The sequence below is a fragment of the Trichoplax adhaerens genome, genomic scaffold (assembly GCF_000150275.1).
Source record: "Trichoplax adhaerens TRIADscaffold_24 genomic scaffold, whole genome shotgun sequence".
NCBI classification, from domain to species: domain Eukaryota; kingdom Metazoa; phylum Placozoa; class Uniplacotomia; order Trichoplacea; family Trichoplacidae; genus Trichoplax; species Trichoplax adhaerens.
This window is the reverse complement of record NW_002060965.1, coordinates 663,817-767,974: the sequence shown is the minus strand read 5'-3', so window position 1 is coordinate 767,974 and position 104,158 is coordinate 663,817. Positions and strand designations below refer to the sequence as shown.

Below are 104,158 nucleotides of genomic sequence, written 5' to 3'. Positions count from 1 at the left end.
AATGATTAATGTAAAATCGAATCCGTAGAGTATAAAAAAATTTTATTCTTTATATTAGGGCACTTTAACCATAAATTTCTTGAACTTTTGTTTTCTATGGGATACAAGCTGATCTCACATCTGGCAGGAATGTCTCGTATAGCGTAGTTTTTATTCAATCCTTTCAGAGCTGGATAAGAATTGACTGTTATAAGAAGGAAATAGTTTCTGATGTACGTGCATATACTAATTATGACATTTAAATTGGCTGGTATCTGAATTTCAGTGCCTAAGATCTAGTATGTGACGGCGGAATAAGAATTAACTGTGATAAAATTAAGTCAAAGAAAGCACCAATTCTGCTCTATTCGACATACGCGTATAATACTACCTATGATGCCATTGGTGAATGATGAGTATCTTGGTAAGCATTTCAATCTCACTACTGCCTTCTATATTAAGACAAAATGATGACAAGAAGAAAGAACAACAAATCAACTCTGTTACCCATGTAGTATTTTACCTATAGTGTGATTTGCATCCATTAGCACCTCAATTTCAATACAAGGCTAAAATATTATTGACAGAATAGCAATTGATATCGTAGAGAGGAGTAGGAGGAATTGACTTTCCTCCAGTAGATGTCCTATTATGAACGATATTCTATAATGACATCGATTGGCATTGAAACTTTGGTTATAAATCATTTCCAAAGATAAATCAGACGAATTAACTAGAAGAATACGCCAATCGGAAGATTGCAATTATGATAGAAAGTGATGGAATAACATGGAATTAGCAGAAAATAAATTGAATCAGAAAGGAATGGAAGATGATTATTGCAAATTTCCTGTGTTCATTTTCATTTATGATTCATCTTTGAGCTCTCATTCATGACATCAAGAAGGACCACGTCGTAACCAACGCCACCGACGAATGGTGTCATGCTATTCGGTGAATTCACGTTGTCACTTGACGCTAGATAGCATTCAATGAGTGAACCGGAAATGACACGTTCCCTGAATGACGCCATAGTGTCCAATATTGTCTTGCAACACGTACAATACAGAGTACCATCTCACACCATCATGTTATACTAATAGACGGAATAGTTCTTGTCACCTGGCAAGGAGCTAACACAAGGTGTGGTGAGAGATAGGCGTTTATTAATGAGTAAATAGGAAAGAGAGGAGATAACATTAAAAGGATACTTTTATATTATATGCACCAGGAGTTTCTGACGAGACTATAAAAGGCTGATGCCTGAAGATTCCTTTTTAGTTCGTTAGTCGGTTAGATAGTCAACTAGTTTTCAATTGATATTTAATTGTGAAGACTATAATCTTGGGTGCCAAGATTCCTTCAGTAATAAATGATAGTAAATCTCTGACTATCTCGTCTACATCATCTGTGACGCTATAATTATACCATAGTATTCGGTTGTTGGAACTGAATTAGTTGGTGATATAGCTAATCTCGCCTCTTTAAGTTAGTAAGTGGCGTTCTCCGCAAGGATTGGCGTGTGTAGACTACTTTGTCACTAGTGGTGTGTGACAATGAGAGAGTGAATCACGTAGTTGAATAGTTGGTTATAGAGCAATAACCAAGGTAATACTGGTTATACTAATAGACGGAATAGTTCTTGTCGCCATTAATGAGTAAAATAGGAAAGAGAGGAGAGGATACAAGATATATGAGAGAGTGAATCACGCAGTAGAATAGTTGGTTGTAGAGCAATCACCAAGGTAATTGTCATAGTATTAGTAGAGTGACTTCGTAAGGGTCAGTCTTAGATGCGCACGTATTTTGAACCTCATATGCATATAGAACCTTCTAGAATACTCAGTCTATGTATATTATAATAACTACTAATAAGTTCTAGAATATTCCATGATAGACTATACAGTATATATGAGCGTTGCTGTCATACTTTATTAGTTCGCATTTATAAGTCTTAATAAAGTTCTATTCTTTGCCAATACGTCGTCTCTTCATTTGCTCGAGAACTTATTACAGTAATACTGGTTATACTAATAGACGGAATAGTTCTTGTCGCCTGGCAAGGAGCTAACACACAAGGTGTGGTGAGAGAAGGCGTTTATTAATGAGTAAAATTGGAAAGAGAGGAGAGGATACAAGATATATGAGAGAGTGAATCACGTAGTAGAATAGTTGGTTATAGAGTAATGACCAAGGTAATACTGATTTCCTTGCATTTTGATGACTAACTTTCAGTTATTGACATCGAATAATTAACTTGGATAGCTAAGTTAAAGTCATGGAACGACGCTTTCCAATAGGATGGTCTTTTCTTTCTGCTTTGTAATACAGTACAACGAGCTCCGTACAACGAAAAATTCTTTACTATAGGCTATTTATATTATTATTATAAGAATTGTGCAAGCACTAAATAGAGAAGTAAGGCTATAGCTCCAATAGGCGAAAGAGATAATACTCTGAAATTGGATTACCCCAAATAAGATCGTTTTATTCATTCAAACTATCCCACAACAGGGTTTAAAACGATCTAATTAGGCTTGTAAGATATTGTTGGTACTTTTTTACAATGTTTTGTGTAGATCGTGTGAAAGCACTAGTTCTCATAATCACCTTGAAGTAGGTAGTATTTAATGGGAAAGAAATGTTGGACGACCAATTTATTTCAAATTGAAGCACACCAACGAAAGGCGACAAATATCAATGATCAACTGCTACATCAAAACGGATAAATGAACCATGACGAGATGAAATGTTTTGTAAAAACTATTTTAACTACAATACTCGTATGTAGCGTACATACGAGTATTGTAATGTATTCATTTTCATTTTCCGGCAAGAAACGTTTAAAATAATGACTAAGAGAAAATATTCAGTTGTTATTGTACTTCCTGTCCTTTAATAGAACATCACTGCATGCCCTATCGATATACTGGCTAGATACGCATACCTAGCCGCGTGTATCTATTGTCGATATAGTACTTCGTAAACTCAGATTTCATTATTTCTTTGCATCACAAGATTTACTTATTGAAGCTGAAGGAAATTGATGGGAAGAGAGGCGTAGTAGATTACTTAACAATTCACCAAATTCACACTATGAAATTGAATAGTTCCTTTAGTTTAGTTCCATATACCTTCCAATTTAAAGTAGAATTTGAGCAATGGCCATAGCAGGTGTCACGGGTAAAACTAGGACTGAATAAATTTTAATTCTCAAGTTTTACCCCAGGCAAAGCGTAATAAATTCTGTGAATTGACTTGTATGTACTACAGTACTGGAGGAGTGTGGTTCAAGCCCAAACGATCTTGAAACAAATCGCTGTTTCGTCAATTCGAAGTGGTAATTTTCTAGTGCTCAGTACTACAAACAAAAATCCAGCACTAATAGCAAGACTTACTTCTAATTTTATTATAGCTTTAACTTTATATGTCGTACCTAATGCACGATGATGCGAGTATTTTGCAACACAGCAAAATACTCATTTTATGTTGCAATAGAAAATCTCCGTTCTATACATACTAGATTGATTAAGTTACGTACTGTAAATGTTCAATTTATCATTTCGATATTTAAAATATGTTAATTCAATGATAGATGTACAATAATAATAGCCATACGTATATCCGACATAGCGGATATTATCCTACGATATTTCTAATATATTTACATACGATATTAGTATGCACAATGTAACTATGTTATAACGATATAATAATATCATTTAACAGAACGGGAATAAACACAAAAATTCTATCGTTACACGGCTTACGCCTACAGCTACATCAATATATCTTACAACAACCTTTCTCGCAATACATAATAACTTTAATTATTATAATCAGACGTAATGCCGATACCTAATATTGAATGCGAACAATAATATTTATAAATTCCTCGTCGATTTTATATTATTTCTTTAAGATAAAGCATATAGATATATACGTTGTTGGTTAATATCTAAGATACAAACAATACATGCAACCAGGATATACTCAAATTAAACTAATATCAGTTTGAAAGAGCTACCGGTATTACATCCCAATATTGAAATTGTCAAGTCACTATAAAACATTATATTAGGAAAAAAATTTACACCGGAATATCTCTTATTTTTTAGTTACGGAATTAAAATTAATACAAGTGCATCTATGTCCAATAAAATGGAATTGCAGAAAAAGTATATAAAAAATTATTGTAACTTAGAATACCTCTTACAACTTTTCTGTAGTCATATCAATGCTAGTATAGAGTTCGATTCAGGGCGCCATTAATATTCACATGTATATATATATATATGTATATATAAGTCAGAGACTGAATCGAGATATGTCATAATCGTCGCTGATTAATAAAAAATCTACTGTGGCATTTGTAAAGCATATTGCAAAAGATTTACAGATTGCAGTCGCTGATGGTAGAGTCCTTCTGATGACGAAAGATACATTAAGATGTTGCTGTTATTTTGTAATTAAAATTGAAAATATATAGTATTAAAGCTAATAGCTTTGCTAATAATTATATAACAATATTAAAGTACCCTTTGATCGCCTATTATTATTGCATATAACAATAAGAGATTACGTAAAATGGTACGCATAATTATTGTTCGAGGTAGAAAAAGCTCCTGTGTCATCGCTACATATCATTTCTAATGCGGCATTTGATTAGTTTGAACAAACCTAAAATGATCTTAAAATCTATACAATGAAATTTACTACTATTATAATAATAAATTACTAGCGCCTATTAAATGCACTGAAAAGCATTACGCATAACGATGCGATAGAGGCTTGCTTCCGCCTATAACGCCATACAAGTGGATATTTTATGTCAGATTCATTACAATTACATTACGCTAATTAAACGTCAGTCATAGACTATGGCTATAGAGCTCATTGTGAGTTAACCATAAATCCATGTCTTACGGGATTTTATATTTATTATGCCCAACCATTAATGTATCGTTTTAATTACGTTAGAAGACTAATATCATACACGTATACCAGTAAATACGCAAGAATAACTCCAGAATATAATTATTAAGTTGCACTTCATTCCCAATTGAATGGCGTATTTTTAGACCAAAATTGTATTTATATTCAAAAATAAACTGAATAGAATAAGTGTAACCTTGGATAACATATGTGTAACATCAAATGACAACGATAACAGTGATTCAGTTCAAAAGATCAGTTTAACAGTTAATCAGGATTTTATGTTCCTAGTATAATTGTAACAGCATATAAATACAATATCATCAAATTAATTAAACACGATCATTTCTGATTACCGTTACCTCAATCATTTTTCTTAGAACTCCAAGAAAGTTGAATCCAACACTTAAGGGTAAAAATTTTTTTATTTCGTCCAAAAATACACTCAATTAGGCTATTGGTCCATTAATTATTCAACTCTTTTAACAGAAAAGTACTGTTTACCGTCAATAAAAAGATAAGTATTGTCTTGATTTTTTAAACTCAACATATTTACCATCAGAAATTTAATCTAATTCATTCACGTAATGAATCAGATTGACGTATTATGATCTTTCATCCCAATGAATGATAATAGTCAATGATTTAACAAAAACGTAAATGGAAAGAAATTGTTAATTTTCGAGTTATGTATGATACATAGCCGTTCTTAAACCTTTTCCATTTTTAATAATGAGTAATTTGCATTAATAGTAATCGCTGTAGCTCGACTTAACGAATAATATTTTCTAATAGTGATGATGATAGCGGCATGAAAATTATATCGTACTTTATTCTATGTGTCTAGCCTATATATTATTTACATTAGAGATAATAAAATGATAGAAAATCTTTCAATTTACAATATTAGATCGTAAAGTTGCACTGCACTATAGGTTAATTAATCACAAGAAATAGATCATGATTTAAATATCTCATTAAAATATAGACATTGTCAGACAATTTATTGTACAATACTGTATAACTAAACTCATATAAATATGCACCATTTCTATCTAAAACTAAACTATACCAAAATATCCTTTCTATTTTGACATCTAAGTTCTTACGGTCGATTACTCATCGTTAAATAATCCTAATCAATTTAACTCGAATAGGCTATATTTTCTCTCACGGCTTTTGTAAATGAAGAGGAATATTGTGGATGGCAACAATTAAAAATTGATTTATTTATTTACATACGAAGTAAATTCTACTATCCTTTTACTGAAATTAGATTGTTTTTACGAGTACACTTTTTCATAGGCGATAACATATTCATTTCTTATTTATGATCAAGAGTTTAAAATCAAAACATGAGCATCATTTAATGATAAAGAAACTAGTAGAGCAAAGTAGAAAAGATTGGATTTGATGAATGTTTTTCCAACGGACGATTTGTCTATCATTGGAGCATAAAGTTGCACTTTTGATGCAATAATAATCCATTATAAAATTGGCGAAAAAATCCTATATTTTCTTCAATTCTATTCCTTTTCGATCGAGTGTTACGGTATTGTACAAATAGAAACAAAATAAATTAGCTTTTTTCAGCTCTTATTTGGTTACTGATCAAGAAGAAAGGTAATACTAATGATAAAGAAGATAGCATTAGGTAGGGGATAACATGATGAAAATGCCTACAATATATGCGTCCATCCATATATACAAGTCTTCTCTAATTTAAGGAGAGGAAACGAATTTCGTGACCATTGGAATAGTTTACTCTTTGTTATTATCGCTTTGTTCTACATAGTTGAAAGTGGGACATGACTTTATTTACTCCTAATTTAGCTTTTTCCATTGATTAATCGATCAAATAACAAACGTATTTGGTAAAATACGATATAATATAAACGTAAATGAAATCGCACCTATAGAAGTGACTATCACCATTACATACCTTCAACAAAATAACGTCAACAATAAAGGAATATGGCAGTCGTTATTACTTTCCAAAGAAATTGAATAATTCAATAAAAAATTGTATGTAATCAAAATCTATTATAACTAGTGATTTTTCTATCTGCCCTCATTTCTTCTCTGACATTCGATGGTTCGGAGCCTGTCAGACTTGTTGTGTAAAAATTCTTCGTTAAATTAAAGTAGTAAATCTTATCCTTTCAATATTTATATACAGTACGAAGTTAACATTTGATAAAAACCAATTCTATATCATCGAATTCTATTTCACCGACAAGTATTCCGTCTAATACTACAAAAGAAATTGTTTTCCCATCATTTTGATGATATAGTAAGTAATTTATAGCTATCATCTTGGTCTCAAGGTTTAAAGGAAGAAGAAATAGTAAGAAAAGATTCTTTCATTATTTATTGTTATCAGTGTGGAATCAGACGATCAGTTTCCCCATTAGAATAATTAACAACTACATAAAGTCATCTAATCATGACTTCCATCAATACAACCAGCTTCGCCAATTTTTCCAATAAATCTAATAGCACCCTTGGAAATCCAGTACCACCAAGGCCACTTTGGGTAATGGTAGTTTGGCTCTGTGTGGCATGCTTTATTACTGTTGGTAATTCCATTCTACTTGTTTTTATCGCCTTGCAAAAACGCCTTCGAACTATCTCCAATTGTATATTAATTAGTATGTCGTTAGATGCTATTTTAATTGCTGTCTTATATTTAGTGCCCAGGCAAGTTCTTGAAGCTAGTACATTAAAGAAATCACCACTGTTTTGTAACTTAAGTCTTACATTTGGCATATCATTTTTTATTAATTTAAACTTTCATATGTGCATTCTCAGCTTGGAACGTTATTTTTCTGTTGTATATCCATTCCGTTATAAATCTTTAATAACACAACGTAATGTTATTATAGTATTGCTAATATCATGGGCATTTTCAACTCTAGCTGGTTTTATACCTTTTATGATATTTTTTAACTTGAGTAATCAAGTATGTACAAATCGCTCCAATGATGAACTAGCTGAAACTATTTATTATTATATCGTATTTATTATTTTATTTTACATACCTTTGATTATTATTATTGCTACATATACTAGAATTGTATGGATTGTTCGTACTATGAATAGAAATCATCTTAGAACTAAAAATTCGATCATAACTGAGAAAAAAAATAAGAAAGCACTCCTTCAAGTCAGCATTATTGTCGGGATTTTTTGCCTATGTTGGATACCTTATACAACTTATTACTTGATATTAAGACTGGATATGAACGATTTCTTAATTTCTATATGGCGGCCATTACAAATTCTAGCATTCTCAAATCCAGCTATTAGTCCATTACTTTTTGCCTATTTTAATGCCGATGTGAGGGAAGCTGCTAAAGACTGCCTTATAAAAACATCGAAATTAAACATATCGACTTCCGCAGCTACCGATCTAACATCAGCCAGGAGCAGTTTCTCCAAATATTTACATAAATCAAGATCTCGTGAATTAACCGAAAATCGCGGTCGTTTGATATCGTAAGTGCACTTATTCAATTTAAAACTACTAAAACATTTAAATTAGTGTGCATCAACGTTTACTGTATCTTTGATACTACGCATCACAATTAATATTATATGTTATAAAATCAAATATAATTACTATACCGGATATCCATGGTCTGCCTTTAAGATAGTTTTGAAATGATGAAAAGACAAACAAAATTTTGCAATTTTGTACTTGCGTACAGTATATCCTTTATCGCCATAAGAAATTTTATATAGTTTGCTTAGAAGCCTAAGAACATGCCATTTTTCTGTATAATCTAATATTATCTGCAATATCAGCTTTTATAAAAGTGTGATTAATCAAAAAATGATGAATTGCTTTATTTTTACGATCTTATATCTTTCTCTTACGCTATTGATTATTTTTAGAGCCCTTCCGTCAATTCCGCTATCGGCCTCGTCTACATCAACGGGCAAAATCACACCAGTTTAAGTCTATGCGGACTATATAATCAATCGTAACAATTTTCTTCATTACATCTAGCTATTGTGCATAGCTTTTATAATCTACTGACGTCGAAATACTAGACATTTTAATGCAAAAAATTTTGAATTTTCGATTACGTGTTAGCTACTGCACTGCTTTGGATTATTCTTTCAATATAGCTAATATGACTTGTGATTCGTCGTTGATTGTACTACCAGCTGTAATGCTGTAAGACAGTTCCAGTAATTTTTATCAGATTCTCTCTGTTAAACACTATAATGGTAGAGTGGCGATTTTTCGCATGACTGTATGCTTATATATTAAATCTAGATTATTACATAATGATATAATTTTTATTTGTAGTCGGTCATGAACCAACGGTGGTTAATTTAAAAATTTAAGAAAATCATGCAATTTATTGCGATTGTTCTATCAGAAATTTTAAAATTAATTTCTTATAACGATTAGAGCTAAAATTTCGATTATTCTTATCTGATGAAAGAAAAATATACGAAATTTTAGTGCTACAGGCAAAAATTTAAGTTCACTAACTTTTGCTCCAAGGATATGCTAGTAGATTTTTTCGTATACAATTAATAAAAGCTTTATTGCACAAAGGTAATCGTTGTTCTAATTGCAAAAAGATGCGCTGTCTATTATCATGAATTTTACGCGCTTTGGTCAGGTAAACTTTCTTGAATATAATTATGATTGCATCAAAGCCGTACTTATATTGATAGTATTCCCAAACAGACAATAATTTATTATTCCATTCACATACATTATTATTAATATAATAGGGTATCAAACGTTATATTTTAAGCAATAGAATTGCCGTTGACATAATTTTATAATTAGCTTAATGACATTTAATTCCATTAGGTATATTCTGCTTGATAGGTGCTTTTAGTTGTCTATACCAGTATCTCTATCATTCAGATATATATTATTGGTTGTAATAGTGTTTGTACTACTGTTTCCGTATAAATGTGATTTCTTACAATACTAATTAATATTATATCCTTATAACGTTCTGCCCTTAATAGTGTTTGATCCATTTATGAATAATACTTCAGCGAATAGCTTTAACATAGGAACAAGATACTTAATAATCTGTACATCTGGTCAATGTCTTATTTACTAAATATCAGTCACGGATTCACCTAAGCATCATCTGCTGATAAGATAATTTATGAATCTCTATAAATAAATACATTTGAAGGCCGAAAACTAATAACGAATTATTATGTTATCTTGTTCTTGTAAACATGTAAGAATTTAATGTATTAAATATCTAAGTTCGCAAATTCTTTTCTGACTTATTTTAGTTACCCTAAATTATTAATGTACCATAAGTAATTATCGGTACTTTATTATATCATATAATCAGCTCTAGCTATTAAATTGTATACATTATACATTCGATAAAATTGAATTCTTAATACTTGAAAACAATCCAAAATAATTATTATGCACATCATCTAAATGCCAGAGTAATAATAGGCTTATACCAATGTTATGCTGTAAACAGCATTTTATTATATTGTACTGTACGATTATAATTGAATTTCACTTATAAATTATGATATCTATTTCTACCGATCGATAGTACATCATAAAATCGGAATTTAATAAATCATAATCTGTAAAATCTTTACAGTTAAATCCTATAATCGCTCAATTAATTGATATATATACGTTAATGGCATCATTTCGGCATGCCATGACATACTGGCTCTTTGTATTGGTTAAGCTAATTGATTTAGATTTCATGTCGTACTACTGCATCTACTTACACTTATTTGAATGATAACGTTAGGAATATTTCAATAATTGCAATTTCAGCGATAAATTTCTATTCAATTAATATTAAAAGTTTACCTATAAATTTTTAATTGGCTTAAAAATTACAATTGCAGCAAAAACGGTAGCAACTAAATATTAATTAAATTTTTTTTCAATCAGGTCAGATACACAATTTAATTGATAGTGTGTGATATTATAAGATACTTACTACTGGAATAAAATTTTATTCGCAATATATTTGATTCATGATTAGAGAATTAACTTCCTTCGGCCTTCTAGCCATAAAATCGTAACGATCATGAATGCATAGTTAGTATCAGTGAATGACCATCATTTGGAAGTAATCGCTTTGGTTTTTGAACTCCAAGCGGAAGCATTGGATAAAAATAAACTCCAATTACGGAATAAAAATCAGTCAATATTACCATATAGCGACTGGCCTAATCATTCTCTTTCTAAATAGAATAGTAACATTTCAAGTATATATGTTATACATTGTTATGTATTACCGCCAGATTTAATGTTTTGTTGTCTATATCAACGCAGGTGCAATGCCCCAAGGTTATTATCCAGTACTGTAATCCTTCCAGCTTGTAATCGACTATAGTACTGTATTAATTAATTTATAATAAAAAAAGAATATCTACCTTAATCTTCTTATTTTAATTGCACAATCCAAAATCACCTTCTATTTTATGTTACGTCTTGTTTTCTACCGTACTTTCCCGATAATTTCCTAACCTACTAATTATTCAATCGATTGATTTCAACAAAACAAACTGGTGTTGTTTATCTTGGGAAATAAGCAGCGGAGCTTATCCTTTCTTTTGAATACTTTCATACGCTAATGCTGTTTAGCATATGCTCATAGACACTGTCAATAAATGTGTAGATATATACTGTATTAATCTTAACATCGCAATCATGATTATAATAAACAATCTGCTATTTATAATTGTTATAAATGTGGCACTGTAAAATTATGTAAACTCTCACTTTATCTTTGTTACGATAATAAAGAGAAGCAGAAAATTTTCTCCACAAGTCTCCTTAATAAACTCGGGAACTGCTTTCTCTATAATACGCAGTGGTATTATTTGCCATTTTCAAGAGTTTCCTAGTACAGTATTCTTGACTGAACTTTTTATAAATTTCTCAGAAATTTTATTTTTTTATATCCTATTTTTCTTTATTGATCAAGCATTTAATCAGTTCCTGTTCATTTATCCGACCTATACTGTACCAGATTCTTAAATATTACTCCTTTAGTAATCGCTAAGGTTATTTACTATTTTATCAATTTACGAATTACTACTGTTGCACAGTAAGAAGCACTACCGTTATTATCACCTTAAATTGAACATTGTACAATATTGTGTACTTCGTTTCTGGCTACAATAGTTGCATCTAGTCAAATAGCGGCAAAGTTTGTGAAATATCATTGATGTAATATTAAAAGGTACAATACTATAGCATTTCAGACTGTACTGAGCAGTCGAAAGCTTGATGGATCGACTTGATATTTGACGGTGCTATTTTATCAGGAGTAATCTAAATGATGGTAGACGAACACATTAATGTTCTATAAGTACAATAGGTAGGCGTGTGAAATTTAAATTAAATCTTATCAGACAGATGTAAATAATTGATAACGATGAGTTATCTCTTAAAGCTATGATTATTTTTAGCAAATAAACACTGTGCAAAAGTTAAATATCCGGTATTATATAAGTGATATATTCTCTACATAGAAATTTATGAATTTTAATAATAATATGTTAGAATTCATCATCCGAGTATCAAGGCTTTTAGATAGTTGGTTCAACCATGTGTAAGTTATGGACTTTTTATTACACTATAACAAGTTAGCTAAGTGAAACGAGTATAAGCAAATAATTTTTATCTAAATTGTTCTATAAATTTACAATTTATGTAGCGTTAGTATTGAATTGGTTGACTAATTTATCCCACCCACCCTCTCTGCAAACGAGCAGCGCTGGGGTATTTATACTACTGTTTGATGACTCTAATTATGGGTTCTTTTCAATAGATCAGTATAAGATTCTTACAGTACTTTTTACCTCAAGATTTCTTCATGCAAAACGAATACCTCTACGGTAGTAATTTCTGCAGAGTACTGATTATTAAAATAGTATTCGTTATATCGCTAAGGGTGGCCACTGGGCCTTTCAATTTTGATTTGATGTAATATTCTGATAAAAATTGAATAAACATAGAATCTTTATAGAGTTTTCTACACAGCTATTTTGATTGTTACATTTTCTTATAACGGTTGCTATCGACAGAGCAAGCTTTACTGGCATACTCAAGCAATGCTTAGACACATTATAATGATTGGTCACAGCCATTTTGATTGTTACATTTTCTTATAACGGTTGTTATTAGATAGAGAAGACCTTGTTATTGACAGAGAAAGCTTTGCTTGCATACTCAAGCAATCCTTAGACACATTATAATGACTGGTATAGAATTGACCACAGTACTAAGGACATTGTATCGCACTGCAGATATCTTACAGTACCTGCTAATCTTAACTTGGTATGTCCATCACCGTACATTAGTTATCATAATATGCTTTGGACCGTTAACTAATTTTAATATAGCATTTCATCCGTCGATGCATTATTGAAAAGTAGTATTCTACAAGCATAGCTATGAATATAGCAGTGCCTGGCTATTACCGGGATATAAATAATGGCGAATGGTAATACCGTCTGTTAATTATTAACAAATAAGTACATTATCGTAAACCGTCAGCAAAGCGACGTTAGTTTGTACTAGTAATTATTAATCGTAGTAAGTAAGAATGATTTATTTTGTATGACGTTTATACTGTATTGGTACTTTTCATATATAGATTGATTATATGTACGCGGTCGTACATTTATTGAATAAAAATGATCACAAGGTTTAGAGTACTCCACAAGAGTAGTCGAAACATAGACTAGATTTGCAATTCAAGAGAGTAAGTAATGTCTTATGCTATATATATACGTTGACTTTACCCTACATCAAAGGCTATAGATTATGTTCTGTTATTTATTAATACGAGATAATAAGAAGTCGTATACTTACTTTACCTTTACTGAGTAAAATAACTACTAAGGTCGATGTATTTCGTAAAGTAAACGCGATCTCGATCACAATCGTGATATACCGGCATAGCGTAGCGCGTTGATAGGGTGTAGTTAAGTATTTACGCACTAAGACATCCAAATAAATCTTTCCATTTCTGTTTGCATTATACCTTTTCTCTCCTATCTTAACCATCATTTAACGAAAATATTGCCGAATTTAAGTTTCAAAAAGAATAAAATAACTCTTTATGTTAGCTTCATGCAAATACGACAATTTCCTGTATAGACGATATCCAAAAAGACTTTTTATTTTGGTATTCGTAATATCAGATTGGTAGATGCCTTGATATTTAAGAACAACTGACATACTGTCAATTTTTATACTATAAAATTATCCATTTTTTCCTAACATTATATAGGAGACAAAATTTTCACTGTAATATTTCTTTAGTGTAGTTTTTGGGATCCAATTTGTGAAAAGTCTTTAAGACTTTGCAAATTAGATTTAAAATACGATGATTATATAAATAAGGTAAGTCACAATGGTTAGAAAGAATCGTCAGCATCTACAAATTTACGTCATTATTCTAGTATATTAGAGAAGAAAGAAAGGAAACTTTAATATGGTTAGAGTTAGTGATTTTACATAATGTTATATTATGAAATTGCAACTTTTCATCAATTTAGTTAATTAAATTTCATTTTATAACATTAAGTATCGCTGAAATCATGATTAATGATCTTGTATCCACTACCATTACACTTTTAACGAACATCTAATGATACATTGTGATATAAGCCCTTAAAGAAAACCTTTGGATATAGCAATAACTAAATGTAAAAATTTAGAATAAAATAGCTTATTAGCATTACCACGGCTATTATTATATGTATAAGATAGTAACAATAGTACACATATATAATCACAATAACAGCATATAAAAAAATTCTTGATGTAAAGAATAAGATTACCGATTTACAATAATATTAAACTTACTTCGAGCTTATACTAATTTATTGTGCACAACTCTTGACTTCAATCCTGATATTCTGCCTAATTTGTTAATTATACATTAAATGATCTAAACTGGCTTAGCCATTGCCAGGAAAGAAAGACAATCAACAGTAAATAACTTATATGCCTATGCATACACTTTTCGAAGCTTGCAGTACTTAATACTGCTATAAACTACTATAGCAAGAAGTCTAAGTAATTAAGTTCATATTGGTAGCAATGGCAGAGCAGTAATTATTGTAGATTCGGTTATACTGGTATGAAACAATTTGCACTTGCAGTTATTCGGCCGACTAGGTCATTTTATAGCGATAGTGATCCAAGTTATTACACACCGGCATATTAACTTATTTATTAAACCGGTATGCTTTGCAGCTTTGTAACATATTCATTCTTCATGAAATCCATGCCAATATGATATTCTCTTCGGCTTTAGATACATAAAATTCCCCTTAAAGGTACAATTGGGTGTGTTATTTGCGGTAGCTTGGCATGATATAACAAAAGCAATGTTATCTTAACATAAATTCATTTTAGCCACCTAAGATTATTTTATTGTAAGTATTATGAAAATGACTTAGTTGTGTTGAATGCGTGCTTGTTTACATTTTACAAAACAAGTTCATGTTGATAAATACGAATTATTCCGATCTTGATAGAATTCCTCTGGCCACTGATGAGATAGACTGTCTCGGATGATGACTAATCGTTTTTTGTAGTATTCTTGAGATTTATTATTATATATATAATGTTCTATATATATATAATGACTTATAATTGCAGGCCAACTTCTATTTTAATATAACAGTTGGATTAAATTTTATTCAAGGATACAACTTTGATTTGATCGTTTACGCTATGCGTGTTAGTAATCCATCAATCTTTGCCAACAGTAATTTGGAAAGCTCACTTGATACTTCATATATTTGTGTGTAAAATTCGAGCAATAAGTATTCCGTTATGGTTAGAAATAATGATTTAATATAAATAAGCTATTAGCATAGACCAAGTTTTTAGTTGCTAATAAAGTATTTCGCCATAGCAACTGTTAACAGCACTTCTAGAAGCCCATTGATTTTTACATTTACATAAATTCAAGAATAACGATGCTAGATATCAACCATAAATTCGCGATTGTTATGGAATAACATCATCTAAATAAAGTTTCAAATTTCACTTTTGATCGACAATGTTGCTTTATTATTGCAGTAAGGAAGGAAGAGATTTTAAAGATTCAAGACTAATTAGATGTGATACGTTTCGTTTCGATATTAAACATTGGATTCTCTGATCGTGTAACCCTGTGAGTAATAGGCGATTAATGTTGTTAGATCGTGTCGAAATTCTTGTGTAACTCTTCTGGTCGATGATGAAAAGCTCTTATTGTAAGCGTTTCTATGAGCTGATTTAATGCAACAAAATAAATACTTGAGTTGGCGGACTGCTTCTTCACGAACATCGGATCTTTGTATAGTCAGGATAATAGGCTGAAAGACTGGGAACATGAAGGAAATGTACTGGACGATTTGGGTTGCAATACGAAGAGTAACAACACTAGCTAAGCCAAAGATATTCATAATACAAATAACGAAAAATGGCCCTAAGAATAGCAAGTAAAATCCAAAAACGAAGACAATTTGTTGTAATACTTTTCGTGTATTACTAGAGCTATCACTAGTCACCATAAAATCATCGTTAGCTAATCCACTTAATCGTCGCATATTATGACTCAATTTTCGCACTACCGAATATATTTTACAATATGAAAATAAGAGTATGAGCAAGACTATGACTGATATACTTGTAACCAATATTGTAAAGACTTGATATAATATATAAACTGTTTCAAAACAAATATTATTAGCTGCAGATGTCACGTTGGCGATTTCGATATATATTTGAAATGTTACTGGTATACCAAGTGTGATGGTCCATGTTATCATAACAGAAGCTAGCACCACTTTTTTAAATGTTAAACCCAATAAAGCGAATGGACGGCTAATAGCTACATAGATTTCAGCGATAAGTAGAAAGACATGAATATTAAGGGATAGGAAAAGGCATTGGCCTAGACGACTAAAAAGGCCACATCGAACATCGAAAGGATATTCATTAAAGGGAACAAAACGTGGAATGATATAGCCACAAACGAAAACAATATCGGTAATTAAAGCGCTACATAATATTACGTTGCGAAAGTTCCTCAGCTTGGGGCGTCGAATGATTAATTGGAGTAGCCAAATGTTGGTTAGAAGTGTTAAAGACGATGAAATAATATATCGGATGGATACAGTCATTGCTGCTACTATATTAACGTTACCATGATAGCCAATGGCGGATTTGAATCTTAGTAAATTACGACGGACGTTATCGAATTGTTATATCAATGTTGGATATCCTTCTAAGTTTGCTTTTTTTTAACTTAATTTACTTGGTGTTGTGAACTAAGGAGTGCAGTAGTTGGTTGAAGAAAGAAATTGTCTAACGACAATAATTCCAATTGATTTTTTTGTTCTGGATTGACTGTAGACAATTCACAAGCTAGCGTTGATTAAACCTTCAAGAAACAGCCAATTAACAGCTTCAATATACTATAATGGAAGATGTACGAATCAAGCTTAGGTTATATTAGACTGCCCTTAAGTAATCCTTTTACTACAGAAACCCCTTTGGTATCTTCTTGGTAGTGCCTTAATTATTCAGTAGCATTAATCAACTTCGTTTTTTTCTATGCGAATATAGTACTATTTTATTGTTCCAACTGTTTAATATAGCTTTCTTTACTGGTCAGTGGTCAGTGTACAAATAATGAAAAAAGCATATATCCAAGTCAATAGTTATAACACGCCCTTAAATAATTATATAATTACTTTTTTCCAAATAAGTAATATGGTAATGAATTGTTATGAATAGGAAACATTATATGCAGACTGTTCTCTATTTAACGTATTGCCAAGCAATGATATAAAAGTTTTTCTTATATGTATCCACAGGTAATCGTAAATATGTTGTTTTTAGTGTTAAAAAAGCATTAAATTGATAAATAGAATATGCCATGTTTTTTACTACTGAAGCATGGAAAAGAATGGAGGCAATTTATGGCTTATCACAACGATAATGAAATTGTAATATGACCATTTAAGTATATTTAAACGTTTTAAACTTTTAGAAATGAAATCATTTACTCAGACAATGCACGTAATAATTATCATACAAAGTGCATTATCGTTTTGCTACTTTAGATATTATTCCTCTCTAATTAATATAATTTAAATATGAATATCCTTAATGCCCGAATAATGAGCATAATGATACCAATGTGTTGTATGAGGATATAAAGGAAATGAATATTTTCTTTGAGGGAGGTTATTTAAAGTTAATTAGTTGATAGTACGAGTATTTGACTGAAAATGAAATGATGAATGCGTTTTAAATGTAAAGTATGGAATATGGTGTCTGAAATTTCATCGTAATCCTGAATAGTTAAGAATTAACTATAATTCTATATTTTCATTGCATTTATAATCAACGGGATGATAGAGACTGGACGATACTATCTATCCACTGTACAACAATCCCATTTTATTTAAGGAACGCATCAAGTAAGCTAGCAGCAGATGTTAAGAGAGAGTACAATCTATTTTAAATGAGTAGATACCGTCGATCATAATTATGAGCTAAATACGAAGGATATGTGATCAATCCGGGATCTTAAAACTAACCTATGTGCATTAAAGAAGGGGAAGGGAATTTGCATAATTGCCAAAGTTTAATTATTCATATACAGGAACGTTCTTTCAGATTTTTTTGATGTTGCCAAATTTCAAATGATCTCAAGAAGATATTGGAAATTTTATAGTGTTTTAGCTTATTACTAACGGATTAATCGTAGACTTTATTGGAGTTAGTGTAGCAGCTAATAAGAATTGTAATTACTAGGGAAACGCAATTCTACCCTACAGCGTATCGTTTTCGTCCAAAGTAAGCGATACTCTAAAGTTATATCGATAGCATAGATTTCTTTTAACTGGGGCACATTCAGAGTGTCAAAGTAATGATTTCTTATGTTATTCTTTTTATTTATCAACCATAATCTTGATCTGTTGTCCCTTTACTTTCCTTCAGAACAATGTTGTTGAAACTGGTGACGTGAAGTAACATCGCGTATGTGTGAATTTTAAATTGGAAAATCTTTTCATATCTGCTAAACAATCGATGCTTGTACTCTAAAGCGGGAATACTTGTTTAAAATTAATCTTCAACTTCATTTTATAATTGTAATAAGTAGAATGGAGGATTACTGAACTTTATCATGGTTCAACATTTAAGAATATTTGATGATTAGGGGTGTTGTAAATGAGCATCTAATCTTGATGAAGGGTACGATTCATTGCTAGTGTTTCAAGAGTTCAACTTATTAGGTAGTACTGTAGTGGGTAACTATTACTGTATGACTGTTGATTACTATAATTATTATTATTTATTGATTATAAGAGTATATGTCATATATTGTTCCCCCAAAAATGACTAAATTGGTCCAGCCATAGCACCACCTTTGTATTCACAAGTCGCTATGGATGTGGAAATTAAAGATATTGACATCATATTAGGATGGAAGTGAATTCTAAAGGTTGTAAAGCAGAGAGCAGTGTTTAACCAGGGACTACTAGAAAAATGCTGGATGTCCTTCATCCTTTTGGATTACTCCTTGACGTCATAAGGTAATTTTTTAGCCATCTTATTGATCTTGTCAACTCGGATTTGTACTCACTAGTACATGATATGATACCTGCTCAGCTGCACTATGGTAAGAGCGTACACAGCGCGAACCGCTATGCTACTGACTCGCTTACTACTGTATCATGGGCTATTAAGTCAATATTGATCTATTTAGTAGTCCATGACTTTATCAATTCCCCGTTTTCCTCATAGAAGTTTCTGCCTGTACTAACAGAACACTACAATCTGCAATTTTTCCATGCATATGCAGATAATTCGATCAGGAATTACTAAAAAAAAGAAGGAAGAAATCGGAAAGCTAACGGCCATCAGTTTTAGAAAATAATAATTAATTATTATAATAATAATCCCTAATATAATATTAATATTTATTTTGAGGCTTGTCATTTTTCCGGTCATTCTACAGTACTACCGTACACTGTACTGTAGATATCAGTCGCCAGTACTGTAGTACAGTACTGTGTGCCGTTGCAGAAATACACGATATAGTAGAAATGACCAGTACTGTACCGTAGTCTGTACGTATAATAATCAGCCTACCAAGACTATTAAAAAATCATAAGTTAGTATTTGAATTTCAATCGCGGACAGTATAGTATGCCGTCACAGGAATATGATAATTTTGAAATGATGAGTGAAATCGTTAATCAACTTCCCAATTATTGGTGTAGCTAGTCGACAATCGTTGGTAGTCCCGTTTCTTTCTTTTTTTCAGTCGCTGGTTCGACCACCCCACCCTTTTACCTAATTACCGATTTCTGCATTGTTTGCATAGTGTCCACTGTATACTGTAGTGTCTCAATCAAGAACAAATATCGCTTCTAGACAGTATAGCATCAAAGAGAGTTCGCGCACCTCTATGCCCGATTGATCGTTATTATTATTATTATTATTAATAGAGTACTGCAAAGACGCTGGCGAAAATGATGTCCGAATATCATTAAAATACAAAATTTCGACATGCCATACTCTGCAGTATACAGTATACAGTGCAGCATGCCATATTTTATAATACGAAATCATCGGTATCTTACCAGGGACTACTGAATAAAAGAGGGAGGAGACAGGAAATGGCTTTTGATCGAAAAAATGTTACGTCGACATTTTTACTAGTCATTTGAACTACTGTACTGCAGTACTGTACAATACTACTGTACATTGTACCGTTTACAAGCACGCTCCAAAAGATAAAGTACAGTACAGTAGTGTACAGTCTACAGTGTGCAGTGCGGTACAGTACAGTACTATTGTTACTAGCCACCAAGAACGTTGGGTGGCTAACACTGCTCAGTAGACCTGAGAAAGGTTCGGTTCCGTTCAATACCTTTATGTTCTATACGCCTAAGTTATACTGTATACTGTAGATCATCACGGTTTGAGCCGGACCGAACCTTTCTCAGGTCTATGCCTAACACTGATGACGGTGTACTGACGGACGTGCTATGGACAAAACTAAAATGTTCCACTGAAAGTATAGAAATACAGTACAGTACAGTACAGTACAGTAACCGTCAATGTGCCCAGCTGGTGGCCGAGCCAGACCACAGACTGCTAGCTAGGTTCATTGTCATTCATGCTCCCCTAGGGAGAACCCTACTAATAATGAATTATAATGCAACAGTCTGTAACGCCATTGTCCCGTGGTACAGTTTAAAACGAGTAAATATAGCGTAAGTGATAAACGAAAATGTTGAATTTGCAGTTTAAATGTCCATGCTGTACACTACTGTCAAAGTACGTACTGTACATGAACCGCTGACTTTACAGTATAATAGTTTCAGTACTGTACCGAACAGTATGGTAATAGCCGAAAGTACTCTTGCTTTTCTGATGCAACTTGACGCAATACTGACTTCAAAGGTGGGACCATAGCCCATAGGGTCAGCTGATATACTGTACAGTACATACAGTGCAATGTACTGTACTACATGGTACGTACTGTACAGTAGGGTGCGGTACGATTGTCTCCAATCAAGCGGAAAAATGATACACTTTAGTACAGTACTGTACCCAGTGGACAGTATAAAGTGTACGCGTATATATTTGTACAGTATGAAACTTAAATTGCTCCGTTGTGAATTCGATTTTTCACTGCTTTGAAGTGGTCACTGTTAGCAAGAGTGCAGTCTACTTCTTCAAATCGACAGTATATTATCCATTGGCAAGAAGCTAGTTCCTCATTAATTTATCATCACTATCCTAATTAAGGCTATTTTGGTCATTGCTTGGAATTTTTTCACTGAATTGTGGTATGTATTGATCTACTGTATTTTACTGTGTATTTTCTTCCCAGTGATGCGCTTGTGTCATCAGTGAAAATGGAAAGACTATCGCTTGCTAGATGGATGCTCGCCCGTCTTTGAAAGTCTTTTTCCTTAAGTTGTTGACATGAATTGGCATTACTCTCTTCATTTTTTATACGATGTACAGTTGAGATTTTCCTTTTTGGAAGTTTTCCTTTTGGGGGATTGACTTTAAAGCTTATCAACTACGGTGACTACAATCATTGTAAATCCATTCCATGCATTAGTAATCAAGCATTCTGTCATGTTACAGAAGTGAAGCATTTTCAACGTGCGCGTACAATACTGTATGGCACCATTGGCATGATGTTGTTCGAATGATGCAATGACTGTTCAAGTGTCTATGGAGAAATTGCTATTCAAAATTTGAAAGTTTAAGCTTCGTCATCTCAGAAATTATTCTATCGATAAACCAATATTGTCTTACAAATAGAGCTTGCGCTAGTAGGCGATTTGAAATGTCTTGGTAGCTAAACTCATAAATCATCACTATATTCAGTCGCTCTAGGCAAGTCATTCCACTGTTGAATGTTGTGGTGCTTTTTTGACTCGTTGAGTAGCTCATACTAATTATTATTAAAGTCAGTTTTGAAAGACCCTGCGCTGGAAAGTGCTCCTTTCGCGACAAGGGTGTTGTATTGAGGAAGGAATACTTAGGCTAATAAACACTAAAGCAATATTGGCCAAAATATGCCTTTGAATAATGGATATTCTATCTTCCACTAACTTTTCTTTTCTTCGACGTGTGCTGAAGTCAAACCCATCGAATAGAGATTACAGATTATCTATCATAAGACATTGACTACCCATGGACTACTGGATGGTATACTGTGGAGAATAATAATAATGAATTATTATAGACGTAGTTGTTGACGTAAAATTACTGTCAAGAACTTAAATACAAGTAGCAAAGATTATTACTAAGAACGATTCCAATTGTATTGGTATTACTATATCATACAGTAAAGGTTTAGGGCATACGCGTATAGCCTTTCCTTTTATATTTTGCTTGTGATGTGTCTGCTTTTCTTGAATACGATTGCAAGGCCAGACTAAACTTCAACTACTGCATTGACGGTCATACGGTGTAATAACAAGTACGTAGATACTGTAGCATGAAAAACTTATACTGATAAATATAGTGAACGAATTACTGCTGGATGGTGCGTAAACAACGTACACCTTCGAGTCATCGTCGACAACGATAATTTACAGTATAAACGAAGAAGAATGACCGATTTAGTACTCAACAGTCAAATTAAATTCATACTCAAATTTATCTAGTGATACAGTAGTAGACCCTTCTTTCCTAACAAAATTATAGTCAAATTGGAGTAATTAATAATAACTGCAATTTCTCAACATAGACCTTATGCGGTAGAACTCTACCACAAAAGGAATGGATGATTATAATAAATATATAATCATCTCACTTATTCTCCCAGCTTAAAAAAAGCCATAAAGCTTTATCTATCTACAGTATAGTTCTGCACTGCAAAAGATCTACGTACAGTACAGCGGTGAGTACATTTACTTTGAATCTGATGGACTGATCCGCTCAAACACTTTCTTCGAGTTAAATCCGCGATCATCGTACACACTTTGTCGCTTACAGGTGTGAAAGTACTGTCTACTCTGTTTACCATTACAGCTACTAACTCAAAGAAGTTCGAATAACCGACAATGACAACTCTTTAGTCTTTACTATCTATACCATCATGCGCACTTTCGCAAGTTTTTTCTTCACTAATCTAGTGCAAAAACAATTTTACTCGTATACGAGTAAGTACTCAATCCTCTAAAATATTTAATTAAAAAGTGACCTCTAAGATTACGCATATACCCTACATCTGCCAACGTCGAACTTTTTTTTATTCGCTATCACTAAAAATAATTTCATACATTATCAGAAAGAATTGCATTTTCTATTTTACCGCAGGGCCCACTCGTATAAAAATTACGGTATACTAATTAATCGATATGTACCTATAATTACCCACTTTAAAAAGTAAAAAGTATTCGAGGATATCCACGATGAAAATGTTGTTAACTATTTACGGTACCTTAACAAATAAATTTTCAATTGCTAAAATACCCATGATAACTGTACGTATGTGCACCATTTGGTTCTGATACCCTTAATGGTAGAACTGACACGGATTGTTCTGCAATCGTGTTGATGTCAATCTTTTTAAATCTTTGATTTATGTAATGGGCGAACCATTTTTAACTTCTCCCAACCTAATCTAGCTATAAGTTAGTTTTTTCTTGAATTTTCATTATAGTAAGTTAGCTTGTACAGTATTACAACAGGTAAATTTCAACTAAAATACTTGTTAACATTACCAAATCCTTTAATAGATTGAACAGGGTAGGGTAACGCTTTCTAATGTAACGATGGCTCAGTATCTTTGCAAAATATTTCTTGTGACTTATAATATTCTATCTTAACGCCATCGCCTTGGTCAAATTTAAAATTTTAAATTATTTTAAGAATTAAAATTGCAGATTGTTATTTTGTTCTCTTCAAGTACAGTACTGCAAATATCGTTTAGCTTTGCGAATTGCATTATAATTGTTTATTTATTCGATTAATTAATTAACGACATTATTTACTTATAGTACTGTACTGTGTTGTACAGTATAATATACAGTATATTAGTGTACTGTACAGTATAGTACAGTACTGTCTAATAGTTCCGGTACAGTGATTATACGCGTACGCTATTGTACAAGTATCAGTATCAGACGTTAAGGGTCTTTAATGTTCAGTATCGCGCTATGAATTAAAAAGCGAAATACCGACGCAAGCAAGTTGCGTAGTTATCCGTAAGCTTCAGATTTGCTATAGTTTGCCCAAGAAAAATATCCTTAACCTACGGTATTTGTATAATTCTGTTTCGGTCATGTCTACAGTAGTAACTTGATTTCAAAGTTTGTAGGGAACAAATTTTTTTACTCGTAATATAGTAAAGTAATATAGTATGCTGAGTACATTGTGCTACGTGTACGTATTAATTAATACGCTTAAAAATCGCTGCGAGAGAAAGTATTTAACGAATGATTTACAACTATTACTATATATGCTATTGATTACTGAAATAATTTTCGGAGCTACCTTAAGCTCGATCGGTTATACAGTAATGTACTGTGAAATATCTCGCTATGTCAATGCCAAGTGCTCTATTACTCCTGTTATCCTAAAAGCTTTTCCCGTTCTTACTTTTGAGCGTAACTTTCACACAAGTAGCCATCTTCAATTATTAGGAAAACGACGTGCAACTTCTGAATTTTGAGTTTTTTTAAATTTACTAATATATATTGGATAAATGTAAGGGTAAATTTTGGTGTATAATAGCCCGAAAGAAATTACATCAATTTAATATTACATTTCCTTAATTTATGATTATCCCGTATAAGATATAGATTTAGCTGCTATGTGCTTCAGTGAATTACTATACAGCGCTTTAGCTCTTATTCTTTAACAGGAAAAAATAATATTTTTTCTCTAATATCATCGATATACTGCAAAATACTTGCAAAATCGCTCAGTGACCACTTACTACGCCAATTGTAACAAGTAGTCTAGTTGAATGCAGTAATTCTAAATTAAAAGCTTTACTATATTTTCTAACCACTGTTGTTATTCGTAGAAACAACGTACAAAAATGTCAGAAATTTTTTGTAGATATGAGTATAAGCGTGTGGCAATTACTGAAAACATTACAACAACAAATCAACTTTGATATTGTAACTGGCACTGTCACAGTCATCAACTGTTGCTATCGCTGGAAATTCTTATATACCGATAAGATTAATAATTTTTTAAACTGCATCATTTCTTTTATATTTTTAGGTACTGGAAGATTCGAGGGTTAAGTTGCGATAACTACATAACGTCAATATTATGGAAGTAGATCAAAAGTGCATATCAGCTGCTGACATCGATAATCGATTAACGCAATACTATAATGCAGACGAGAGGAAAAGGAATGTTGTTGATTTTAATCAACTATATGGGTATGTAAATAAAATCAAAGAATGATAAATAAATTAACAGTTATAAAGATATTGCACTTTTAAACCGACTGATGTGGAAGTCATGACCTTATGCTGTTATTCCTATCCTTTTTTAACCATTAATAATAACAGTTATAAGTCATGAATGTGGAATGTAATCTTTTAACAAATATATCTACCAGTATATGGTAGTTTGGGTAACGCAAGCAACGATGACGAGTATATAGCAATTAAGATTCGCAATATGTCTATTAGATGATATTTTGAGAAAGTTTAATTTACCTTTAGTGTGTGCACTTGATTCATGCTGACACAAAAACTTATTCTTATGTGGAGTCATGTCTGTGATACTCCTTTTGCAGTATTGCAGATCAAAAAAACGCGTTATATCTCTGATAGTTTATGCCTACAATATTACTATTACTATATCAGTTTTCTGAGGTGGCGTTGGACATATATGAAATGTTAAAAATCGGGTTACCTTTCTTTAATTTCTTTGCAGGAGTGTGTTCGTTAACCGAAATGTTAGCTTAGAGAAAATTCGCTACTTTGGTTTTGATATGGATTATACATTAGCCGTTTATAAATCCCCTATCTACGAGGAGTTAGGGTATAATATTTTAACCAAGCGACTAGTATCAATTGGTTATCCAAAGGTATGGATTGGCTAATATATTAAATGCATTGGAAATAACCTGTTCAACGTACAGTATTACTTTCTTTAGCAGCACAAACCGCATGAATTAAAAATGGTAACATACTATAGAAAGTAATTTATAAACTTTTAGGTGGTATGGCTATGCATGTATAGGATACTCATAAGTCTTTAACTCATCTCTAGTAAATATCGATAAAGCTTTATTTTTTATGAGTAGTAATCGTAGCAGAAAATATCAGCACAGTTTAGTCAAAATTGTTAAATAGAAATTAGCATGTTTGCTTGCCAGTGGGATTCTTTAGTAATCGTATCAATTTATATTTACTAATTAGGAATTGATAACCAATTACAAATACGACCCAACATTTCCAGTCAGGTAAAATATAATAAATGTTTGTGTAATTGTAATTTATGATTTATAATTTTACTTGCTTTAATGACAACTCAAGTGAAAGATGTGCAATATCAAGAAGCTTGTTTTATTTCTAAATATCTGATATCATGCCTTACCAGATCAAATAACACTACGGTATTGTACACACTTTTCAGAGGATTATTCTTCGACACCCTATACGGTAATCTTCTTAAAGTTGATGCCCATGGTAATATTATGACTTGTATACATGGTTTCCATGTTTATTCCAGGTATATACAAACTGTAAAGTATCCAAATTGTCGTCATTGATGGATGTACATATTACTGATAGCGTACGATACAGCCTCTAACAACTTATTTTTTCTCGTAATTTGCTTGATAGTCATAAAATTCGAGAATTTTACCCAAATAAATACGTCCTTCCAGGAGAAAAGCGCTTCTTCATTTTAAATACTCTATTTAACTTACCAGGTAATCTCATAATCCATATGCGCGAACCTTTTATACTATACTATTAATAACCATAATTAGTTGATCTTGTGGAAAGTATTATGACGTACTGTAGTAAAATATGTGATTATTTATCACTTATAATCAAGTATGAATAATTACCAAGAACGCGTACGTTGTAGGATGTTATAATTTTATTAGATTAGATTAGTGTTGACTTTGTAGTATTTTTTAGCGACGGTTTCCGTAGCTACTATAATATCTAAATAGGACATTGGTAACATTTTTTTACAATATTTCAGAGATTTATGTTTTAGCTGCCATTATTGACCTTTTCCACAAAATACCAGAGTATCAAAAGTCAGTCATTTAATTTATACATTTAAATCACTGTGAAATAATTGATCTTCATCTGGTCTTGCTAATATTAATATTGTGTGTTAATAAGGAAACCCACTGGAGTTGAGAGTAAATATCTTAGATTATCTTACAAAAGTATTCATCAAGATGTGCGCGAATCCGTTGACTGGATGCATAACAAAGTAGGTGTTTGACTTTATGCTTACGGAGTACTTCATTCCCTAAAGTATCGTTTAACATGATAACTAAAATAGGGAATCCTGAAACAAATTACTGCGGAAAATCCTGAGAAATATGTAGAAATGCAGGTACTTAAAATAATCATCCTGCGAAATTAGTTACATCTTAGATTGTGTATTCTAAGTTTAAGTAAATATATCTCAAGTTTATTATGTATTATTTATAGCCACATCTACCTGTTTTACTAAATCGCATGCGTGAATGCGGTAGAAAAACGTTTTTAATTACAAACAGTGAATATTGGTACACAGAAGTAAGTAATCAAATCATAACTAGTATTTGTATATTTTAATTAAACTGATTTAACAAATTTCAAGTTGGTTAATCATACTTTTATTAAAAACCTAGTCTATCATGAACTTTCTATTTGATACCGCTAATGCTGATAAGGTAAGATGGCCGTGAGTTGTTTTTGTATATTTTGTTAGTTGAATATCTAAAAATTACTACTTATCTATTCTACAGCCATGGAAAAACTACTTCGATTACATCGTTGTCGATGCCAAGAAACCAATTTTCTTCGAGGAAGGAACTGCAATGAGATGTGTCAATGAGGTAAGGATCAAAAATTGCTTTAAATTCTTGCGTTGCAATTTCTAAGTTTTACTGTATGACTAATATCAAATTTAGACAACGGGAGCTCTTCAGGTCGGGTCAGTTACATCCGCAGCTTTTGAAAAAAGGCATACTTATGCCGGAGGTAAATTGCGTATCATTTCAGTTACTTTCTTGTTGGTTTGCACTTCTTTAAATTAAATTTAAAAATGATATAATTTTTACAGGTTCCTCGGAAGTTTTCATGAAAATGGTTGGAGCGAAGGGCAAAGTAATGACACCTTTACACTTACGTACTTTAATTCTTTGACTGTTGAAATTTTTAACATATTCAGTGTATAAATATAAATTACTTTAGGATATTTTATACCTTGGTGATCATATTTTTGGGGACATACTGAAATCTAAACGAAGCTGTGGATGGCGGTACGATATTGTTAAAGGATATAAACTTCGTTCTAGTCCTTTATGAATGATTTTACTTATTTATTAGTAAATGCTTGTATCTACGAAAGAAAAAGTAATTATGACTGTCATTAACAATATATTAGGACCTTCTTAGTTGTGCCTGAAATCGATCGCGAAATGTTAGTTTGGTCCCAAAAAAATGGTTAGATAAGATTCATCCCACATGAATTGAGCGACAATATTTATTATTTAAATTTTGTTATATTTTACCTTCAATTCAGATATTTACTTGAAAATGAAGGGACTGGAACGTGTACTGGAAGATGTTTATAGGTATATGCGTATAATCGATTTATTCTTTTTGATGTTGCAAAATATGCATTAATGATTAAATCATGAATTATATACTTTTGCAGTGACTATGATTCAGCAAAGAACCCCCCTGACATTACCTGTTTACGAAAATATTTGGCTGTGAGTGTGATGTATTTATTACTATAAAGTCAGCGGTACTTTTCATGTGTCTGAAAGCATTTAACTTTTACTTTAGAATACTGTTGAAACTATGGACAGAGCTTATGGAAAACTCGGTAGTTTATTTCGAAGTGGTGAGCAGAATTGATGATTTCACTCTTTTCAATAATTGTCAAGTGTAATTCACTTCAGTATATCTTCAATTAGGTGCTAGACAGACGTTTTACGCATCACAAGCGATGCGGTTCGCGGATTTATATGCTTCATCCTTCATTAATATTATCAACTATTCACTGCATTTCCTATTTAGAGCTCCTCACCAGCTGGTTAGCAAATTTATTAGTGATACATTACTTTCTAGTACAATAAATGAGTTAAATTTTTTATATGAGGTATTCATTTTACATTGTGATAAAGCGCAGACTTGTTACTTTCAGATGCCTCATGAATCTGCTGTGCTAGATCCAACGGTGGCTGGATTCAGTGAATCAAGTCAAGCTACAGGACATAAATTCGTGTCTGCTCCTTCGACAGGGCGTGACTTTTTCTGCAGGGAATCAAATTCATTCAGCGTTCCTTTATCTGATTCTAAAGGCGTAGTTGAATGCGAAGATGAAGATGATAGCACCAGCGAAAATAACAGTGATTCTGAAAATCCTTCCCTTGAGAACTTGAATGAATCTACTGCTGCAGATAACGGAAAGGACGAAGCTTCAGGCTCCAATATTTATTATTAAGAATAATCTTGTGATGCTGATAGCTTTGCGTATCATCTGTCCTCTAATAAAAGAAATATTTATTACTGGATGACTACAGCTATATCGTAGGCGTTAGCGTTCGTCTCGGTTCTTGCAACTACAACTACTTCCGTACTAACTGGGGTAGTCCATTATATAACTTACGATCTTTGTTATATGTAATCGATAAACTTGAGCAGTTTCATTCATGCAAAATATACTTAATCGTCTTTAGACGTATTGTAACCGTAATGTGAAACTCATTATTGTATAACATATTTCACACAGCAGTAATAGTCTTGTACCTGAAACCAATATTTTGACTTTATTCACACTATTACAAGTAGTGAAGTACATGGTATCATGGGGACATACAGTATTTGTATTACTAAAGTTTTTGCTTTCGGGCGGATTTCGACGATTTTAGACACGTAACGAAAATGAATTAATTAATTCCCTTTCGTTATAATCAATTAAATTTAAGATGATTTTCTATCTTGAATCGACTGAGGTTCTCTTATAAAATTTTATTGGTAATACCTAAAAGTACATGAAAAGTCACCAGTTGTGATTTCTGATGTGTCCTCTATCATATCCTCTATGGATCTAGCATGCGAAAAGTACGCTTGAAGTGCGATTCTGTTTCTGTACTGTGGCCATATACTGATTTATCGTATTTTATAGTATTACATCTTGCATAATTTGTTATTCTAACTTAGAAAAAGTACGTGGTATATAACTATATAGTTGATACCCGTATAGCTACAGCTATATGTTATGTATTGTCTTTATGTTCGATTCAACATACATATATACGTATATATGCATGTACATGAGAATATATTATATATAACATTTTGCACCATCTATTTGGTTATCGTTAGCTTGTTCTGTAGATGATAAATTAATCTTGTGAATAAACTGCTTATTGTTGGAATAGGGTGCGAAAGTATTGAGTCCTATTTGTAATTACCTATATAAGTAAGTACAGTCACAAGGAGGTGGGTACTACTTTATAATGAAGCAGACTTCTTCATTCTGCCTATTATCAAAAGCTCCTAATGCATGTACTATGCTAATTTCTATATATACCAGCCTTCAATTGCGTGAGCTAGCCAATATACTGATTAACTACGACGTAAAGATACTTATAAATAATGTCTTACTATATTTTTGATTCCAATCTCGATTGTATTGTATTGTAACGTGTAACGATTTTTTGGTGATAATTTCTACTTTTGTTCATTTATATAATGTTTTAGCTGGTGATAGCAAACGAGTGGTATCAACATCAGTAGAGCAGAACTTTTCATTTTATACTAACTCAAACTTCAGTCGACTTAATCGCTACGTTTGCTACAATGAGCAGTTCTTATCAAAATCCACTGTAAATTAATATTTGCCATAGCCCAAGATTATGTAAGCACATCGTTGAAGAGAATATGCTTAGATAGGAATTATATGTATCCATCCGCGATTATCTCTATTTTATTTATTAATGATTCATCGTTGTTACTAAGCATATCCTGAGTTAAAACTATAATGATCAGTTCAGATAATGTAAAGAGCGTGTTAGAATGTTTTGCTATTATATTGAAGTTGAATACATTTAAATATCATGCTGTGATGAAATTTCTTGCAGTCATTACTGTCATCGTAAAATTCAATCTTAACACAAATTCTGTCGAAATTTGATGATATTACTTTTATTGAACAAGAGCAATTGAATAACATTTTAGATCGAGAAATTTTGCATTGTTAGTTGGATAGTATCAGTAGATTCGCTCTATTCTAAGACATTAAAAGCATTTATTTGACTCCAATCCGTTGATGATATTATTCATGAATATCCTTAATCGATATGATGATAAAAAATCTGAATTGTTTCTATCTGACGAATACCGCTAATCGATGTTAAATCAACAAAGTACGTATATTACCTTTACAATATTATTAATTAAATAACACCCATGGGTTTGTTGTATCTACGATGTTGGCAACTTCCTTTATGTCTCCAATTTACTGATAATAATCATTTTATACTTGCTGGCAACGCTGTTAATCAGGTTGGTAGTACATAAATCTTAATTGTTTATCATTAACTATGGCTATTATAAATATCGTCAAGTATGAAATTAGTCGATAGAGTTAATTCAACAATTGCAGTGATGATTGAATACTCTTGCTTTCATTATTAATAAAAGCGATTTTATATTGGAATAGACATTGAACTAATGAATTAATTATTATCCCATTTTGGTATACCTTGATCTATTTATTACATTTTCTGAATTCAATCTGAGAGCAATACGTTGAAATGAATAAGGAAAGAAATTTTAAATCCACAATGAAATTATTTTACCTCCGTTACGACGACAATAAATAACATAATAAAAAGGAGTGCAGAATTTCCTTCCAATGTATACTTAGATATAATGGAATAAATGAAATCAATTGAATTTGAATAATAAAATTGTAAATTTCAAAGCGAATCATCATTCAGTTTTAATGCCTTCATAGTGATCAATGATAATCTTAATAATTAATTCCATGTATAATTGATTGATCAAGATAACAAATACCGAATGATGAGAATAGACGGCTGTTATTTATTTACTTAACGGTCATCAATTGAAAGTGATCTGTTATACTCATATATAATATCTTTTTCAAGCTATTTTAAATAAATTCCTTGATCGAATCAACTACAAAACAAACCTTTTAATGTTCAAGGTGTTTATCATTAATCAAGCTAAAGCTAGGAAATGGATAGCATTCAATCTTTCTATGTTGATCTATCGTAAAGCGTTGGAATTTTTTCTTCAACTTATAAACCGCCCAAGGTAAAATTACCCTAATCAACAAATGAATTCAAAGCAAATAATGCTAATTTGTAAAGATAGCCGCCACAAAATAGATTACAGTGAAGTAGAAATGATTGTGAATTCATCCTTGAACAGCTCAAATGGACTATTCTTCTTTATCAGATATCGGAACGCATTACATGAGTATCTTTTAAAAATTTCCTTTCCCGTATTCATTATTGTCACACTCTTACGGTTGTTAAATTGAATCATCATCACCATTATATTTATAATTCAGAATATACCTTCAAGCGACGATAAAATCATGCTATTTTTATTATTATGCTATTGAGAATTTTGTAAGTTCTGTTCTGACGCGAAAAAGTTATTTACAAAGGAAGTAAACGCTCTGTCGAGTGATAGTGATGTCCTTCTAATTTCTCAATAAGTTATATTACTTATATTACTATTGATGGACGTTAGAAATATATATAAATAATGCCGTATGCATATATGATGATGGGTACCTTGCTCTTTTTCTTACCACTTTATTCTAGTTTCTACATCTTGCAACTGTTTCACCCAATATCATGCTATTAGAAAATTTTATAATAGCTTTTTATTATACTGTTTATATCACCATGTTAAACGATAAAGTAGATAAACTGTAAATAAATAAAATTCTCTCCGTAGATTATATTACAAGTATCAGTCCTCTAAAGATGCTAACGTCTTATTATTGCTACTATCGCTTTGGAATCATCGAACAAATCTTATACCTCAGTTTCATTTGATGGCTATTTTAAGTCTCCTATCCTAATGATAGCAGAACTATTAGTTAAGTTGTGCAAGAATAACTCAGACTTTGTCGCTTATTTTTCGTTGATGTTGTGATAGTACTAGTTACACTTTCGATAGAACTAGTAGGTTCCTTTGGCGATAGAGAAATTATTTTATATAGCTATTTAGTAATTTAGTTTTAATAGTTGTTTCGTAAGTGGGATTAGTGGTAATTTGAATTAGATACGAGTACGAACCGGTAGTAACTTGAAAATCAATACTAATAAATAGGAAAATAAATTATACTGATCAAATTGACGTAGGTAGATGTCCACTACATTGACTAACAGTCATTCATGAACATTAATTTATACTATAAGAGTTTAATTAAACAACATTTATAATACCAGGACGATATCAGTATCACTATCATCTCGTCTTTTTTCTAGCATATTTCGAGTTACTGTGATCACAAGGTAGCAGATTGTTCATTCCCAAATTTTGATATTTATTAGCTGAATCATCCGTTAAAGAAAGAAATGGAAGATGAGGCAAAATTACCACCAATATCCAATAACAGTAATCATCACAAATTGGAGGCCAGAATGAATCATAACCTTGAAAGACCATATACTCAGATACCACAGAAGGTAATTGGGATCGCAATATTCATTTTGCTCTCTAGGTTATTTAAAAATCAAACTTAAAAATCTTTCTATTTACCTAATATTGAATTATATAAAGTTGATTCGATAATATAACATGGACGATAATTTCTCTATGTTGTAAACGTAACAAATTTTTGATAATACCAAGAACATAATTTTTACTATTTCAATCATTTAGTTACATCTATGATAATTCTCCTAAGCGGATATTAAGTACTGATTGGACTGTTAATATTTCAGATAAAATTCTGTAACTTTAGATATCTAGTGCAATTCTAACTATAACAATTTCCTGACACAAAACAGTCAACTTATAATGAATTATTATCAAATTTCTACTACTTTGTTGATTTACTATAGTTAGTACAATTTCTTTCCCGTGGAAAATTTAATTTATTGATACTTTAACTGCACTATTATTATGAATAGAAATTCTACTACTTAATTACTTAGCTCCTACTATGCTTACTATTTTACGTGAAAATTTAATTTCATGATTAGATTGCCATCATGATGAATTGATGATTACTTGATTACTTAATCATAGCTATAATAATTACGTTGCTATAACGATACTTATTATTTTATATAGAAATTTAGTTTCATAATTAGATTACCGTTTCGATAAATTGACTATTACTTGATCACTTAATCGTTGCTACAATAATTATTTTGCGCGAAAATTTTAATCACACGATTAGTTTGCTATTATTAGGAACAGTTATTGATTACTTTGACTCTTAATCATAGCAAAACGATAACAGAAAATTAAGGCATGGAATACTTGAAAACGATTAGGCTTTCCTTAAGTAGCCCATCATGAACGCTCACAATTTGCTTGCCATCGTTTTGAATAATATTTTCACTCCTTTGGTCCTTTAATAATAGCTATGAAAAATATTTTAAATATTTTTACGCGCATATTTTACTACTTAGAACACTAATTTAATATACCTTGAATGCAATTAGATATCATTATAACATGTAGAATTTCTCTACGTATAGAACTTAAAATATAATTAGATTGCCGTGAAAAGGCAGAATTTTCTGTTCGTACTTTGACCGTTTGCTTAAAACAATGATAATTTACTAGCGTATAGTATTTTTATTAAATACGGTACTTTCATTATTTAATTGTAATTACAATAGTTCGAACTGCAATTATGCACGTAGTAATAAAATTTTGATTGTAAGTTTTGGCAACTAAGTTATCGTTATAGAAAGTTTTAGTACAGGAAACTTAATTTATAACTACACATGCTATTAGTATGAATAAGATTTCCATTGCACACTTTGAATACTTCATTATGGCCATAGTAAACTTCTTAACGCAGGAAATTTAACTTATGTTTAGATTGTTATTATTATAAGTAGGTTTATTTTGCATACATTAATCGTTTAATGATATCTATTATAATTTCCTTCCATAGTTCTTTAGTTTGATCACTCGTTGCAGTTGATAGTTATATAGCAAGGTATTATCGGCCTTAATTGGCTTTAAATTTTAGTCTATAGCTATGAAGAATTATTTAACAGTTTCCAGAGCGTAATAATAACCCGACAAAAAATGATTGAAAAGCAACCGTCAAGTATATTCTTTAATTTTAATTATAGATAAATATCTAAATCACGTGCATACGTATATAGAGTTAATAATGATACAGCATAAGGTATCAATAAGGATATTTTTTATATTCTATTGGTTTACTGATATCAAACCTCAATGACGTTATTGAAATTACAGAATATATAGCAATTTTATAATTTTAATGTCTGATTTGTTATTCCGTGAAATAATAAGTTTTGAGTTGAAAATAGCTCTCAAAAGAGCGTCACAATTAGTTCTACAATTTTGTAGACTAAATGGCGCCTGAAACTATAGTATAGAGTAACTAAGGATATGGTAATAAACTAATTTACCAACAAGATTTCATGATATGAAATAGATCGGCTAATGTTGCTCGTATAAATCAAAAGAACCATTATTTTTTATTATTTGCTTACAGGGGAATGGTAAGTCCTTGACTACAAGTCGCAGTAGCAGTAGTCTAGTGTTACCTATGGTAAATATCATTAGTAAAACAAAAAGACCAGCAAGCTATCACCATCTTAGTACGGAAAAAAATAATCGATTAACTGATGAAAAGGAGAATAAAGTTATAGATACTAGTCATGATAGATCCAACCTCAAATTAGCAAATATTGGACATGGCTATCTTCCCACCTTGATTGTAGAAGATCATCAACAATTAGATATCGGATGCATTGATCAAGCTGGATTCAAGTAAGCTTATAGAGGCAGTGTTATACTAGCTGTTAGAGAGATAGATTATTTCGCTGTAATGAGTCTCATCTATTCTTAACGTGATCCTTCTTTCCCTGCATAAATCGTATAAGAAATATGGTTAATTTGAGTGGAGCTATATCATATGCTAATACAATATTAATATAGCTGCAAAAGATAGCATTTGATGAAAATAGCTATCATAACTTCGCACCCGCGATTAAAATTCGTATATGAGTATAAATAATTCCTTGGCCTTTATAAATTTAATATGTCGTTAAATTCATGTTGCAATCTGCTAATATTTTTAAACGTATGGGTAAATATTCGTGGTTCCTCAGCCTTGGTATAATTAGCCCTTTATTTAAATTAATATTACGATTGCTTACCATGTTAAACTACGCGATAATTACCTTATATGACTTCTTAATCTATGGATGATATACTCATGCCGCATTGTTCCATTTAGTAGTGCAATCTTTAACTAAGTTAAAACATATATGATGAGTATAATTATGCAATTTCTCGGCCTATGTATATAGTGATACGTCATTCAAAGTAGCATGTTAATCTTGTACTTTATATCAAAATATACAAAGATAAATTCATACATGTAATTTCTCTGTCTCTATATATACAGAACATATCATCCAATTAGTTTGTAATACCGAGTTTTCTAAGTTATTTCTGTATTTATAGTCAATTTTTACTCATACTTATAGTGCAGACTTTAAATATCATCATTCTCTGTATCTTTCCCAGTCGTTGTTATGAACAAGGAAAAATCAATGGCGATTGGCAACCAATGATAAACTATTTTAAGACAACATTTGACTCTTTCTATCAACTTGCATCCACATTTCAATTAACTAAAGATTCGAAAGGATTGCACAGTAGCAGCAAACATCATGTACGTTATTACAGACAATGTAGCCTAGATCTTCTAGCACACTATCTGCAATGAAAATTTTTATATCAGCTCAGTATTGGCCATAGTAGCCTTTACGTAAAATAGGAGATATAATTTTAACATTATCTACATTAAAATGTATTGCGATTATGTCTTAAAAGAATGAAAGCTCAACGATTGGATCATTTGAGATCGACCTTCTATATGTTCGAACAGTTTATAATTCTCTTTCTTCAACTGTAAGTGAATCGGAAAAAGTTTTGATCTTGTTATGAACAATTAAAATAGTCACTCAGAATATTTACTAATCTGCTAATAAAATAATCATACTGCAATATTAGATAACAATTGTAGATCGCAATATCCGGTAAATAAATTATATAAATTGTCAATTATCATCTCAATCGAACTAAGGTAGTGATAGTTAGTTTTCTATGCCTCAGTAATATCTTAGAGATTCAAATTATATATAGTTAAATGTTGTCTGTTAGCAGTATATTATTTGAGAAAGAGAGAGCAAATCAGCTCGTAAATCTGCAAGGCTAAACAGTTGTAAAGTCACAATACTTCAAACACTTAATTTGCTATTAAAACTGGTAGTTCATCTAAAGAAATAATACACTGTTTCATAATTTTAAATATTTGACAAGTCTATCAAGGATGACGTGTGCTAAATAACTTATTACAAATAGAGAGATATTTTTATATATTATGATAATGAGAAAAAAAGGCGCCATAGAATATTAATTAGCTTATTTTGGAAATAGGTAAATACCTCAGCTTACTAATATGTTTAATCGTTTCTTTTAGCCCCGAAAAGTTAATAGAATAGTTCTCAAATGCATTACCAGTTTACTTATTAATCAAATCAAGAAGTAAGTTATAAATATAATTGCAATTGTAGCCATTCGATATCTGTATTTCGTTCTATAATTTATGTTTTGATTTACCTGTACGATAGAATTTTGCGTTCAGTTATATAATAATCTATGCCAGAATAAATGCAGAATTATCTAATATATCATATTTGATAATCTAGGGAACACACTGTTGATGAACTGAAAGCTTATTTGATTTTACTGTTGGTGAGCTCATTAATATAGCTGTAAATTATACCAAATTGATACACTATCATCTTATGTGCCGTAAATGAAAAACATTGTGCCAAAACCTGTCTTTTATCTGCTTAATGAATATTAAATAATTCGAAAATTCACGTTTACCACACTTGTTATATTCAATGACTGCATATAAAGTTAATGCTTCTTTTAGCTAAGACTTAAATTTTAGCATGGGATAATATCATTTTTTTACTGTTTATGCTTAAGTATAACATAGAATAAAAATTTCACTTTTTAATTCAGGTCTATTTATTTACAGGATCCTCAGTTCAGCCATTCATCTACCTATGTGGCTTTTGCTCATTTATTGCGTCAGATTGCCTTCCTATCTGATGTTAATCATCGAATTTTGGGGCAATGGATCGTAAAGTATGTTGAATTTAGTATACATTGATTAAAAATCACTAAGTCATTTTATTTTATGCCATAATATAATTGCTCTCAAAAGGATCGAACTCTTCGATCTCTGTTTTCATTCTCTTATAAATCATCTAAAACGTAATACACTAATATTTTGAACGGATACACGAAAAGAGTCGATGCTACAGTTTTCAGGGCGGTTATATCCAATATACATCAGGTAAATAATTGTATGAACTCCACGATTATCAATTCCGTGATTGTATTTCGGAAGTGAAATCATTCTACAGGAAATTTCCGCTATACATTGAATACGATCACAGCTATATTGACCTTCAGTTCTATTCAGATATTTCAATCGCACTTTTAAACCCGCCAAAGGGGTTATTTGATACGAATATTAGAGCAGATTAGATATTGATGTTGTTATGGTGAGCTTTTTAGTTATATTTAGGAAAGTCTGCCGTACAGTATCTAGAACGTTATTTTATTCGAAATTTGAGCAAGTTGCAGTGTGAATAGCAAAACTAAGATTCTTCAGCTATAGATTAACATATAGATGATACTTGCACTAAAAGTAATTATTATAGATGAATCGTACGATAAGCCACATTAATATTTTTAGCTAAAAGGTGGCCTTTTTCGAGCATGTTAAAATTACTGTAAGAAAGATCTTGGCGTATGAGATAGGGAATAGTCATAGTAAGATTTTCAGTTATATGAAAGTTATACTGTATCGATTATAGTAAAAAAACCATGATAGATAAAATCTTGCTGAGCCATAATAAATTTTCCAGTAGTACGAGCATTTATCTTTATATCGTACGGCAAGCACATGCATCTGCTATCATTATGATTAAAAGCAATCTTTCTAACAAGCTATTAATGAATAATATTAGTTTATATCCCTGCGGGTATTTCCTGATCAATCTAATCACCTGCCACCATCTAACGCAACATTGTGGTGGATTCCAGCAGCTGCTAAAGTCTTAGAAATTTTATGTAAGTAGCCGTGAAATTAATTGATTTCATCTCGCCTCTGTATCAGGTATAAACCTGTGACTTCGAATAATTTACTTTTATAATGATAACATGACTTGCACCTGCATATTCCTTTAAAAGATCTAAACAAGAAAAGATTTGTATAACGTTGAACTTTCGAGGTTCTAATAAAGGAAAAAGCTCGCAAAATAACAACTAGTTCTATATCCAATTTAGATAATTTAATGTTATTATTCATACTTACTCATTGCAGCCTCAATGTCCATTCTCTTATCGTAGATAAGGCCAACTATACATCGAAGTCGAATTTTCTTTCTTATGTAGAATTTTATAATAATACATTGGATCATATCAATTTAATGGCAGATTACTATCGATGGCAAAAGAAGTCAGACGGGTATGATAATTATCAGCACAGATAAATATCCTACGGTATATTAACCAGTTGCAACATGACGGATATTATCGTGCTTTTAGCAAGATCGGTTTAGATTAATACTTTAATATAGTATTATAATCAAATAGATCTGTATAAGCACACTGAAGATAAATTAATATTTATTACAGCTTTTGCTTTTGCCAATATCCGTTTTTACTAAGCCTTCGTGCTAAACAGATCATCATGCATCATGATTCCGAAAATCAAATGATTACAACAGCTAGGGTAATTAAAATCATTGCTGATTAACCACATGCTAATAATTTCTTAATTGACTTTAAAAATATTATATTCCTATTTCTGTGTATATGTACAAACCGAATTATGCTAAGAGTATAACTCATAAATTATATCGGAAGTTCCTGATTGAGCTTTATTCCGATAATGAAATTGCTTCCTTTTCAATCCATTCGATTTCTATCGGCAGTTTGATAATTACAACACAACTTTACCATACAACCCCAACTAATCGCCTAAATGCTTCATAGAAATTGATGCAAGTGCATATGTTTCCAAATATAATAAAGCTATAAAACAACATTGATAGTCGGGTTGATGTACGTATATTTAGTTTAAATTATGAAGATCTTAGGCTATCCTAATTATTCTAGTTCAATTTCAGGTGTATCTAGTATTCGTATTCTACACATTTAAGTCATAAAGTAACGTATGAAATAATTGATACCCCATAAACCGCTTAAGCCGGTTTATTGCTTTAATTAATTCAGTAGTCAAAATTCAAATTGCTAATCATGTGATCAGTGAAGAATTAATTTATTCTCTGTCCGTTCACAATTCAGCAATAGATGAATACGAAGGCTATTTTCTCAAGTTCTATTATACATCTAAACTTGCTGGCCTACATTGTAAATATGAAAAACGCTTCTTGTCCATTTTATTCTGGTGCCATGTGATTACTGGATAATTAATTTATTCTTATGCCTTATAATAACCCTCGGTTAAGACCAGAACTTTAATTTTTCCGGAAATATTATTTACACCTCGTATTACATTGCACTGAAGTTTACTCCAATCCAGTCAGCATTCTATTAAATCTTAAATAAATGATTCGTTTTTCATGGGCTTTAATTCATAGACCTCTTAATTACTGTTGATATCGATAGACTTTTGCTCATGCTAGTAGAAGATACCGTATTGGGTTGTCTCTTATCACAGCTACTGAATGATCCCATTTTTTCACATGTTATTTGCCATCATTGCCTTATCATATGTTAATCATCACGACCCGTGTATATGCTGCCAAAAGTGGACATTATAATTCTTTATTTACTATCATTTCTTAGGCCATGATTTAAAACTCTTTATTATGATCATCGGATAATTTATCTTTCATGTTACTTATTAATATTTTTCGATCTCTGACCGCCAGTAACTAATTTATATTTTTAGTACAGCATGGCATCCAGCAAATTATGAATATAAGATGATTTACAATATTTCTGCCCGTTGTTCACTAACATCTTCTGACTGTTAACTATCACCATAACATTTATACCTCTAGCAGGAGAACCTTCAATCTGATTTTGCTTTCTGATATCATATACGTAATATAGCAGCTACTATACGTATAGAAATACAGTTAACCAGTTAATCTAGCTTCATGAACTATACTTTCATATTTTCGTATATCTATAATTTTGACTAGATTAATCAAATACAGGCGTAAGAAAATTTCTAATAGCGTGATATACACATATTACTTACAGTTTCACTACTACTATGGCAAAAGTTCGTAAAGTAATAATGGTGAAAATCATCTTTTTCTATTTATAGCGCGATTTAATAGAAAGAGTCCGAGAGAATAAAGTGCCTAATACCAGTGCCATTTTTCTAAACCTAACTGTAAGACGTTCGCATATTGTCTCCGATTCACTTAATGAGGTAAAATGATTCTGTTAATCAGGTCGCTTTTGCCATATATTAGATGATTGGTGAATTTATTGTATTCAATTATTAGCAATCCAAAAATCTAATATTAAGTATCTACCTAAAGTTCTGTCAACATAGACACGTATTAATTTTCATTTGATCTCTTTCATTTCTCTTAATCATAGATTGCAAATAAACAGGATCAACTTAAAAAGAAGATTACAGTTACATTTATTGGTGAACCAGGGTTAGATATGGGAGGCCTGACTAAGGAATGGTTCCTTTTATTAATTCGACAAATATTTCGATCTGAATATGGTATAGCATAAACAGATGAATTTAGTTTTAGCAATAGAGTTAACAATTTGAATTTCAGGTATTCTTTTATTTAAAATGAGTTTGAATAAATAGTGCCATAATGAAGTGAGAATGATATTTAAACCTGATACCATAGATATTATGATGAAATAGTTGTAAAGTTACACAGTTGCAGGCTATCTGTGTAAAGTAATAGAGTTTAATATTTCTATTATTTATTGATAATGTAACTCAGTTATTAGTAATATGGGTAGTAATGGAGTATTATCGTAGTTTCTAGAAAAGCTGATTCTTATACACATGTCTATTGACTGAACTAAGAAAGATTAGTTTATTACAGATGGTGTTTTGATATTTAACTTGCAAGATAACTGACAGTTTAGCATTATAACTTTGACAGTAAGGAAATTAGTCAAGATAACGTAATATTATAGCTCCTAAAAGATCGGTATTTAAATCTAGTTTATAAGTAGTTACAGCAGGTTTAATTTTCTCGGAGTTTTAAAGTTTTTAATAAACTATATAGTCAATAGGAATTTTTATTGGCTGCAATACTTTCGAGTCGAACCAATCATCCTCTTTAGGCAAATAAGTTCTTAAATTAATTACTAATTACCTTTCTTTAAAGAGTTGCCTTGCATCGTTTTATCTATAGGCATGTTTTCTTATAACAAAATAACACAGAATTTCTGGTTCACCATGGGCCGATCAGGCAATTTAATGGAATATAACTTGATTGGTGTAGTATCCTTCTATCTTAATTTTCAACGTAGGGGTAGTTTTCAATCCATCAAATTAGATAATCTAGATTCGAGTCAATTATATTTCGTACTCATTTTTACTTGAATTATTTGCAGCGAATAGAACTATTGATATATTGCTTAACGCTTATAGAATATTGTAGAAATTACTTATTAAAGTAATGTTAGACTTCCTAAATCTATTAAAAACAACGCACTAATTATATATTATTCAATGAGTGATATTGAAAGCTATCTGTTAAGTATCTGAATTTTTTACTGTAATGCGATTTATAGCTGTATAAAATATTCTTCTATCTATATTACGTATTCTAATATTCCCAAAATGATAAGTTTATTAACTGCTTTAGAGTTAATCGGTATGTAAAATGAGCTTATGGCATTAGTTTTAACTTATGTTCATTTATGTGTGCATTACCGGCAAGGGTTACAAATATATTAGACTGCAAATCATCACAATATAAGATGGATTGATTATAATGCTTTAAGTTTATTGGATATCATCCCTAATTTCGTTCCGTCACTAATGGAGAGAAATACTGAAATACTAAATTATCGTATTATGTACTGTATATCCTTAACTCATCGTACATCTCTATAGTTAATGGGCTTAGCGGTCTATAACAGTATCGTTTTAGATATAAGATTTCCACGTCCATGCTATAAAAAATTATTAGCACTTCCTAGTGGACATTCTAATAGGCCTCAAACTCGCGTCGGAATGGCACATTTAAATCTAAATGACTTACAGCAAGTATTTCCGGTAAATTATAACTTGAATCTTATATTGAATATCAGATCTAATATTTACTTAAAAGTTATTGATATCACATGAATCAATCTTATCGGTAATATCAGTTAAAATGAATTTATAAATATCTTTAATAACATCTTTGCGATTAAAATTGGATACGTTATAAAGTCTACAAAATTAAAGTTAATCGATATGTATAGCTATGCATTAATTGGTATTCTATGCAGCATACTTAAGCGGATAATTTATGTCATAGATAAATGGCTTACTTCAGAACTGTACATCTACTTATTTTTGCAAATGATAAAGTTAGTTCATATTCTTATTGATCTTATAAAATTTCAATCAATGATAGGATCTAGCTCATGGATTGCAAGAACTTCTTGATTATAATGGCAATGTTGAAGAAGATTTTTGTTATACATTTCAAGTAAGTCAAAATCACCATTGTATACTGTAGATTCATGGGACTTGCTTTGACTAGATATAATTGTGCATAGTTCGATCAAGTAATGCTACAAGTTTATTGATAAATCCATTGCCTTAATAATTTAAGAAGTTATCTAGGACAGAGTTTGATCTGTTATTTGTCAGATAATTTCGGTCGAGAAACATCAATTCTTTGCTTTTAATTGGTTTACTTTCATGTAATTTATACGAGTATTACTTATATCCAAAAGAAGATCTAACTTCATTCGTTATTGAAAGCTTGTTTGAATTATATAATATATCTTCAGCCATTTACTTAATGGCTTTTATTGAGAAGTACGACATCGACTCTTTGCATGAAATTTCTTTATTTACTATACAATCTATAAGTTACTTCTTTACATCTGTTAAAAAATTGATTCCTTAATTTTGCATCCTCTTTTTGCTTTAATCTATGAAAATTTTTAAGCTTAAAATTATAATAAATAAATAAATAAATGAAGATCAATCCTGAAAGTAATGTACTTCTACATTATAAATTTTAGTTATCCTATCAATCTTTTGAGCGAGTCAATACACATATTCTGAAACCCAACGGAAATAAAATTCCAGTTACAAACAAAAATCGCTACGGTGAGTTCCGAGTTACACGTCAGAAGTAGGGCATCACTATTTTAACGACAGCAATAATATTGATTAGAAGGCATGAATTTTTAGCGATTCTATTTAATAAATTTGTTTTGATTTAATAAAGATATTGCTTATGGAATCCTAATTCTGTTTCATCACCTTGATTAGAATATGTTCAATTATACGTGGACTTTATGATGAATCGGATTATCTATCATCAGTTTTCTTCATTTTATCGTGGATTTCATACTGTCTGTACATCTAATTCATTAACGGTAAGTTTAAGAATCATCTCTTGATGACTGTCGTTAGTTTTAACTATAAAATAAGTTAGCAATGCTAATCTTATAGCTTACTTAGATTAAGTCCTTCTATTAATTTAGTTTATTTTTACTATTGATTCATAATCAGTACGTATTACGAGCCAATCATACTAACGTATAAACTGTTTACGACTAAAATGATGGACTGATTATACTTTACTTAGATTAGATTACGTCTAAAGCTAATAATTAATTTATCTACACATTTGTTTGTAATCGCATACGTAAAATTAGTTAACTTTATAAACTGAAGATATATAATCAATTAATCTTACTGTTACTAGTTTCTTAAAGCTGAAGAACTTGAAATATTAATTTGTGGTTATCCAAATTTTGATATAACCGAGCTTATGGCCATTACACAATACGAAGGGTACACAAAAGATAATCGTGTTATTAAGTATGTAAAGAATTACTCCCGCTAACTTGATTAGGATTCATACTTATTCCTAAAATAATTGAAAGCATGTTGTAAATCTATAAGCCAACAATCCAGTGAATAACCTATAGAATATTTTATACTGTAATCGCCAATGATATAGGAATTTCTGGGATGTAGCTTTACAATTATCTAAAAATAAACAGAGGCAGCTTCTTTCTTTCGTTACTGGGAGTGATCGTATTCCAGTTGGAGGCATTACAGAGATGAATTTTAAAATTCTCTATGTTGAAAATACAGACTAGTAAGTGCAATAGAATACAATAATGTATGTATGCAATTATTTAATGACCTATATATTAACGAAATAGATAATATTTAAATATCTGACGTAGTATAAATAAATACTTAAATGTTTGTTGTCACAATTTAGTTTGATAAACTATTTTGATTGGTGGCTAATATAAAATTGCTTATTTTGAATTGATTTGGTATTTATTGACTTTTGAAAATTCTTTCAGCCTCCCAACATCACAAACATGCTTCAATCAGTTATGTCTACCACCTTACAAGAGTAAACATATCTTGAAGAAGAAATTACTAATTGCCTTAGCTAACTCGAAGGGATTTGGATTAGAATGAATAGTATGCAATATTCAATGCTAGCTATGTTTTGCCAAAAAAGTATACTCAATTTTTATACCAATAGTGACTCTCTTTCATGTTATGCCAATGTAATAAAGAGCATTTTTATATGCAGTATGAATTTAATCTTAGAGATTTATACTCTAGCAATTGGCTACCGTTGTATCCTCAAGCATATCTTTCATTTTTTATGATTGTACCTTCGTAATGTTCATTAACTTATTTTGAAGTATAAACTCTTGAGTAAAGTTTTCAATTCAAGAGGGTTCCTTAGTTATATATCTTATCTCACTTGATATAATTACTTTCATCAGACATTACTTCTAAATTAATAATTTAACAACAGTTATACTATATCATGCAATTATAATCTTTTAGAGGTAATAAATTTTATCTTCAACTAGCAGAAATACGCACTTGACCCATTGACTCAGGAATGGAAAATTGATGTACTTTAATCTAATTCGAAATCGCTAAAAATTTTTCTTGGTAGGAATTTAAGTCAAAAAGCTAAAGTGCTCCAATAAGAACAATTAAATGTTATCTTGATTAGAAATATCTGGACATTTATTGTTACAATTACATAAGATAATGCATATAAATATTTATTGCTACCATTGTATAAGATATCCGATCAAGAACAACTTTATGCAATATTACTTAAAAATATTCGAAACTTTATTTGCTAATCTTTCGCCTAAAATTACATGAGATACTCGATCAAGAAAAATTTGATACAATATTGCTTAAAAATATTCGAAACTTTATTCGCTAATCTTTTGCCAGAAATATTTATAACATAAATGGAAGTGATAGTTTTACCCTCTAAAGATTGATCTATAGCAATGCTCAATTTTTTAAAGCCTCCCCTACAATGTACATATGTATGCGTACGTCGCATTGATTATAGAAATGTTTGTACGATTGTCATAACAATCTTTCCGATGCTGAAAGACTAAAAACGTTAGAGACTCACTGTCATAGTAGACTATTAAAATTCAGCTATGATCAATCAACCGTTCAATTGGGTGAGTTAAAACAATACAATTCTACTATTGCTAAATTATATATACAATATTATTAACAGTTTACACTGTAATCATAAAGCATTTTTCAGTATAATTAGAATGATATAACTTAATTGAGGCTGATATCATATTAATAGTGTGTCGCACTTAAAGGCGGTGAGATCTGAAAAATTGTAATATGCATCGATAACTGGTTATTGCTCCGTATCATAGTTATCAATGCCATAACAAGATAAAATTAATGTAATAGATTATTTCGTTTTCATCATATACTCTTCGTCGATAATATCGTTCATGTATAGAAAAGAAGAGATTTTCAAGTAATTAAATAGCTAATCTTATTGGTAATACCCCCCAAAGAGTCATTACCACCATGTGATAAGAACTTTACTTGGTGGGTAATAATGCAATTCAACTGTTATAGTTGTTTAATATTACCCAAAATAAGAGAAAGGTAAAATCTAAACTGTAATTCTTATGAATGAGAGAGACGGTTATTAATCTTGCTTGATACAATTAGTATCTGGTAATTTCAGTATAATTCATAGCTAGTATGACAGAATGTAAGTATTCGGTTAAGATAGTTCACTTGGATCATTAAGGCATTCTAGGTTCGTTCCAATTTATGCGATGTATAAGACATAAAGTAAAACTTAATTTAATAGATGTAAATACTAATTCTTGACAATTGCTATCAACTTGATTTCTACCAACTATTTAAAACAATGATTCCTTTTTTGATGCTTGAGACACAAGCAAGAAATGCTTAAAGAATTCATATACCGACCAACATATTGCAGTTGATGGCATCTGAAATACAATTCGAGCTTTAATTCCCTGAAAATAACCAGCGATACCGCGCATAGAGTAGATAGTTTTTAATGCACCATAGATACCAGTAACATATCGCCTATTTGAAGTCAATTTAAGTGCACTTTTTTCTTGTGTATTTAGTAGTGTTTTAGCAACGTCTAAAGGTGTAGTTAAAGAAGCAGCAAAAGCGCCAGCAGCAGCTCCAGCGATGACATGAGTTTTAGGATCATAAGTACGAGCAGGGTTTAACGTTTCACGCAAGTACTCATAAACCAAGAAATGCGAACATTGGAATGGTATATTCATTAATAGTTGGGTAGTATAGCTTCTATAAAAGGCCTTAACACCTTCAGATTTATAAACCTCTTTTATACAGTGGATGGCGCCTCTATATGGGCTTTTATATATTTGTAAACGTTGTTTAACAGCTGTAAATTGAGAAAGGGAAAGCTTTAGCTTGGTCAGTTCCAGTTACAGTTAATCCAATACAATGGAAAATTTGAAATGCTAGTTGTAGAACATACCGTCAACTGGGGTCATGGCTGCATCATGGATAGCTGTGGCAGTAACTGCCGCAGTAGCTACAAATATTACAACAACAAATATACAATTAGTAAACTACAGTACGGTAGTTCATATCATCATACGATACATTTGCGTATGTGTTCTACCAATATTGTGTAAAAAGTCATAAAAAATGGTACCGTTAGCTACAGGATGATGGCCTGGTTCTTTACCGCCTAAAGACTGACGAACGGACTCATAACAGGAAAAGTATAAAGCATGTGCAGGTGCAGCACCACATATAACAACATTCATGCCTCGAAAGACAGTAAATCTGCCTTCGTTAATTGCTATACTTCGGAAACCATCGTAAATCCCCTTATATACCGCATTTGGATTAGGCTTGAGGCTTTGCATTCTTGTCTATGTATTTAATTTGAATAATACATAAAATTCAAAGATAAGATACGATAGTCGTCAGTGTTACTAGTACTGTAGTGTGCAGGCAAAAGATCTTGAAAAATTAATACACTATCAATTTGATAAGGTTCAACATTGATTATTAATGCTACAGTATTGGGTTTAGTAGGCTAACGTCCGGAAGAGAGTGAATATTATTCATGCTTGTAGTACCGTATAGTCAATTCATAATCCAATAAAACAGTATCAACAGTAACTATTATGTTTGTGCTATGGATGAAAAGAAGTAGGTATCACCACATCTAATGCTTTGAAATGAGTATTCTAGCTTCATTACTTTGCTAAAGTATTATCACGGACTACTAAGAGAAAGAGAAACCTTGTACCTTTAACGTATACAAAAAAAAATGGATCCATCCCCCAAATTTGTTGCTACCTATAACAGGATAAAGGCCGTACTAGCAATAGCATGCGATTGTAGGCACCCCCCCGAGTACAGTCAATATACACGTATAAACGATTAACAGTTGTATACTGGTACCGTATTCTGTGACACACGAGAATCAATTTTCCATCTGTAGCGCCCGCCATAGTATGATTATAAAATTAATTAAACTAAACCAACTCTCCATTAAATGCCTTAACTTGAAAGTATTATCAAAGCGAGAAATTGCTAAAGTTGCTATTTGGTACCTTAACACAGTCCACTGGGTACATGACGCAATGTTCGAGTACACCTGCAGCAGCGCCAGCCATCATATGAACTCCTACATCGTGTGTTGGCAAATTTTCATAATCGTCAAATTCCATGTTCTTGACTTCAATTTGACCAGCTGTATTTTCAAAAGCCTGCAAAGACAGTATCACATACGTTGTAACATAGTTTCAATTGGATTGCAATGGAATTGTATGTGATCAAAGCATGGCATATTTTATGGCTAGGCTAGCATGACACGATAGGTGCCCCCCCCCCCTTCTTTCCACGATGATTCAAAATGGGGCATCAATATGATGAACAGTGATCGGATTTGGCTCAATAGGTTATCCTTGCAGTCGACTAATTGAACTGAACCACAAGGCTATAAAGTCCAGCAATAAATAAGTTATGATACTATCGACAAGTTTTTGTATATACCTAACAGTCTGCTGCATGGTGCGGTATTCTATCGTCCATCTGCACTGACTGACTGTATTGTGCTCAGTACAGTGACAGTAATGCTATACTAGTGCACTTGTTTTGAGTTAGCTAAAATGCGTTTAAAATAGCGCGGCTGTGCCCTATGCAGTGAAGCCATTACTGCAATAGGCAAAGCTAGCATCAACTGTTACGATATTCGTTATCCTTTTTTCAATTGCTATAGACATTAGCTGGTGAAATTGTACACTTTGAATTGGCAAGTTTAAATGAAGCCAGTAGGTACTTGTCTTCAACCATTCACTGAATATACTACTGAAGTAGCGATGATAAAAAAATGACTACGGCTGATGGCTTACCGTACTGCAATAGAGCAAAGGATAGAGTAGCGTCAAGAAGCCCTGTCAGCAGCTAACACTATACCATACAACATGGGCGGAAATACAGTGAGCATAGTGGATGCATACGTCTCATCTTGACCGTCATAAACTAAGCGATGATTTTAAGTGTTGCAATATTGACCATCAAGGATGTTTCGGTAAGTAAGTGACTGTCAATTGTGGAGACATTTTGGAGGAATGGATGAGAAAAAATTTTCAATGCCATGTACTCGTACCTCCGATAGTACAATATTACACAACGTCAATGGAAACTTACCATTTACCATGTGTCAAAGCGGTAGCCAATACAGCATCGATAACGTTCAAAGCTTAATTTTCAATTTGATGAAGGTTTTAGGGATTGATGATGCAGTTTTGATGCCTTTGCTACCGTTTAACGAGGCTTAGCCAACATGCCCCAAACGTTCTTCCTGTTTGCTGCTGCTGCTGTTGCTGCTAATATTTCAACACCACACACAACGGCCAGTGAATCTATTCAACCGTGCGGTGCAGTTCACGACAGCGGCGACAATACAAGTACAGTACGGCCGTAGGGTAGATTGGTTAGGGGGCTGGCGCTGCCAACCAACATGACTGATAGCTGCTGATTGCATACAATTGGTCCCGTACTGGACCAGTACGGGACCAAACTATCGGCACCATTCTACTCTTGTTAAGGAGGGACGGTGGGCGGGACGGTCGGGCGGGACGGTTCGGTACGGTTCGGTACAGTTACAATATGTTGTCTTCACCTCTGATATGACCTACCAGTAGCTGGCCTAACCAGTACATGACTAGTTTATACTGTACCTAGTGGTTTTGGCTGAGAGGCTCCAATACCAGCTCCTGTACTGTACTGTTTGCCAACGCCACCGCCCGCTTGTCCTCGTGACCCTCGCCGTACTGTAGGAGTGCAAATATCATGCATGACAAGGCTGACTTATCTCAACAATATACGTACAAGGCTGGACGGTAGAAGTTCTTTTCACTTCTATCGCTTCGATCTTGATCATACTAGCCGACTTTTCCACACCTCTACAGTCAATTTCCCTTTCCAATGCTGTAATTTGTTGCCGAAAGTCATATTTTACCATACTGGATGTACAGTAGTATTGGATCTTGCATCATACCCTGACAGTTCAGAACTTTTACAGTACAGTACAGTCTACAGTACTGTACTATGTACTGTAGACTGTACTGTACAATGTACAGTGTACAGTACTGTACAATGTACAGTGTACAGTACTGTACATCAGCCAAGCTAAATCAGTCTACTGTACTCCACTAACGCGGCCAACTGTAAGGCTTAGCTACTGACAGTATCATATCGTCCAGTAAGCAATATCAATGTTATACTGTGTAACTTCTACTCAATTTCCCTTTCCAATGCTGCAATTTGTTGCCGAAAGTCATATTTTGCTATACTGTACTGTACTGAATGTAGTATTGGATCTTGCATTATACTGTACTGTAACAGTTCAGAACTTTACAGTACGTACAGTACAGTACAGTCTACAGTACCGTACTATGTACTGTACTGTACATCAGCCAAGCTAACTCAGTCTACAGTACAGTACAGTACTCGACTAACGCGGCCAACTTAGGGCTTAGCTACTGACAGTATCATATCGTCTACAGTACAGTACAGTACTGTACTGTACAGTGTACAGTGTACAGTGTTCATAAGCCAAGCTGACTCAGTCTACTCGACTAACGCGGCCAATCTAGGGCTTAGCTACTGACAGTATCATATCGTCCAGTAAGCAATATCAATGTTATACTGTGTAACCTCTACTCAATTTCCCTTTCCAATGCTGTAATTTGTTGCCGAAAGTCATATTTTACTATACTGAATGTAGTATTGGATCTTGCATTATACTGTAACAGTTCAGAACTTTTACAGTACAGTACAGTCTACAGTACCGTACTATGTACTGTACACTGTACATCAGCCAAGCTAACTCAGTCTACTCGACTAACGCGGCCAATCTAAGGCTTCGCTATTGACAGTATCATATCGTTCAGTAAGAAATATCAATGTTATACTGTGTAATACAGTACAACCACCGCTACAGTACAGTATTACGTCATGACACGTTATTGTTAACGGTTAGTTTCCTGTTCAAAGTTTTCCTAGATAGCTTAATTTACCCCCGTCGCTGTGCTAACGTTTAAACACTTTTAAAAGTACTATCTAAAATGATAATGTAGCAATCGCTTCCGTGTTTGGTATTCTTGCATGAACTGTAATATAGGCTGTAACTAGTGTTCGCTTCCCACTTGATTCTGGCTTGAATTGAATGTTAGACTCTGTCATCATTGAGTACTAATGCTAAGAAAACGATGTTCAGTACTCTATTGACTGGAGTATATACGAATAATGAGGACTAAACCGATATCCCCGGCACCAAGAATGCTACAGATCAATTACTCTTTGCTAACGACCCTTGCATCAATAGTCATCCATTACGAATAGATACACTAAAATGTCATATGCTTTACCGTAAAAACCGAATAGTCGATTGTTAACGCGTAATATTAGCTACAAATTAAATTAAATGAATTCATGAATTCAATGAAATCATTCACATTTCAAGGCCTATTGCGCATAGCCAGAAATGCCAAACTTTATTTCAGATATACAACACAAAATAATCATTGCTATCTCATTCATTAAACAACTATTCTACTCTGTATCATAGAGATCAAAGAAAATCTACTCTTACAGCGTTCTCCTTGGGCTCGCTAAGTAGAGATAAATTTTACTAAATAACAGTTGTTATTTTTTGCATTTACACATACATATACAGTATATATGTACTAACTGTAAATAAAGACATTTTGTCATCCAAATACGTAATTGAAAATCTGACTTAAAATAAATTAGATTGAAGACATACTACTGTAAATAACTTGCATTAATAAAATAATAAATTCAGCTAAGTTGATACCATTTCAATTTCAGCAACTGTGATAGATGGGCCTACTCCACCAATAGCCATATAATCTCCCATAATATCGATTGTTTGTATTGGCCTTCTGTCGTTATCTATATTTCCTAGCAACTGTTACATTCATATACGAATAATAGCAGGTTAGAACAGGCTGTGCAATCATTACTTGCATTATTATTAACCTTGGCAAAGTTAAAGGTTATAAGGTATAAAATTCTACGAGCATAACGTAGTTGCTACTAGAAGCCAGGCTATACAGTATAATATACCGCCTAGTCAGTTATACAGATATGCATAATCATGCGTACAGTTCGAACGTTGGCTGACGCAGAGTAAGCGATTATACTAGTACTGTAAGTCTCACATATTGTAAAACTGAACTAAGGAAATATCGATGCAAATATCATACCTCGCCTTTATTAATATCTACAAGTCTGACATCGCAAGTTCCACTTCCACCAGCCACAACGCATTGTTTGGTTAAATATTTTGCACAGTATAAATAATCGGTTTTCAACTCTCCTTTAGTACCAAACGGGACGGTATCGATCATCTCTCCGCTTGTTAAGTCATAGATCTAGAAGAGTCAATAGGAAATCATTGTCAGTTTCGATATATCCAAACTGTTGAATCACACTATTATTATCCACTCTAATTCAAGTCAAGAAGGCTAAAATATGTTGCATAGAGTGAAGATCTTGTAATTTACTAAGCCTTCCATTATAAATAAGCTAAATTTTACACCTGTAGAGAATTGGTTGCTACCCAAGATGCAGTTAAAACATAGTTATCAATTAAATCAATGCCTTGCCCACAAATGTAAGGACCATTAATAGTTCGTACAGCCCGATTGCCAACTCGGATATCCCATACTTTTAGAAATTTATCCCACCCTCCTGAAACCAAGACGTTATTATTTTCTGGGTGAAATTTAAGCGCGAATATTCGTCTACCGTGGCCAACTTCATCTGACGGCCTAGGAAAAATAATCCAGATTACATTGAAATAATATTATTCATTCAATAAGTATATAATTTAAAATAAATTTGGCAAGCCTTTTAAATCGCTTGAATGATTAATTATCGACATACGTAGATAAACCCTCTGATAAATCCTTGCCATGGCAGGTAACAAAACATTCGTGTGTACTAAAATCGTAAACTCGTATATCGGTATCCTAGAGTAAAAGCCATAATAGTTATTCATCACATAGTTGAAGATTGATGCATAAAACTCTCTCAAGTACATATAATAAGATTCAAACTGGTTCTATTTTCTTCTTGTCTGCTTATATTTAAAATTTAGCAATTTAAGACATGGTAATCCATTTTTTGCGTAACATTGGTTGTACAGGTGCAAGATAAACGTCATGAATACCATATTTACAAACAAGAATAGTGAAGTCGTAGGCTATAAAAGATAACATGGCCTATAGGTTATACCGTACCCCACTTATGCATACAGTTAATCCGATATTTTTACCATTAAAAGAGATGTTATCGAGTTATATAAAAACTGTCAAACTGTGAGTACCTTTCCTGCTGTAGCATAAATACCACCGCTGGTGTTAATATCTACAGCATTAATAACATTCTTTTCTTCACAAAAACTATATACACATTCACATGTATCTACGTTCCAAAGGCAAATGTATCCGTCTGATCCTAGAAAATTGTAAGAATTATACGTTCAATTGATTTATTTTCGTACAATCCTATAAATTTAATCTTAAACTAATTTGGAGCTGTACTACAGAAATTAATGGGAATAAAAAAAATTAATCAAGTAAACATGCATTTATATTTTCCTATATTGAAGATTTAAATGATTTCTAAGTTGGGATTTGGAAACAAGTATAAGAATAAATGATGGCTCGATAATAAATTCTGTTATCTTTATAATTTGTATATTTTATAGAATTACCAACAGCCAAGACAAGATTGGTATTCTTGGGATTTGCTCGTAAGCTAGTAATTGGCAGATTCGATCTTAGATCACGCTTTAATGTTGCTAAAGGCTTCAGGTTATTGGTTGCATGAATCTAAATAAAGTAACGGCAGTAATATTTCAATACATCAATTTAAAATAGCCTATAATAAATAGAAAGTAGTCAGTAGCTACATTCTCCTAATGGCCATTTATTACATTTAAAATTTAATCTGTAGATAACCTCAATAGTTCCCTTTCCAGTAGCCGACATAAGTATCGACCCATCGGATGAAAACATGGTACTAAAGATACCATGGCAGTTAGGTACGACTGTACGTTGAATATCTTTAATTTGAACTGATCTAAAGGGAGAAATCCGGAAATGACATAGATTATAATTCTATTTGGCAGTATTATATACAAACTAAGATTACAATCAGTGTAGACTTTAGTAAATTACTCGCTAAAGAATGACCATACTAAAAATATTAATTTAATGAAACAAAAAAATAAAAGCTGTGCTAGAAAAGTTCAAATAGGAAATAGACGAAAGAAGATTAGCCAGAATAATGACTAAGACTATGTATACGGCATGCTTATGTCGTACGTCTAGTTTAGTACCATGGTGAAACTTATAATTATTTATTGCTCGTAACTATTTGAAACGTCTATCCTTTAGCTTATCTTTTTTCTATTTGCAATATTATAGTAAGAAGATAAAAGGCCTATAATTTGTCGGTACCATATTTATTGATACTGCAATGAAAGGTACGCTTATTAACTTGAATCGTTAATTGGATAAACAAATCAATATCCTTGGACTTACCCTAAAATTTTACCAGCCTCTAATGCACTTGCCAATCTTCTTTTGGCCATAATAATATGTATTAATTACGGAGGCAAAATTAATTTTGGGATCTTGAATGAAAGAAATTTAAAATTTGTACTTTCTGTTAGGTAGGTAGCTCTTGTATTCGTTACAATTTACCAAGGTTGCAATTCACTGGTGACAAGATGTAAAAAATTGTTCTTGATAGAGTAATCGAATTGGTTATGTTATTGGTAGGCAATAATAGACGTTAACTCTTCAATTTCAATATTCGTGTACTTTCCAATGATAGTTTAAATATAAAATCGTTTAAGATTAAGAAGACTATGTTTAAAATATCAATTGTAGCATCAAGCTTTCAACAATTTTCCTAATAGCGATTAATGATTCCTGTCTGTAATATATCAACTTTCTACGTATGCTCAACTGAACCTTTCGTCATATCCTATTGAAAAATGAAGTATCTTGACTATAAAGTGAAAGCTAATTTATAATCTTTATCAAGCGAAAGTATCAAGGCTAATAACTGCAATGAAACGAGCAAATGATCTGAAAAGCATCGTAATAGGAATATTCCTTCCAATTCATCAAGGACAATAATGATACTATCCAATCCAATCAAACCTGATTACCTTGGCTCAATTTACCTTAAGTAAGATGTTGGGTTATTGAGTGAAAATCAAATTTCTTCCCTTGCGCTATTAATTAATAGCCAGAAAGAATGATTGACTAAAATAAATGATTAGTCATACCAACGATTAATCATGCCCACTCACCGGAGCAATTACTCAAAGTGATTGTGCGTGATGACAATAAATACTATCGCTGCACGATAGATGTGTCTAACCACCGGTATAACCCGTGAATGGAGAGCGATACATCAATGTTTTATCCTTAGACCATTGGCTCTATCAACACACGTCATGTAATTAATTGTTGGTGCTGTATGCAAATCAATATAAATCTATTGTTTAATTCTCTGCCTTACTCCTATAAGGGAGCCGTAGATGGTAGACAATATAGCGGGTTGCCATACACAGCAAGATTTCTGTATGGCAATATTACTTGTGAACAATTGTTTCTTCTCACCAATTGATTGATCGATGAAGATGATTTTAAACTACACAGTAAGATTTTAGTATGGCAATATCACTTGTGAACAAGACTGTTTCTTCTCGCCAATTGATTGATCGATGAAGATGATTTTAAACTACACAGCAAGATTTCGGTAAGGCAATATCACTTGTGAACAAGACTGTTTCTTCTCACCAAATTGATTGATCGATGAAGATGATTTTAAACTACTTCTATGCCATTTATGGAATCTTGCAGATTTTAATAGAATTAGGATTGAAAAATGTCCTGATCGAGATTGAGATTGTCAACAAAATGAGGTTACTGTGCTATCTACAGAATGATTATTTTGATGCAATAAACAACTTAAAACTACTCTCTTCTAAATTTCAATGCTGCAGGTATGAAATAGAAGGCTGCCAATGTTATCTGAAGTAAAAAGCATCTTTGTAATGATTAATGTACCATAAATCTTGGCATCTAGATAATGACGAGTTCTATAGGGTTGGGTTAAGTTTTACTGCATAGTATAACTTTCTTAAAAATAGACTTGACTTACGCTTAGGTAGAATAAAAATTAAGGCGATGTAATTTACTCATTTTGGAATCTGGATGTTATAGATCAGTGATATGATATTATTGAATATTAGATGTAATTTTTATCTTTAGGATATTGATATTGTTATGCTACTGTGGCCATTGTTATTATTATAAGGGGTAAAAGCGATTTACAGACAGTGGACAGTGTTTTTTTTGTTAATGTATGAAACGTTCTATTAATTCTTTAACATTTTACCTAGTAATAAAATTTTCTTATATTTAAGTACCAAAATCCGGTAAAGTTTTTTGATATCATAACATGATTTATTGCACAAAGATTTCATTTGTTATGCGATATAGACTTTAGGCTGTTGTTTGTATCTATTTGTCGTCTAGCTTTTAACGGAAATAAAATTAACGCAAAAGTATTTATTGTCCCATTATATAAATAATAGCAACAGAAAAATCTTGTTAAGGTATTGGTTGTTGTAATTAAAGTAACTGTACTGAACTTTGTAGGTGCATGGATACAAATGTAATATACAGAATCTAAAGTTATTTTATTATTACTGTAGTTTGCTATAATTTATTCACGCGACAAACCTTCTCTATCTGAATGATTTTTGCAGGCTTTCATCGTTACTTACAATACACCTCTTCACCACTAATTACTGCAGTATAACTATTGTTATTGAGTTTTACCTATTAGTCACTCCATTTTGAATCCTATAGTAATGTGAGAGCATTAAAAACTATTATCTTCATCCGTCATAATTAGTTAATTAACAAATCACGAACAATAGATAATCTAATTCTGAAAAGTGACTTGATGGGTAATGCATCCATTAACTAGGAGATTTTGTCACAATGATAAGCTATTAGGAAGTAAAAAAGAGATCATTTTAGATATTACTACGGCTATTCAGTGACTAATTTCTACGTCGTGGTTGAATTTTGCAAATAATGACGCAATTTTGATATTATTACACTATTGAATGACTAAACTCAATGTAGTGGTTACATTTTTATAGACAAATAGTGGTATGATTTTGGATATTGTTCTAGATAGTGGTTGATATTTACAAACAAATGGTGACATAATAATTAATTATTATAGCCGATAGTCATTCAATACTTTCGTAGTAATGAATAACTAATCCTCAACCGATGACTTTATTAGTTATTCGTATAATTATGCATATGTGAATATCAATCAATTAACAAATTATTACTGGTATGCTGATGGCTGACGGAACTAACAAAAACAAATAGTAGTTTTACTAGCAATTACTCGTGTTGCAGTAGCTGTGATAGAATTACTACGTGTTATAAATTCCTGGAGATAAATATGATACTATACTTTATTAACTGTTATTACCAATCATCATTACCAGCTTTGATAGATCAGTACTATAATGATGAGTAACGTAACCGAATTACAAGTAGAATCAGGATTTCACAACTATAGCCAGCAATCATAAGGTACTTATTTATTATAGTATTTTAGAATTAAAAAGCGACTGCATTGAGTGATGATAGTCTATAATTTTCCTAGCACTAGCTGTTTTCGCTAACCATAGACTTTCAACCGTTAGCAATCACCATAATCAAATTACTGCTTTGTAAATAGTAGTGCATTAATTCCGCTATCGGTAAGAATACTAGCGTTAATAATTCTAGCTTTTAACTATTGCGTATCTTCCTTTTGGTGATTACCGAATTGACAGTTGTAGCAAAACAAACCAAGACTATTACAAGCAAATTATCATTAATCATTATTAGCAATTGTCAGAATTCAGTGCAAATGGATACCTAGCTATAAATACTGGTGATAATCTTTCGAAATTTATTGCTAATTAATCGCAGCCACTAATAATAACCTGTAATTACGGAAGCATATTGCACTTGAAATACGCGTATAAGTTACGGGACGATAACTGACGATTCCATCGGCTAAAAAGTCATAACAAATTGTTAGTCATAAGTCAGTATCTGCAAGTAACTGACTACAAGCGGTGCCAAGGTTGATGATAAATTTTATTTACTTAGAAAAAAGCAAATTTAATTTTGGTAGTTATCAAGTTATTTGGATTTAGGACTAGCGAATATCTGAATTGCTATTGTATTTGGATCACTGATAATTTTATTGGTTATCAATCATCGAAGGTTACTAATCTAACAAATGATAATTTACGGTAGATATATTTTTAATTGACATTTACATCGTCCAAGATCATGACAAAAATTTTCAGGTTTCGTATTATTTTTATTTATTCGCCGCCAAGTACAGTCTTTCTGAAAATTAATATGTCAAAAATTTTATTTTAGATTTTACGGAATCTACATAGTATTCAGGAAGTATAACAAGGGATCAGTATATTATTTCTGAATACAACACTGCAGGAATTATATTAAATAGAGCTATTACTTACATGTCATAGCTATTCATTAAGTTTACCTTGAACCTAGCTTTGAACGCGTTGAATTGATCTGTTCGAATACTGTCTTCTAGGTGTCAGATACATCGACTGATTATTATTATACTGTTGCTAACTGTAGGCATATAAATAAAATTTAATTGTTTTTAATTTTGAAGGCAGTAAATAATTTATTCATCGTTATTAATGTCTTGATTTTATCTGATTTAATAAATTTGCTAAGCTTAACTCAAGGAGAATTCTATATAATCTTAGTTAGCTTTCAATATGTGTACATATGCGAATATAGGTATAAAGCGATCTAATAGCATAGATCAATATCAGAATAGCGTGTGTCACACCACATATTATACTTTTATTTACTTTTATTAGTTACTTTAATGCACCCGATACCATCGATTCAAATATATGAATAGATTTCTATGTCATCGTCAACTCTGGAGATTCTTCAAGAGTTAATAAAAATTTGCTTTAAAATGTAAGAATATCATAGAAGTTTTATCTTTAAGTTAATCATTTATTTTTACCGATTCCCTAAGCATTGTAACTCTATACTATATTACTGTCAAAATTACAAGAAGTGTACCTAGATAATTTACACTTTTAGTAAACGTAGGGTATACTTTGAAGATTAGTTCATTTCAGTAGCTGATATCACTGTTTATGTTGCAAGGGTTGTAATTAATATCGGTCGTTATGCTACTTAAAATTAGTCAATTATAGTATTATATCGTAATCTACTTCAATTAACTAGAGCGTTTTTCCTAAAATTTATTAGTATTAGACAAATTAAAATTTATTGTTATATACGGTATGTCAGCGTAAATAAAACGTATAGATACACAGAAGAAAAAGGGTTGGATGGGTTTCATTCTTTTTTGCTATAAATAACTTTTCTAGGTGTAAACTATTTGTTATAGTGCAAACTTCCTTTCGTCTTGATATTGTATTATATATTGTTTACTGACCTATATAACCTTTATTTCGTAAACTAACAGTGATAGTTTATTTAATCGCAACCCACCGCGTATAGATGTGTCAAAGGTTCGGTTCGAAATCAATTCATATCGGTAAATAAAATATAATAAATAGCAGTGACACTAACACAGCATTATTGCAACGTAGGAGTTTCTAAAAAGATAAATGTAAATAAAAATATTTCACATACCGGCTACATTAAATGCAAAATGAAAAATAAATTAAAGTCGAGAAATTGATAAATACTCGATAGTTCAGAAATAAAAGAGATATAAGTTGATAAGAATATCTCAAAATACATCTTGAGTTATATGTAAACCTTTAAAGATTATTACAAAATATTTCAAGTATAGAATTGATAATTGAGATTAGAATGTCTGACCCAGAACAGGATTGAAAAGTAAATTGTATCTAAGTAGGAATATATAGATGAAACTCGTTCTGATGCCGTTTGTAATAAGAATTTACTAGAATGTAATTTTTTAAGATTCTTCTTACCGTCAGACTGATAGCATTATAGACTGCATGTAATAATTTATGGTTTTAAAATTCTTTAAATTGCATCGAAACCAGTATGTAGAACCAGACACAATAAACTACTCTTTACTTCCTTATTTTATTTCAAAGTATGCATTAGTCTTGCATTTAGCTTTAGTGTCAATCAACCTCTATTAATATCTGTATTAATATTGGTAGAGCAAAAAAGCTTTAACCTATTACAGGATATCCTAGATTTAGATCTATTAAAGATGAAATGCAATATTATTCAGTGAGATTAAATAATTAACAGTTGCTGCAATGTTTGTGCTAAAATTTAGTAAAAACCATTCAGGTTCTTTATTAAATCTATTAACATATATTATTTATCATATTCAGCTGATAATTTATAAAATAAAACATAATATATCTTTCCCATAATTACATTATTGTAATGAGTTTGCGAATATTAATATTTTAAATTAAGAAGTAAATAATGTAAAATTAGTGCCAAAATTGTCTGTACAGAAGAACAAATGTAATTAAAATATTAGTAAATATGCCCTTCACAGCTGGGATTATTGCAAATTTTAATTAATATGCCAAGAGTAATAAAATAAAGCCAATCAGCTTATGGAAAATTGACAGATAATACCATTACGGCATGATAAAGTTCGAGGATATTTTTCTCAATGGAGTGGTAATACGGCATATTTATTGTCTTAGATGATGTAGTGAATGAAACATTTTTATAAAATTTGTTACAGCTACAACTGGCTATTCAATTACATAATAATTTGAATAGTATCTATTAAATTTAAGGACTTCAGCTGGTTTCTTTTCACAGCTTTCGATTCTATTACATAATTAATTTCAAAGAGCATGTTATTATCTTAAGGAATTAAATTTATTAGTGTTATTATCATGGTTATGATAATATGCATGTTTTAAAATCCCTCCAACAAAACTTAAACGCCGATATTTCGCACCTAAAGGTAACAGCTTTAATTTATTACAATTCAAGAATGAGTACTGCTAATGCTAAAAAGTTTATCATGGCCTTAATAAACTATGCTTGTATAGCTACTAACTTTAATACCATTCACGATAATGTAACATTATATCTGATAATGAATAATTTAAAATCTAATCTTTTAATTCTCGCAATTGATTGGTTTTAAGAGATCGATTATAAGTATACTCCAGTTTAAATACAATGCTATTGGATAACGATGGACCATATTCATTTGATTTTATATCGTAGATAAGATTTTCCTGCTTCATCATGGTTATATTCTGTCTATTTTAATATTAAATGACATAACTTAAATTTTAATTAATCCGTTACCATAGTGTTGATGATAAGTTGATTTCGAAATACTTCTTTATAGTTTATAAGTTATCCTTCTGATTGCTATCATTATTTATGAAACAGAATACTCGATAATTGAACATATCGAAAGCCAGTGCCGTTAGTCTCTGAAAAGTTGAATGCTTTTTCGCTGATAGACCAGATAGTGGTGATAATTCTATATTCTCTTCTACTTCGTTATACTATTCCTGCTTAAGAAATTGAAGTTACAGATGAGTGTCATTTCAAAGTATTCGTAAGTTGATCAAAGAGGCAGTTTAGCTTTTTGTTACTGTATTTATTCTTTGTTTATGAAAAATTCCTACTTCTATAATTTGAGAAGTAATACTGTAAATAAAAAAAAAGCGTGAAGATAGCGGTTGTTATTTCATGCGGTGTTTTAAGTATAAGGAGCGATAGTATTTATTTGTTTCTTGGCAAACCTTTCTTGGTTAAATGAAATTAATCAACACAACTGGAATGGAAATGAGGAATATTTCAGCTCATCCTTGCATCTACTCAGGATTATCTCCAAATTGTAATAATTCCTCAAATATTGTGTCTCCAAAGGTTAATGTTACCGAGATGTTGCTGTGGTGCACCGTAGGTGTGACAATAATTATAACCAATTCTGCGTATTTAATTGTTGTAGGATTGAAAGAACGGTATAAAAAAAATTCTACAGTAATTGTAAATAGTACATGCTTTGTATCAATATTATATAGCATGATGTATATATTGCCTCGTCGAGCTAACCCCTTTTGGTATCAAGTTCCAATTTTATGCAGGATATTATCACCTCTTGGTCAAGCTTTTGCAGTCATTATTTGTATTCATTTATGCTTGATCAGTTTAGATCGTTACTTCTCGATATTAAATCCTTTTTCATATAAGAAATATGTTACGAAAAAAAGGGTTATCATTCTTATTTCTATAATTTGGATTGCATCGTCAGCCGTATGTATTGTGCCTGTGGTACTGATATTTAAGAGAATTTCTACAGCGGCTTTATATGCTAAGTGTCAAGAATATGATGGTCCTCAGGAAGAGAAAGTGTACGTTTTTATCCTATTTTTGGCCTTGTTTTCTCTGCCATTAATAGTCTCATTGCTTACTTATTGCCACCTTACGCTGATTATTCAATTTCATACTAAGGGAGTATTTATTAATCGAAATGGTGATATTATGAAACAAAAGCAATCATGGCGTCGGAAAAAAGCTTACAGGCAATTCAGTATTTTGCTTATTACATTTGTAATCTTCTTCTTGCCTTATATCACAGTCTATCTTGTCATTAAACAACTTGGACATGACCGTATTAGCACTTTTATGCATTATATGTTATTAATAACACGTTATATAGCGTTTTTCTATCCTGCTATCATACCGCTACTTTACGCCTATTTCACTGCTGATAGTAAAAAGAAACTACAGGAATTATCGAAACGTGCTACGCGTTTGCCAAAACGTATTAATGATGCTAGTGATGATCGTATTAGGCGATGTAGCGTTCGTGAGAGATATATTTAAGTGTACTATTGCGGCATGGAAACTGACCTGCTGGCTAATTAATTTAAAACACATATCAATTTCGTGTATAAACTTATTGATGGAAGTGTAACTTGCGTACTATCACAAGTGCTTTATACTATGCATGGTTGACAGTTTCTTAAATATTGCCATCAAATTTAAATTAATCGAGATATTGTGTACGACCCAATCTACTGTATTGGCTTCGTTTACAGTGTGCTATATGGTACAATGTGTACTACATGATATGTTGAAGGTGTTAAAAATGTAAAACATTACTGTATTTGTGTTATTAAAATTAAATTAATTGTACGCCTAGCTCGTATACAGTACTGTATATTACTGTATATAATGTGTATACTGGTATGCGAACAGTTCTTTTCGAGGTTTAGCATGTTATGAAGTTAATGTTTATAACAATATCCTCCTGTCTATCTAAGAATAGCCATTAATCCAGTATCGTCAGATTGTTGTTATGGATTATCATAATGTACGTACTCGTATGCGAACAGTTCTATTCGAGGTTTAGCATATTATGAAGTTGATGTTTACAACGATATCCTCGTGTCTATCTATCTAAGAAAAGCGATTAATACATTATCGTCAGATTGTTGTTATGGATTATTGTATTAAATGGAGTTGCCGATAATGGTTCTGTGAGTCATTTATATTTGGTACGGATTGCAATTTATAAGTGCGCTCAATCGTAAGTTATCTTTATGCTGAATCTAGTCAATAAGATCAAATCTCAATTCACGGACTTCATATTGGATAATTACCGTATGGTTTAATTTGTCAATTTTTAAAGACGAAAAATGAATAATTTAATACTGTATTGTCAAAGTGTGAGTACTATTAAATATTCAATATAATCCAAGGATTGGACTAGGTTTATCTCGGCAGAATCTGATTGATTCTGTTGAGGCTAAAACTAGAGCGCTTTTCGATGCTGGCTCGTCTATTCGTTGTCTGCCGTCGAAAAACAGTAGGTGACTACGAATCGACAATAACTTCAAGGAGATAATAAAAAGTTTGAAGTTTGAACACTCCTTAACAGGGTCCTTAATTTGGCATTTTTTGATATGCCCGACCAAGGATTCTGCTCCTTAATGGCCTCCATATTATGAGTGTCGATCATAGTTACTAGGCCCAAACATTTCCTTGTTCTACATGCAAAAATACCGCTGAAATTGTACTGAGCTAGCTCTACGTAGTCTGCAGTCTGGTCTGTACGGTCTGAGATGTGTCTGCACCGGTACTGTGTATTGCACATTTGCAATTGAGCAGCCTGTTACAGTGTATAGTGTACATTGGACAGGATATAGCCGACTTATGTTGCATTGTTTTGACCGGAAACGTCTTCAATGTTAAGGCTTCTAAATACATACTGTATTCGGTATAGTATAAAAGCAAGGAATCTGTTTCAAATAAATTTAATTCTAAGAAGTTGAATTGACGAGAACTTGATAAACTGCTGCTACTAATATTACCAAAATTTCAACAGCCTCGATGAATTACAGATTTACAGTATGTCAAGGAGTTTCAAATTATACCATTGGCATCAGTAGCGTTCCATGCTTTTATTTTAAAGCGTTAATATGTAACTCCTACTATATCCGGTCTAGTTCTAACACTACCGTATGAACCAAACTTAGTATAGAATAATTAGTTAAAGAGCACAATTAAAGTGTTAACAGCACAAAATTTCTTGCAAAAACCAAATTGAAAACAAGAAGATACTGAGGGTCTCTACTACAGTACAGTATTGAATGAATGAAAAAGTCAGCTGATCCGGTCTGGCCCGATCCGATCCGGTCCTGGTCTTCTTCTACAGTATTGTGTACAGTACTTTCCACTGGAAAGTACTGTAGTCAGTGTTTCAAGTTTTAATGAATGAAAATACGCCACGTAACCAAAGTCAAGCTTACGGTACTGTACTGTGTATAGTGGGTAAGTGAAATACTGTACAGTACACTATGATGCAACACTGGAAACAGGCAATTGACACCATTCACGCGAGACTATAAATAGTGAAAGCATTGGAAACGTTACCAAATTCATCTTGTTATTATCAAGTGGCGAAAGTGGACTCCTCCAAACTTTAAGCACCGAGTAAGTAGCTACTGACTGCATCCTGCAATTTATTTCCCACCTGTTAATATTACATAGTGATCTTACAGTTGGATTGGTTAAAGCCTGGTACTGTTCGCCCAGAAGTGTCGTAACTGTTCGACATTGTACTGCATTGATTGAAAATTCGCTGTTATTAATTAAGAGCAAAGTATAGCCGGCAAATTCATATCTAAACTAAAGTAGTATACCGTTAACTTCTATATTGTGCATTCTCTAACCTGTGGCTGGTATCGATTGATCCATTATATTTGCATAGAGGTAGTTGGCTTCGTCTTATCCGTGGGAAAATGGTCAAAATACTTCAAAATCCCAACACTGTTATGCGTTGGTTACTGCTATCTTTTTACGCACTTTTAATAGGCTCCTTATCTTGCCATGGGAACGACCAACATGGTAATCAAGCCATAGCTATAGTGGACTCTGAAGTTGAAAATAAGGATTCTACTGCAACTAGTCATGATAAACTGAACCAAATCGATTATGACGACCTGAATGTTTTTCAACCAACTTCTGAATGGCAAACTGTGTATGAAGGTCAAGCTATCCCTGCTGGCCTACATGTTAGAATGAATTTAGCGACAGGCAAGAAAGAGGCAAAACTGATGGAAGATGGTACCAACAAAGAAAAGGAGAAAACAACTGGGCCAAATTTTCAAAATGGCATTCCATACACGAAGAAAGAGCTAAAACAACTCTTACAAAATATGCCAAAGGACAATAAGGCGGGGGAGGTAAAGGCTTTTGATAAAAAAGATAATTCCCTACAATTGGATGACATGTACAATGTAGCTTAGGCGTAGATAATTCATTTTGAATCAAATTGAAGATATGGCTTTTGATTATTTTATTACATGTATTGATACAAATATGAACATTAATTTCTACTATAGACATTTGTAATCAGTGATGAAGATAGAGAAAGAGTAAAAACAAGCTACAAATCTATCGAAGAGATTAAAGATGATCTAGGCAAATTACATGCAAACATTAAAACCGATGCTCAGGTTTTACAGTCTAATATTGACACCCTCAAAGATAAAAGTACAAGTAAGGATGACCGAATGACCGCTTTAGAAAGTATTGAATATCTGGTTCATCAGATTGACAATGCTAAAGATTTTCATACCATGAAGGGATATCAGTTAATTCTCCATGATTTGAATGGTACTGATGTAAATATAAAGAGCATTGCTTTTCAAATTATTGGAGCTGCTGTTCAAAGGTATTTCATATGAACTAATAATTCATTAGTATTCAAATTTGTATATACGAACACAAACTGTACCTTAACATTTAACATAATATTTCATCTATTGTGTCTAAAAATTGTCAAACCCTTGCTCTAGTCATTCAAAAGCTAAAAAGAAAATTGACGCTAGATAGTAGTTATAGGACTGTTGATGCAAATTGAAAATTTTAAATAAAATTAAATTTCTCATATATTTCTCATTTCATACAGTAACCTTGATGTGCAAAGAATTATGCTGGATCTTGGAATTTTACCAATTATTTTTAACGGCATAGATGCAAAGGAGGAATTCATTATACGCCGCAGATCGCTTTATGCTTTATCATCCCTTTTGAGAAATTTTCCTCCTGCACAGATGGAATTTCTACGTCGGGGTGGGATGACAGTGTTAACCAAAATATTTTTGGAGGGTGGCACTGAGGTTCTCCGAATAAAAGCACTTGCTCTCATATCTGATCTCTTAAAAGAGAATGTAAGTTGTCTACAGGATGAGATTTCATGATTTGTACTGCGTCTATTTATATCTTTGTTTGTTTTAATTATTTTTTACGTATTACTATAGCATACTAACTATCAAGCTGAAGATAACATCTCAATAACTGGAAGGTGAAGCTAAATTTAGTATAGGATCTAATGATTATGTCATTGGCATCTACTTAGCATAATTTTTATTATCTTACTGTTCTAATTGCAGAATACTCGACGAATTAATTGAGCGCAAGTGGTGTAAATTTATGCCAATATTGCTGCAAACTACAGATTATGACGCAACGGAGAGAGTATTAGTTGCTATGAATACAGTAGTAGCGTATTGTAAAGAAGAATTTGACAAAGACAATGTATCTACAAAATTGAAAAACTCTGTAGAGAAGTGGAAAAAATTGATAGCGGAAGACGATGATAATTCCTTTTATTCAGAATTGATCGATTTATCAGTAAGATTGCAAAATAAGTTGTCAATATCTTAAGTGCGAGGAATGATAAATGACATACCCGTAAAAAGATTGCTATTCATATATTTTATTTTATTTTAATGCAAAACGTTCAAATGCACTTATTATGATAATAATTGAGAATTTCCAGTCCAAAAATTATCGCCAATTATGTCTACATGCTCTACAACTACATCTTTTCTCTTGCGGACAACGTTCTTATACTCAGCATCTTCAGAATTGCTACTTTTGCATTCCTTTAATATATTTTCTTCAATCTAAGATGTTATGCAAATTGTTAGTAACGATATTAAGGTTGCAAATTTGTTGCATTCGGTTAACTGTAAATCTTGTAATATAATTTGATACATCATGTTAAACTCTGTAATACGGATCTGACGATACGTAATAGTATAAAATACAGGACAATGAATGTAGCTCGTAAGAAAATTGTATTGATAGTATATTTAGTGTTTTATGATTTACAGATAAAGAATGCCATAGATAGTTGTAATGTATAGTCCTGAATCATATTAACTGACCTCCTTCCATAATAAAATTGACCCCTTCCTAAATATTGCAGGTTCTTTATCGTAGTTGATCTGAAATTGGCTAAATAATAGTTCATTTTTATCGCCGGAATCCGTTCCCTAAATATTTTTAAGCAGGATAAATTTATAAATCCGTTTCGTTCGTTGTTGACTGTAGAGTAAATACTGTATTGCGTACACATAGTTTTTTCTCAGCATCAGGTAATGAATATTGTCCTTGTTGTACAAGAGCCCAAAAGGAAGTATTATACAAATTGTTAATATGGCCTAAAGGATGAGAGGTTGAAATTGATTAAGATGGTATTAATGTTTAAGGATTGATATGGACGACTAAGAAAAACTAACAATCTGCCTGTCTCCAACTTAAGTAATCTCGAAGATTTTTATCGGAAGGATACAATACCACTCGTCCATCAAAAGTTGGAGGATATTGCAAAATGTCGTTAAAATAATTCTTCCAATAAAAGACGTAGGATGATGAGAATAGAGACGTAACATTTGTCATTAATTTGCTAAAATGATGGAAAGCAATAGAAAGTAAGCAAGAATTGGGCACTAATGTTGAAGGATATGTGAGTGGTAAAGTGGCAGGAACATAATTTACGTTTCACTTTACGATATCTAGTAATAGCAGGGCGCGATTCTAATTACTGAGTGCAAGTAACAATTTCAATAGACTGGTGATGCATAATAATAATAATAATAACAATAAATAATTATTGTATTATGGCTATTGCAATACTGTACATCGTATTATTTTGGGGGATATCGATTAAGCTAATTCCCATTTAGATATGGCATATTGTTGATTCACTGATGCGACAAATTAAATGATGCATAACAGTTACAGACGCAATGTAGACTTTGCAATTTATTTTGGAGTTACCTTGCTCGGCGACCAAATAAGTTACAACTTTTCTTGAAAATGAAGCTATTAAATGAATCAAGGTTTACGAGTATATCATTCGTTAATACGTAGAGTCATATTTGTACATAACGGATTGAATCATGCCTTTAACCTAAACTCATCACTTTGGCCATAACCCAAGATAATATCGGGGAATTCTTTCATGACCGCTTTTCCACAGTGATTCATTAAATTGAGAGCTCGATCATCATTGGGTTTCTTAAATCGGTGTTGGGAGGAGAACCTGGGTCAGAATCAAGATAACAGAGCCTTTTAGTGTGTCCTGTATATGTAGTAGCAAGCCTAAGCTCGTACTTGTCAGTCGAGTAGCATCGATTTCAGACCTACTTGTGAAAGCATCTTCCATCAAGACGTACAACTATCCAGCAATTTCGCAAGCATTGATCAGCTTGTTCGAATAGCTTGACGTATTCATATCTGCTCTTGGCCATGATATCCTAATAATACAGTAGGGCGATTTAGAAGTACTGTACAGTACAAGGCTACCATTCAGTAATAGATATTGTTACTATACTGTAGCTACAACTTGGCTACAAGTATCATTTTTCGGGTAAAGTCAGCTATTATGCTTTCGAGATTTACTGCTACCATTAACTTTCAATTTAGAATTTAGTTTATTAATTCATGGCCACTGCAGAAACGGCTATACTGTCTACAGGAGAACCTAAAAATAATACAGTATACTATACTCTGAGTATACAGTACAGTAGGGGTAAATGTATGGAGCCGCTTTACCTTTGTGCAAGTACAGTACAGTAGACCATACGAGTATTGTATAGCAAAGGTTGTTTGATCATTGCTTGCCCCCTCTCAACTGAGATGTTGACTATTACACACCGATAATTTCTATCATTAAATATTTAAAAATTTTGTCAATTTACGCACTTTTAGTACTGGTGCAAGACGAATTTACGCAACGTCCAACAGATATTCTAAATTCGGCCGTTTTGACGGACTAGAATACGCGCCACCTAGGTGCGGTATACAGTACAGTAGTGTACTCTACATTATGAATGAAGAAGCACCGGGTGTATTTCAACACATGGACTACAGACGACTGCAGTCACCGTTTTATTTTCTTTTCCGATTTTTGAGTCAAAATAAAGATCAGCATTATTACTATCTGTTCTACCATGTTTTATACTTACAGGCACTGTTCAGTTTAGTAAATGTGTTTGTAAGGTTCATTATTGACAATAAATGTCCTCACATTCCAATAAGCTCCTTCTTAAAGTGAGTAGGAGATTAGGAGTACATTCAACACCATTGGGGGGGGGTTGACCACAGGGATTGACATTGTACTGTACCATCGTACAGTACAGTACACTACCTTACACTGTAAACTACAGTACTTCACATTGTATGGTACTGTACTGGTACTGCACTGTGTGATCGTTGTACAGTACTGTACTGTACTGTACTGACGACATCAACTGCGCCGGCGCCTTCACCTTTCAGAAAAGGAAGTTTTCCTTCTTAACGGCTTATTCTACCACTCAATTTTTCAATCAGTTTGCTACGCCAACCCAATATTATTCCATAGAGTAACCAAGAAATTAGCAAGTTTCATGTGATTATGATTACACAATTTTTATCCAAGCTTATCATGTAAGTTGGACTAGGATTAGTCAACTAGTTCGTTGTTGATATTATATTTTATAAATGTCCTTTGAGAGTCATTTTTTTCTTGAACGGTTGTCGTCGTCAAATATGATGTCATGCGCTAGTAGACAGATATACTATAAGCTGTCACAGTACTTTCCAACGCTCTATAGTCAGTGACTAGGAAATGCTTCTTTAGTGTCGAAAACAGTACTGTCGACCTATTGTCTAAACTCTTGATTTGGCCTTGAAGACGTAAACAAAAATGAAGTTAGTTGGAAAGGCAATTTTCTCAATTTCTTTTTCTCGACAATTTTCATCAGTCTTATAGCTGGTGTTCTCTATCCAGCTTACCGCTCGTTTAAAGCTGTCAAGACACGTAATCCACGTGAATATGTAAGTCAAGCTAATTGATAGTACAATGATCAGCGTACTGTATTAACGTTAGTCTTGTCATGTTATACATAGGTAAAATGGATGATGTACTGGATTAGTTTCGCATTTTACACTGTGGCTGAAACGATAGCTGATCTTTTAATTGGCTGGTAATTTGGTTGTAGGCTTATAGCTGTTACTATTTACTGTTGATAGTCTATTAAAGAAATTTTTATATTCTTGTCCATTCTTGAATTCAGGTGGTTTCCGTTATACCAAGAAGCCAAAATTCTCTTTTTCTTATGGCTGCTATTACCGGCAACAAATGTAAGCGTTCCATGACGACTGGTATTCTTACGATAGGCTCAACTTGGAATCGTAATCAAGAATACAGTTGGGCGTACATCTTCCATTCAATATAATTTATTTCTTCTATTGTATAGGGTACGAGCATATTATATAGGAAGTTCATTCACCCTAATTTGATGGCCCATGAAGAGGTTTGTTCGCCTCATAATCCTTAAATAGGACTCTTTATGAGATCATAAATACTGTACTTAGCTGTAAGACAATAATGAACATTTCATGATGTTCTACGTCCAACAGTATAATGGTAATAGCAGCCAGTACTACGAAATAGAGTAATTGCCACTTCATAAACACGTTACCTGTTAAGATAAAACTTAAATTCAATCGTAGCTTATATAAGCAGACTACATGCAAGTGAATTGCACTACATTTATTTTGATAGATTTTGTGTGGCAATAAACAGTTTATGAGTAGATGGCCCGCTTACGTTGATAACCTTATTGAATTTCAATTTTCAGGAGATAGATGAACTCATCAAACAATACAAAGACAAGATATATAGTTCAATACTTGATGTTAGTAGAAACGGTGTGACTATGGCTGCTAGAACACTTGTTCAAAGTATTCTCAATGTAAGCTACTGGCACATTTTTATCAAAACAACTTTTTCAATGAATACGTATGGACTGCGATGCTTGTACTGTAATGTATTAAGGATATCTTTTTCCTTTTTTCGTATGCAACGCTTTGTAACGCTTAGAATGGACAAAATATTGTTGCAGCGCGCAACGTTCAGCAGTTGCCACCACCAAGTACAAATGTTGATAATAATGCATCGGCCAATGTAACGTCCTCAAATCAAGATAAACAAGGTATTAACAAACATATATTAAAGTTGTTATTCCTATCATTAATAGTATAAAATATGAGCAATGGTTTATGCATTCATGTATGATAGCATAATATATTCAGCGAAATAATTTTATACAATACACTAGGTCAGCCAGAGATCAAACAAGAAATAGTTACTCGAGATAATGTTGATCATGTTGTCCGTGAAGTTTACCAAACTCAGGATAATGTTGATCATGTTGTCCGTGAAGTTTACCAAACTCAGGGGTATGATGCTAGTAAACGATTAGAATCAGATAATGGCCAATTATCGCAATTAGATGGAGAGCAGAGAGCACTGTTACAAGATGCATTTAGAAATGTTGATAATAGAGGATACGATGATTCCGATGCCAGTCTAGAAATATCCTCGCAAGATATTTCAACTAGTCGAAGTCAGTTAGACTTAAGCTACAATCTACAATCTGATGTTTCTTCGAATACGAGCGTAGGAAGCCAGGTAGATATTGATTCACCATAGTTAAATGTTAAATGATTAAGGTACTGTATAGAGTATGACTTACAGTGCTGTATTTTAGCTATAGTAGCAGATATATACCGTAATAGTTTCTATTTTTTGTAGTATGGTATTGTCACCCGAAGCCAATCTAGACAGAGACAACTTGTTACTGCAACAGCTGATGAAGGAAGATTAAAGCGGCAGGACATTAATACTATCTCTGAATATATGCCACAATTTGACGAAGAATTTAGCTCTAAGTTACAAGATTACCTGAAATATTGAAATATTCATAGTTTTCTAGCAAACAGTGGTAAGTTGTACTATACAAACAAACATTTACCGTAGCAAACTAATGCTGATTTATTGATTGATTAATCATTGAAAACATGGGCTGTGTCACAGCAAATACAATGTACAGCTGTACAATAGGAAAAATCGTAGTAAGATAAGTAAACCTTGTTTTGGACGAAAATTTGGGAATTGCTTGCATAATGCTAAATTTATGTGCAGATAACTTTTTAAAAATTAATTATATTAAATGTTACGATATCATTGTAATGGTATAATTTTAGACTTGACAACTTTTTTGTACATTAGTTATAGGAACATGTTTACTCTGGTACGGTCATATACAATCCTTTCTTGTTACACTTTTACGCTCGCAATCATGCTATTTAACTCATGTACCGAAAAAAATTACGTTTGTACTATAAATCTATCATCAATACCTGATTTATGTTAGATTCTAATGTATTAATCCTTATGTAGAATATCATACTATGATATTAATTATAATTATTAATAGAAAAATGCAACGCGTTATCAATACAAAATCGATTGAAACATCGTAGTTTCAAGTCAAGAAATATTAAAGAACATTTGTACTATATATATATATTTACGTACAGATGTATTTGTAAAAGATATTTCAAATAAAGAAACAGTATTTTATGGCTATTCTTTCCATTTAGTTAGATCTTGTTGATGCAACTGATCTAATGTAGACTGATATTCAGTTAATTTATCTAAATTACGTTTCAGTAGTAACTCCTTTCTCTCAAGTTCATCTTTAAGTTGTGCTACATCCTAAAAATGCAAAGACAGATAATCAATTAGTTCCATCAATGCAGGATCGAACTAGGTGCTATAGTTAGTTGATAGGGATAAGCCATTGAGGATACTTACGCCATAAGTAATGTTTTTGACTTTATTCTGCGTTATGCCATATTTAAGAAAGTAGTCTTCTACTCGTTGTGAGCATTCTATGAACTTATCGGTCACTACTTTAAGATCTAAAGTTTAAGAAAGATTCAATATTAGCATGACGGTCGTTCTGCATCAACGGCGTTGGTTGTTTACACAAAAACTGAAGGATGTGCAGTAGCAGTTCGTGGCTAGATGTGCGATTAGTGCAATGAAATAGGATTTACATACTAGTTCTATGCAATCCATAGTTACAGATCAATACGGATACCTCTTTAGCTGTATACTAAGACTAAAGATTAAGAAGGTGGTTTGTGCCTAAGCTATTTTTAAAAAAGCATAAGAGTATACCGTATTGTATCGACGAAATAAATCGCATCCTACATGACAAGTACAGTACTGTAGATACTAGATACATATCCGTTTTTTTGCTAATACTGTATTGACTACAGTAAGTACAGAATAATATTTGACAAATGTTGAACATTTAAGTTTTAAATAGTAGCGCTGCATGACTACAAGTAGGAAATGGATGTCGATCAAAGTCAATAGTAAGACTGCATTCTAAGCTAAAGATGTCCGTAATCCATTTAAGATTAAAATAGTCATATGTATGCTTTTAGCCTCTCCGTCTACATCTATCGTTAATTAGTATGAATGATTTTACTATTCTGGATAAGTATTCATTCTTTAGGGCAGTTAGCAAGTTGTATATAAGATTATTACTTGTTGAATGGAATTCTATTACAGCAAAGGAATCGTCACATGAAATTATAAAATCAACTACAACAGTGCACAGTAGGTTTCCGTGGCTTAGGCTGCATATTTATCTCTCCAGCTATTATAATCGTACAATATAATGTACATACAACCGCAATATGCTTGCTGTTCACATGCAAGATTATCAATAAGATTCTGTAGCTTACCTTCTTCGCCTAATTTTTTACCTATGCAGTTTACACAATCCTTGAGAAAAAGAGAACAAAAATTTTAATTAAAAATCAGTAGATGAAAAGTAGCAGGAAGACAAAAGAATAGCAATTCTACTTTAAGATTGTCCTCCAATTGGTCTATTAAATTTTCGGACATGATTCTTTTTCTTGAGATTGTTCCTAATTAGATTTCCTTCACCTTGTAAACACTTCTTAGATTGAAAGCTACTGCTGAAAGTGCTAATTGTCGTGATAAATGATGAACAGCTAGCAGTCGCTAAGCGATTCCCTTGATTTGGCCGCGACAATGATATTCTGCTCTGCGCAGGTAATTTACTAAACTATAGTATACTATAGATGTTCTTATGTTCTACCAATATTAGCCTATTACGGCACTTAAACACCTGCTAATATCTAGTATGACCCCTTAGACGCTTTAGCAATATAGCAACGGCCACTTCATGATATATCACGGGTTGTCCGTCCACCCGTCTCTATAACAAATGACGAATTATTGAACATGGACTACTACAAGTCCAACCCCGGATTTTTGTCCATGGCTCAGCAGATTCTTCTCTCGCTTGCTATCTTATTGTATTCTTTGGATACATTCCTCTTCTACCAAAGCTCTATTTTGTTACTTCTTATTGCTTGATTACCGTAAGAGACCAATATTTTTCGCTGTATAATCCCACTCGAAATGAGTAGCACTCACTGTACATTACACTATGACGTGCATACTAATAATGGACAGTGATATAATATTGAACTAGTAAAATAAGGTAAATACAGTCTTTGCGACCTTTTCTACTTGCTATAAGTTAACGCCATATAGAATGGACTGTAAAATATATATGATACTTATAGGGTTAGTCAAATCCCAAAACCAATGATGTAGTCGTGAAGTGACTGCAATTGACTCGAGAGACGAAAACTAAAACTAGTTGTACAATAAGAATACTCGAAAAAATACTCATCTCTCACTAAAAGTATCCAATGAAAATAACTTTAGAGCATTGATAAACTCTCAGTAGAGTAGAGTATTACACAGCATTGCAAAATAATTATTAAATTCCTGCTGGCCATTACTAACCAGCCCGAATCTGTCGCCTTTCCTACTAATAACAATCCTTGAAAATACCGATCATCTAATACTTTATTTTGATATTAACAATAAAAATTTTGTAAATTACATGCAATGTACTCACAACAAGCCGCACACATTCTATCTTACATCCATCAATATTGCATTTAACTTGTCTGGTATTGTTATTGTTATTATAATTATTATTAATGTTTCAGATAATCAATTACGATGGTAGGCAAAATAGTTCGTATTACACCAAAACATGAACGTAAATAGTACAGTCTGAATGTTTTAAAATACGTACGAGTAACTTTAATTTTAGGCTCATAAAATGTAATTTCAACAACTGAAAAGTCATCATGCATCAAAGGAGTAGACTACGTTAGCTCACCAAATACTTTAATACCAGGATTAAATTCTCTAAGTAACATTTCGATAAACATCAAAGGTTATATACAATGAGATAATACGGCAGAATAGAATGTAGTACTATTTGTACATAAAGCAGGTAATGATAAAGAGTATCGAAGCTGGAATAGGAATTTATCAAAATTTTTTAATCGGACTAATGTCGTACAAAATTTTATCAACTATAAATTATCAAACTGGTTGTTTACTCGTAATATCATCATCGGGTTAATCGGTAGGAAACATACATATGCAAACAGATATGAAAATAGCATCAAAAATGCTTCAACAAATATTAATATAAGGTACGCATTATGCAACTGTTCAACTCAATATTTACCATGTTTTGATGTGAAATACGGTAATACCTATTCCTATCTAACAGAAAACTTAGAACGAACAACTTGCATGTAAAGTGTTACCTATTCCAGCTTTGAGGTGCATTTTCAACAAAAGTAATTCATGAATTTAGAATTAGAGCATCAATGAGAGTTCCTCATCTTATACAAAAAATTTAATACATAGTCATCAATAAAACTTTTTATAGTTTCAATAATCATAAACATCAAGCAATACTACTAAACTGCCGATAGTAGTAATCTCTTAAAGTTATTCGTTGAGAATGTCGACACTAATATCTTCCACATTAAGAAGTCATCATATTAGCAGTGGTAGAATTATCAGGCTGAAGCGAAATAGACGCACCAAGTAATGTATGGACATCTCGACGAAATGCGGATAAATTCTGTGCAAATCTATCACATGAAGTTAGAAATTAAATCCAGACTATTCTAGTTTGATTGTTATTAATACAAGATAAATCAATGGCACAGTTACCTTTCTCTATTTTTTGTAAATAAAGAAAATTCCACTCCATCCATAAGACTCGAAAAACATGAAGACATTTTTTCCTGCTTATTAACATGTTGACTTGAAATGATGTTGGCAGTAAGTTCGGAAAAGTACTACAAGATAAAGTGATGACGAATTAAAATATCTTGACAATTGAATCAGCTAATTATTTTTCTCATCGTTACCTTTTCATTCAACAAAATTAATCCTAACAGAGGTCTCGACATAGTCCACTATTAAAAGAAAAGTGTTAGCCATTAACATCATGCGTAGTTTATTACCGGTAGTCGAGACAAAAAATAAGATCTTTTTTAATTAATTATACGAATATTGATTGCAATCCTACCTGATTTTTACAATCTTCAAACATAATTATATTTAAGATAGTGTCTAATACCTAAAGGGATATTAACATAAATTTTCTGTATCAGTTGGGGTAAGTCATAATCGAATTGAATACTTTGCTAAATAGTATACCTGCTGAAGTACTTCTGATTTATGCTCTAATACACGAAGTAAAGAACTTTGCTCCTGAGATGTATTATTTGATTTTTTAGTTTTAGAGATTTCTTTAAACAAATTAGTTAATAAGTGGTCTAATGCAGAGCAGCAGAAGGTACAAATGTTGACATCTATATAAACGAAAAGATCTGTTAGCTTAGCAAAAATGATTCAAAGACTGATATGTTACGTAAAAACTGGTTATAGTAATTGCGTACCAAGTGCAACAAATCCTTGCGAAAGGGTAGATAAAATTACGAGTAAGACCTATGGAGAATTAAAATTTTAATTATGGACAATTAGGACAATCACTTAACACTATGACAATACAATAGTAATATCGCATTTTTGGGATGGGATTTTTGACAATAAATAATTATTTATACAATTATCAATTTCAAATTTGAGACTATGACTTACATTGGGCTCCAGATTATTGATATAAGACGCATGATCTTGTGCTAGTGCTTCAATAAGTGAATAATAGGCTTTCCCCAATTTAGGATAGTCCTTAATGTGAGTTTGCAACAGCATCAGAATCATAATTCTCAATATACAGTAATGCATAAATCATTGGCTATTTCATATCATACCAGTAAGTCCTGAGAAGGTATAGATAATAACATCCTAAGGAACATTCCTAATACATTGTCAAATGCATCATCGCCATAAAGTCTAAATATACCAAAATTAACATAGTTCCCGCTCAAAGCTGCTTTTAACATGCTGAAGCAAATAGAAATGCCTTTAAGCTTATACATCGTCAAGGAACATATAATTTATTTGTAACTTGTTATACAATATTTCAATGCAATGATCATAATACATAACTTCATCTAATGAAAATGTTTTAGTGTAAAATGATGATTTTATTATTGTGAAAGGAAGGATATTTCATTGCGTATATTTGTCTTTCCGGTATATCATTAAGTAACAATACTCTGGAACCTAACGTCAAACAATAGAATTAAAATGGTTGAAAGAATTAAGAGTATTAGCAAAGTAGCAAACTTACCATAAGTACAAATTATTTTGCTAACTTCCCGGAATAATAGGACACCATTTGGAGAAGATACTTCAAATTGTAATCTTTGAGATCGATTTTGGACTATTTCAGTCACTAACTTTAATACCGGGGTTGTAAGACTAGGATCATGATACCATAACTCCACTGCTCGAATTAAAGCAGGCATATATGCGGGATATCTGTTAAACAAGTTAAGGAACATATCGAATATGCGCTGTAATTAGATTGCATGACAATTGGGTTATTATTGATTTGGTAGTCTGAGGGACATGGAAAAGATACAACCAATCGAACAGCATCATGTAACATGATCTGTTGACAAAAGCTGTACCAAGGCCTCTTATGTCACGGCATAGACCGATTATGGTTCTCTATTAAGAGCATATATTCATTTAGTACGTGATATGCATTCAACATAGCATTTAATAAGAGTTATAAAACCTTGACTTGCTCTTCATTAACTGATGTTGATGCTATTTGATTCTTGAATTGTTCAAATTTTACTAAGAAGAGGACATTCAATTTGTAGATGTTATGCTGTCGAAGAAAATTGAAGAAATTCATCACAATTACCTTAGCAATTAACAGTACTTACATGTAAGAGGCATGAAGAATTGTACAAACGATTCATCGTCCTCTCCTAGATCTACCATCAAGAAACGACCAATAGCAGTGTAAAATAAGGTTCTATGTCTCATATTTTTAAGTGTAATATTTGGCTGAATTCCAAGAAACGGAAAATGTTGTTCCTGATGGGATTATAAATACAACAATTGGTTTCGTGATGTGCTTGAATATGAGCTAGATATGATTTATCTTGCCATCTCCAAAATTGTATTAATAACTTACTGTATGATTCTTTAGAACAAATTGAATTGACTCTAATTTGACAATTTTTCTAACACTGCTGTAGTTAAGAACAGTTAAGCAAAATAGTAGCAAGTGTTGGATTATTGACATATCTGAGAAAAATCAAGTATGTATTGCAGGATATCCCATCGAGAGATCACTTAACAGCTGCAGCGTATGCAACATAATCAATTCATTTTCACTTTTATATTTTAGGTTCGATAAGCTAAAAAGAAAAAGATTTTTATCATATATAGATCTTGCTCGTTTCTTCAATAGCAATACTAAATCAGATAACGATTATAAAAAAGCAAGGATACTTACATTTTATTTATAAATATGCTTAACACCATTGATTCATCTTTAAGACCCAGACGTTCGCCAATACAGCTATAAACCTGCATAAATTTGACATAAGTAATTCTTTTTTTAGCATATATTGGATATACAAAGTGAATTAAGCGGACTATCATGCTAAAAAATTAAGTAATAATTTTAGTACAATACGAAGAGTCTTAGAGACCTTTGCGGTTTTTTGCATTTGGTCGCCAATGTAAATCTTTCTAAATTGTTCAAAGAAGCTCAAGATGGCGAGATCTAATTTTTCGCTTAAAACCTAGTAAGGTAATGTAATAAATCAAGAACAAGATGTTGATATAGCCCTACATAAAAACAATTTATCTTACTTGAGGATTTCTTTCCTCTAGCAACTTCATTAGCTGTAACACACTATTAAACAAAACAAAAGGTATAACGTTATATAATTCACGTAATACTACAATAGGTCATGAATGAAACTAATAAACTACCGGCAAATCAATTCTCCATCAAGAATATCGCTTTCCTCCGCGATATAGAAAAGTGTTCTGCCAGCTACTACAGACCCAATGATACATACCAACCAAGCAAGTTGTCCTAAAAAAGCCATTCTACAGTCACTGAAAATTTTTAAAAATAATAGATTCCTGGACTTAATTACCTTCGTAAACTACGAAACTTGCATCACTTCTTTGAGATTGCTGTTGTAAACATTCCTGATAGGATGATGCCGCCTGGTCGAATAGAGACATGACTAACGAGCAGGTTTGGTCGTAATCACAACGAGCGATAGTCGAAAGCTATATAATATCAAATGACAATTATAAGAGTATAATTTGCATACTCGTATATAACTATTGTAATAACTTTAAATTAATTTACCTGTTCAAGTTGCTGCTCTAATACGTGATAATCTTCCATAGGATCCTCTAAGCCATCTCTGTTAAAATATACAATTACAGTTTTACATTTACTGGTAAAGATAGTATCCAATGAGCAATAACAGTAATTTACCTAATGACGAGTTGTACAGACTCTAGCCGTGATGTAACGTAAGCTTTGGTAATCTACATGGAATAAAATACCCTCTAGATTAGGTTGTAAAATTCGAATTACTATTGAGAATTACAGTACAACAGGATCTTTTACCTGAGGGCTATATTCATTAAGATGATGTGGGGATGACGATTTGACGTAGGGTAAGGAAGCAACAAAACGTTGCCATAATCCTAACAAATAGTGGACACTATTTGGTGCGCATTGCCAAACCTCCTAATAATGTTGTCAAGTCCATGTAAGTATAAGAAACGGGTAGTTACATCAGTGGCTCAGAATGAAAAATTCTGATAAGCTACTAAGGAAAAACTTCAATCTTATAATTGCTCTTTAATAGTGCAATATCTGACCTGTACACTTGTGACCGTAAACTTGGCTATTAGATCAATAACTAGGCTATAATTGTCAACTTTAACTAATTCGCCGAGTTGATAATTCGATTTTAATCGAGCCAATAGGCGGCAAAATTCGTGATAACAACTTGGATCCGAAAGATACTATCAGTAAGAGATTTAGAGTAATGAAAACTTAGGCATTAGGCAATTTTGCTATAATTGGTAGTACCATGTTGTCAAAATAGACTTCATATTCACCTGAGGTTTTTCTAATACGCTTCTAATTCCTTGTACAAGTGAATTAAGGTAAATAGGTCGCTCATTGTTATTAAATAAAGATCGTCTCACTGAAGCCAGATGGACCAAGCATGATAGTGACTATTAGTAAACAACCGCTCTTAGTGATATTGAATTTTAAGCAATGTAGCTTACTAATTTTAGCTCAATCAAGAATTTTGCTACAATAATATTTACAAGAGCATCTACTATTGGAGATTTTTATCCAGATTTTAATCACATACATAACTTATTTGAGAAGACTTACCAACGCAGTTAGTGATGAATTGAATACTCCATACAAGTTGAAGAATAGATCCAGTAGACTACCATCTAGGAAAGCTATAAAAAAAGCAAGATTTATTATTTTATGTTAGTAAACTATAAGAAATATGGTGATACTTCTTACGAGCACACAGTAATGCAATTTAGAATGTTTAAGAAAGGAGAACAACAATCACTTTAGATGCATGCTTATTGTTAACATTAAGAAATTATTGACGGACGTTAATAATTCATCTTAGAATTTACCTTGTCTCCATGATGTTGGTATTTGCACGGTGCTAACGTCATCGGATGCTTCATCTATACATGAACCGATAAAATCGAAGGATAATACTTGCACAGTAAGCTGTAATAGACTGCTAACTAAGGTCACCTAGAGATTTTAAAAAGTGATGACCACAGTAAATTTACATCAAGTCCATATTCAAGCATAATTGATTACTATTATCTCGAAAAATGATAAGACTTACTTGTTCTTGGTTATTTTGATCTACTGGTTTCTTTGTTAACTAAAATTGGATATGATAAAGTTATGAACGCAAAAAATATTAGTTTAGTGCAAGGTTGTTTACCCATAAAGAGTATTTTATATTATTGATAATAATATTTTCAATTCATATAATATTATTAAGTTACCTGTTTGAGGAATGAGCATGCGACATTAAACATATCTAATAGTACTGAATCACGAAAGGACGCTGCAACCTAAATGTTTTCGATAAGATAATATGCATTTTTGTACTGATTTAAAATGGGGCTTGTTTGACATAAAAAATACTTAAATTGTTTTTGGTTATGTATGTTACCTTTCGTTGTTTGGCAAACGATCTGGATGGATCAGCAACCTATAAAAAACCAATTCAAGGCAATGGTAGACGTTATGGTCTACATAATTATAAACGTGTGAAGTTGCAACTAGTCCACTCTTACCTGATTCATTTCTATAATTAAATTAGTTAAAATCTGAATGCCAATAACGCACGTATCGATAGAATTTCCTTGCAAGAATTTATTCATCACATCATTTACAACAGTTTGAAAGACATATTGTTCTTTTTGCATTTCAAACCAACTATACTTGGTAATTCTTGCTAATAACTAGATGATGTTGATGATAAAAAAACAAATTACATACTGCTTCAAAATAGTATTATCAGGGTTATTTCATTTTTATCGTTGATGATAAACATTGTTCATTGTAAGAGAGGTGATTCTAATATCATACCTTCATTAAAGCTTGGGCTACAAAATTGGTCAATTTGAGTCGTGTAGCCAGATAGTTCAGTAAGTAATTACCTAGAATAGTCAAAAATAATAACAACACGTATTTAAAGCATCTGCAGATAGGATAAGAAAGGAATTGTAATGTTGATATATCCATTGAATCTATGTTGTTTATCCTTACGCATTTCTAATCGATGATTTAAGGGTAACGATGATGTCGTTCGTGAGATTAGCTTGATTAATGATTGCGAGGCAAACATTTGTGCATAGGGAGACTAATGAAGAGAGAGAGAAAAAAATAAACTCCATTAATTGAAAATAGTCATCACCATCGATTAATTATTTGATGCCAATCAGTCGACGCTAAACAACAGTTGATTACATCAGCGTCATCAATATTGATTCTCGTCGCAGCATGCAAATAACAACCATCATAAAATGAAGTAAAAATGGACGCTCGATTTGGTCATGGAATGCGTTGATATTATCATTAATATCATCCTACGATAGATAAGGATGATCCATTTTGTTATTTTCCATGGTCAAATGGAGTAAAATGATGATTTTAATGGTAAGATCGAAAACATCTGCTCGTCGATGGAGGGAGGAAAAGAGCGATTCTAGGGCTATTCAAACGCGATTACGTCGTCATCATATAGCATGATACCAGTATTACTGCAAGAATCGACCCTACTTGACGCCTGTTCATTATTATCTTCATGGCGTTTTCTTTTCCACTATAGCATCATTTCGACGCCATCATTTTCTTTACCATGTCTTTGCAATGTTGAACTAGGTGTTATTTCTCGCTCGTAAAAAGGGAATGCTATCTGTGTATAGGATTTACAGTCCTAGTTATAACTGAACGTTTTGATGACTGTGCGAGTGGTCTAGTCAACGTACAGTAGACTGTGCAGAATAACTTGATAGTTTTTTTTTTTAATAAAAATAGTAAAACCAAACTGATAGGCCATCGATGGCGATTCAATCCATATCATGAATCCATTATGATAAATTTATGCCTTATAGAATGACTTACTGTACTATGTTCTAACAGAAATTGGCATTCTGTTAAGCAATTATCAGAATTGGAAATGGCTACCAAGGCTTCTTGTGCTTGACTTCTTTGCGTGGCATCAGTCGATTCGTATAAATCTTTGCACAAGGCCTCAATTCGAAGAATCTAATAAGGTCAAATAAAATTAAATTTTGCTTTGATTTTACACTATATGGATGCTTCCATTGATTTTAATCATCTTTAATATATAATATAGTCATAAAATTGACAATTTTTTGCATGTTATTCCAATCTTGAACTCAAATCATTTTCCTCCATTTTTACCTGCTGGCGATCGTCCATGGTCATTCTACTGCTTGAACTTGGATGGGTGTTGCGCATGCGTAATAGAAATAGCCTCTTTTACCCACGGTTGTTATGCCATGCCTAGGCAATCGAGGCGTGACTCACTGACTGCTAGTTGTGTGTCAATATTGAAGTGATGGTACTGATGTATGACTACAATGCTCTAGTGAATATATAGAGACCGCCGTGATATCGTGGCCAGTATGACTTCTACCATGCCCTACCACGGTCGAGACTCGCTGTTGCCTTTCACTAGCAGCAATATGGTTAACCGAGAATGGACGCTAAACTCTTTAGTCTGTTGCTCTCCAACTCATGCTAATTAACAATTCAATGGGTTGATTTTTGTCGTTGCTAATGCAAGTTGGAGCTATCATGTATGACTTGTAATTCTAGCCCATCTTCAAGTAATTACAATAAACCAAAGGCATGCCCGCGACTTACTGTTAATGAATGGGGGGCCCCCTGACCATGGTAGTCGAACTAGCACAGCTGGATTAGCCTGGATACCTGCATGCAGTCTACTATTTTTAACCATACACATTGATTAGACTTGTTTATTATTAGAAATCACGTAATCGTGTTGCATACTATGATAGGGTAGGCAGTAGACCACTAGAAAAAATCCATTGGCTAGGGTAAATGCATGCTACTGTATTTATTTACTCCAACTACCGCCATTGAGGTAGGTAGGTACTGGCAAGTGAATATCAACACTTGCTATACTAGTGCGCAAATCGTACAATACAGTTGATATTGTAGCACCAATTAAAAGCGCGTATCATGCAACACTATGGTAACCGTGTGTAACTAGTGGATACCAGATAACATTCCGTACAACGTTAGCAAAGAACTTTGCTATAACCAATAATGCACAGCAAACTGTCTATGTTCAGGCAATCTGCACCTTAGTTGATCAAATTAACGAGTTTTCTCTCAACTTATCCACAATCAAGACTGCTATCAACTCTCTCTAGCTAAAAATCCAAATCATCTGCGCTTTGATTGACAGATTCTCTCTTGATTTTATCGACAATTAAGACTGTAAACATTTTTGTTTTGACAAGTATTGCTACGCAGACTGATCAGATCAGCCAGTTTTCTCCAAAGTTCATTAATTTATCCACAACCAAGACCACTGGCAGCTCCCTTTGTCACGAGATCCGAATCATCTGCTAGGTGATGAATCAATTCTCTCTTATTTTATCGACAATCCAAACTGTATGGTGGCTAATCTAATCAGCGAGCTCTCTTGATTTATCGACTGTTGACATCTCTGTCAGCCCCTTATTTCTGTTTCGTATCAATAAAAATACCTGATCACCTCCAACTATCAAATTAACCAGTTCTCTTTCACTGTTCGATAACCAAAACTATTGCTATCTCTGTTCATGAGAAGATCAAGTCTTTTGCGCTGCTGGTCGACTGATTCTCTCGTAATTTATCGACAATCTAAAATATGAACACCGTTGTCTATATGCATACTTACATTGGAAGGCTGATAGATCAAATCAAAGAGTTCTCTCTTAATTTATATGTCGATAATGCTGTCGGTGCCTCTGCTTAGGTCAAAATCCAATCTTCTATAAACTAGCCGATCAACTGTCTTATTTTATCGTCAGTCAAGATAATGAATATCTTTGCTTATAAGGAGTATTTGCACGTTAACTGATCAAATTAACGAATTTTCATGTTATTGACGGACATGCAAACACTTAGCATCCCTGTTAGTTCCTTTCTCTGTCAGTAAAAATACTCCATCACCTGCACACTGATTGATCAAATTAACGTGTTCAGTCTTAATTTACCGACAGTTAAGACTGTTGACATCTTTATTTATAGAAGTTATCCAAGAATCTCTACACTAGTTGGACGAATCAGCGATTCTTTCAACGACATGTTCATTTGCAGACAAAACTGTTAACATCTCTGTCAATAAGTAATATCTATTACTCTTTACTGCCTAGTTATTCGTAGCTAAGGTATATCATAACTTCATGAATCAGTTTATATAAACAACGCTGGATCCATGGACCATTCATTGTCAATGATTAAGCTTGCATTGACCATTATTATCATCTGTATACTACCTAACATTGGCTTGCTAATTCGTCAACTTGTCCTATCAAGTACGAATACAAGTTGTTATAAGCCTAGATGGAAGCCCTTAACTAACAATTCAAATTGCTACTGTCAAGGCAATGCACTCAAAGTAATCTACAATAAATGTCGACCTTGCCCTAATGGATCATTTACATTCAATCATTGGATCACTTGTCGACGCTGGCTTGATTGCAATATTCTTCGTGATCATTTATTAGTAAAGCAACAAATTGGTTCTGGTGCAATTCGTGATGTATACTTAGCGAAATGGAATTCCTATTCTGTAGCCTTATCGATATTAGCTAATCATCATTATCGACCAGATTTCATGCATGGTATCTCAATGATAATATCATTGCAATCATCTCCATTTGTTATTAAATTTTTGGGTATGTGTAATCATCATGTAATCACAGAATATCATCCATATGGCTCAGCTGATAACATACAAACTATTTTACAGCAATTAAATATTAGTCATAATGCCAACATTCGATATCAACTCGCTCTAGATTATGTTAATATTATTCATTTCTTACATAACAGCCCTAGAGGGACATTGGTTATGTGCGATTCCAATAATCTCATCAAAACTCTATCACAATATGTCATTTCTCAAGATCTTCGAATGATACTCAATGATGTTGATGCATTGCCTTACGTCGACCGTTTAAATAATCAATTGATTAAATGCGGTCGTAGACAGTTATTTGGAGATTTTGTTGCTCCAGAACAACTTTGGCCTTATCCATCTCTTCCTTTTAACGACAGCCAAATGCTTGGCTACGATGAAAAAACTGATATCTGGAAATTACCTAAAGTGACAGAGTATATCTTAACAAGTAATGATTGTCCTGTATGTTTAACCATTTTACATGAGTTAAGACCATTGCATAAGTTATGCCGGCTAATAAATCCGAAGCTACGGCCAACATCATCACAAATATTAAAAGAGTATTATCGCATTAAAAAGTTTTATACTGTGTGATAATATAATTATCAAGTATAATTACTGATAATTGCTATACATTACGACCTAACGTATATTGCAGTAAATGCTCATAATGTAAATATCTATGATTTAAAATAAAATTACCTACATTCTACTGTCGAAGCGCAGACGATATATACATCCAAATTAGCTCAGTGCTAATCAGAGATATTTAATTATCTCGAATAGATGGTTATAAGGTAGGTTATGTTAGAGTACTAGAATATCTGATGATATTCGTTAAAGCATTTTCAATTACATGTGAAGCAGGCTTCATTATTGCACTCGACAACAGTCCAATACAGAATTTAATTTGTAAGAAAAAAACTTGTTCTCCTGTGAATTGTTGTAAGCTACAATTAAACTTGTGCATTTGACTGTTGTTAAGAATTTTTAACATAAATTATAATAAACTAAATCTGGTAATATATCTCATACAGTATTTAATTTTTTGATTTAAACTATTAAACTCCACATGCTTGAAATAAATCCTGTGCTACAATTAGAAAATGGATACATTAACGAAGTATTTGATAGGCATCTAATCTAACTTAGAGGACATTTTTGGCAACAATTATATGATAATCAAGTATCTTCATGCTGGCTAATTCGGAGATTGTTTGGGAAAAAATTTTATGTAGCCCTTTGTAACTTCAGAATAAAGGTAGATATTTATTAACTTTCAGAGATAAATTGCTGTGGAGATAAGAATTCGACTATATATGAGAAATAACATTAATATAAAATAAAATGGTTGACTCTTATAATACATTGTGATCACTGATGTTTTGCCGGAACAATCATATCAATATATAAATATATTATACGAGTATATATAGATATAGATATATATATGTATATATGCCCGAAATGTGTACTAAAATCATGCAGCATGAAAAGCAAAGTATTCAACAATAATACCATATAATTATATTTTGCACTAAACAATCTGACCATAAACACAGTATCGGCTACATTAATTTAATAGCAATCATGCACTTTTGTTCAGACATCCAACTGTACTCTTGCAGGTCTACAAAACCCATTGACGTAAATATTCTGCGGAGATTAGTCCTCCATGAATCGATTAGCATTGATGCTCCATATGACCCTTCCATTAAGAAATCAAGCAATGGTTAGTTTACATTAAGAGGATGCAAATGTACATAAACTAACCTTTAGCTTTCAATTGTTCAAGTATAAATCGAATTATTCTTTTTATGACCTTTTCCTATAGTGTTATGATAAAGCAAAACTGTCAGGTTTTATAGAATGGGGATGTTATAAATAGGAATTAATATAAATTTTGTAGAGTTAGTAACTTAAGTTGAATTAACATTAAACACATTTTTATAAGCCCTAAACTGACCGGAACAGATGAATCAAATCTAGCTTCCAAATGTGACAGATACAATACAGACACATCCGTTGGTGGCGTAAAATTATAAAAAGAATTCGCTACAATCTATAGTAGATCAGGATATTTGGAATACCAATCAGGAAGTTCGATAACAAAGATATTACAGGCATACTAATGAGTAATGAGCAGACCTCTTCTGGAGTCCAGGACGCAATATCATTTTCAGGTTGGGGGTGACGATCACGGATCTAGTTACAAGACAGATTAATATTAGATTATACCTGTTTTAATTTTTTATCATCTTCTTGCTCATACTTGCGTTAACCACTCCGATTCATATCGCTCATAGAACTGTTTAGAATCTAATGCACCGCATAGATAGCCACAGATTTTATCTCGGTCATCTTCCAGTACGTAAATATACTCTGGATGTAAGTAAATATATGCTCCTAGATCCCTATAATTTTACAATGTTCAAACAGATACCAATATTATTGAATACCACTGTATTCTACTCATAATAAGCGCCTCATTCTAGATTCGATTTATTACCTATCGCCAATAATCCTTGGTTCTCTTTTGTAAATTTCATCGCCATTGGAATTTTCAATGCATGATTTCAGACATAAATCATACAGAGTCTCCTAAACAATACAATGAATTTAACTGTATAAGTGATACAAGATCTATAAGTTTCGGTCAAGCCAAGTGTGATTACTTCATCTGATGGCATAAATGGGCGTATCACATACGCATCAGAATTCTTTAACGTTGATTCTTCGTATTCATCAGTGCTTACTATGAGGCGCTAAATATAGATAAAAGCAATTAAATAAAATCGATAGATATCATATCTGGCATGGCACACCATGTATTCCTGTATTACATGAATATCGCCTACAAAGCCACCATAGCGAAAAGAACTTTGTTCTGAGTCACTCCTTTTCTCCAGCTTTTCTGGATTTGCTATCATTGGTAAGTAAATAACGTAATTAATACTACGTAAAAGGTAATAGTTTTAACTGGAGCCACCTTTAATATCTCACCTAAAGAATGAATTCGTGATATTAGATGATATAAGATTCCGCATAGATCTGCAACGTAGTTGTATACTTCATAAAGCAGTACACGATTTCGACATGTCATCAAGCGATCCCCGAATTGATGAATAATTTGGCATATTGATCGAAATTTAGAAAATCTTTTATCCCATTCCTGTATTCCAAGACAATAATGATGAGTGTTCTATCAGTTGAAGTGAAACTTATAATCTAGTTGTACTTTATAGTTCAGAATAGTTATGCAGTATACGCGATTCCCTTAATATCATAATGTAATTCGTAATGAAATGAAATAGATGAAATATTTGGGAAAACAAAGGGTAGATCCGGAGTTAGTAAATGATTTAAAAGTATCGATGGATTGTATAACATGTGGGCAATAATGTTACGCCAACTTTAATAATGCTTTTCAAAATGATAAAGTTTTCATTCTATCGCATTATTTAGCAATGAAGTTGTATTTTTATTAACGATTTAATATGTCTAACTGTGCAATCTTTGTATGACTAAGCTAATTTATTGAGTTATCATTACCTTTGCAGCAATATAGTCAGTATTATGCTCGTCCAGGTTGCTACCCTCTGAAGTATTATTCGGCTTTCTAGATAGTGCTGCTATTCTAAAGTTCGACTTTAACCACTTTGCTTGAGCTAGGAGGTCATTGGCAGTCTTGCCATGCTTTTGGGGGAGATAAAATAGCTCAACTAGCAATCTGATATCTTTTACTGTTAGTTCATCTTTATCAGTTTCCATTGAATTTGCTGGAGAAATTGGTCTTGAGTCGGATTGCATTTCATCATCCATGTATTCATTTACGTTAGTATCAGAAGTATCAGCTTCTAAGAGATATCCATCGGGCAGTCGAGGAATACAAAATTCTTCAGTCCACTCTCTAATTGATTGTTCTAGCGCTTTTTCAACATCGTAGTTAAATCTGGTACGTTTACTTTGACACCATAAAGAAAATGTTCTTATCGGTACGTAATTAAGTTCAAATTCGCAATTAGGGTTTGTGAATATTCCATTCAATGATTCCATTAGTTCTGCAGGTCTACAATCGTAGGGACCAAGGTTAAGTCTACCTTGTTCATAGTCATTGGCATGAATATTATCCCATATTACAGGTTTTCGCCGAAGAACTGTCTGTAGTTCCAGTATAGACTCTACGCTAATTTTGTTAGAGACTACTTTAGGACCTTCAATGTACCGAAAATAATAATTGCATCATCAGGACCCGTTAATATTTCATCAGTTAGGTACAGTAGTTATATGATACATACCTGTCCACATTATATGGATATCAGAATGTAAGCCAGTACCTACAGTAACTAAATATTTAGATTCTTTAACATTCGGATCTGCTCGAGCAGCACAGTATTCTAAGTAAAGAAATAAAAGTAATTTACCCATGCGGCAAATAAAGAAAATACGACAATCAAATATTCATATCGAATCTATCGAAACGGTACTTATACCAGTAGGGCAAAATAGAAAGTTAGCTGGCATCCCTAGATATTTATATATCTCATTCGTAACTTCTACTTGTGCAGCAGCAAAGGACTCAAACTCTTCTTGATCTTGTAAGCACATAACAGTATCGATATCATCGAAGAATATAGCAAAGGAATTACAGCCAAAATTTCGAATCTACGAATCATTATGAGAAGTGATCGTTATACCTCATCAGTTTCAAATAATTGCTTTTAATACATTCTAAGGATATTTAATATGCGAACATCACAGATTTTAAATTGTAATTGTAATTTTGTATCTGAATACACGTAAAGTTATAATATTTTAGTATATCACGTGTACGTCAAAAGAGTAAAATAAGATAAGACATTATTTGTGACATACTCGCATGATGACTACAATACCCATATGTCCATTATAAATGTTGATCGTTAACAAATACGGCGATTATACAACTAATGGTAAACAGTTAAGTAGAAAAATATGCATAAATACTGATGAACCTATTTCTTCTAAAAGAAGTCGTATTATTTAGTTATGGAACAATTCAAGGCTACTTATCAGAGTATTACCCAAGTGCTTTCCAAAGATTAATATTATAGGCACACCCAATGCCAATTTCATTAGATATTAAAATAAAGTTTGAAAGCATTAAAAAACTACCCACCTGATCAAGCTTGTCTTTTAGAAATTTCATATCACGATTACTGGAATATGTAATATCAACACCTGGTGAGATAGCATAAATGAATAAAATGCCACTCTCTTCAGCTGCCCGTATTAGAGCTCGTAGGCTATCTGTGAGATTTAAATAAAAAGCAAAGACCCTTATAGAGTGATATGTACCATTAATTTTAACGATTTAGATTTAAATAATTTCGCAAATAGGAGTTTACCCCCTTCACGCTTGGAATAAGCTTGCTTCCATGCAGCACGGTGCTTCTCATCATCTTTAGGCCCGTACATATACGTATTTAACCCCCACTTGGCCATGCTGTAATAGTTATTGAAAAATAAATAACAACTGATTAATAAACCAGCTATTACTTATTTCTATGACGTTCAAAAGGACTACAAAGATCTGCATATCACGTAATAAGAGTGTAATGTATGCTAACGTAAAATACTTTACATATAACGTATTTTTTTAGGGTTTAAATGAATTGGAATTAATTTCGGGCTGCAAGATCAGTAATTACTACCTACGTATAAAACTATGTTAGATTATATTTATACATATGAGAGTAATGTCTTATTATTATAGTTATTTAGTTGATTTGCACTACAATATCTTAGACTAGTGATGTCAAATGCATGCGTTTATCTAAAATATGAAATATCGCTTACTTTGAAAATAAAGTCTTGCGCTGCTCGAAACTCCACGGCTTGCCGTAGAAACCTAGCATTAGGGTTGGCAATATATTTAACAGTTAATAATTTAAAATTCCATACATAGCCACAAGTACGGTATCGTATTTAGTAATCTTAACCTCCGTTTCACATTCATTGTTATTATTAAAAAGTTGAATCTTAAATATCGAAAGCTAATTCATTAGATATATCCAATTAATAATTTATAGCAAACAAGATATGAGAAGGTTGATACCATATTAGAAACAGAAGGTTATTAGGCTGGGGCTTTTTAGAAAAATATGTTATTTTTCTAAAGGCTCATGATTATCATCAGTAAAAACGTAGGCGTATAGCTTATTTGACTATAATGCTTCAAAAATACATACTTTTTTACATACGTACGGTCTAACATCATTATGTGTTTCTATCAAATTATCTTACAGACGATGGTTTATTCATTATATACAGTACAGTCGAAATGGTATTAAAATTGGACAAACTAGAGGGTAAAAAGTTCTCAACTTCAAAATTAGTTGTTGTTATTTAGACTCGTATACTTGTATTTACATTTTGTATTGCAGTCTATAAATTTAAAAAATAAATCTCTAACTTCAGAAATCAGCTATTACAGTTGTCTTTACACATGTATGAAGTGATGGGATTACTACTCTCACTATCACCATACATACAGGACGTCGCATAGTATTGTAATCAATAGAATTTGATATTTGTAAATGAGAGAGTAAAATGCTTAACTTAAGAAACTGCTTACTGCGATTGATCTCGTACCTACTATAAATACAATACATATAGCGATAAAGTCATCACTTTTTCAGTATATTTAGTATACAGTATATCAGTTTATAAAATTATCTTATTAAAGCCTTCCATTTTTCAAAAGAGTGCGCTATGGAGTAAAGAAATTGATAAACTGGTACGTTGGTTACTAGGATTTTGCAAACAATATTTTTTACAACTAGATTAGATTATCATCAACATCTATACTGTACTTTCTGCATTTTTGATAGTTGATCCTACTACAGTATGCCGTATTTATCGTCTAGTAGAGAAGGGATTGTATTATCTAGTAGTCTTCTACACTGTAATTATATTTTTGTATCTGTTACGGGGAACTAAACAGTGACATTCTTCACATAATTGGAAATGGCAGCCGCAGTAGTTGTATGCTTATATAATCAGATTTTGCTGCAACATGTTATGTACGATACAGAACATTCATACGTTGTGTTATGTGATTACTCTAATAATTTTTGTAGGTTAACTAGGCAAGGAAGAACTATTGTGATCATGAATGAGTGGAAAATACCATCGATCAATACTTGATTCTTATGATTAATTATCAAATCGCTATTACAAATACCCCGGATATATGATAAAATTACAATCAAATTGTAATAGTAATAATATATATAAGTTATGGCAAAGCTAATTAACTATCATTGTTACTATAGTTTCTAATGAGAATAGTTTGTATAAGACCATTTTTACTCATCTACCCGTTATACTTTTTCAAGTGCTTGTATCTTGATCTAATCGAATGCAATATCCTGTTTACTTTATTGACAGGAAAGTAGTCTTGGCCTACAAATATTAGTGATCCATGGAGCTAAAGTTAAATACTTCTAGTGAAGGTTATCTTGGATGAAATTATCCTTTCATTCATCAATAGTAGAAAATACTGGCACATTCATTTATCCATATTACAGCAGCGAGATGATCGATTGATCACAGGTCCACCGCTGTAACTGGATGTTATCATGGTGATGTACATCACAGTTACAATTCATCTTCATATTAGTATACCTTCAACCACGCCACTAAGGAATTTATCAGATGTCATCGCTGCAAGAGTAGGTCTAATGGGATAATTTTCCTTGGATAATATAAGTTAATTCCGTTGTTAATTCACTTATTGCAATAGAATAGGAAAAAATGGACGTGATCCTTTCTGCTCTTTCTGCTTGCAACACCAAGGATTGGTTATGCGGTTGCGTATTGAGTCCGAGTACAATAGTACTGGTACTATTCTAGGCGGTACTATATGGTGAACGATAGCGTATAATAGTAAAGAAGAACTTTTCACAGTGGGATACATACAATAGGCATGATAATACCTGTCCCATACAGTATACTATACCATGATGGATTGAATGAGTAGCAATCCTTTTCCATTGTCATGGAGACGGAGGGAGTGGACAAGTAGACGCCTATTGTCTACAACATTCCAGTTTGAATTGGGTAGTCTGGTTAGCAGTTTTCAGCTTATTTCAGCTAATCCAATATTTATTTTGGGGAATTTTACTGCCTAGGACGACTTTTAGTTTATTTTTTAAGCTACTACCGATAGGGTAAATGCTTGTTATAGTATTGTACAACTCAGTGTACGTTTTACTTGGCTTGTCTACACTCTCTTGTACTCTATTTTACTGCCCTCTACTGGCGGACACATTTCTTCTCTGTTGTGTTGTCAAGCTTTATTCTATTCTCCTTCTCTTCGCTTAAGCAATAATACTAGCCTACCACTCGCATGGATCGGCGATTCTACGCTTTTTCACTGAAACAAACACCTACTGTCATCAATGGCTTACTGCACCAGCTATACTGTATATCCCTCACTTAACCAAATTGACTTTACTGTGTTTCTACATCGATAGCATAGTGTGTCGTTATGCACAGTACAAATCAGTCACTTCGTGTTGTCAACACATTGCTTCTCTATGGTAAAGCTCTTTTCTTCTTCTCTTCGCTTGAATGATTCTAATTATTCTAGCACAACCAATCAGTTATCTTATACTAATTTACAGTATTATGCAAACTACAGTAACTAACATACGTAGAAATTGCTGATTTTCCTCAGTGAACTGAATTTACTGTACTGTTCATCTCGTTAGCAAAGTGTTTTCTTGTTATGTTGATTGAAAGCATTGATTTAATGTACAGTACTACTACTATAGTTCACTAAAGTACAGAAAGATGCTTCTACTGTAAGATATCTCTGCTGATTTTGCAGCGAACACTATTAGCGGCACTATTCCAAACGATGCACTACAGTTCAGCAAGATGCTTTTGACGTATCATAAGATATCTCTACTCATTTAGCGTGTCAAAGCAACCTACGGCAATGATCAAAGATTGGAAACGAGACAATACAGTAGCAGAACTGAACGATGATACTAATAGAAATACGCTATGTACGCGAAGCTAAACGCGCGTGCAATATTTTAAATGCTTTGAATAGTCCCTGCTGAGTTTTTGAATGTGATCCGAGGTGGAAGAAAGCCAATTTATATTATCCATTGTCAGCACGTCAAAATACAGTACAGTAAATACAGAACTCTTGTCCTGTTGAGTTATCTTGAGCATGTATCCCTGTGACCGGTATCACGTAACTTTTTATAGCTATAGGAAGGATAGTCCGAGATTGAACAAAACCATTTTTTTATTTATTATCAATTGTCCTCATAATTTTGCCTTATAATAACGAGTAACCAATTTGAACCAGGCCCTAAAGCTTTACTGTCCGTCACCGTCAACTTTAACTAAAAGTGCCTCTATTCTGTACTATCTACCTTAAACTGTTCAGAATTACGCACTTTACTATTGATAATTTGTTTCGATAAAATGGCTCTTAATCACACAAGTACTTCTGTTGGAGAACCATACCGTTCCTGTAGTAGGTGTATATTGATTTTAAGCCAAGGTGAAAATGAGCCTGTTTGATTAGGCAAAATTTGATGTTGAATTTGTCTAACTGAATACCAAAATTGGATACTGTATATTAAAGGTGTAATATTCTTAGCGTTGTAGTAGGTGTACTTGATACTGGGAATGGAAGCGGACAAAAGCATAATGATTAGTTTTGTTAAAAATCGAATCACCAGAGATCATCGCTTATGCGAGTACTATACAGTAGAACGGTTAGAATGCTGAATATATTCAACCACAATCTGCAGACTAATAAATAATCAGAAACTGCATTCGATATAAAATTTTCATGAACGCTATTGGGGTTATAGACCCAATCCAAATCGTTTGCATTCAAACCGTAATTTACGTAATTGTAATACGAGTATACGACATATACAGTAAACTATCAAGCCTTTAAATAAGACTATCGAGATGGATTGTATCATTTCACTCGTCTCACTGTATCATCAATATATTCGTTGAATCATTTCAGCTTCTCATTTGACAACACTAGCAGTTTCCGTTGACTGTATTGTAAATGCATAATCGTTTCATTGACAGCCATTTTCTCCGGTATCACTATTAATGATTCTTAGGATTGCTAACTGTATACATCAACCTACCTCATGCAATTTTAATTCGAGAACTGTCATCACAGCAATAATTGGTGAGCAACACAAACAGTACAGCAAGGTTAACAATCGTTTATATCGAAAAGTTTTTATTATAGAATTGTAAAACAATCTTAACTATCCTTTATAATGTTCTTCGACCTATTTTCGGATTTAAGCTAATATACCGTACTCAGGGTTGTATTTGTTTTTTACAATCAATACAGATATCGTCATCGCTAACAGTACTTCATGTTTTGCCTTACGTAAAATTCCAATATTACGTCAAAGGATTCTACGTAAATAACAGTAATAAATAATTCGAGTTCAATTTAATCGTATCATACGGTATCATAAGTTCGTAAACGGAGTCCTGTGTATATTAATAATACTAACTTAGCAAAACTTATATTAATCACCTATAAAATGTTTTAAACAAAAAATCGAACGTAGAAAATATAACCTCTCATAAATATTACAGTGTCGTATAGAGCAATTAAGTACAACTGCGCTGTAGATAATTATAGTAGAGTTTCGAAGATCTTTACTAACTGTAAACACCTATCATATATATCATGTCATGTAGATATTCATACATTACGAATCTATTTATTTCTTCAAAATCATCCAATTACAGTGGCATTGGTGGGTATATCTGCACCCATATTTGCATCGCTGTTCTTTAGAGAAACTTCTATTGCACAAGCTGTTACTTGTTGTTGGGAACTTTTCAAATCACCGTCACTTCCCTCTTTTATGATTTTCTACGGATAATTTCGTAATAGTAACATTAGAAATGTATGTAAAGTGATGCTATATAAAGTCAGTGTTAATTCTGAAACTGCTTATAAGTTTTTACTTACGACTACTTCTCCTAATATACCACCATAAACAACAGCATCAGAGGAATCGACAGTATCAGCGGCATCAGAAGAATGCTTCGTAGCTTCGGTGCCTATAGGAGGAGCCAATCCAAATACAATTACAAAGTTTCACATCAACAAATACAAATACATGTTTGTTAGAGTAGGTTAACTTATCAGTCTATCTATCAGGAAAAAATAACATACTAGTACATAAGCATCATTACTCACCAAGGGAGTTGATATGTAGGGATAGAATATGAAAAATCTTCTTTAAATTGATTATATACGAATTTAATTCCCGAGAGATTGCTTGATTAGGACACATTGTTAGGTAATCATATAGAAGTAAAATGCCTTGGCACAAGCTATTAAATTCGTTAAATACTTGAAACCACATCTAGAAAATAAGTACACCGTGAATGAGATCTTCAACACATACAACAATACTTCCAAATAAGTTCCACAACAACACAATTATAATAGTAGCACAAATAAGCATTTGTAGTCAAATTAGTTGTTTATATTAATACTATAGATTATCAGGCCATCGCTGTGTAAAAATGCGTAAGTAGTATCAAGCAAGCTATAGTAGAAGAAAAATGAATATACTGAATTTATAACCAAAATGATTATGAATTCAACAACTAATTACGTCCAACAAATAGCTTCCCCAGTTTTAAATTGAATTACAATCAATCAATTAATGACGTTTATATCCGATTAAAATATTGTACCGATTTTAAAAGATTGAACAAACTAGTAAATAGGATCAACACACTCTTACTCCTGTCTCTTTTTTTGATCGATATTAGAGTGCAGACTTTATCATCAAAACAACATAGTACGGTATTTTCTCAGGATACAGGCAGTACAAGATAATTTACCTTTACCGAAGGAGAAGTAGCTTTGTCGGTTTCCTTCGTAGAAGTGATCATATTGCTATTCACTTGTAACCAACGAGCCATGTTAATCAAGTGAATCGAATGTCGACCGTATTTATGCGGTAAATAAAATATATCAATCAGAAGCAATAAATGCTCGGTAGTTACTGTCATGTCCTTTTTAGCAATCCCATCTTTCATGGTGACAGCAATATTTTCTTGATCAATATTTAATTGAGACGGAACAGAAAATTCTTTAACCCACTCTTCAACTGCACAAGTGAGAGCACTTTCTGCACTGTATTGGACATCATCTTTATCTTGACTTTGACACCATAATGAAAATGTTCGAATAGGTACATAATTCATTCTATACTCGCAATTTGGATTTGTAATAACACCACTTAAGACCTTAGCCAGTTCAATAGGCCTATCTTGATACGGCCCTAAGAATATTCTGGAATGATCATAATCGTTGGCATGAATATTATCCCATATTATCGGTTTACGCTTTAAAATTTCTTGTAATGCGAGAATGGAATCGACCGATATAAACGGTGAAATCACGTCTGGTCCTATAAATCGTCATTGAAAACAAAAGGAAGAAGCTATATTATTTTTCTCGATCGTTGTAATTGATTGCCAAAGGTGATTGATTAGGATTCATACAGCTAGCACGTAGTAATACTAGTAATAACGTAAAGGGAGCATTGCAATGCACCCCCCATCATAATTGAACAATGTAGTCCGAATACAATGGCATTCATCAGATTAACTCATTATTTTACCTGTCCATAATACTTTAACGTCGGGATGGAGCTTGTCGCCAATCACTGTTAAATAAGGAGAATTTTCTACACTCGGGACAGCTCGAGTAGCACAATACTCTGAAATGACACAGATATGGCTGTTAATACAGGTTTGGGATATAACTATTAGCAAATCCTACAATATGTATGTTAGTCATGAGAAAGATGATCAACTTTTCATTACCAGTTGGGCAAAACATAAATACGGCCGGTCTGTTTAAATGTTCGTAAATTAAATTAGCTATATAAACATGGGCATCAGCGAAACTTGCAAAATTCCCCTTATCTTTCTTACTCATAGTACAATAAATATCGTCGAAAAAAACGGCAAATGCTTCGCAGCCAAAGCTACGAACCTGAAAAAAAAAATAGACACAATACGTGTTAACAATAACATTATTCTACGAGAAAATAACAATTAAGAAAAACGATTCAAAAGTTAAGGCGCTTCGGTACTCGTCTCGACCGAGAAGAGGCAAACCTGATCAAGTTTGTCTTTTAATGCAGCAATATCGCTAGCGTTTGAATAACAGATATCATTTCCAGGTGAAATTGCGTAAACGAAAATAACATCGTTTACGATGGCATTTTTTATCAGCGCTCTAAATAAATCTAATGGAATGAAGACAGATAAGTTGAAAATAGTCCATAAGCAACGTCAACTACAATACGCGTATACGTTAAGTATGGTTAAAATGCAGATCAAATAGGCCTAAAGTGATCGAAAATTTGTGATTACTATTACTGCATCAGTTTTCACCTATAGTAGTCAAGTTGGAAATTATCAACTTTTATTTATCGGTGACGGTATCAATTTAGAAGTAGCTCACTCGTACAGTGCATGTACAGTACTGTACTGTAGAATAAATAATAATATGTCTAATCTAATCAGTGCAGTATGGTAAGAGAGTTGGATGCGTTAATATCACATTATACTCTAATCATGGATTAATGTTCAAAGGATCGCTAGCTAGTCTAGAGCGATCTTTTTCCATTTTTATGAAAAAAACAACATTTGCCGATCTACTACATTAAAAACGATTTAAGCGACTGAACTGCGATTCAATTTCTTGCTTTCAAAAAAAATTACGTTTGTAAAAATAAGTCATGACAGCTTTAATACAGTGCTGGTATGCCAGCCTATTTTTATTTTTATATTTTTTCAAGGCTATCTTACCTGCTTCAGTTTCAGTATACAAATCCCTCCACGCTGAACGATGTTTGTAATCATCTTTGGGGCCGTAAATGTAGGTATTAAGTCCCCATTTTTTAAGTCTAAAATTGATTTGAAATAGTAGAAATGAATAGAAGTAGATCAACAAAATCAGTAGATTAAGTGCCACAAGTACAATGATATCATAATAAGATGGACGAAAAGGATGAAAAAGACTTATTTGTAAACTCATTATACTACGCAAATTAATGTTGATGAAATTACTGACACATAAAAGTGTACAAGTATACTGTCCAGTCCAAGTGTGATGTCAACTCGGCTACATGAACAATCAATGAAAGCAAACATCCTATCGAGTATTGCAATAGAAAATAACTTCGTCATCAATGACAATTGGGCATAACAAAAGGGCATAATTAGAACTATTTATGACATGACTAATAAAGCAGTGGATACGACAAGAGTAAAAAGCGCGTTAATGGGACATTTTTTTCCAGACAAATTTGAAACGATTTTGACGATGAACCAAGGAGAATGCAAGCATGCCATCTTCTCTATGGATAAAATAACTATCCAATCGTTTCCAGACAATGCTATCGATAAAGCATTGGACGTTATTTTATCCGATTACGGCTATCGTCGAGCGTTATGATTCTTTTGACTAACAACACTGTCAATATCTCAACGGTATACAACATACGTCGCCATGTTGAATTATTTACCTTTCAAAAAGGTCTAAACGATCGGTGAATGACCATGGCAATCCATAAAATCCTAATCGATCGATCGGCCAACGACAGATTGATGGTTACATAAACATAAAATCCAAAATTGGATTGAATTAGTATCTTACAGTCATTCTACACATTACAATCAATGTATTTTGAAAAAAAATCTACATCTCAATACAAACTTTTCACTCCGTTCTTTACAACTACATTATCTAGCTATTTTTTTCTTTCTATGCCAATCGTTTGTATTGAATTCAATCCAAACATTCAAGCAATCCTTTATCCTCAATCATCATCTACTCACCTTCTATCACGCCACAGATGAAATTGTGATTCATTTTTTTCACGCTGTTACTCTTCTAATCTCTCTCACGTTGGTAAATCGACGACTTACCCCGCGACGATAACCAAAAGAAAATGTGCAATGGTTCCGTTATTTTTTCTTAATCTACAATTCGTGATACAATAGCCGTGCTACCTATTGTTTCCTGATTAATGAACAAAGGTCTGATTGACCAATAATATTCACGCATTGACTGTGTACTCATAGTTATTCTAGTCGTTATTAACTGATAATTAATGCATACAAACAGCAGGCCAAAAAATGAATAAGGCATTCATTCAACTGATTCAAAACCATTGACTTACCTTAACTAAACTAAAATACTTCAAGAAGGCTTATTATGCACCGAAAGAGAGAGAGAAAGAGGTTGATTCTTGCAATCTTGACGGTTTATTTTCTCGTCTGCGATGATGCAATGGTTGATGTTTACTTTATTCTGTACTCTACAGTACCATGGCCTACTGTACACTGTACACGATAGTCAAGCCCATTGCAAGAGATGCAATTTGAGGTCTGAAACTCTTGCTCACNCNACTGTACNGAGTACAAGCCTTTCNCC

The 104,158-nt window shown here is 32.4% G+C and overlaps 15 protein-coding genes across 15 annotated transcripts; 7 read left to right on the top strand and 8 right to left on the bottom strand.

Annotated features, from left to right (window-relative positions):
- Positions 1–7,360: 7,360 nt before the first annotated feature.
- Positions 7,361–8,875, top strand: TRIADDRAFT_61508 (uncharacterized protein; the record flags this gene model as incomplete). Its single annotated transcript, XM_002117458.1, has 2 exons — positions 7,361–8,412; positions 8,812–8,875. The coding sequence occupies 2 exons, from the start codon at positions 7,361–7,363 to the stop codon at positions 8,873–8,875; spliced, it is 1,116 nt and encodes a 371-aa protein (XP_002117494.1).
- Positions 8,876–16,059: 7,184 nt separating this feature from the next.
- TRIADDRAFT_61507 (uncharacterized protein) lies at positions 16,060–17,085 on the bottom strand (the record flags this gene model as incomplete). The annotated part of the gene is made up of 1 exon (XM_002117402.1): positions 16,060–17,085. The coding sequence occupies one exon, from the start codon at positions 17,083–17,085 to the stop codon at positions 16,060–16,062; it is 1,026 nt and encodes a 341-aa protein (XP_002117438.1).
- Positions 17,086–25,738: 8,653 nt separating this feature from the next.
- On the top strand, positions 25,739–30,170 carry TRIADDRAFT_64353 (uncharacterized protein; the record flags this gene model as incomplete). Its single annotated transcript, XM_002117457.1, has 20 exons — positions 25,739–25,851; positions 26,354–26,507; positions 26,842–26,885; positions 27,059–27,154; positions 27,268–27,356; positions 27,638–27,695; positions 27,784–27,877; positions 27,950–28,003; positions 28,102–28,188; positions 28,284–28,325; positions 28,401–28,490; positions 28,566–28,635; positions 28,718–28,761; positions 28,849–28,916; positions 29,042–29,100; positions 29,180–29,231; positions 29,315–29,372; positions 29,449–29,506; positions 29,580–29,698; positions 29,810–30,170. 20 exons carry the CDS (start codon positions 25,739–25,741, stop codon positions 30,107–30,109), a joined length of 1,749 nt encoding a protein of 582 aa, XP_002117493.1. The 3' UTR covers positions 30,110–30,170.
- Positions 30,171–37,417: 7,247 nt separating this feature from the next.
- On the top strand, positions 37,418–46,603 carry TRIADDRAFT_32551 (uncharacterized protein; the record flags this gene model as incomplete). The annotated part of the gene is made up of 19 exons (XM_002117456.1): positions 37,418–37,555; positions 37,747–37,794; positions 38,366–38,430; positions 38,595–38,640; positions 38,936–39,059; positions 39,225–39,256; positions 39,936–40,038; positions 40,318–40,435; positions 40,606–40,702; positions 42,272–42,379; positions 42,553–42,685; positions 43,341–43,429; positions 44,048–44,209; positions 44,556–44,630; positions 45,175–45,262; positions 45,428–45,534; positions 45,867–45,982; positions 46,125–46,265; positions 46,483–46,603. Coding segments are annotated over 19 exons (1,911 nt in total), but the record flags the coding sequence as incomplete, so codon positions are not given.
- A 1,748-nt stretch (positions 46,604–48,351) lies between these two features.
- On the bottom strand, positions 48,352–50,181 carry TRIADDRAFT_32519 (uncharacterized protein; the record flags this gene model as incomplete). Its single annotated transcript, XM_002117401.1, has 4 exons — positions 48,352–48,875; positions 48,972–49,028; positions 49,152–49,374; positions 50,065–50,181. The coding sequence occupies 4 exons, from the start codon at positions 50,179–50,181 to the stop codon at positions 48,352–48,354; spliced, it is 921 nt and encodes a 306-aa protein (XP_002117437.1).
- Positions 50,182–53,825: 3,644 nt separating this feature from the next.
- On the bottom strand, positions 53,826–56,645 carry TRIADDRAFT_61502 (uncharacterized protein; the record flags this gene model as incomplete). Its single annotated transcript, XM_002117400.1, has 8 exons — positions 53,826–53,951; positions 54,250–54,417; positions 54,585–54,816; positions 54,932–55,017; positions 55,374–55,504; positions 55,764–55,881; positions 56,011–56,131; positions 56,596–56,645. 8 exons carry the CDS (start codon positions 56,643–56,645, stop codon positions 53,826–53,828), a joined length of 1,032 nt encoding a protein of 343 aa, XP_002117436.1.
- A 7,291-nt stretch (positions 56,646–63,936) lies between these two features.
- TRIADDRAFT_61501 (uncharacterized protein) lies at positions 63,937–64,986 on the top strand (the record flags this gene model as incomplete). The annotated part of the gene is made up of 2 exons (XM_002117455.1): positions 63,937–64,063; positions 64,109–64,986. 2 exons carry the CDS (start codon positions 63,937–63,939, stop codon positions 64,984–64,986), a joined length of 1,005 nt encoding a protein of 334 aa, XP_002117491.1.
- Positions 64,987–67,406: 2,420 nt separating this feature from the next.
- TRIADDRAFT_61500 (uncharacterized protein) lies at positions 67,407–69,336 on the top strand (the record flags this gene model as incomplete). The annotated part of the gene is made up of 5 exons (XM_002117454.1): positions 67,407–67,850; positions 68,010–68,341; positions 68,579–68,840; positions 68,931–68,974; positions 69,063–69,336. The coding sequence occupies 5 exons, from the start codon at positions 67,407–67,409 to the stop codon at positions 69,334–69,336; spliced, it is 1,356 nt and encodes a 451-aa protein (XP_002117490.1).
- An 89-nt stretch (positions 69,337–69,425) lies between these two features.
- Positions 69,426–71,210, bottom strand: TRIADDRAFT_32525 (uncharacterized protein; the record flags this gene model as incomplete). Its single annotated transcript, XM_002117399.1, has 7 exons — positions 69,426–69,518; positions 69,843–69,950; positions 70,030–70,118; positions 70,197–70,363; positions 70,738–70,782; positions 70,871–71,002; positions 71,107–71,210. The coding sequence occupies 7 exons, from the start codon at positions 71,208–71,210 to the stop codon at positions 69,426–69,428; spliced, it is 738 nt and encodes a 245-aa protein (XP_002117435.1).
- Positions 71,211–72,699: 1,489 nt separating this feature from the next.
- TRIADDRAFT_8060 (uncharacterized protein) lies at positions 72,700–73,700 on the top strand (the record flags this gene model as incomplete). Its single annotated transcript, XM_002117453.1, has 5 exons — positions 72,700–72,777; positions 72,850–72,926; positions 73,017–73,083; positions 73,200–73,256; positions 73,584–73,700. Coding segments are annotated over 5 exons (396 nt in total), but the record flags the coding sequence as incomplete, so codon positions are not given.
- A 1,673-nt stretch (positions 73,701–75,373) lies between these two features.
- TRIADDRAFT_61497 (uncharacterized protein) lies at positions 75,374–76,711 on the bottom strand (the record flags this gene model as incomplete). The annotated part of the gene is made up of 4 exons (XM_002117398.1): positions 75,374–75,505; positions 75,605–75,711; positions 76,549–76,588; positions 76,670–76,711. The coding sequence occupies 4 exons, from the start codon at positions 76,709–76,711 to the stop codon at positions 75,374–75,376; spliced, it is 321 nt and encodes a 106-aa protein (XP_002117434.1).
- Positions 76,712–78,695: 1,984 nt separating this feature from the next.
- Positions 78,696–85,955, bottom strand: TRIADDRAFT_32548 (uncharacterized protein; the record flags this gene model as incomplete). Its single annotated transcript, XM_002117397.1, has 33 exons — positions 78,696–78,804; positions 78,887–79,014; positions 79,087–79,134; positions 79,248–79,298; positions 79,379–79,533; positions 79,621–79,669; positions 79,823–79,912; positions 79,996–80,154; positions 80,356–80,608; positions 80,712–80,800; positions 80,871–80,932; positions 81,025–81,178; positions 81,279–81,391; positions 81,440–81,504; positions 81,603–81,676; positions 81,802–81,894; positions 81,965–82,007; positions 82,085–82,193; positions 82,258–82,396; positions 82,479–82,536; positions 82,611–82,663; positions 82,746–82,865; positions 83,003–83,149; positions 83,246–83,365; positions 83,532–83,605; positions 83,795–83,921; positions 84,019–84,057; positions 84,185–84,253; positions 84,355–84,393; positions 84,479–84,646; positions 84,774–84,844; positions 84,954–85,047; positions 85,812–85,955. Coding segments are annotated over 33 exons (3,306 nt in total), but the record flags the coding sequence as incomplete, so codon positions are not given.
- Positions 85,956–88,182: 2,227 nt separating this feature from the next.
- On the top strand, positions 88,183–89,226 carry TRIADDRAFT_32494 (uncharacterized protein; the record flags this gene model as incomplete). Its single annotated transcript, XM_002117452.1, has 1 exon — positions 88,183–89,226. One exon carries the CDS (start codon positions 88,183–88,185, stop codon positions 89,224–89,226), a length of 1,044 nt encoding a protein of 347 aa, XP_002117488.1.
- A 3,342-nt stretch (positions 89,227–92,568) lies between these two features.
- TRIADDRAFT_1306 (uncharacterized protein) lies at positions 92,569–94,523 on the bottom strand (the record flags this gene model as incomplete). The annotated part of the gene is made up of 6 exons (XM_002117396.1): positions 92,569–92,846; positions 92,931–93,029; positions 93,126–93,297; positions 93,791–93,921; positions 94,020–94,117; positions 94,471–94,523. Coding segments are annotated over 6 exons (831 nt in total), but the record flags the coding sequence as incomplete, so codon positions are not given.
- A 6,343-nt stretch (positions 94,524–100,866) lies between these two features.
- Positions 100,867–103,300, bottom strand: TRIADDRAFT_1311 (uncharacterized protein; the record flags this gene model as incomplete). Its single annotated transcript, XM_002117395.1, has 6 exons — positions 100,867–101,117; positions 101,331–101,429; positions 101,536–101,707; positions 101,833–101,963; positions 102,529–102,626; positions 103,248–103,300. Coding segments are annotated over 6 exons (804 nt in total), but the record flags the coding sequence as incomplete, so codon positions are not given.
- Between the last annotated feature and the right edge of the window lie 858 nt (positions 103,301–104,158).